Source organism: Episyrphus balteatus, chromosome 1 (genome assembly GCF_945859705.1).
Source record: "Episyrphus balteatus chromosome 1, idEpiBalt1.1, whole genome shotgun sequence".
Lineage (NCBI taxonomy): Eukaryota > Metazoa > Arthropoda > Insecta > Diptera > Syrphidae > Episyrphus > Episyrphus balteatus.
In genome coordinates this window covers 53,347,629-53,490,480 of record NC_079134.1, presented here as the reverse complement: position 1 = coordinate 53,490,480, position 142,852 = coordinate 53,347,629, and the positions used below count along the sequence as shown (strand labels likewise).

Here is a 142,852-nt window from a genome sequence, read left to right as displayed (position 1 = left end):
TACAAGAGGGTAAATTTGGAGTATTATTATACTCCTGAAAACGGTTTAAGTAAAAATAGGTTGGAACAGATTCGTAACACATTTATCGTCAACGTTATTAGCCCTGTTCTATTAGAGGTGGAAATAGCAGTAAATGAATTAGAAACTAGATCATCTACTAAAGAGTAGTTTAGCACCCCATAGGAACGGGGCTATTTGCTCACATATATGTATAAGTGCCGGGCTACACGGTGATTTTTCAATCACCTAACCAGTCAGCTTGTAGGCAAGAGGGGTGAGGATTTTTCTCATTTTGACGTTTGTTCCTAGAAAATGTAAGTTACAAAGTGATTGGGCACAACACTGTGTAGCAAGGCACTAAGTTAGAATTTTGTTTGTAATTTTAAATGTTCTTACAAAGTTTGTACGCCTTTTTTTTTTAATATAATACCTACTATTTTGTGTAATTTTATGTCTTTAATTCGTTAATCGCAAGTTGTAAGCATTTATTAGTTGATATGGCTGTTCTTCACCAACATTAGTGTGGTCCACATTATAAGGCAAAAAAACAAAACATATAAATCTTAACGTCCCCACCTGTTTTATTCTTAAACACATCAATACCACCATATATGCTGAAAGTTTTAGCCCTCTTAAGTCTTTAGTCGTGGGAAGAGGGCGGTCATCAGCTTTGAAATATCAGATATTGTAGCGCTTATTATCTGATGGTATCGTTATAGAATTTGCCTTCGAGTTGTAATTTTTATTAAAATTGATAAGGCTACAAGTTCCCGACAACCGAGTAATAAATCTCATCTTTTTTCACGTCGAAAAACTCATTCATTTTTTTTTTTGTTTTTGACAACAAAAAAAAAAAATTACACACGAATTCCAATAAACAAAACAAATCTGTATAATATCCACTAACCAACGGTTTTTTTTTATAAACGAGAAAGGTATAGCATGAAAAAGTATACTAAATCCCAATTAACTTCACCAGATAAATGGAAAAAAAGTTAATTTTGTAGATACCTACCTAGAACAGCACCAAAGCAAAAACTTTGAGCTTGTTGAGTTCCACCTCAGCTAAAAAGCTGATATTTTACGTGTTTAATACAAAATATATATGTAACAAGTTTTTAGGTGGGGACAGGAAAAAATAAAATCTAAAAAAATGGACCATTTTGATTTTTTGAGTAAACATAAGATCATCTAGGACCAAGTTTTGTTGAACGCCTAACCAACTCAAACGAGCAAAGATGTTTTAATATCGATTCGATTCGACTCCAAAACAAAGCAATGAGAAATACTTTGCTTTGTTTTGGAGTTTCTTTAGTCTATGTTATGTATCGTTTACTTATCAAAAAAAGGACAGATGAAAATTATTCAAAAATTCCATTCTCAAGCCAAAAGAATTGCAGTTCCCGGGAGTTTCAGCTAAAAGATTTTCAGTACCTTTCTCCTCTCGTATTCTTGCATTCATATCACGGTTTTAGTTTTTCTTGGTAGCAAGCATCTCGTGAAGTTTTTCAAAATTTTGTATCCCAGGATGTACAGTTTATATACAGTGGTGGTCATATTTTTAAGGACTGTGAAGGTTTTTAAATGTCTTAGCTTTCTAAAATTAAATTGTACTAAAATTAAATAAATTTATACTCTATTTTCAAAAAGGCATTGTAGAGGTCATCAGATATTAAAAATATATGTATTTCAACTCTTAGGTTATCTTAATGTAACGAGCAGCTTAAGTGGTCCAAACGCAAGAGCAAATGTTCACTTGAGTAAAATTTTTACTTGAGTGACGACGTGGACAAATTTATAGAGACACTGATTTAGTTCTTTGGAAAATGATGGAAATTGTTGCTAGTTTATGAATATTTCTGTTTTTAATACTTTATATGTGCTTAGTATAATATAATATCAATTTTTTTAGTAAGAACAAATAGTTCAGTCAATGGGGAAAAATCCGTAAAAAGTTGTGACGTCAGCTAAGTTTGGATGCAGTATTGAAAGGGGGTTTATCCTGAGCATAAATTTCAGTTTGCGTATTGGTTGGTCTTGTGAGGCGTCCGCCATTTTGAAAAACGCATTAGTTTCAATATCCTGAGAACGGCTGGTCGGACAAAAAATAAGCAATGACTTTTTAAATTGGAAATATAATTATCTTTCTTTCTTTACTTCATCATTTTTCTCATTTCGTTTTCATTTATTTCCCACTTAATTTTAAGGGTTGTTTAAAATATTTAAAATATCAAAAAATGCACCATTAGCGGTACTGTAACTCTGAAAGTATAAGTCCTAGAGAAAAATGATGTGCTAAAAAAAGAAAGATAATTATATTTCCAATCTAAAAAATCCCTGCAAATTTTCTGTCCGACAAGTCGTTTTCGAGATATTGAGACTAATGCGTTTTTCAAAATGGCGGACACCCCATAATACCAATCAATACGCTAACTGAAATTTATACTCAGGATAAACCCCTCTTCAATACTGCATCCAAACTTAGCTGACGTCAACGCTGTGTGAAATCTTTGCCATATGCTTAAATCATTATCCTTTCGTAATATCCATCTAAAATGCATATTATTCTTGGTATACTGCAACAAGACAGTTAGCTATAATATGCCACCGACCTAAGATTTTGCAGCCATTGAATGTTTTATAAAAAAAATGGACCTTTTCCAGCAAAGAAAAATGCGTTCCTCTTTTTAAGGGAAATATAACTAGATTTCCACAAAAAAATAAACGGATAACGGTAGTTTATTTTGAGATAAATTACATATTTCCCATATCTAATTTAACTCTTCTTAACTCAGAGCCAATTTAAAAAAAAAAACTGATTTCTATAAAAAATAGCACTTTCATAAAACTTAGATGGTACTGAAAAACTTATACTGTCCTTAAAATTATGACCACCGCTGTACGTGGACAGTAATCAAAAACTTTTTTATCGAATTTCATACTCTCAGACTAAATTAACGGCAGCTGAGATGAAAATATTCTTTATGCAGGAATGATCAAATTAGAATTACGAAGATTCGAGGAAGCCTGAACGTGAAAAATACAATCTTTCAAGAAATAAAACACAACCAAATCAGCTTAAAACCGAGTCAAAATAGAATTATCATACCGCGAACTAGATAGAAAGGTAGGCTTAAAAACTCCTGATACAAGAAAATGCAAAAACACCGGCATTCAATTGATTCAATTGGATCAAATCCGGGAGGCTAAGCACCGATTTCTGAATTCAAGTTAAAGCAAGAAGCTGATAAATAAATTTCCTATACCCCAAACTCATTCAACTTCTCTGCTGGAGCTATGCAACATAAAACTCATGGTTAATTTTGATTCGAAATCAGTGAAAATTATGCAAAAAAAATAATTTTTAAATACATAATCATTATGTTAAATGCATAAAATTGCAAACAAACTAGGTATTACAAACAAACAAAAAAATGAAACACATTATAAATTATACACAGCCCCTCTCAATTGTTAATGAATTTTTTCTTCCAACAAAAAATTTGCACTTCTCACGGCTGGTTGATTTCTACAAGAATGTCATTTCTCTAGAGCTACATTTTTGCAACAACATAATTATTTATGTGTGAAGATCTAAATTCAATAAGAAGCAAAAAATATTTTTCAAAGAGTAGCCACACCTATCCATGAAGTTTCAATAAAAAAAAAAAAATACAAAAATGGTTTGTTATCGAAAACTCGTTAAGCATTTATTAGTCACCAAATAAGGCGATACGTTTGTTACTTTGTGATTATTATTAACTCAAAACTTAATGTCTTATCAAAGGTTCCTCCTCTTCAACAAAAAATTTACTCTTATCTTCAAAATTTTTTTTATAAAAATGGGGTTCTCTGTTCATAGAGTTACTTTTTTCCTAAAATTTAAAATTTTTATTAAAAGTGCATGTGACCTCATCAATTTGACAATAAGTGAATAGTTTATTGAATGCGTCTCTTAAGCCCCCTCTTTATCATAACTTTGCAGAATGAATAATCCATTTGAATGAATGGGGTGCTTGCAAATTATTATGACAACGATATGACAATGATGAGAGAGGGGCTCCTCTTTTACTTAACAATAAAAATGATTCCCCAGACAGCCAGAAATTAATTTAAAGGAAACGCCACATTATCATAATAAAAAATAAATTATTAAAGTGAAACTTTTCGCACGCATTTGAACAAGAAAAAAATAATATACTTTTAATAGAAATTGACACAAATCAATTAGAATTTTAGGTCAAAAATTTCTATGAAGACGGCGTCCGTATGTAAGGTTAGGTATTGAATTTTTCATTCATCTCATTTTTTTTTTCAATTTTTTTTTTTCTACTCACCCAGCAAGTGCATTTCGGAATTTGACTAATAAAGTTTCTTCGACAATCCGATTATTGATTTCCAACAAGATCATGATGGTTCAGTTATTTTTGGTCTTATTATGAATAATAGTTTGATTTAAAACTTTGGAGTTTGGAAATAAAAAAATAAAATGACAAATCTTTCTTTTTTTTGCTTTTGATTTGCCGTGGCCGAGTGCTGGGCGATTATCTTTGCACTAGTGTTGATGTTGGAGGCGATTGGTTGCGTTCTAGTGCGACTGCGAAATGATGACTGGATTGGTGTTAAAAAAAAAAACTGACTGTGGGACAACGTATGTGAACGCAAAAATATTACTATGCAAAATTCCACCACTTGAATTTTTGTATTTTAAACAAAATTTTTCACAATATTTGTTTAATGTAAATGCATTTTATTTAGCAAATAATTTTAAATGACTAGGATTTTCCACTTTATTAATGGTGAAGTAAATATTTTGTATCAATAAAACGTAAATGGAGAGAAATTTATCCACCGCTGCTGGGAAGATTTTATATTTTTTTTTGTGTAAAAATTTTTTTGACAATGCGTTGGGAATTTTCAACGCATTTGTTTGAAGCGAAGTTTGTTGGGGTACGTTTTTTGTTTTCTCATGTTGGCGAAATTGGGATTGGTGATTGGTGTTTTTTTTAGGGATTTGATTACACTTGATATAAATTAAATTGAATTAAAGCCTGGTCGATAACTTGTATGGGAATTTTATCTCAGCTAAAATTTAGCGCGAGCAGCGTACCAGGCTTTAAGGGCCAATTCTTTTAACAGTGGGTTAGGGCTAGGCACGCAGATCGAGCTAAATTTTAACCGAGTTAAAACTCCCATAGTTATCGATAGTTTGTATGGGATAGTTTTGGATCGGCTTTAATTTTTTGATAATTTTTATGGGAGCTAAAATTTGTTTCGAGCTGCGTACTAGGCTTAAAGCCTGGTACGTAGATCGAGCTAAATTTTAGCTCCCATACAAATTATCGAAAATTTTTAGCCGAGTAAAATGAATCCCATACAAATATAGTAGGTATATACTAGGCTTAAATATTGAATTATTCTTCTAAAGCCTGGTACGCTGCTCGCGCTAAATTTTAGCTGAGATAATTTTCCCATACAAGTTATCGATAACTTGTATGGGATCCTTTTTATCTCGGCTAAAAATTTTCGATAATTTGTATGGGAGCTAAAATTTAGCTCGAGCAGCGTACCAGGCTTAAACCATAATGAAGGGATTCATGATAACTAAATCACAACAAAAACATTACTGTTAAAAAAGAGCCAAGTTCTCCTATGTTGAAATTATGCTGGCACAAAAAGTATTGAGATGTAAAAGTGTACCAAGTTCTAAAGTTTGGGTTCAAATTCGTATCAATAAAATCTTAATTGTTCTCTTGACAATTTTTCTTTTAATTACCGATTTTTAAAGTTATTTAAAAAATTGGAATTCTTGCACCCATAACATTCGTTTGGGTCATGTTTTTGGGGATTTGTCCACATCATTGGGACACCAAACGGCAAACAATTCGACTTACCAACAATCCAACATTGCAAATTCGAAATGCATGTCGTACAGATGAACGACGGTGCCCAATTAACATCATGAAAAACCTCAAGGCCAAAATAGCTTCGATACCACTCATCGTAGTTGTTACCTTTAATGGTCCGCTTAGTGACGCAAAATTTTCCGCAAACATAGCAAAAATTATTTATTTTGCAACAAGATGACGATGAACCGCTCATTTCAAAGATTTAAAAAAATACCAATTTGATGAAAACTGTAAAACAATTTATTTGTTCCAATTTGTATATAAAAAAATATTTCTAATAAAAAAAATTTTAACAAGTGTTACCTTAAGGTTGGTCTGTTCCCAAATGAAAGAGATTACAGAAATGAGCAATGTAAATCAATTCTTTAATGACCTTGGTAATTGAAACTGTGCTTTATTTACATAGATTAAATTTAGTGAAGAGAGTGAAAATACCGCTAAAGCCTGGTACGCTGCTCGCGCTAAACTTTAGCTCCCATACAAATTATCGAAAAATTTTATCTGAGCTAAAATGGATCCCATACAACTTATCGATAACTTGTATGGGAATTTTATCTCAGCTAAAATTTAGCGCGAGCAGCGTACCAGGCTTAAGTGGGTACATAGATTTGCAACCGAGAGTATGAAAACTTCAAAGAGCCTATGCATATTTTTTTCGGTTTTTACGTCAGATAATTTCTCTCTTTGAATATGTTATGAAACGAATTGTTGGTCTTCGATATAAAGAGTATGAAGACTGAAAGCGACAAACATTAGTAGCATACTTGATAAAAAAATATAGCTCTAGCCAAAAGGCTAGTAGCTAGCTTGTAGTGGCGGTAATACTTTCAAGTTGTTGTTGTTGTTCAAAGGGTACAAAAATAAAATTTGATTATTCCTATGAAAAAGCTTTTAAACAGTGTGCTTTTTATTGAAGATCTTGATATACAACTTGAATAACTTTTTAAAAATTTAAATTTGAACAAAAACTGACCAAAATATGATGTTTTTTACAGGAAAAAGATGGTTTTTTCTAAAAAAAACTATGTTATAAAGTATAGAAATAATAATTTTGTTAGTGGAATGCCTTAAAGAATTCTAATTCTCATAAAATAACATATAATTGATCTATAAACATCGATATTAAATCAGTAAATACCAAATAAATGAATGGGCTTTTCGATGATTTTTGGCTTAAAACAGAAAATTTCAAAGGCCAAAATCTTTCTTAACAGAGCCAACTTTGAAAAACTAAGGACGCCAACGTGTTCAGCATAGTCGAATTATCTTTAGTAGATAGGAGCGCCATCTGTCGGTTTTTTGAACTAGCACAGTGTAATCAATACTAATAATCAAATTTTTTGATATTATCCTATTTTTACTACAGCCTTTATATAACACATTTTCCCATATTCAAGCCCATTAAGCCTGGTACGCTGCTCGCGCTAAATTTTAGCTGAGATAAAATTCCCATACAAGTTATCGATAACTTGTATGGGATCCATTTTATCTCGGCTAAAAATTTTCGATAATTTGTATGGGAGCTAAAATTTAGCGCGAGCAGCGTACCAGGCTTTACCGAAGACGCGGTGATTCACTCCTCTTACAAGTTATCGATAATTTGTATCTTGTAAGGGATAAGTTTTAACTCGGCTAAATTATTTCGATAATTTGTATGGGAGCTAAAATTTAGCTCGCAACTTTTGTCAAAAAAAATTAAACGAACAACAGGTTTAATTCTTTTTGAACCAAATTCTCCATTTTTTAGCTCGATGTTCGTACCAGACTTTAATAGTTTTTTTTTAACTATTTTGTTTTGGAATGTGATTATTATAATAGTCATTTTTTTTGGCCTGGTACGCTGTACGCAGTTCGAGATAAATTTTAGCTCCCATACAAATTATCGAAAAATTTTAGCCGAGCTAAAATTGATCCCATACAAATTATGGATAACTTGTAGGTAATTTTATCTCTGCTAAAATTTAGCTCGATCTGCGTACCACGCTTTTGCAACTATTTTCGGTTTAAAAATAGTTGTTCGCAAAATTTCATTGGTTTCTGTAAAGTGACTATGCAAATATGTAGTTACAGAATAACTATTTTTTTCCCTGTGTGCAGTTACCGAATATTTTTTGTTTGTGGGTTGTGTTTTCAACCAAACTATACTGAGTTTTGGTTTGCAGGGTGTCGCTCAACACTACTTAGTTTTAACAGGTTAAGCTCACGCTAAATTTTAGCTCCCATAAAAATTATCGAAAATTTTTAGCCGAGCTAAAATGTATCCCATTAAGCCTGGTACGCTGCTAGCGCTAAATTTTAGCCGAGATAAAATTCCCATACAAGTTATCGATAACTTGTATGGGATCCATTTTATCTCGGCTAAAAATTTTCGATAATTTGTATGGGAGCTAAAATTTAGCGCGAGCAGCGTACCAGGCTTTAACCTAAAAAACATTAATGAGCATATGCTATGAAAAAAAGGAGAATTAGCAGAATTTTTTTGTTAAAAAAAAATGCTGGCAGAATTTTGAAAGACAGAATAGAAAAGAAGCAGAATTTTGAAAATCCGAATTTTGAAGTCAGAATTTTGACCCGCTCCCAGTTTTAACGTTCCACCCAACTAATAATTTTGCTTCTGAATTTGGTTCCATAGGGTGTCCCAAAGTTACCACCACAGACGAGTTTCTGAGTACTGAGTTAAACCTAGTACGCAGATCGAGCTAAACTTTAGTCGAGCTAAACATCCCATACAAACTATCTGTAATTTGTATGGGATAAATTTTAGCTCGTCTAAATTTTACTATAATTTGTATGGGAGCTAAAATTAATGTCAATCTGCGTACCAGACTAAAAGGCAGAACTATAATGACGGATTTTGACATAAGCTTCCAAATGCTTCCACCAATTATTATTCTCCCACACAAATTATCAAAAAAAAAATAGCCGAGCTAAGATTTATTGATAATTTGTATGGGAGCTAAGATACATTTTAGTTCTGCTAAAATTTATTTCGATCTGCGTACTAGGCTTTTATGTCGCCAAACTTATGAGATAATTTTATCGTTTTCGCTTCGTTGTCGAGTTTCTAGGCTTTTATGTTTTTTGTTGTTTTCTTTATAAAACTCTATTTTTGCAGAACTTCAACTGATTTTAAAAATTTTAGTTTATTCAAAATCTCACAAAATCTTCGCCTCTTTAAAAAAAGACAAAATTTAAATGAATCAAAATAACAAATAAGACCACCCTACGAAGAAAAACAAACTAGTTTCAAAAAAGGTCACGATAATTTGAATCAAATTTAAACAAAAAGAATACACGGCCTTTTTTCCTTGGTCCTTCAATATAATTTTTTGCAATTTTGAACTAATAAACATATTTTCTTTTTTTATAAAATGTCTGTTATTTTATTTAGTTATTGTCTTTACATTGTTCTCATTAATCACATTATATTCTGGTCCATGCCAGTTTTTGGTTGTATAGTATATCCTTAGGCTTTCAACTACTGTAATCTCTGAAAGAAGAATAAATGAAAAAAATCTATTAAATAATATTAAGATACAAAATTGCATGTGAGTTACATACATATACACTAGGGCGTTCATTATTTCAGGAGTTTTCGAGAAGTTCCTAAGTGGAAAAACTATTTCAAAATAATAAACCAAAAAATACCCTAATTTTGCAGATTTTTATTTTAACGCTAGGTGGCGCCCCAAGAGGGTTAAAGTTTTTTCTCTGTGAAAAAGGTATGTGTTGACTTATGCCTTATGAGTCCATTTTTTTGTATATGGCCTTAAAATAAAAAATGTTTGATGAGGTTCTTGTCTACATTAAACACAGTTTTCAAAAAGGTATATATTTCAGGACCAGGGGTTTATTCAGGTCATAAACTTTTTTTTCACACTTGTTTAAATAAAACATGCTGGCCTTAATAAACCTAAAAAAAATGCATGTTTAAGCCTGGTACGCAGCTCGCGCTAAATTTTAGCCGAGATAAGATTCCCATACAAGTTATCGATAATTTCTATGGGAGCTAAAATGAGTCCTATAGAAATTATCGATAACTTGTATGGGAATTTTATCTTGGCTAAAATTTGGTGCGAGCAGCGTACCAGGCCTTAGACTTAACCCCTTGCCCTAATAAGATGGTTTATACCTTTTTGAAAACGGTGTTTACTGTAAACAAGAACCTCATCCAACATTTTTACTTTAAAGCCTGGTACGCAGTTCGCGCTAAATTTTAGCTTCCATACAAATTATTGAAAAAAATTACCCGAGCTAAAACGTATTCCATACAAATTATCGATAACTTGTATGGGAATTTTATCTTGGCTAAAATTTAGCTAGATCTGCGTACCAAGCCTAAGGCTATATCGTGGGCACAAAGCCAAAACCACGAATTTGCAAAATTGTAGTTTTGAGAAAAACGGGTTCTACTCATGCAATCTTATGGTAACTCGTGCATCGGAAATAAAGTTTAGGCTTCTAGACAACATTATGCAAGATTGGGATCGACGCAGTGAATAGATGGAACGATTACAAGTAAAATGATGCATTAAAGTGAAAATCCAAAAATGCAAATTCGAGGCTTTGGCGTTATCTAAAAAAATGGCCTCAAATGAGAAAAAACATTAATCCTCTTGGGGTGTCATTTAGCGTCAAAATAAAAATCTGCAAACATTTTTTTTTATTGTTTCGAAATAGTTTTTCCACTAAGGACCTTGATTCTTATAATAACGAACGCCCTATAATATACACTGTATAAAGAAATTGAAATATGAATCAGCAGCATTTTTTTAATTAGAATTTTGTTTTAGCATAAGCTCATTCCCATTTGAATGATTGAAGAATATTTAAAAAATTAATCACAAAATTATAGTGAAAAATTAAAGGATAATATTAAAAAAGTATTGAATAAAGAACAAAAATCCCCTGAATGAAGAAGTTAGTAATTCTTACGAAACGTTGGGTAAAAGAATGGAATACAGTTTTTATTTTATTCGCATTCCAAAAACAAAAAGACTAAAAGAGCCTAATATAACATAAATAAATAAGAATTTAAAAAGAATTGGTCAAACACATACAACAAAAAATTTATTAATTGAAAATCAATTAAACTTTTTTCTGTGTATAGGAAGATGTTTGAAGAAAAACTTCACTTGTGAATTTAAACATCGTAAAAAGGATTTAAAATGGGGGGACATCCCAAAGGAGTTGCAAAGGCAGGCCTTGCAGTAGTCACTATAATAATGCGAAGACCTACATACAAATTTTGCCTAACGTAGGTATAATATTTGGATTTGTACAATGTGAAATTACCCGGCCAACTGACAGATTGAACGTTGATTATTATGATTTAAAATTATGTTATGTAATTACAAATTGATCTCGAGATTCCCACATTCGATATATTTTTATATTTTTTGGTTCCTAACGTCCATATTATTCACTAGCTTAAAAACACATCTGGATGTAAAGAAATTTAAATCCAAATCCATAATATTCACTACTAAAATCCAAATTTAAAGCCAATTTCTTAAATCCAATCTTGTTAAATCTGTCTGGAGGTCTGTTTAACTTTATAAATCCAGATGTGAAATTCATTTGCATAGTGTTCAGTTGTTTTGTGAAGTATTTTGAAAAAGAGAAATAAAAATAAATGGAAATTATAGAAAACTAAATAATTTATTTTGACTGAATAAATAATATGAACAATAACGGCCATATTACTCACAAGTTTAAAAATACATCTGGATGTAAAGAAAATGAAATTTCAAAAATAAATCGAAATCACAGAGAAAAAAATAGTCATTTTTAACTATTTTTTTTTTATAGTTATCCCGATTTTAACTATGAAAATACATAGTTAAAATCGGGATAACTATTTTGGATTTGGATTTATTTTTGACATTTGACAATTTTATAATTTTATTTTTTAAACTGCTGAATAATATGGCCGTAAGTTATATAAATCCTTGGATTTATGAAGTTTGGATTTAAGTGTTTGGATTTAAAATTCACTTTTCCAAACTAAGTTCAGAGTGAATAATATGACAGTAAGTATTTATTATATTTTTCAAGTGTTCGCTTGACTTCTATTTCAATGAACCAATACAAAAATATGTCAACAAAATTAGGTAATTTTAATTAAATACTTATTAATCATAATGTGAGTTACTTTACCTTTAAATATAAAGGTTATGATAAAGAGTCATCAATATAATAAGTTTTGTATCAGCTTATAAACGTTTAAGCTTAAGCACACTCATGTACACATATTATTACTAAATTCCGTTAGTTTTCACACATTTTGGTGTTATTTTGAGTTAGGGAAAAAAAGTTGTAGGAGAAAGTACAAGGCAAGAATTTCCACTTTTCAGCAATCCTCGGATAAGTGCAAGATCGTCTTGTGTCAAGGACCAACCACTCAACTGGCCAACACTTTGGAGTTCCGGACAACGTTCCATTAGTATCTGCAATAAAGGAATAGTTTAAAAAATAGTAAGAGTGTGTATGTTTTTTTTTTATTTATTGTTGAAATAATTAACGCTTAAAGCCTGGTACACTGTTCGCGCTAAATTTTAGCCGAGATCAAATTCCCATACAAGTTATCGATAATTTGCATTTGATCCATACAAAAAATCGAAAAATTTTATCCGTGCTAAAATGGATCCCATACAAATTATCTATAACTTGTATGGGAATTTTATCTCGGATAAAATTTAGCTCGAACTGCGTACTGTTTATTGGCGTCAAAAAAGATGAAGAATTTGTGCAAATGTTATTAACTTTCGATTTTTGTGTGTTTGCACCAAGGCCAAAGTTGAAATTCACATTATTTGCACTATTTCACGTGTTCAAAATTTTATTTATACATATGTTTCACAAAAATAAATTTTAAAACGTTCAATGTTCGAAATCTTCAAAAATATGCCTTGTAGTTTTTTATTAAACTTCAAGGGCAAGAGTAGGTGAAGAGGTGACGGCTGAAAGAGCTAGAAAATGCATGTTCATGCAATGTCATGGCCATACGACACATTATTTCAGGGAAAATATTTTTTAATTTTCTGAATCGAATAAGATGCTAAACCCGATAAAAAATAAATAAAGAAATTTGATGAAAATGTTGCAGTTGATATACCTGAAAAAATACTGGGGTCTAATCACGGCACACGATTACGATCAAACGTTGACGATTTTACTATTTCTGTCTCTATTTAATAAGTAGAAAAAGATAGGGGCACATAGCGATTATACGTTAACGAATGTATGCCGTAATTTTACCCCTGTTTTTGTTTCTATATTTTCCTATTTGACACTAGTTTTGTATAAATACTTGTACTTTTAATTTATAATTTTAAACAATAATTACACCGGCACACAAAAAAAAAAAGTGTCATGTACCAGGAACCAGACCTATCTTTCCATATGTTTTTGGACCCGCTGAATCCGAATTTCAAGTCCGTTTGGCCCTGTCACCCTCCAGTTTTGAGTAATATGCAAAAATCTCAAAAAAAGGTAGTTTTTGGGGTCTTTTTTACACTTTTCTCAAAACTGGAGGGTGACCGGGCAAAACGGACTTGAAATTCGGATTCAGCGGTCCCAAAAACATATAGAAAGATAGGTCTGGTTTCTGGTTCATACAACTTTTTTTTTTGTGTGCTAGCACTGTCGCGACATGTCGCTGTCATACCCGGCACACAAAAAAAAAAGTTTCATGTACCAGGAAGCAGACCTATCTTTCTATATGTTTTTGGGACCGCTGAATCCGATTTTCAAGTCCGTTTTGCCCGGTCACCCTTCAGTTTTGAGAAAAATGCAAAAAACTCCAAAAAAGTCATAAAAATTCAAACAAAATGCACTCACAGCTCAAAACTGGAGGGTGATGGGGCCAAACGGACTTCAAATTCGGATTCAGCCTGCCCAAAAACATATAGAAAGATAGGTCTGGTTCCTGGTACATGACACTTTTTTTTTTTTGTGTGCCGGTGTTATTTTTCAAAAAAAAAAAAAACATGACGTACTTTTTATAGAAATGGGTTGAAAATTAATGTCGTTTTCGATTGGAATCACTCAAGGATTCACTCATTCTGAAATCCAATAAAACAGTTTGAATCGCTTCCACTCAATTTTGTTTTTTTGTGTTTGTGTTTGTTTTTCTGTGAAATTTAAAATGTCAAACATGGCATACGACTTGAAAAATAACTAATATTTAAAAAAAATTGTACCTAATTCGTTTTGTGAAATATTTTAAAAGTATAATTTATTTGTTTGAAAATAAATTAGCAAATTAATTGCAGAAAACAAAAAAAAAATGAATGAAAAACAGAAAAAAACAATGATTGTTTCTTTGGCATGTAAGTATAAATGTATTAGTGCTTCTTGATTGGATTCGGATTTGAAATCGAGAAGAGAATTTCTCTTCTGAGAAGCGTTCTGGCTGTCGTTTTCATGCCAATAAAACGGTATCTAAAGGCTTCTAAATGCCTCCGGACTCTTTTGGACGTCCAATCGAAAACGATATAAATGAATTTTTTTAATGCATACTTTTTATTTTTTTTTTCTTAAACAGGTGAAAGCACTAAAATCGGTTAAAAATAGACTACACTAGAACTTTTACAATGGTAGGATAATAAATTGACAAATTAGTAAAAACTCTCCAAATAACCTAGATACAGGTAAAAATATCGTTTGTCAAGCTGCTCACTGTGAAACCAAAGGCGTTTGTGATTTCATTGTGATGTTTTTGTATGGGATTTTTCGTTTCACATCAGCAGTCTGCTAGGTTTTAAGCAGAAGCTATAAAAAATCAGTTAAAATGTTCTAAATTCGATTACAAATTTTATTCCCTCTGATCAATAGAAATAGAAGTTTAAAGAAATCAATTTGAAGAAAAATGAAGAGGAATTGCTGGAGAAGCGTTGGGAGATTGAATATGTCTAAGCTTATTTTCATTTCTTCAAAGCTTCGAGGAACAATAATATTGCATCCTTGTAACAACTTTTCCTATGTGAAGCCTGGTACGCAGATCGAGCTAAATTTTAACCGAGATAAAATTCCCATACAAGTTATCGATAATTTGTATAGGCTTCATTTTAGCTCGCCTAAAATTTTTCGATAATTTGTATGGGAGCTAAAATTTATTTCGATCTGTGTAGTAGCTACTAGGCTTAAACAAATTCCGGCTAGAACGGGATTTTTTTAAGCCTACTGCTAGAACATATACAACTTCTGGTGAAGTGAACAAAAGAACACATCTCCACTTGTGAACATTTGACATTCATCAATGGTAGGCAATTCAAGTGTTATTAGAATTAGCTTACATAAGTACATTACGTTTCGAAAGCAGTCAAGGTCATTTTTTTTAATTTTCAAATTCATGTTCGAAAAAATATATTGGAGGAGGAGATTAGAGGGAGATACTCCTACATTTTGCACATCAACATGTGAAATACTTCACGTCGTGAAGTTAAACTCTCAAATTTTTTTCACCACGAAGATTCCAGGAAATTCCACGAAAAATTGGTAAGTCTTGAAAGTCAACAGCAAACATGTTAACGAAGTCAAAATCATAAAAATTAAAATAAAAAAATTCAACAAAAAACATAAACAAATAATTCTTAAAGCAAAAACAAAAAAAAATTTACTTCGTGTAAGATTTCGTTGTGCTATTTTTGTATGGAAAATTTCGTTTCGCTTCATGCCCCATTCACAAAATTGCGAGACGACGAAACGAGAGCGAGACGTTTTTTCTGAACGTTTTCGATTTAAATAAAAATCGTTTTAAAATCGTATGGAAATTCACAATACTGCGATTTTTAATTCTATAAAGTAAACAAAAATAAAAAAAAATAAACAGTATTTACTGAGAATCGAACTCCGGACGGAGAAGTTGGGAGGCAATCACCTTCTCACCTGAGCTAACTCGAATGTTTTAAATTATAAATTATATGAATTAAATTGAAATTTATTCATATAAACTGTCAAGAATATTTTTATATTAAAATTTCATTTTCGAAAAATCGTCGTCTCGTGCGTCCTTTTTCCAAATTTTCGGAATTTCAACGCAACGAGAATCGCAAATGTTGTGTATTGTTTCATATATTATCATTATTTGGAATTTTTTTAAAATCATCATGCCCGATTCACAATATTGCGAGACGAGATTTTCCTTGACGATTTTAAAAATTTCCAAACAATGTAAATATATGAAACAATACACAATATTCCGATTCTCGTTGCGTTGAAATTCCGAAAATTTGGAAAAAGGACCCACGAGACGACGATTTTTCGAAAATGAAATTTTAATATTCAAATATTTTAGACAGCTTATATGGATAAAAGTTTTCATAATTTCTAAATTCGAGTTAGCCTAGGTGATAAGGTGAGTGCCTCGTAATCTCACCGTCCGGAGTTCGATTCTTAAAAATTTTGTTTATTTTTTTTTATTTTTGTTTACTTTATAGAATAAAAAATCGCAGTATTGTGAATTTGCATACGATTTTAAAACGATTTTTTTTTTAAATCGAAAACGTTGAGAAAAAACGTCTAGCTCTCGTCTCGTCGTCTCGCAATATTGTTGAATGGGGCATCAAGGAAAATCTCGTCTCGCTCTCGTCTCGTCGTCTCGCAATATTGTGAATCGGGCATCAGTTGTGTACTAGGTTTTACTTCCAAAATTCAGATTAAATTTGTTTATTATTAAAAACTACTTAAAAAATTTCACAAAATTCGCTAGCCCTTAAAAAAAATGTAGATTCATTCTAAATTCTTATAATTTGTACGAAATTTACCATACAAAGTAGATATGGTAAATCACGGAGTTTAGAGAAGGTTTAATGGTTTAGAGAAGGGTTAGCATAAACACACCCCATATCCAAATTTAAGTGATAGGAAAAACGTAGCATTATTGACTTTCATTAAATCTAAAATATTCAATTTTTTACTGTGAGAATTCATTGATACATTTTTATGATTTCGTTAGTTTACTCACCTCTATAGAAGTAATCGTTAAGTTTGGTGCCAACGTAAACCAAACATCTTCTAGTTCCATGAAATCATTTTCCACAAAAATGCTACAAACATTTAAAAAAAAGTTATTTTGAACTTTTTATGAATCCACTTTTTTGTTTAACACACCTTGTGATATCTTCATCGCTAAATGAAACAGAATCGACAGCAAGTCTTTTTAAACTAGTTGAATTGCAAATAAAGCTTTTTAATGAACTCTCATTCATTGGACTACTTAACATCTCTAAGCCTTCTAGCTTTTCAAATTTTCGAATACAACCATATGACATCGTGTCCATCATATAACAATCCAAGTCAATTAGCATCGGACAAATCCATGTTAGTTTTCCAATATCAAGATTACCATCTCCCTTGATCATTGTCAAATGACTCAAATTACGCCCGATTATCTCCAACGCACTCATAAGCTCCTTGCATTGAAATTTGTATATTTTAATTTTTCGCAAAAATGTATTCTTCAATATATGCAGAATTCCCTTATTCGGAGTATCTAGATAAAGTGACTCCAATTTTGGGCAAGTTTTCACAATCACTCGCAGAGTATCCGTATCTGTTCCAGTATCATGTAGGTACTTAAGTTTGCATTTAAAATCTTCATCTATGTTATCATATATAAATTTAAGCGCTGGCCCTACATACGAATATGTTGCTAGTGTTTGTACATTTGGACAATGTTCTAAAATCATTGCAATGTCCGAGTAACAAATATTTTCTTCGCCCGGCATGCCAACATCGACCACAGTCAGTAGCTGGCAGGAAACACCTTTGCTAAGATATTCAACACCAATTTCGGTAATATCCGTTTCACCAGAAATATCAATTAGCTGCAGTTTCGTACAAGTACGCCCGATCACTTCAAGCAATTCATCATTTGCAATGTATGGAATATAAAGTTTAGTCAAATATGAACATTTCTTCATTATGTCAAACATATAGTGCATGTGCTCCTCTTTTACCCAAATACCTTTCAAGTTCAAAGTGCGCAGTCCTGTGCCTTGTGCAGCTATAACTTGTAAAATTTTCTCATAGTACGAAAATGGAAATACTTCAGTTACTAAAAATTGAACACCGCAATTGAGGAGCATTTGCAGACAAGTAAATCTCATCGATGCTTCGAGATAATCAGATCCAAGGATTACTCTCAAGAGATCCTGATAAATATTGCTAGTAGCACCAGCAAGTTCTAGATATGAATTTATTTCAACCATTGTTATGCTAATGTCACGATCGAGGTCAACATGCATAGAGTATCCAATTGTTGACACTATAACGTTTGCCAATTCGGCCAACGAACTGTCGCTGAGCGAACGAATCGCGCATTTTTTAGCCATGCTTTGCTTTGCACCGAAAGCTTATATTTTTATTTTGGGTTTGTTTTTGTTTTGTTTTTGAAATAAAAATACAACAAACCAAACATAAACACTAAAAAAACATAGGAGCCTCTATGCGAACATATTACTATAGCATTTCACCACACTCTATCTTCCCAAGCGTTACATCACTCATTGCTGTTTTATTTTCATCAAAGATACAAAAATATTTTGCTATAGATACTTTGCGGAAAAAGTTAATTTTTTTTAAGATAATTTTATTTTAAACTGCAAAATATATTATTTAGCTAGGATTCACGAAGTTTTTTTATGGAATTACCGAATTTAGTGAAAAATATTCAATAAAGAATCTTAGCACAAAATCTATGTCTTCTTTAATCCGATCATGAACGATAACTGTGGTGGATATCCGAAAAATGATGTTGACACTATTTTTATAAAAAAAAAAACGAAAAAGTTCTTAAAGCTTTTTATTTTTAAATTAAATTTGTCTCTATTTTGTTTCTAAATAACGGTTACAGCCTAATAATGTAATACACATATTTTTTGGTTATAGCAGATGCGTTTCTTTGGGCACATTTATCTACTACTTACAGTTACTTTGAACTACCTTTACTCTATTAAAAAAGTAGTTCAAAACAGTTTTAACTACTAAGCAGTACCTATAAATTTTCCCAAAGGAACGCAGCTTATGAAATATTTGTTAAACCAAAATATTTCAGTATTGTCCTATAAGTATAAATATAAATACATTTTTGAATGATTGTGTTATTGAATATATCACCGGGGAAAAATATGGTATGAATGAGGTTAGACGCTACAGTTGGTTTATAGGATTGTGTATTTGATAGCCAAAAATTTCCTGAAAAAGACTTTTTGGTTAATAAGTAACCATATCTATAGTAAAAAATGCTATTATTTGTATTCGTTTTGTTTTGTGAAAGGTTTGTATTTATTTATTAGTTTTTTTTTTTTTAATTAAAGATAAGCAAAAATAACGATTTTGAAGAAATATTTTTAAATTTTTTATTCTTATTTGAAAAAAAAAAAATGTTTTTTTTTTTTGTTTATTTACTAATACAAGGAAAGGCAAGATGATGAACATTTTGTTCAATTATTGAGTGCAAGTGTTTATTTAATTCCGATTAGAGTGCGTAGCATCCAGGTCAAAGATGTAATTTCTAATTACACCGGTCAACAAAATTAAACTTTTTTTTTGTTACAGAAACCAAAATAATACTTTTCTATAGGTTTTTTGTGTGCTGAGCTCGAATCCAAACTCTGATTTCAACTTGAGATTTCTCGAAGAAGAAAATAGATATGATTTAAATGTATTTAGAAAGACAAAACTTAGTTCTTTTAGAAATCTTTACAAATTTAACTTGAACAAATAACCAAACGCTAAGACGGAACCTCAAAAACTGGCGACATTTTCGATTTTCTAACAAGAATATCTCAAAAACGTGAAGTGATAGAATTTTTCTGACTTCGGCTTTGAGCTCAGCACCCAAAAAACCTAAATGTATTTTGGCTGCTGTAATAAAAACCTTGTTGACCAGTATTTTGCACATTGTGCACATGCACTGTGGCGTATGCGTGCTTTTTTTGTATTGTATTGTTGTTTTTTTTTCTTCTTCTTTTAAACCGCATACGCAAGAGTAGACGATTTATTAAGCTAGCAAAATATTTTTTGATAATTTGTATGGGAGCCAAAATTTAGCTCGATCTGCGTACTAGGCTTTATGACGGTTTTTATGGTTTTTGCTCTCTTTTTTTTAACTGGCTCTATCTTTGCCAAATTTCGTCTGATTTGAAAGATTTTTTTACAACCAATCAAGAATTTATTACTGTTTTAGTTTTCCCAAAACTTTTTTTTCTGTGGACAATCGTTTCTTCGCAATTTTGCATCAAACCCAATTTTCTTTGTTTTTTAAGTTTTTTCTTTCATTAATTTTAACAACATTTATTAATTTTTTCGTTGAGTGAATTTAAAAATTTTTTTTAATTAATTCAAATGAATTAAAACCTTTTTCCGAGGTTTTGAAAAGAAATACATAAAGCTCAGAAATAGTTTTAATTCACTTCTTAAAGAAAAAATATGATTTACATATTTATTTAAGTTAACTTAAAAAAAAAAAAAACTTAGTTACTTGGACGTATTTGTACAAAATGTAAAATTAATTTTCAAAAATTATGTCAAAATTTCGCACCTTTGTAAGAACAATCATATTGAATTTAATTCATAATACTTGTTCTTTTAGGGCATACCAAAAAATTCATTATCAGAAAGTTACAATCAAAATTAGTCCTACCCAATTTGCAACAACTGCATTTATTTCTTGGCTAATAAAACGAAATTCGGATGAATTAGATTCTAAAACTAAAATTGTTGCAGAGAATCAAATTACACAATCAATTCAACAAGCAGAGGAATTTATTCACAATGGAAAGCTTAAAGAAGCAAAAATCTTATTGGACAATGCTATTAAGTTGGCAGATGAAAATGAAGCTTATGAAAATGTTTCCTCTTTGTGTGATTTACTAGCATCCATTATTCTAAGTGAGGGTGACTTTTATGAAGCTGAAAATGTTTTGGTTAAATTCATCGAAAGGCTTCTTCAATTGGGTTATCCAGAAACTCATAATAGTATTGTTACATTCAAATTAAAACTAGCACGGATTTATCAGTTGCTTGGTAGTTTAGAGATGTCAGAATATGGTTTTCGAGATTGCATACGTGTGCAGGAGAAAAAACTGGAAGGTCAGAAACAAATCGATGAGGAATCGAATGCAATTTACATAACTGCTTTATTTTGGTACGGAAAACTTTTGGCTGATCAACAGGATTTTAAGCGTGCCCGAAAACAATACACAAAATGTTGGGAAAGAATATTGAAAACAACAAACATTCTTCCGTCTCAAAAAATGGTTGTGCTGCATAACATTGCAAATGTATCGGCAAAATTGAATGTAAGGTTTTTTGTTTCCTTCTTTTTTATTATAAAAAATAAAATGAGACTTTTTTTAGGACTTTGATGCGGCTCTTCATTATCTATATTCTGCTATAGAAATTTGTCTAGTTGAAGACCCAGACAATACAGATCTACCAATATTTATTGTTCAAGTGGGTTTAATATTCCTTCAAAAAGAAATATATGAAAGTGCTTTATTTTGGTGTCAAACTGGACATGAACTAGCATCGCATGAAGGAAATGAAATAGCAAAAAAAGAGGGTCTAAAGTGTTTAGACGAGCTACGAAAACTGAAAATCTTGACATAGTTTAAATAATTTTCCATTTTTCCATATTAACAAGTGCAATAAAAACTTGCAAGACCTTTAGAAAATTCCCATTCTCTTGTAGGAAAGCGAAAGAAATATTATCTACCCTACTAACAATTTTGCTTCTATAATGCTTTACAGAAGCAACAATTGCATCTGTAAGGCTTTATAGAACCAAAATTGTTTGTCGGGTAAGCACAAGTAAGATAACTGTAATACTTGGGACACACTGCTTTAACACTGCTTTAGTGCCTGGCTACACGGTGATTTTTCAATCGCCTAAGCAGTGAGTTTGTAGGCAAGAGGGATGAGGAGTGAAGGGGGAAGATGCTCACGAAGGGAACTGAATTTTCTGAGGGCAGTACAGTTCCATTGCAAATTTTTTCCTCTTTTTGACATTTGTTCCTAGAAAATGTAAAAGTGGAACGTGATTGGGCACAACAGTGTGTAGCCACCGCATGTGATTTTTCAATCGATTGAAAAATCACTGTGTAGCCAGGCACTTAAGCCTACTATGCAGATCGAGCTAAATTTTAGCTTCCATACAAATTATGGATACATTTTAGCCGGCATAAAATGAATCCCATACAAATTATCGATAGCTTGTATGGGAATTTTATCTTGGCTAAAATGTAGGGCGATCTGCGTACCAGGCTTTAAAAAACATTTTTTGTAGTTATTTTCAAAAAGAAATTGCGCTTGAAAAAATTTGTTTTACAATAAAATTTTGTACTTTTGTAAATTTCCCACTTTTGCGGCAAAAAATAATTACAATAACGCACTTGAGAATTTTTAAGTGTGAAGCCTGGTACGCTGTTCGCGCTAAATTTTAGCTCCCATACAAATTATGGAAAATTTTTATCTGAGCTAAAAACGATCTCATACAAATTATCGATAACTTGTATTGGAATTTTATCTCGGCTAAAATTTAGCGCGAACAGCGAACCAGGCTTGAAGAAAAATCAAACACTTTCCAACTAACGTCATTATATTGGCCCCGTTCAATTGGAAAGTGGCAAAGTACTACTAGTAGTTTTCTACCGATTTTCAATGGAACACACTTTCAACGCATTGAATACAAATCGTATCTTGGGAAGAAGAGCATGAGTAGATGATAGTACTAGATTAGGCCTGGGTACGCAGCTCGCGCTAAATTTTAGCTCCCATACAAATTATCGAAAATTTTTAGCCTACTATAAGCACTTCCCAACATCATTATAGTGTGATACTAAACAGAGCTCCAGAGAAGCTTTATACAATGCTTACAGAGAATTCTCCATCGCACCTGTTATCCCCCTATAAGATACTCCTAAGAAATAGTAGTAGATTTAAAGTACGGTTTAAATGTTTGAAAATTTGCGCTAAAATGTTTTGATATTTTTCGTTTGTTTACTTTTTTTGACATTGAAAAAGAAGCAGAGAATTTTGACCAAAAAGTGCTTTGGGTACTTTTGAACAATTTTTCTTTTTCTGAGAGGATTTCATCCCAATCTTTAAGCCTAGTATGCAGATCGCGCTAAATTTTAGCCGAGCTAAAAAGAATCTCATACAAATTATCGATAACATGTATGGGAGTTTTAGCTCGGCTAAAATTTAGCTCGATCTGCGTACCAGGCCTTAAAATTTAACAGGTTCCATATTTTTATTAAAAAAGAACCAAAATCAGACCTAGGGAGCTTGTTTTAAGGCTTAACTACATACACCACTTTTTGAAAAAGTACAAAAGTGAAAATATTTTTTTTCTAGCTAGCGCAATTGTTTTGTGAAAAAGAGTATACAAATTGTTTTTTAGACCAAAAAATAAGCTTTCTGCATCATTGGTTTTAATTTTCCAGGCCGAAAAACTACACAAAAATGCATTTGAAAATTTTCACTTTTGTACTTTTTCACTTTTTGAGCCAATGTAGTTATACCTTTATTCTTCACAGTTTTTAAAACGTCGAAATTAAAACTGTAAAAAGAAAGAGAAAACAAGGACAAATGTTCGAACTTCCCAATTTTTCAATCTGGCATAATCATAAAACATGGCTCGAAATTTCGATTTGGATTGAATCCGATCTTTAAACCAAGTCATATAAACATAGTAAGGAACAAGCCTTTCGCAGTGCATACACCGAACAAACCTATTCTCGTAATCGATATATGTTATCGGTTTGGATTTTTAATATTTTCACAACAGCACATCTCTAATGTGGCTGTGCCTGTGGTAAAATTCAAAAGAAAAAAGCAAAACACTACATGTAGCAGGCGGCAACGGATTACGGTTGATTTAAAAACGAAAAAAGGTAATTTTGTTTCATTGTTTTTTAGTTGTAAATTACATTATTTGTTATTTTACTACATCTCATTTGGTTTTCCAAACAATTTTGAGCAAAGAATCTTTTTATTAAACTCTAAAAATACAGTAATATTAAATTAAAATGAAAGTTTGTTGATCGCGTAGGTGTAAATTCTGAGTATGTTCCGGCTTGATTAAATGGTAATGAATTCAAAACATCAAATTAACTTATTTTATTATTATTTTATTAACATCAACTTATTTTTATTGTAATTAAATTGATTTCAATAAATGACGTACTCTTCAGCCCAATGTTTACGTCTTTCCTAGCTCACGGCAGCTTTACAATGCTCCTCATTTATCAACAAACTGCTTTTGATATACAATTTGGCTAAAATCCCATAAAGCTTTGTAGCCTTTTTGTAAGAGCCATGAAGGTAAAGGTAAATTAGTTATTTATTAGATTATAAGCTCCGAGAATTATTTTAAAGTCAAAATTAATTTAATATGCCATCCCCCTTGCATCCATTTTGTTTTCGGTGCATTGCAATAACTCCTTCGGCAATTACCCCTGCAGGAAAAATCCCTTTCAGGCTTTCTTTCCTTTTTAAAATGGCAATTGCACCTGTGGGTGTTATAGCCTTTTCTAATTTTTGTTCAATACTAACTGATCTAATTTATAAGGCGCATACGCGCCATTAACGTTGAGGAATGTAAGGGGTGGCATGCTGACTCCCTGCAACCCTCTGTTTGGGCACACCATAGGATTTGGGCAAAATTTAAAAGTTTCTTGGAAATCAAAAGAAACTGTACATACCCAACCTTGCCCCCACCCCAAATCCTATAGTGAGCCCAAGCAGGGGTGCAGAATGCCTCCCCCCCATACCTATCTCAGCTTTTATATTCGTTACTGGTAGTGAAAGTGTCTATTGTTCACATTCAGAGTGACAAAAAAAAAACCGTGGGGCTTTTTGCCTTTTCGAAGTTTGTGTTATTGCCACTTTTAAAAAGAAAAAAAGCCTGCAGGGAATATTTCGTTTTGATTTGGGATATAACACCTGCAGGCGTTATTGCCGCAAGTGCTATTGCAGGTGCAGTGCAATAACACTTCCGGCAGGTGCAGTGCAATAACGCCTGCAGGTGTTTTATCCCAGGTATTCGGTATTAAACTTAGGCATATCTCTGGACTGCTGGCTTACATCTACATAGTGCCCCGAATTGCTCGCTTTCTAATTCTAAGTTCCAATAGACTCCAATTTAAACTTTATTTAATTTGTGAGAAAGAAAAAACCCAGAGACATGAAAATTCGGCTGTTTTAAATTTTTTTTAACATTTGTATGCGTTTCACGTTTACACTTTATATTCCATAAAAAATCATATCTTCTGTTATATTTATTTGCTGTTAAGTTTTATTCACCCTTCTTTTAAAAATGGCGTAACTTCAAGAATGCTCCAACTTTAAAAACTCAGTCTCAAAAATGTCCTACCTTAACATATGCCCTATTTATGAACATGTCCTACTTTCAAGGACTCTAGTTCTAGCTTTAAAAATACCCAACTTATAAAGATTTCGCACCTTCAAAATTACTCTAGCTTTCAAAATTCCTTGCCTCACTTTTTTGGGGCTTACTTTCATTTTATTTTAAAAACAATTTGGAGCCTTACCTTTTACCATAATTTTCATGAAAATGCTAAACTAAATAGTCTTTCAAAGGTATAAAGAAGGCGCCGCCAGTTATAGCGTCAGAAAAGAAAGAAGCTTTATTATATTGAATATTTTTTCCTAATGCTCGTTTATAGCGATCAGGAGAACTTACGTCAGTATTGACACACACAAAATCTACATACTCTCTCTTTTTTTCCTGACTGAAATACATACGAAAATATGGTTCGTATTCAGTGGAACAGGAAAAATTTGAAACACTTCACGGGAACGATTTGTTTCATTTTGTTTCAAATGTCAATCAGCTGGCACGAAAAACAAATGTATAGAATTTAAACAAAAAATAAAATTGCTCCATTTCCGGATTCATTTTCCTGGTCGCTATAACCAGCCTCCAAGTTAAGGCCTTATTTCATTGGGGCACCATTATTAATTTCAATTCGAAAAAATACTCCAATTTGGGGTTTTATTTCATTTTTTCTTTTGGGGCCTTTTTCTTGGGTCCTAATTTGGCGGAGCCGAGTGCAGCACACAAAAATTTAATTTTTATATTCAAATTCAACGAACTGACTGAGAAAAAAAAATTAAACGATTACCAATGCCCTACCTGATAAGATCGTTTCCCTACCTTAAAATCAACTCTGGCTACGGGCCTGGAGGTCATATAAAAAGCGCAAAAAATCGTATATAAAAGCCTTCACACGATATGCCTCTGTTTGGAAGTTAGTGAACACGTAATTTACATTATGTCACTTTTCTTCACTCTTCTGAGAGTACCTATCCCCTTTAACTTATTTTTGAACTTTTTGAGGTTTTGTGCATATTTCCGTCAATGAGGAAAAATCTGAAATTGTTGTGACGTCAGCCAAGTTTGGACGCCACAGATAGGGTTATTCTGAATATAAGTCTCACTTTGCGTATTAATTGGTCTTATGTCCGCCATAAAATTTGCAAGAACCTTTTGGATTGGAAATATAACTTGCTTATTTCTCTCATACACCATTTTCGTATAAAAGTTATACTCTCAGTGTTAGGGCGCCACAAAGTACCTATATAATTTTTGGTTATTTCCCACATATGTAACTAACGGTTATAAAATAAAACTATTTGTGGTGTATCTTTATGTATCTTTAAAAATATTAGTCATATAAGAAAATGACGTATTTCCAATAACGATATTTCCAATAAGAAAGTTCGTTGAACATTTTCTGTGCGACAATTCGCTATCGAGATATTGAGACGTACGCGTTTTTCAAAATGGCGGAAGCCCCACAAGACCAATTAATACGAAAAGTGAGATTTATATTCAGAGTTAACACCTCTTCAATGTTGCATCCAAACATAGCTGACGTCACAAATTTTTTCATATCCCCTGCTTTTGACTCCTGTAGTACCTTCACACCACAAAAGGTTACAACATATTTTACTCCGCAGTAATTAGATAGATAGTAGTTGTAATACTACGAAGTACTCCGGATTTACTCCAAGTCAAGTCTACTCCTATTTGCACACGGACTTGCACGCATTTTTGATGTTATTTTTTTAGTTCTTACAAGCTTTTTCTTTTTTTGATAAGAAAACTGACATAAAAATGCAGTTGCAAACCGAAAACTAAAAAAGTCGGCTGTTCAAAACGCACTACTCAATAATGCCATGGCATGAAAAGTAAAAACAAAAAAAAAATTGGAAAATTTTGGTTTTTGAACAGTTCCAACGATTTAGCTATTTTACCGTTAGAAGAAAAATATTTTAAAGCTTAATTCTAAAACTAGAATAGAGCTTTCACATGCTTTTTATTTTGTCATGATGCGATAATTTTTTACTGAGATACAGCCTATCGAAAATCACTAAAAAAATCACAATTTTTTTTGGTTCCCTTAATTTTTTGGGCTAGTGTACTACTAAGATCATCGTAATCAGATCTTTTGATTACAACATTCTCGTTCTTTTGTATGTGAAGCATTTCTAAAAGCATTCGTTTAGAACAATGTTTTTTTGTTGTAAGATTTTTACACTATTAAAATTTGGTCTATGATCTTCTTCTAAACGCAAAGTACCGTTTTTTTGTGAATTTCCGTTTCTCACATCAGATTTGTGTCCATCTTTCCTTTTTTAAGTTTTTGTTTTGATGTTCCAATAAAACATTCCGGATTTTATTATTATTATTTTTGTTTTTTTTTCATTTTTAAAAATTGTTTAAAACATTCCGGATTTTTTTTTTTATTTTTAACATATTGTAATACAAAACTGAAAAAAAAAATCATTTTATATATTTGTTTACTATCAATTTAAATATATAACGCAAAATAATAATCTTTAATTCATAAAAAAATATCAAAAATTTATGTAAATTTCGTCTGTTCAAGACTAACGGTTTTTTTTTAAATGTTAATGTTAATATTTTTGATGACTGCTTGGCATTGATAAGGCATGGACTAGACTCAAATTATCCATTTATGGAAACAATATCCACTCCAAAATGTCTATACTGAAAACGATTCTCAATTATTCCAAAGAATGGCATTTCCAAATCCAGACTTTTTGGAGTCAATTAGCGATTTAAAGTGAATTCCTCAAAATGTGTCTGTTTTTTTAGTGCATTTTTTCACTTTTTGTTCATTCGTGCATAGTATAAAAAAAGCGATTCTCGTTCTGTAAATAAATAAAATCAAATCATCTTGAACCAACTCAAACCATATTACCGACTCAATTACAGAGTGTCGATAAATTTTGTCGAGCTGGCAGTTCGTTGTTAATCTCAAATTAATTTCGAAAACGATTCAAGCATTTGAATATTAGTAAGATTTGTTTGGTAGGAAAAAAAAGTTCGTGGGAGATCCGCCATAGGAAAATTCTCTTCCGGGGTACTTTTTTCCTCCGGAAAAAGCGATAGGTTGGATTTAAAATAGCCAAAAACTAACATTTTGTACTAGAAAAAAATAAAGAAAAAGACAATATTGGAAGCTTATCAAGATAAAACATAATTTATTTTGACAACATACCCAAAGAAAAAAAAATTGTAAAAAGCATAACATAAAACCCAAATTTGAACCGTAGTTTTTCTCAATAGAATGCTATTTCACTTTACATAGCAGTTTATGCACTACTCGACATATTTTCAATCATTTATGACTTCAGCATTAATTAAAAATGTATTAAACTGCTTCTACAAAGTTTTGGATCCTTATAAAGTTTTTTAATTTTTTTTTTACAGAACTTACCATAAACCTATTTAATCGAAAAAAATTAGTTACTAACAATGAATACAACAAAAAGCGATTTAATGAAAGCTATCCGTAATGGAGAATTAGAAATCATAAAAGAGTATTTGCATCAAAATAAAATGTCTGATGATCAACCATGGGCAGGAGGATATGCTCTTCTGCGCAAATCAATTGAGCATAATCATACTGAACTGTCTATATTACTTTTAAATAGCGGATCAAAGGTAAATAGTAAATCTCCCAAAAGAAACCACACAAATACAGCACTTCATTTTGCTGTGCAAAACGGTGATATAGAAATTATACAAATGTTAATAAACCGAGGAGCTTATCTAAATGTACAAAATAAAATTGGCTGGACTCCAATCATTTATGCAGTTGTTAGAGAGCAAAAGGAAATAGCTGAAATGCTTTTGAGAAATGGTGCCAGTGTTTATGGTTTAAACAATGGCATGGTTTATCTTAATGATCATGCTAAATCTATTTTACATAAAATCATTAAAAAAGTCAAAGGCGATGGTATTTCCATTAAAAATTCCGCTCACAATATGAAAAATTCCAAAATAACTCCACAAAATTGTGAATTATTTGGAGAAAAAGCAATAAAAAAGACAAAACAAGGTTCATTGAATAAAAAACTACATAGTGCAGTAAGACAAGGTAGTGTCGAATATGTAACAGAAATGTTGAATAGAGGAAGCAATGTAAATGCATTTGATAAACAAAAATTAACACCTCTTTTCTGTGCAGTTAAGAACAAGAACGCATTAATCGTTGAATTACTTCTGAATAAAGGAGCCAATTTTTGTGGCAATAAGCTTGGCATAAGCCCGCTCCATATTGCCGTCGACAGTGGTGCAATTGACATTACTAAAATACTTTTAAAAGCCGGAGCTTTGGCCAATTCAGTTTGTGATTATTTTCGAAGAGAATATTATTCTGAACCCGGCAATATATTAGATAGCAAAAAAATAACACCACTTCATATTGCGGCTCAAAAAGGGTTTTCCAATATAATTGAAGTGCTTTGCGAATATGGAGCCGATGTAAATTCACCTTCTAGTAGAGGATACACAGCACTACACCTTGCAGTAGTAAATAATAAACAAGATTGTATTATAATGCTTTTAAAATATGGGAGTTATGTCGATGCAAAAAACAGTTTGGATGAAACTCCTCTTCATATTGCAGGATTTTTACCGGCTGCTGAACTTCTTTTAAACCATGGAGCATTGATTAATTCAAAAAATTATAAAGGATTTACACCATTTCACAAATCTGTTATTTATATGCAAACTGAAATGATAAAATTGTTTTTACGTTACAATGCAGATGTGAATTGTTGTGCAAACAACAAAATGACACCACTTCTAAATACAGTTAATTCAGAAACGGCTAAATTACTTTTAAACCATGGCGCAGATGTTAATGTCCAAGATATGAATGGCAATACAATCCTCAACACAGCGGTCTCCCTTGGATGTACTTCAATGGTGGATGTTATCCTAAAAAATTCTTTTCCAGACAAGAACAACCAAAGCAACAAAAGTTCGCTTAAAGTAGCATTAATGAATTTTTGTAACGAAAATATAATTAAAAGTCTTCTTGACTATGGGTTCACCTATAGCTTGAATGATATAAATGATGATTCATTGTATAACGTTGTAAGAAAAGGATATGACGATATTTTGAACATTTTTCTTGAACTCAATCCCCGTTTGTTGCATGACTTTAAAAATGTCAAACCATTACATGTTGCTGTTAGAAATTATAATTTTTCGACAATTACACTACTACTTGCTAATGGAGCTGATATTAATGAAATGGACGAATTTGGAAAGGTTCCAATATTTTACAGCATTAAAACCTCTAACTTTGTTATGACCGAGTTTTTGTTGAAATATGAGGCAGATGTTAAAAAATGGCCCGAGCTTCTTATCCTAGCCAGTAAAAATGTTTGTAAAAATATTGTTGAAATTTTACTTCAAAATCAAGCAAATACTGAAGGCACTGATGAGTTCGGAAGGACAGCGTTACATATAACCGCTGTAAATGAATGTAAGTGTGTTAAAATTGATGATAGAGCAGATATAGCTAGATTGCTTCTTCAATATGGAGCGAATGTTGATGCTAAGACAAGAAGCTGCGGTTTAACAACTCTCCATTTAGCCTGTCTCAATAATCACATAAAACTTATCAAAATACTCTTAAAATATAAAGCTAATATTGAGTGTTTTACGGAAAATATGGATAGCAAGAATATTTCTGAAATTCAAGGATCAAGGAATCCATCGAACATAAGAAATATTTATAATAAAATTCAAAATGGACAAACGCCGCTTCATCTGGCAGCAAAAGGAGGTAATAATGATGTCATATATATTTTACTTCACGTAGGCGCCAATATTTGTGCCAGAGACATTAACGGTTCGACACCACTTCATGTGGCTGCAGCTGAAAGCAGTGTATATGTTGTACGCCGACTTGTATATCAAGGAGCTGATATTGATGAAATAAATAAAGAAGGTCAAACAGCTCTTCACATAGCTTGTACATATGGAAAGTACGAAAACGTGAAATTCCTTCTAAATTTTGGGTCAGACGTCAATATAGAAACATACAACAATGAATCACCTATTGATTTAGTCCTTGGATTCATTCGTTCTACTGGAAATTATGTTGACTATGGTAATAACGAAACTTCTTGGGGCGCAGGAGTATGTTCATTATATGTTATCAAACTTCATTTAACTATGTTAAAGTACGTAGATATCTTCATAAATAACAAAAATCAACTTGCAATACAAGGGTTTGATTCCAAATGGTACGAGAATATTTGTGCCGTAGAAATAACAAAGTTAAAGACAACGAAATTTGGAAATAAATTGTCTTTGTATGATATCTTGACGAAGAATACTAGTTCATTGGTAAGATATTTTCGAAATAAAGAAGTATTGTACAATTTTAATGTGCACAGATACCCAATTTATGGTCAATTAATTGAGCGTAACAAAAAAAAAGCTACAGATAGAGTTATTTTGCTTAAATTGAGCCATGAATTTTGTGAAAATTATATTAAATTGCCATATGTTTGCTGTGAAAAAATACTTAATTATTTGGATAATAAAGATCTAAAAACTATCACAGATTTATAGAAAACAATTTGTTGATTGATATTTTACTATTTATGTACATTTATGTATTTTTTTTTGTAGAATTCAAAATATTTTTATTTATTTTTCCTAACGTTATTTTTACTATTGAAGTTTGTTTGTGTTTTTGTTTAGTTTTTATTAAATTAAAACAGTTAAATGATGTTTTCTTTCTTGCAGTATTTTAAAAAGGAAATTAGACTAAGATTGCGTTAATGTTTCAAAATATTTTAAGTTGTTTTTTTTTTTTTTTTTGATTGATATTTTACTATTTATGTATGTATTTTTGTAGAATTCAAAATATTTTTATTTATTTTTCGTTACGTTATTTTTACGATTGAAGTTTTGCGTTTTTGTTTATTTTTTATTAAATTAAAACAGTTAAATGATGTTTTCTTTCTTGCAGTATTTTAAAAAAGAAATTGGACTGAGATTGCGTTAATGTTTCAAAATATTTTAAGTTGTTTTTTCTAATGTTATTTTTGCTATTGAAGTTTGTTTGTTTTTTTGTTTATTTTTAATTAAAATTAATTAAGTAACAGATGAAAATTGTGTTTTCTTTCTTGTAGTAATTTCGTAAGGTTATCAATCACACTGAGATTTCGTAAATGTTCTTAAAAACTCTGATTCTGTTGAAAATTGGAAGCACAATCTTAAAATTATTCGAAAAAATGTCTCTAAATTTCGATGCTTACAGCTTTTTAGTTTAACCTATTTAAAAAAAACAATGTGAAAATGTCGGCGTTTTAAATATTTAGAGGTCGCTGATCGCCTTTTGTCCAATTGTTTATCATATGTTTTACAAAAGGGTTGTCACTGTTAAATTTTACTGCAGTAAAAAAAAGACTTTTGATATTTTTTATCGCTCTTTCCAAAAGCTGCCCCCTCTTTCCCAAATAGACCAGTGCCAATCCGGTTTTCAGAGGGCAAAAGTTGAACAAATTATTAGCAGCATATGGGTGGTGGGAAAATTTAGGATAAATGGTATATGAAAGGGGAAAAATAAATTGCCCACAAAAAAATTGGGGGAAAGGGGGTGGGTGGGCGAAAAAGTGGGGTGGGTGTCAAAAATCATGGTTTTTTACGATTTCTGTCAAAACTAGACGTCCTATCGAAAAAAGTCAAATGCAAAAGTTGTAGGTAGTATAAATGTCTACAACTTTTACTCAAACAATTTTTTTCTATAACCTCAAAAATATTGGAAAAAATGCAAAAATACGATTTTTTGATTTTTTATTTTTATCTTTTACAAAAATGGTTGGATTTTACCAAAACTTGGTTAAAAACTGCTTTGTTATGTTTTCTATCTATTAAAAATGTTTTTTGAGCAAAAAGTGAATTTTTGGATTTTTGACTAATTTAATTTGAAAAAATAGCCTATTTTTCAATCAAAAAAGTTACCGAAAAAATTTTTGATTTTTGAAAAGTTTGAAATGAAATTATTTAGAATAAAACCTATTATTTAAGATTGTGTGGAAAAACTATACTTTTGTTTTAGAAAATATTGAGAAAAATTGAAAAAAACAAAAAAACGATTTTTAAGATCGATTTTTCCGTAAATGACAGTAATATTGGCGAGAAATAATTTTCCATAGAAACTTAATTATACTTTTCTAATGGCATTTGACCTTCTTAATTTGAATCTAGCATTAGAATAGCTCTAACGTAAAAAGTTTTTGAGATATTGAATTTTGAACGTCCAAAACACTATTTTTGTGATGTTTTGCATGGTAATATCTCAAAAACGTGATGTGATAGAATTTTTCTGACTTCGGATTCGAGCTCAACGCACAAAAACCATTAGAAAAATATACTTTGGTTTCTATAAAAAAAAAAACTTTTTGACTAGTGAATTCGAACAAGGCATTCGATTTTTTCTTCCCTGTTCGAATTCACTAGCCAAAAAGTTTTTTTTATAGAAATCAAAGTATATTTTTCTAATGGTTTTTTGTGCGTTGAGCTCGAATCCGAAGTCAGAAAAATTCTATCACATCACGTTTTTGAGATATTACCATGCAAAACATCACAAAAATAGTGTTTTGGACGTTCAAAATTCAATATCTCAAAAACTTTTTACGTTAGAGCTATTCTAATGCTAGATTCAAATTAAGAAGGTCAAATGCCATTAGAAAAGTATAATTAAGTTTCTATGGAACATTATTTCTCGCCAATATTACTGTCATTTACGGAAAAATCGATCTTAAAAATCGTTTTTTTTGTTTTTTTCAATTTTTCTCAATATTTTCTAAAACAAAAGTATAGTTTTTCCACACAATCTTAAATAATAGGTTTTATTCTAAATAATTTCATTTCAAACTTTTCAAAAATCAAAAATTTTTTCGGTAACTTTTTTGATTGAAAAATAGGCTATTTTTTCAAATTAAATTCGTCAAAAATCCAAAAATTCACTTTTTGCTCAAAAAACATTTTTAATAGATAGAAAACATAACAAAGCAGTTTTTAACCAAGTTTTGGTAAAATCCAACCATTTTTGTAAAAGATAAAAATAAAAAATCAAAAAATCGTATTTTTGCATTTTTTCCAATATTTTTGAGGTTATAGAAAAAAATTGTTTGAGTAAAAGTTGTAGACATTTATACTACCTACAACTTTTGGATTTGACTTTTTTCGATAGGACATCTAGTTTTGACAGAAATCGTAAAAAATCATGATTTTTGACACCCACCCCACTTTTTCGCCCACCCACCCCCTTTCCCCCAATTTTTTTGTGGGCAATTTATTTTTCCCCTTTCATATACCATTTATCCTAAATTTTCCCACCACCCATATGCTGCTAATAATTTTTTTATTTTCAAAAATTATTGGCACTGGTCTAAAATACCTAGGAAGGAAAATAGCTACAAAATAAATAGAAACAAAGAAAAAGCTTTTTAATAAAAATTTAAGCAAAACCTGTAGAGCAGACAATTAAACAAGTTATTATTTACACATTTTTTTGTTTGTAATTCTAAAAGGAAAACGTATGTAGAGTTAAGCCTACGATTTTTAAGTTGGATTTTTTTTCCTGAGCAATGATTCGGTTTCTGTATATTTAAGCCTGGTACGCTGCTCGCGCTAAATTTTAGCTGAGATAAAATTCCCATACAAGTTATCGATAACTTGTATGGGATCCATTTTATCTCGGCTAAAAATGTTCGATAATTTGTATGGGAGCTAAAATTTAGCGCGAGCAGCGTACCAGGCTTGAAATGGATCTCATACAAATTATCGATAACTTGTATGGGAATTTTATCTTGGCTAAAATTTAGCGCGAGCAGCGTACCAGGCTTTATAAATGACTGTTATTGTGTGATTGCTTGCTCGACAAATTTTGCTTATTTTTTTTATAGAGAACTATTATCAAGTTATTAATGTTGTTTTCGTTTGGTAAAAAAATCAATTTATTTTTTGATCTAAATCTGTAAAAAAAAAAACAATTTGTGATCTGTTCAACTACAATTAAGTAGTCGCAACAACAGTTTTTTGATTTAGATCAAAAAATAAATTGATTTTTTTACCAAACGAAAACACCATAATTAAAAAGCATTTTCTGTAGCTTTTTTATATACAAGCACTATACAAAAAGCAAAATTGTGTTAAATCCAGAGGATCTGTTAAGGGCTTAGAATAATTTTTCTTTCCGACATGTTAACAGTGAATTAACTAAAGCAAATTACTTCGGAATATCTCCGACATTGATGATTTTTTTTTAAAGTCGTTAAAAAAAAAATGTCCTACCTCTTTTTTTTAAACGTTCACGGTAGTGCCGTTATGTTTTTGAAAAATGAAATTAAGATTTTTGTGAACAAAAACAAATTTTTCAAAAATGTTTAAATTTTATATGTTTAAGCCTGGTACGCAGCTCGAGATAAATTTTGGCTCCCATGGTATCTGTACTAGCAGTGTGTCACAGGTATAAGTTTATATTAGTCGACAGCCAAAATGCTAGCAAAATGAAATGCAAGAATGGGTTGAACGTTATCCTTCTTATGTTAAAAATAATAATTTAAAAAAAAAATTATTTAAATTTTTTTTAGGAAATTAAAAAAAAATTAGTATTATAAAATTTGGTTTAAAGTGACAGAAAAACCCTTACGGCCATATTATTCACTAGTTTAAAAAATACATACATCTGAACGTAAAAAAATTGAAATGTCCAAAATAAATGCAAATCCATAATATTCACTATCACACAAAGAAAAAATAGTCATTTTTAACTATTTTCATAGTTAAAATCGGGATAACTATTTTGGATTTGGATTTATTTTTGACAATTGAATCATTTATTTTCAAAACATGATAAGTCCATGATTTTTCAGTAGAAGAAAAAAACGTTCTATTTTCTTTTGTTAAGTGTAGCAAAATGTATAAAAAATATATTTTGTAGAACTTTGGCATTTACTTTTTGGACCGATTGTTTAAAAGATAAAAAATAAAAACGATTTTGGACTTATCATACTTTGAAAATAAACGAATGTGAAATTAGTTTTAAAATGAATATACAATTTTTTTAAAGCCTCAAACAATTGCATTTGGGAATAGAATATAATGTTTCGAGTAGTTATTTTACTTGAAAGACGCTTTCAACTTAAGATTTTGTCAGCTTCTCTATGTGTAGGCAATTACTCATAAAAAAGTTGCTGTTTATTTTCAAAAGATGATAAGTCCGGGACTTTTATGATGTTTTGACAATACAATTTTTTTTTCGCTTAGCTGTAAAATCGAATATAGACTGAGTAGATGCTTCATGTTTTGAAGGGAGGTGTGGTTATCCCCCAAGAACATATTCATTTAAAAAAACGAATTTTGATAAAAAGTGGACTTATCATGTTTTGAAAATAAACGATTCAATTTTACATCTGTATTTTTTAAACTAGTGAATAATATGGCCTTTAACCTTTCGATGACAACAGTGGGTGTTCCATTCCACCACCCCAGAACAATTAATTTTAACTAAAATTTTAATTTAGTTTGCTTTTTCTTTTTTGTTTGTTTTTGTTAAAGCCTCTGAAGTGTTATGATTGAATAAAAAATTGTTATTTTACTTTAAAGTATTTTTTTTAGGTAATCCTAGCTGGGTTGTTAAACAAACCCTGTGTTTGTGTAGGTACATATTGGTACATATTAAATGTGTTGCTAACGTAAGATGAAAATTAATTTGAAGTATTCCAAGCAATTTCTGGTAACAAAGAATTTAAAAAGAAATTAAAAATCGGTAGAGTCGTTTTTTAAAAATATTTTTTTAAATGAAATAAAAACAAATGGTATATAATTAATTAAAAAAAATTGAATCGCCACATTAAATCAAAGTTTCAATAAAATCATTTGGTTCCTGTTCGAAAAATAGATTTTTCAAAAAAAAGCTGTTTTTTTAGATTCAAAAATGATTTTTTTTTAGTTTTAGTGTAAAAGTTATTTGCCATCACTAGTGTCGTTTAGGAGAAAGTCACTTGCCACATGCAACTTGCCACATGCAACTTGCCACATGCAAATTGCTACATGCAACATGACACATGCACTTCGTTATATTGCATACTGAATGCAACAAGCATTCGTACTACTTGCTACATGCAACATGCACTTGTCAATGTTTCATGCCACATGTACCCGCCACATGCAACTTGCAACATGAAACATGCAACTGCATTTGTAAATACTAAGGTAAGCCTAGTACGCAGATCGAGCTAAATTTTAGCAGAGATAAAATTCCCATACAAGTTATCGATAATTTGTATGGGACTCATTTCAGCTCAGCTAAAATTTTTCGATAATTTGTATGGAAGCTAAAATTTAGCTCGATCTGCGTACAAGGCTTAATAAAAATTAGATTGATTGTGACTCTAGATTGGTATCCGTCCGAGTGGAAATTTGTCAGTTTTCAAAAAATAGTTTTTACCTGTCGGAAGGACACCTAAAAGCATGATTCGTATGAAATCAAAGAATTTTCTGTTCCGACGCAGACGCTTACACTTCCGGGGCCGATGATCTCATTTCAAAAGACAAATAAAATAATTTATCTAGTCGAAACATACTATGGCCCTTATTGCGAGTGTCGTTCAACTTTCCATCCGATAAAAGCCGATCGAATCGATAAATATCTGTTTTGCTATTGTGTATGTCGTTCAACAAATATAAATGCCAATGTCAACTATAAACTCGATTTGAGTCGAATGCAAAATTGTAAACGAGAAAGATCGAACGATAAAATAAATTTTCGATAATCGATATTTGATTAAAGTCGTCTATCGATAGAGATTCACAATACCAAAAGTCATTTTCAATGATCGACTATCGACAAAAGTCGTCTTAGATAGACAAACGAGACCCGCAATAAGGGCCTTTAGAAGGCTATCCCAATCCAATTACGACCGACGACAAAAAAAAGTGTGAGTGTACTGATGTACACGCAATTGAAGTTATACTTCTCACTCAAATGCTTCATACATTTTCCACATTCGACATGTAAACTTGCCACATGCAACTTGCCACATATTCAACTTGGCACATGCAACTTGACACATGCACTTCGTTATATTGCATACTGAATGCCACGAGCATTCGTACTATTTGCTACATGCAACAAGCACCTGCCACATGCAACATGAAACATGCAACTGCATTTGTAAATACTAAGGTAAGCCTAGTACGCAGATCGAGCAACATACAAGTTATCGATAATTTGTATGGGATTTTGCGATAATTTGTATGGGAGCTAAAATTTATCTCAAACTGCGTACCACGCATCACCGCTGCAAAAGAAAAACCACAACGACACGTAAACACGTTCGGAGAGCCTTAAAACTATTATCTGAATAATTCCGCTCCCTATCGATGTGAACTATGATTTAAAAAAAAAAGTATACTACTGAACACATCCCTGCAAAAAGACAACCACTACTGACAACCTAACAAAACTAAAATTGCTATTTTCTCGTGTTTCTTCTAGAATGGTCTGCATTTTCGTTGATAATTCCTCAAGTTAATATTCAACTTATTGTACACGCCGTCTTTGAACTGAATATTTCTTCAATTATTTCATCATAAATTATTGCATCCAACAAATAATATTCCTAATATAAATAAATAAACAACTTTCAAGAGGTATTTCATAAAGAAAAGTTCAAAAACACGATCTGAGTCATGAGCAAAGTAAGTAATTAACCAATTCCAAGAAGAAAAAAATGTAAAAGATTGGTTATGTGTATTGTGTGAAAAGAAAAGAAAAAAAAAACCAATATATGCAATTTTTCTGCATTATCCTAGGTGAATGAACTAAAGGAAAAAGGCAACAAAGCTCTTAACGAAGACCACTTTGATGAAGCTATCGCCGCATATACAGAAGCCATCGCTCTAGATGGAAATAACCATGTTCTCTACAGCAATAGATCTGCTGCATACGCCAAGGCCGGCAAATTTGAATTGGCTCTGGCTGATGCCGAGAAAACGATTGAGCTCAATCCCACATGGCCGAAAGGATATTCAAGAAAGGGATCCGCCCATGCTGGCTTAAACAATTTTCCAGAAGCCTTTGAAGCCTACTCTGAAGGTAAGTGGTGTTCTAGAAATTTCTTTTCAGTAAAAAGTACATTAGGATGGGTGTTTTCTAAAAGATTAGCATATTTTTGAAGGGAGGAATAAATAATTTAACCCCTAACTTTGTTCACCTGTTAACGATGATTATAAATATAACTTGTATTCATTCATTCCTGATATTCGCATACTTTGTATGTATGTATGTTTGTATGTGTTGTGTTCGAGTAATTTCTTGGGAATATTATATGTATATATGGGAACATAATGTTATGAATAGGGACTGACTTTTAAATTTCTATAAACCTTTGCGCTAGGTTTCTACCTTTCTTGGATGTGAGGAAAATAGTGTTTGTTTATGACAATAACTACATATTTTTTTAATGGTCCATAATATTACGTAGGCTTGTCTTAAAGTTAGTACTCAAGTCGGTTTTAACATATTTCTTCTAATAAGGACAAAGTCGTGTCTTGTCTTCTCAATGACCTTTAATACGGCTTTCACAGCAATAGTTCTATTAATGATCGAGATGGTTTATTTTACCGAATAGTGGAATAAATTTTTAAAACGTTTTTTAGAAAATTGTTGCACTTGGTATTTAAATTCATTTGATAGAGTTTCACATCAACCCCTCTTATGGAAAATGCGTTAAGATGAATCTGTTTTTCGTTAGCTTTGGGCAGAGTTGGTTGAACCCATCTAATTTAACTTTTATTCAGCGGTTTTGTCGAATTAACGAACGTAAGATTCAGTTGCCCAATTCCGAAAGAGTGTGTACACGAACAAACGTGTAGGTTGCCTTAGAAAACAAAGCAGAGAAAAACTCACACAGAAAAACTCACTCTCGCGGAATAGGGCCCCAAGTTGACACCCGTGAAATACAGTACTTCCCGCTTAATTGCGCTCATCACTTTAACCGACTTCCAAAAAGGAGAAGGTATTCAATTCGCCTGTTTTTTTTTTTGCCTCATAACCTTGGACCGAGTGAACCCATTTCAATTTCGTTCAGTTCTGGCTATAGAAAAACCATAAAACACAGTTTTAATCCATTGAAATCGGTTTTGTTTTTTATAAAAATGATTATTCGGTCAATTATCCGGTGCACAGTGGGTAACCTCCCATACAAAGTGCGGTCAAAAATATAATGACCATTTTTTTTTTAATGAAACACCTGTGTTATCATTTTATATGATTTATTATTGCAAAAAAATGCATCAAGTCAGTTTTTAAAATTTTGGTTATTTTCAAGAAAAATAAAAAAAGGTAAAAAAATTTTTTTTTTTGAAAATATAAAAAAAAATGGTTAATGCCGGAAATGAACCTGCCTGTCAGTCGAGCACTTTACCCTTACCCTCTAGTTCAGTCTTATATAAAAATAATAGTGCCAAAAAGAAATTTTTTTAGTTTTACGTTGTAATTTTTTTTCTCCGTGTATCGTCATTTAAACTCGTATTACTGGAAAAGGGGAAAAAACGGCGCTTTTATTTCGAAAGGTAGGACGGTATTCTTCATTTGAGAACTTAAATTGTAGAGGGCACTCGAAGGCAAACCAACTAAATCTTTAATTTAATGAAAATTGAGCTAAATAAAAATGGTTAAAATTGCTTCGCTAACGAGCTAGCTGCTTTTTCTTAAGATCAATTAAGTGAGTAATTCAATTAACCGTATAAAATGCTGTTCTTTTGTATAGGATATTTTCGATCAATTAAGCGGGAAAATCAATTAAGAAAGGTGCAATTAAACGGGGTAATACGTAGTTTTAAATAACTCTGCCTCTAAAACTTGGTGACAGATCCTTCAAGTTGTAGTTACACTTTTCTAAAAGATACCCGGTGGACATTCTATTACCAAAACCGGTTGTTTAAAATTTTTTGTTCTGCAAAGTATTTCATAATCTGACCATTTGGCAAAGTTTACATAACTTTGGAAAGTAGAAAGTTAGTGCAAATAATCGTTAGTTTATGGGTAATGCGATTCACCTACTTTTGGGATAGACTGAACAAAATATGAAATCCGTAAAATTTTCAAGTGTGTGGATGAAATTACTCAGAGAAATAAAAGTTTTACAAAATAACCCAAAAGCCATTAAGGCCCCTATTTGGACTTGCGAGTTGCGAATCGCTAGAAAAAATGGTGAATATAATAAATTGGGTATATTTTTAAAGCTATTCGCTGTTTTGAAAATAACATTGGCATATTATTTTATTATTATTAACTGCTTTGGTCCGTGTCTGAATTAGGTCAAATATTTAGACGAGAATAAATTTTTGACATTTGTATATCTGTTGAATAAAAAATATATCTTCGTCTAAATTTAGCTGTATTAATTGGGATACATTTTTTGAAGTGGCTAAATATTTTCTTAGTTGCAATACAAAAGAAATAATGGTGTTTAAAACATTTATAAATATTTACAAACCACCAACGTTGTGCTGTGAATTTTATTTTTGCGTTTACATTCACTAACAATTTTTATTAATTATCATACAGGGTGTCCCAAAAGTCAACGTCGAAACGAAAACGGTAGATAGGGTAGGTGGTGACAGTTATCAGAAAAATAATTGAAAAAATCGCAGCCATATATTTAGTGAGTTATGAGCATTCTAAATAAAATCGAAAAAATGGTCACCCAGTGACGGTTTTTCATGTGCCGTGACTACAAATATTAGTTTTTCTCATTTTTTTCTTATGTTACAGAACCTTGAATAACCCTGCTACCGAATGCATTCAAAAATTTTAACTCAGCTGCATCAGTTTTAAAGCAAATATTACTTTTTTGCCCAACTAAGTCCTAAAAAATTTTACATCACTCTAATTAAATGAACCGTAGTGCACTACGATGTTTCGGCAAGTTACCTTAAAAGTTGGTGTGTTCAATTCTCTTTTCAAAATGGTATAACATTAATGAGAATATTCCATAAATAACCGAGATAAATTTTTTTTTCTCGAGAAATCCGACTTGTAGTAATTTCTCCATTTTCATTCATATTTTCATATTCTTTCAGAATACAAAAACTTAAATAATATGGACCATTTTTTCGAATGCCCATAACTCACAAAACATATGGCTGCGATTTTTGTTATTATTTTTCTGATAATTGTCACCACCTACTCTATCTACGGTTTTCGTTTCGACGTTGACTTTTGGGACACCCTGTATATTGAAATATATTGATTTTCCCTTATACACACTCATAATGTTGTATTACTTGCTCAATTTTTGTTCTTTATTTTTTTTTTTTATTTTGTATTAAAAAAATTAATCGTTCTGCAAAAAATGTATCCTCTGAAGATAAAAATTTAACCAGGGCAGGCTAAATTTTTGAGAGCTGAAATTTTTTTTTATTCACCTCAAGAGTGTCAAAAGTAAATATTAAATATTTAACCCAATTCACACACGGACTTACTCGCAAAAACATGACATGAACGTTCAACTCGCGAATCATAATATGGCCATAGGACAACATTTCGGCTATTTTTTAAACATAAAAAAATTTAAACAAAAAAGACAATTGAGAAAAAGTTCGAAGATATTTATTTATTTGTTGAGTATTATATTATTTTTCGTGTAATGTCGTTTTCGATTGGTTTCACTCATTCTGAAATCCAGTAATTGGTGAACCAACATATTTTTTCCTTCGTCAAACGTTGAAGCGCTGTTTTTAACATGCTATAATTAAAAAAAAAAATTGTATAAAAAAAATTGTGTTGATGGTAGTTATAATTAAATTAAAAATCCCTTTTAAGGTCTAAAGCACGATCCTCAAAATGCTATGTTGCTCCAAGGGCGTCAAGAAATCCAAACGGCTCTTATCAACTACATGACAAGAAACATGTCAACTCCAATGGACATCGACCCACCCAAGCCGAAGGAAGAACAAAAGCCCAAAGAGCCACCAAAGCCAGCGGAGCCAAAACTTGAGGACATGAGCGAAGAAGAACGCAAAAAATACCTAGCAAAGAAAGAAAAAGATACTGGAAATGGATACTACAAAAAGAAGGACTTTGAAAATGCCCTCAAGTATTACCATAAAGCTCTCGAAATCGACCCAACCGATATCACTTTCTACAACAACATAGCTGCCGTTTATTTTGAGCAGAAAAACTATGATGAATGCATAAAGCAATGTGAAAAAGGTATCGAAGTTGGTAGAGAAAACCGGGCTGACTTTAAACTCATTGCAAAGGCTTTGTCACGTATTGGAAATTCTTATCGTAAACTAGAGGATTACAAACAAGCTAAAATTTACTATGAAAAAGCAATGTCTGAGCACCGGACACCCGAGATTAAGACACTTCTCAGTGAAGTCGAAGCTAAGATTAAGGAAGTTGAGCGTCGAGCCTACATAGATCCGGCGAAAGCTGAAGAAGAAAAGGAATTAGGCAATGAATTATTTAAAAAAGGCGATTATAGTAATGCTATTAAGCACTACACGGAAGCTATTTCCAGAAATCCAGATGATCCCAAGCTTTACAGCAATAGAGCTGCGTGCTACACAAAGCTGGCTGCTTTCGATTTAGGCTTAAAAGACTGCGAAATGTGTATTAAACTGGACAGTAAGTTTATCAAGGGATACATTCGCAAGGGTAAAATCTTACAGGTAATATCAAAGAAAATTTTTTATTGATTGAAGAGGCAACAGAAAAATAATTCTTTTTGTATTTTCAGGGAATGCAACAAGCAACTAAAGCTTCAGCTGCTTACCAAAAAGCTCTTGAGATTGATCCAAGCAATGCTGAGGCTGTTGAGGGATATCGTTCGTGTTCAATGGCTTTCCACAATAATCCCCAAGAAGTATGGAAGAATGCTATGGCAGATCCTGAAGTACAACAAATTCTGAAGGATCCGGCCATGAGGTTGATCCTCGACCAAATGCAGAACGAGCCAAATGCTGTTAAAGAGTAAGATTTAATGACAAACATTAAATGATTTTTTGTTTAATTTTATATTTTTCATTTAGGCATTTGAAGAATCCTGCGATAGCTGATAAGATAATGAAGCTCCTTGAATCTGGAATCATTCAAATTCATTAAAAACAAACAAAATATTTAATTATAAAATAAAAAGCAAACATAACTACATAATTGATTAAAAAATGCTTGCACACCAAGATCGGCGCTTTCGATTACGACTTTCTTTTGTTTGGGTTTCCTCTATTTAAGAGGCGTAAATATACTCTCCGGGAACGTCTATCTCTTAATATTAAACTATAATAATTCTTTTTATAGAAAACAAAAACAAACCTATAAATAATAATAACAACAATATAAAAATAATATTAAATATATGTACGTCAAAATTTAGCATATGTTCAAATTCGTAGAAGCTCTTATTTTATTTCTTCTCACATAAAACTAAATGCCTTCGTTTCAAATGAAATAAAAAAAGTCAATCTTAAAATAAATTTTAAAAATACAAATCGACCTAAAAAGTGAATGTTAACCGAATTAACGTTAAAAGTGAAACTTTTCATACAGAAATGCAAACAAAAATCAATAGAAATATAGCATATTCCGTAATGTATAAAAATAAAATAGGTAAAGAAATAATAAAGCTACACCATTATGGGCCACAAATGAATAAAATTGTTGTTAATTTTTTTTGTTGACGCTTTTTTAGGTGACCATTAAAATGTCGCATATTGGAGTTTTTGCAGTAAAAATCTGAGGCTGATTTTTGGTAGTTGACAGTAAAATTTAACTTTTTTGTATACTCTACAACTCAAAGCAAAAACAAAATAGTGCAATGTGACTGTCAACTATCACAAATCAAATAAGCCAATTCCACCACTAGTCAAAAGCCCATATCTTGGGCCCATAATCGCTCTTTGTCGTGGCTATCGTTTCTTACAGGATCGTTTACTTGCCTCTCGTTCCGTTTTACGTAATAGACCCCCTGAAGAGTATGACAATGACAACTTAAAGCTTGGTAGGTTGGTATTGTTCTTATGTTTAAAAATTCTTGGAATATTAAAAATTCATAATAAATTTAAAATAAATAACATAAATACAAAAATTTGGTTTGAAGTTACAAAAACGTACCTTTTAAAAAGGTTTTGACCTTCAAGCTTTTTTTTTGGTATTGTGAATTTCTAATGTGAACGATATTTTTATCGTTCGATATTTTGGTTAACAGTTTTGCTCCAATCAAGTTTCTTATTTGCAATAGCAAATTCAAAAATATTTTTTTGAATATAGATCGGTAGATAATGCTAGTTAGGAAAAAGACACCAAGAAAACAATTCTATAGCAAGTACCGTTACTAACGGTCCAAATATATTTTTATTTTAAAAATAAGACCTTATTAGCCACATTATATGATTTAAAAAAAATCTTAATCTTTATTGGAGAAAACGACCTTTTCCATTTTGGTCATATGGCAATTATTGTTAATTTTGGTTCGCAAAAACCGTTATCTACCAAGTTTTAAAAAAATCGCCCCAGTGGTTTGGGCTGTAGCTCGAGATAGTGACAGACAGACAGAATTGCGATAGCCACATTCTCTATCATCGTAATGACATGTCTGATTGTTATCACAAGTTTGATTTTTTTACGATTACCTACACATAACGCAAGAAACAAAAAGTATGTAGGTACACTTTATTATTATTATTATTTATTTTTTTAATTTTCAATTGTGACCAATGAACTCTGTTAGAAATTCAAATATGCACTATCAACTGCTTGGTGTGGAATTGAATGGCATTTTTTTTTTGTCGTAGGGAACAGTCCGGAGCACTTCCGAGTAATTTTGAAATTGTTCGTTGGGTACTAAATGACAGTTCTGATTCTGTTAGTTTCTATAGAGAACTACAGTCTAAATGGATGAACTGATTTTATTACCAATTTTGCTCCAACGATTTTGTAATAAAAATTCAAATAATAGTTTTTAGACAAGGTCATCTTTTGACGAAATGTTTTTCTTTTGGATCTAAAAATGTGTCTTAATAAAAGAAATTAAATTGCATGCCTACTTTTTTGGAGCTCAATTCGATTTAAGTTGTTTTTTACCTTGAAATACTAGTTTTATGTTTTTTAAATATTTTTTCATTATACATTTACCAAATCTCTAAATAAAAATTTTTAAATAATTTGAGCAACTTGAACAAGTTTGTGCGACCCAGAAACGCAAACCCCATAGCCAAACTTTCCAGAAGATTTCATTTCGACTATAGCAAATGAGATGATTTCGATAAAAATAGCTTCAAAATGAAATAATTTTTTATACGATTTGATATTCGAAATTACCTCATTTGGCCTTTAGTTGAAACAGGCTATGAGGGATTTTTGGGAAGTTATACAATAATACAGTCAAATAAGATGAAAAAATTGTAAAAGGAATAAATGCTAATAGATTTTTTTTAATTTATGGTAGGGGAAACAAATTTTGCATGACGGTTTTCATATCCATTATCGTTAAGAATCTAAACAATGCAATGAATAAAATATATACATCTATGAAAAAGTGGTATTTAATGAGGAAAGGGGAAATTTTAGGATGTGCACTCAAAAAATATCCTTGTTCAATCTTGGAATTGGTGCTAAAAGGCTAATTTTTTTGTTTCTCTCTTTGTTTGGATATTCTATAACTTATGTCCAAAAATCTAAAAAAATCTCATGTCCGCAAGTCCTAATTTTCCTGGTTTGAAGATAAGGTGCAGATTTAAAAAAAATTGAAAAACAACACTTCAAATTTTTGTGTCAGATCAACATGAATAAGGTGCATTACTTTTCAGAGATGGTCAAATTGACTTGTTTGTGAGTTTTGTTGGAATAAGTGTTAAAAAATACCTTTAAATCATTTCGCTTATGCTGGTAAAAAATTCGAACACGTACCATTTTTTTAAAAATGATTTTTGAAAAATATGAGTAGTTTGTAGAAAATAACCCTTTTAGATTCGGTTAACCTTGTACATCAGGCATGTCAAACTAACTAACTCCTACAGTTTTTAACCGATTGGGCTGAAATTTTGAGCGGAGCTTAAAAATACTATTCTCTAGTGAAGTACGTAGGATTTTTTTGAAATATCAATTTTTAAAGAAATGGCATTAGTTTGAAAAAATTATTTCATTCCAAAAACAAAATTCGTTGAAAAAAAGACCATAAAATCGTTAAATTTTAATATTTCAAAAAAATCCTACGTACTTCGCTAGAGAATAGTATTTTTAAGCTCCGCACAAAATTTCAGCCCAATCGGTTAAAAACTGTAGGAGTTTGTTGGTCGCCCGATGGGAGCACAGGATTTTACTATCATCCGGAACTACACCCCCATTTAAAAAATTTCACATCATTAAAACATTTAACATAAGCCTGTTCTGTTACCTATTAATATACTTAATTAAACTAAACAAACACCAAAAGAAAATAATATTTCTTCTTTGTTTTATACGGTGATGAAAATGACGCTCGATTTCGTGGTTTACAAGGTGTTATTACCCCTTAAGGAAAATGTAAAATCTCAACGCCCGTTATATTTAAAAAGTCAAATATTTAAAGAAAACTATAATAAGGTACATTACAAAAAATTAATACGTGTTTCGTAATTTTTTACAATTATACTATTTGTCTATTTAGAAATATCATATTTTTGATAAACCATTCGATAAAGTGCCTTGTTTGTTTCTCCTAGGAACAAAATCATACTATTCTTATGGTTTTTGATGTGTTGAGTTTGAATCCGAAGTAAAAAAAAAAATTCTATCACGTCAGGATTTTGAGAAATACGCATTAAAATATCACAAAATCAAGTTTTGTTTTTAGAAAATCTAAAAAAAACTACTAAACCTCAAAATAATCGAAAATTTTTGGATTCGGATTCAAAATCAGCGCACTTAAATCCATTAGAAAAGTATACTTTTGTAAATATGAATTTTTAAAGATGTTTTTTTTTTATGGTAAGATATGCCAAACCTACTAAGCATACTTAAATTTACATAGATATCTCGCAAAAGAAAAGATATATTGAGAAGATTGAAGGTTCTTTAATAAACCGTAACTGTAACCGACGCATTTTATAGAATGCCAAAACGAAGGTACCCAGCAAATAGCATTCATTCCGAGGTTAAATCCTTATTTGACTAGGCTACAAAAAAAAACACAGGTACCTATGAATTATTCTGAGGTTTGTATGAATTAATAAAAATAATTCACGGTGAAATTAAAAAAAAAATGACTTCCCATACCGGGAATCGAACCCGGGCCTCCCGGGTGAGAGCCGGGTATCCTAACCACTAGACAATATGGGACTTGAAAATAAGTGAACAAAATGTTCTTAATGAATCAATAATTTATTTACATAATTGTATACAAAAAATAAGCTACACATTTTCTTCCGAATTTTTGAGGTCACTTTTCAATTGTTTAGTCAAATCTATTTGTTTTTGCAACACATAAGTATTTTCTAATTTCCTACGTTGTTGGCGCTCAACATCACGTAGAACACCCTCATGTAATTTCTCTCTAAAAAAACAACAACAAATGCATTAATCCGTCTTCGACGATTATCTTTTTTTCTACCAACCTGTCAGAAGTTTGTTTAAAATGCACGTATCCAATTATTCCAGTAGAAATCCCACAGGCCGCCAAAAGTGTTAGTTTTGAGGTTGTTGACATAGTTAAATAAATGTTTAATATTTTCTTTAATTTCTGTTTATTTTTGATGAAAAAATTAAAGAACTTTATGTCAGTCAGCTGTGACAGCAAAGAATTTTCTTCACATCGGGATGAAAATGTACTAGAGTGTAGAGTTCTAAAGGCCAGCGCTGTCACAATCGAATCCGGTACTAGGCATCGGAAAAAGGAGTGTAGTAAGATTTGTGGGGAGAACAATATTATTCAAAACATATCGATGCATCCCTCTATTCTTGTTGAAAATTATAAAGTTTATTGCCTTTTTCTCTCTTCTCTCTTTGTTATTTAAAAACATTAAATTTAATGCTTTAATTTAAATCAATATCTCATTGTCAATCATCACCATTTTTAAAAGCCGTGTTCTGTTAGTACTCAGTATTTTACTGAGTAAAGCCTAGTACGCAGCTGAAGCGAAACGAAATTTTTCATACAAAATTTCGTTAACGAAATCTTGAACGAAAAATTTCGTTTTGCTTTTCGTTTTTCAGTACGCAGCTCTACCGAAAAATAGGAGAGTTTTCGATCATTTGTCACTTAATTTGTACTCCAAGAGCAGAGTTGTCGGTTTTTTTCACTTTTAATTCATTTATTTCATGCTTTAAAAATTATTTTCTGTTGATTTTTCTTGATTTTAAATTAATTTTGAATTCTTTTTATTTTGACTTTGACATACCTAATACTCGATGATATTTCTTCGTTAGCATTTTTGTTGTCGACTTTGGTGACTTGAAAAAATTTTCGTTTCACATCAGCAGCGTACTAGGCTTAAACATTTTATACTAGGTGTGTTTTTTTGTTTATCTATATAGATTTTGTGTAAAAAAAACGACATGGAGATATTTGAAATCAAAACAATTTACGTGTTAAAAATAACAAAAACTTTATCTGTACCTATAGATTTTTGAAAAATCCAGATGATTATCCAGATTTTACTTTCTCTCGATAAAAACAATAGTGCCAAGGAAGTTTGTGTTCATAGTGCCTGGCTACACGGTGATTTTTCAATCGCCTAAGCAGTGAGTTTGTAGGCAAGAGGGATGAAGAGTGAAGGGGGAAGGTGCTCATGAAGGGAACTGAATTTTCTGAGGGCAGTACAGTTCCATTTCTTAATTTTTTTGACATTTGTTCCTAGAAAATGTAAAAGTGGAACGTGATTGGGCACAACAGTGTGTAGCCACCGCATGTGATTTTTCAATCGATTGAAAAATAACTGTGTAGCCAGGCACATACAGAAATATCTGAAAAATTTAACAAATCAAAGCGGAAAAAATGAGGTTTGAAAAAAGCTCTCATAGAAAAAAATAATCAAAAATTTGTTTGACATGGTTGCATTGAAATGTTAATATTTCGGTATATACGCAATGCACTTTTCAGATAAAAGTCTTAAATGGATCCTGATAAGATTGTTAAACGAAAATATACATTAAATTACCAAAGTTTTTTCGAAAAGTTGAAAATAAAAATAAAATAGTTTCCACGTTTGATTTATAAAAATTCGATAAAAAATCAATATGGATAGCTTCAAACGCTTATAAAACAAGAACGACGCAACTAATGTTAATGATCATGGTCTTAAAATGTAGCTAAGAATATACAAATAATTTTTGGTTTTTTGTAAAAAAAAATTTTTCTTAATCCAACATGGATGCAATGGCCATATGAATAGTTTTGGTTTTTTGTGAAAAAATTTTTTGAATCGAAACATGAGAACGGAACATCTTTGATATACAGCTGCCAAAGTGTATGTACATTTGTGCCAAGCATTTGGACGGATTTCAAAAATCCCGATGTCGTTTTTTTGCACAAAATCTATATAGATAAACAAAAAAACGCACCTACTATAAAAATCAACAAACGATAACTTTTATTTATTATTAATATTTTTTTATTACTGATGGGTCAACAATAAGATTAGAACAAAAATTTCTCTGTATGCCAACAAATAAAAAACTTTTGTTAACCCTTAGCAATCATTTGTTGTTGTTTTACTGAGCTACGTACTGAGTTACCAAAAAAACACGCCTAAGAATACCTACATATATATTTTCTTGCTGTGGATGAATTCTAATAAAATAAATAAATAAAGTTCCAATTCAAATAAAACAAGAAAAATGATTAAAACGTTTGAAAGAAGAATTTAGAATAATTTATTGTTTTACTGTGAATAAAATTTCAGATACAAAACTAAAGAAAAATAAAACGCAGCCGGGACAATTTAAATGTTGAATACAACAACACCTTAGCCCCTCAGGCTTAGTTGAATGGTTTTTGTTGCATTTAACATGTAAATTGCTTAGCTTCGACTACGTTTTTTATCCAGTTTAGCCCGGACGGGCGAAATAAAAAACACAACTAAACAATAAACATGACTATTTTTAACGTTTTTAACAAAAGTAATGTTTACTTTTGGTGTGGTGAGTTTCGATGTGAGTTTTCTTGTGACGATTATGGGGATAATACGAAAATGATAACAAGTCACAATGATCCTAATCCTAATGCCGACTTTTCACGAGTCAATTTTTACCGTGCGAGGAAGCTCTTTGGCTTAAGTCGACTCGTGTGAACGTAAGCCGCAGGTGATTAAAGTCATAGAAGAATCCTAGTCGACTCTAGCCGTGCGACATATCGTGCGGCTAAAATCGACTCGTGAAATGTCGGCTTAGCAATAGCTGCCTTTTGAGAATATTAACCTACTGCTTAGTACTTAAAGCTGCATTTAACTACTTTTTCAATAGAGCAAAAGTAGTTCAAGGTAGTTTTAAGTACTGAGTAAATAAATGTTCCCAAAGGAATGAAGCCAATGAATGGTCACAAAAATTGTGCCTTGTGAGTAGTCTCACAATGGAGAGAACCGGCCATAAATATACAGAAGGTATAAAAATTGTCCCAACTCTTTCGACGCCTAATACTCTTATGAACAGAACAACACAATGCCAAGAAGAGTAGGTATTTTTTGTTTTTGTTAATTTTTTAAAATAAGCTGAATTTACGAGGCAGAAGTTATGCATAACTTAAACTTCTGATTCTTATATTTGGAAGAATTTTGTTTTTCTGTTTATTTATTAACACGGACGATAAGATGAATATTTTGTTCAATTATTGAATGCAAGTGCTTACTTAATTTTCATTAGGTTGTGTTAGCAAATAAGCCAAGGTTATAATCCACATTATTTACACGTGCACTGCGACGTATACGTGCTTTTTTGTTGACTTTTTAAACAGCACATGAAAGGGCAGAAAAGGAGAAGACGGTTAATCAAGCTAGAAAATTTAGGTTCATGCAATCTGGTCATATAAAACGTGTTTTATTGGTAGCTCATTAAAAAACAAATGATTACTTAGGAAAAACAAAAGTTTTTTATTTGTTGGTGAACAACGAAATTTGTTTTCTAAACTTATATATTGTTGACCCTTGAAGAATCAGGATCATTTTTACAAATAAATAAAAGTAATCAATTGTTGTTAACAGCATAAAATATTTACTCAGTTAACTACTGAGTAGCAATAAAACACGGCTATTATTTAAAAGCCTATTATAATGCCGAATTTTTTATATTTTTTTAGTAGAGGTGAGTGGGATTAAGAGTAACAGGGGTAAAAAATAACAGCTTAAACGATCTATGATAATATATTCTTATACAATATTTTTTATTTTTGATAGGAATTTTGGAAGTTTGGCGGCCATTTATGAAATTAAAGAACTAAAACTTTGACGTTTCGCTGTTTTGCATTAAACCAAAAAAAGTTTCAAATCGAAATGATTTTTAGATGCCCTGACTGGACCCCTAGTCTAAAAAAAATATTTTTTAATTCCATGTTTTTCTTTTTGATATTTCAAGATATTTCGTTAAGCCTCGAATTGTTTTTTTTACCCATCTCGCAGAAAAAGCTAGTGTCAACATTTTCCCAGCCTACTCTTTGTATCAATCATTTGTACGGCTCCTTCTTTTTAAATATGTAGTATACCTATTTATTTTTCGTATTGGAACTAATTCAAGAAAGCAGTCCAAAATGTACTAAAAACAAACAAAAAAAATTTCGAAAATAAAAAAAAAACACCCTTTAGAGAAATAAAAACTTTCCCTTCAAGATTTTTTTTTCTATATCATGTTCTACTAACCTAACATATAATCGATAAACTAAATATCATAGCACATATCATTCTGTCATACCGTAATAATTGTTTCATTACAGATTGATTTCTTACCTCCCCATATCGAAAACTTACTTTACATACATCAAACAAGAAATCGAAAAAGAGCAATTAAAACAAAATCCATAAAGAAAAAGTTAAAAGAATAAAAATTAATGCAACCGAGCTAAGTCATTCCATGCATAGATATTTTGTTGTTCAAAACAGATAGAATCTGACTTTCATTAAAAAATAATCACTTGTTTGATACTGCTGCAAAGTATTTTGACTTGCGCACAAACCTCTTAAATCTCTCTGACTGTGCAATGGATATATATACAAGTACCTATCTACCTCTAGTACCAACAACAACAATAAATACTCTTACAAGGAATGATTAAAATCCATGATTCCCGCAAAAAGAACAGAAAAAAAAACTGTTCCCATAGTCCCTCTAAAGATTCAATATACAGCAGTTATATCTCGCAGTTCAAACACAGTGTACACAGTACGCTACGGTAACGCTGCTTCGGAATTTTTAAAACATACATTTTAAATATATTTTTGTTTTTTCAACTGCATTTTTTTCTGGAACTTTGCTTAAAAAAACAGTCGCAGATTTTTGTAACATTCGAATGATTTTTAACGTTTGAATCATTGAATGTCTATACTTTTTTAACCTTGCACTCTTTTAATTATAAAATTTATCATTCATAGCTTAGATTAAAAATAAATTAATTCTGGATTGAATACATCGATATACATTTTTTTTTTGCGTTTTTATTAATTTTAATAAAAAAAATTACAAAACATGTATGTAGTTGAATTAATTTAGTAGCTGACCTTTTTCCAAGTTTATAATGATTCATAATGCTGATGAATAATATTTTTAAAAGAGTGAAAAGTGACAAAAACGAACCTTAATAAATAAAATCTGTTTATTTTTTTAGCCGAGGATTTAGTTCAAGTGCATAGCAAAATCGAAAGTGAAAATAATACAAAGAAAATATTCAAGATCGTATAACAATAAATTTTCAACCCAGCGGAAAGTTCCTAATTGAAAAATTTACATACTTAGACTGTTTAAGTGTTCCAGTTAAGGAAGGTCGTTCGCCGAGACATTCAGACTTAACAAGAGAAGAAGAAAAAAAAAATAACAGCAATTTTTTTGATTGAGTGACATCACATCGTCATCATGACCAAAGTCGAATTGTACAAATCGCGAGTCTTCGTCACGATTATCCATTTACTAGCCTTGGGTCAGTTTGCTTATGGCTTGTATTTTGATAAATTTCCAACAAAGGCACAAAATTTGCCAGGAGTTCCAAAAGGATTTTCTAATAAAATGAAATTTCTAACATATTGGGGACTGGTAAGTTACATTTGCTTAAATTTTAATTCTACCATCTGGAGAGTTATATTGATAAACTTCATATTATATGATTGTAAGGTATGAAACCTCCACCCTTAACTTTAAGGGGATGAATGTATGTTACTATGAGCTTTTTATGCGGAGTTGTGCTTGCGTAGAACATAAATGTGTCTAAAAAGTATGCAACAGTTGAACACCAGAGAAATCATACAAATATTTTCACCTATTTTTGACTCCTGACACAGTCAAGTCAGTATTTCGACCTTGATACTCTTAATATTAAATAAAAAAGAGGTCGATATTTGTTTGCTTTTTTTCTTTTAATTTCGATTAAGGAATTTTGTATGTCTAACGTTGCCTCTTCCTGGAGTACAATAAATATAATTAAGTATAGAAAGGTATTTCTGTTTTAATGAGAGATCCATAGATTTAAAAAACTATAGATACATTGAAATAGATTTATTAAGAAAAAAATAAAAAAAAAAGAGGCGTTAGATCTTTGGTTTGTGAGGCATCTACATTTGTTTTGATATTTTTTTTTCGTATCTTTTCTGGAGAAATAAGAAATTAAGTTGAAACGTCTATCTTTCTATGTGTTTTGATAATTGTATTTTGTTTATTTGTTTAGAATTGATAGTTGAGAAAATAAATGAATAAATATCAATTAGCTGTGAAAAGATACAAAACATTGCTAGGTACTTACAAGATAGGTACCTTTTTGTGGGAAATTGACGTTGTTAAGCTTTTAAGAACTTAGCCAAATGTTTGTCATTGTTTATTACCAACATTTTTGTTGGTGTGAGTTTAAAAAAGAAAATACAAGATATGCGCATGTTTGTTTATGAAAAGGAAGGCTATCTCTATAGAATTTTTATTTGTATGTGTACAATCATTGTTTAAGTTATAAAAATGCATACATTTTGGAGGTACTTAAATTAAACGATACAAAATATAAGCGCAAGGTTGAATAGAAGTTTGATTAGAGTAAAAAAAACCCCTAAAGGTCAAACATTGTCACTGATGGTGTTACAAGTTTATCTACTAGGTAGGACTAGGATTTTCATGCATTTAAAAACGAAAAGAATGCACTTAAAAATAAAATATGTGCACTGAGTACCTAAAATATTGAAATCCAAAATTTTATTTCATGAAAATGTATTTGAAGATTAAAAGAAAACGCTGAACTTATTATATTTTTATATGAACAATTAAACTAAACTTTTCTCCAACAACCAGCAACTGTTGCTTAATTATATTGACAGAAAATATGAAAGCTGTACGTATAGATCCTTCTCGATATCAATGACATTAAGCCTAGTACATACTTGTGAAGCAAGTCGTGGATCCATACTAATTTGTACATATTTTTTCACCGGTGAGCGTTCCTGTGCAGAAAAAAAGTTCACGAGTGAAAAAAAAATAATTGTATGGATTCATGAATTGCTTCACAAGTATAACCTAGGCTTAATACTTGATCACACCGTAATTTGGATTTTTTTTCATACAATTACCCGGTGCCACTATTGAAGTTAAGAACTTATTATATGTTACTTGTTATTTACAACTACTTGTTTTTTGTTTTATATATTGAGTTAGTAAATAATTTTATATCAGAAAATTATTTTTTAATATTTATTATTCTAATCAAAAACTTTGTTGTGAGCTGAACTAATATTTCCTTTAAATAAAATTCCAATTGTTATTTGTTTATTTATAAAACTGGCTTTCCATTTAATAAATGCAATAGCCACTACCGCATACCTTCTCTGTGTTTTCCAGCCTTAAAGGGATTCTAGACTTTTTCGCAAATGACGTTCGTTTACTCTTAATAATTTTGTTTTTGTTTTTTTTTGAATTTATTTATGTTTTTGTTTTAACACATGGATAAATAAACTTATTTAATTTTAATATCAGATTGTCGAATAAGAAAATAAGTTCCATGAGCAAAAACTATCTATACAACTTAATTCAATTATTGTTTTGCTTTGCTTTCAATTATATGAAGTGCAAAACAACCATATGTTGTGTTTCATTACATACTTACTTTTTGCTCTCAGAATATTACGTATACACCATAGTGTCCCACCAAAAGAAAAAGCTTGGAAAAAATATTTAATGTTATCATATATACAAATGCATAAATATGTACCTACATCATCAGAAACAAACAGCTTAGGAAATTTTTAACTGCTGATGTTTGCCGAAAAGCTAATAATAATATGATCACGAAAGTATTCTTTTGTCCAATTCCATTGTATACTTTTATGTTCAGTTAATTTAATACAGAAGCCAAAAAAATTCAAACAACAAAAATCTTCGTGATTTTTTAAAAAAATTTTCGATAGGCGGTATCTGAGTGAAAAAAGATTCAAAATTTAACTTTTCTGAAAACTTTTAGTTCATAAACGAAATAAAATGCTCAAAAAAAAGTCAAGAGAATTTGACATTGCTCATGAAATAGTGATTAAAAAAAAAATGGTTTTATTCCTCAGAACAGAAAAAGTAATGATAATCCAGTCAAATAAGGGTTTAACCTCGGAATGAATGTTAGTAGAATTTTTTTTTGCTCAATATCTTCCTTTTGCCATTCTATAACATATCTCAAAAGTCTAGAAAAATCTCATGTCCGCTTGTCGCGATTTCAAGGTCAAATCGCGAAATGGAGATTTTCAAAATTAGCAAAAATAGGCTATGGTATTATATACACATATGATACATGATTTCAAGGTATTTTTTAATGCTGATTCCAAAAAATCTAAAATCAAGGCAATCTGACGTCTCTGAAAAAAGTTATACCTGTTTTTCATCTTTCAACCCATATTATTATAACAGTTGCTAACTTACTACCGAAAAACCCTTAAAAGTAATGGTAGCGGAATCATATTTTGCATGAGGGTTTTCATATCCATTATCATTAACAATCAAAATAATGCAATGCAAAAAAACATTTATATCTATGACAAAATGGTATTTTTTGAGAAAAGGGGAAATTTTGGGATGTGCACTAAAAAACATCCTGGTACCATCTTGGAATTAGTGCTAATAGGCTAATTTTTTTATTTCTATCTTTGTTTGGATATTCTATAACTTATGTCAAAAATCTAAAAAAATCTCATGTCCGCAAGTTCTAATTTTCCAGGTTAAACTAAGTTAGGTGCAGATTAAAAAAAAACAATAAGAAAACTTTAGATTCTTATATGTATACCAACATAACCCATATCATTTCAAGGTATTTTTTAACGCTGATTCCAACAAAACCCACAAACAAATCAATATGACCATCCCTAAAAAGTAATGTACCTTATTTATGTTGATCTGACACAAATATCTGAAGAGTAGTTTTTCAATTTTTTCAAATCTGCACCTTATCTTCAAACCAAGAAAATTAGGACTTGCGGACATGAGATTTTTTTAGATTTTTGAGGGTAGTTAAAGAATATCCAAACAAAGATTAAAATGAAAAAATTAGTCTATTAGCACTTATTCCTAAGATGAACAAGAATCTTCTTTAGTGCATATCCTAAAATTTGCCCCTCCATCAAAAAATGCCATTATTTCGTAGGTATATATGTTTTTTGTAATGGATTGTTTTGATTTTTAATAATGATGGATTCTAAAATTTTCATGCAAAATTTGGTTTATCTACCATAACTTTTAAGGGTTTTTCGGCAGTAAGTTTGCAACTGTTATAATAATATGAGTTGACAGATGAAAAACAGGTATAACTTTTTCCAGAGACGTCAGATTGACTTGATTTTAGATTTTTTGGAATCAGCATTAAAAAATACCTTGAAATCATGTATCATATGTGTATATAATACCATAGCCTATTTTTGCTAATTTTGAAAATCTCCATTTCGCGATTTGACCTTGAAATCGCGACAAGCGGACATGAGATTTTTCTAGACTTTTGAGATATGTTATAGAATGGCAAAAGGAAGATATCGAGCAAAAAAAATTTCTACTAACATTCATTCCGAGATTTACCCCTTTTTTCTCCTTATTTTACTGTATTATGAATGAAGTTGTAAATTTTCAGATATATTTCAAATATATTAAACATACAAAATTAAACCGCATTTTATCGTCTAAAGTTGTATAGAATATTCTGAAAATATTACATAGTAAATATTCTGAAAAACAATTAAAAGGCCTATTTTGTTAGTTTTTTCTAAATTAATCTCAGATATAAGAAAACAAATTTGTTGCAAAGTAGCCTCTATACTTTGAAGTAAATCGAAATCTATATAAAGTGACTATTTAGAACTCAATCTTCTTCAAGGCATGGCGGAGAGGTGGTTATGATTAAGGCCGACATTTCTTTTCTCATCATTGGTCAAATCAAAAAAATTTCAATAATTGATCATCCTTGAGAATAAAATCGTTTATAATTAGTTGCAAGCAATGTACTTCTTTAAATCCTTTGCCATATTTTTTTTTTTTTTTCAAAAAATAATTAGAGTATTCAACTGTAATAAATTTGAAAAATTTAATTTCTCACATGGCAATTTGTGCACATACTGGAAGTCATCAAAAATCATGATGATTTAAATTCGATTAAGAAGGCTAATTGTGGCACAGCCAAAAATAATACAAATTCGATGTTAATGATGAGGGAAGAAAAAACACACATCGTGTTTATTCGACTCAGAACAACGGAATCTGTTTTTAAATTTACTCTGTAGCAATAAACAATGCGAAACAATTAAATCTTTCGGGTTAAATTAACGCAATAAAAATAAATGCGAAAAAGTAAATATCCCGGTGTTCGCATTTAACTTTCATGAGTAATTTATTTTTTTTAAATAATTGAAAATTTGGGATTGAATGGACGCTTTTATGGTATTTTCGGGCTGTTTTATGATTTTACTTTCCCTTGTGTAGGAATCGACAACCCCTCTTAACAACATAACATATACTTAAGGAATAAGAAGTCTAAAAAGAAAACATTGCGTGCTAAATGGATTTTTTTTTCGTAAAATCGTGGTATACATACATAATTACCACTCGCTCAAGTAAAATAAAACAACACACCACACGCACAATGACATTAAAATCAAATAAAAGCACTTTAATAATTGAAATTCATTTGTCTCGGGGGTATAATTTGAAAAAATTTTAAACAAACACTTTTCCGTTAGTGTCAATTAAGTGATGGTATCTACTCAGTGAATAAAAATAGAACTCACTATTGACAGTTTGATTTTGTTTGAATTTCTAATAAAACAGTTCAGTTTATTTGGCAAGGTGAATTAGGTATGTCGATTTCAAACCTGTTCGATGCAGATATTAGGTAGTGCATACAGTATATTACTATATATTTCATATTTATGCATCTTTGGGGCTAGATAATTCCTAAGAATTTTCGGGTTAAACTTTTAAAAACCTATTATTTTTTCTTTTTATTGTGTGTGTGTTGGTAGGTACTCTGAAAAATCGAACTGTTTTCTGGGAGCATGATACCTAAATTTTTATCTTCAAAGGATACTTTTTTTTACAAAAGGTTTATTGATTTCTGTTAGTAAATGCGGTAAAAAAAAAAATATAGTACGATAATTACAATTAGCTCAGGCGGTAGAAAATAGTAAAGGATTCTTAGAAGTAGAATTTAAATGCAGCGGCTTTAAGACTAGAGCCCACTGGCAGCATTACTGGTGACGTGAAATAGTGCCCTACGCTGGCTGCTGAACAAGAAACATACCTTAGAGACCCAGCGAAACGGGTTATCTACAATACTAACGATGAAAAAAAAGTGAAAATTATTTTTATATTTAAAGTAGAGCGATTGAATAATATAATTCAATTTTAAAGTTCAATTGCCCTCAACTCCAAAAGGCGTCTTAGAGGATACGACAGATATAACTGATGAGCCCACTGTCATACCTGGGCGAAAGTCTTTTGGAGTTGAGGTCACTTGAACTTAAAGAATGTTATCTACATTACAAGATGCTCAGTATTTTACGGAGTAAACATTTTATGCTGTAAACAACAACAGCAAATAAATTTAATTTTTTTTATTAATAATCCTTATTGTTGAAGGGTCAAAAATAATATATATTTTCTTAATTTAAAAGTTATTTCGAAAGCCAAACTACAAGTTTTCACAACCATATGGTTTGGTCGTTTTTTCGGCCAATGGCCAGTTTTAGGGGTTTAGCTTAACATTTACATATGCATGTATATACATATGAGTCGTAATATGCATTTTAATGTGGTATAAGTCCATGTAAAAAAAAACCGCTAAATTGACTTTCAAACTAACCGCACTAGAACCGTATATCTTTTCTAAATAAAATATTGCATACATTAGATGTGTGAGTTACTCCACTTTATATTTTTACAAAAAAAAAAAAAATCCGTAGAAAAATTGAGATTTTTTGAAAAGCATGGAAAATGTGACTTACTTATATCACTTTCAAATATAAACGCACTCATATATTGATTTAAGACCATATGAGAACTTATTTCTTGTAATCTTCTTTTAATCTTTGCTTCTTTTTTGAAGGCACGCAATGTTCCCAAAAAGATCTCTTTTGAAGGTTGCACTGTAAGTGCCAAAGTTATCGATAAACAAGCTAACAAGTAAAAATAAAAGTAGTTTTTCTATTTTTCAATTTTCTCAAAAACAAGAAGATACAAAATAATACCTATAGTTTTCACTTTTTCAGTGTTTGTTAATAAATCAATAGTCACAGTTAATTTTACCAATACATTTTTATTGGAAATCTTGAAACAAATAGGACTCGAAATTTTGACCATAGCTTATAATGTTTTAAACTAACCATCAGTTCTAATTCCCATTATGTCTATTCAAAACACATAACACATCAATAGTTGATCTTCAAACAAAACAATAAATGTAATCCTTGAAGTTGAAGTATTTACGGATTTCATTCTCAAGTTAATCTATAAAGTCGGTGCGCTGTGCCCTTAATTATTTTTTATGTTTCTTAAGATTAAGCTTCAAGTTTTGTTTTAATTATTTTTCACCATCAAATTCCATATCACCCAGTAAAAAAAATGTAAACAATTTTTTGTTTCTCTTTTTTTTATTTCACGTATATCAACGTCAAAGCATACAAAAAAATATAAGAAGCTCTTGTTCACGGTACTTGAATAAAATATATTGTTGAACACTTTGAGATCTTTCTGAGATTGCACGGTCTCAAGGCAATATTTTAAAATAGCTATTGATCTTTCCAACTCATGGGTTGCAACATTCCATGGCTTTAGATAGAAATAACTCAAGGAATTTTTTTTTCCTGTGTTTCGCAATTGTGCGATTATGTGGATGCCGATCGATAAATAATGCATTAAATGAAGCAGTTCATTGACTGTTATTTGAAGGGCAAGTGGATTAATGAAATTAAATTTATTTATGTTTGTATTTGTAATTACTAAGTAGTATTTTTTATTTCCATGGATGTGAATGAAAATGTTTAGATTTAAAACTAATTTAAAAACAACTGCTCTGATAAATAAAAAAATTTTTTTCGCGTTCATTTGAAGTATAAGAAAACAAAAAATATAAAATAAAGTTGCTACGGAAATCTTTTGAATAAAATAAGTAACTAAATTTTCAAACGTTCACTTTAAAAAAAAAAAAGATTGCAAGAAAAGTGGGTATAAAAATAAAAAAAATAGGGTCGCAAATACTTTTGTTCATATTTAAAAAAATGCTTGGAATATAAAAGATTTGTATATTTCTTTTTTTTTTAATTAAAAAATAAAAACTTTAAAAATAGTATAAAATCTGGATTAAAGTTACAAGAACTTCTCCTTAAATGGATTTGACCTCCAAGCAGAGTATGTCGTTTCATTTAATTTCTTGTACACCAAGAACCGATTTAAAAATAGTTTTTTTCTATTTAAAAATGTTCAAAAAAAAAAAGATCCAATTTTTGATTCGCAAGATAAAAACCAGTTAAGGCTTATTCCTACGAATAAACGTTTTTTTTATACTGACACTATTTTTCTAATAGTCTAACTGACGATTGAAATATCAGGCCTAAAGCCTAGTAAGCAGCTGGAGCGAAACGAAAAAATTTGAAGTCTTCATGTTAACAAAAAAATACCATCGGGTACTAGCAAAGTAAAAATAATAAAAGCACAAATCATAAAATTCAAGAAAAACATCAGGAAATAAGTTTTAAAGTAAAAACAAAACAAATTTAATTTCGTTCAAGATTTCGTTAACGAAATTTTGTACGCTTCAGCTGCGTACTAGGCTTAAGAAGAAAATATTAATCAACACATAAAAGCAAATTTTCAATTAAATTCAATCATCCGTCTTGAAAAAATCAAATTTTAGCATTAGAATTACTGAAGGGTTTTTGTTTCAAAAATGTCATTGAAATCGGTGGTGTCGCTAAGAAAAAATGTAGACTTCAAGAAAACTATTCTATATGAAGATTACCGTTAATATCTGTCCAAAATATATTATTTCAAATTCAAAATTACTATTTTCGAGAAAAACAAACTTTTCCATTTTGATCATATGGCAAGTACCGTTAATTTGTTCTAAAAATAAAATTTCAATTTCCCCTCTAAGGAATCATCAAAAATTCTTAACTACGAAGTTTGAAGTAAATCGTTTCAATAGCTTAGGCTGCAACGGAATTGCGAAACCCACTCGATTATAAACCCAAACAAAGATTAAGCACAGTTGATTATAAAACCCTTGATTTTGTTCGTTATAATTGACGCAATAATTGACATGAAAGTTGGGGAGGAGATTTCTAAATTTTTAATTAGTCATAGTTCATGAGCATCTGCATCACTTTTTAAGGGTTTTTAGGACAGAAACTAATTGTAAGTCAAAATCCCTTTGAAGAATTTTATTTATACATCAGAATGCATTTTTATACTTGAGTGATTCAAGTCGTGAGTTAACGCTTGAATTGCCATATCACTTCTACTATAATATAACCAAAGAGATTGCATCAGAGTTTCATTAAGTTATTTCCAGTCCAATAAATTTATTCGGATATATGTATATCTATATTTAGAGCTGCGTATCTTGGAAAAAAAGTTTATAATATTGCGCATTGTAAAGAATAGGGGATAAACTAAATGACAAAGTTGATACCTAAGGTTCCACGTTGCAACGTTGTTTGGGTAATTATTTTAAATTTCGTAGTTTCTAAAGTTTCCTTTCAAGTTTGTTTTGTTTTTACCTATGGCCTAAACAAGAAGACTTAGATAAATATACCCATTTCAAAAAGTTATCATACCTACATATTTATTTGTCATTTGGGTATGATGAGAATAAAAAAAGATAGACTAACCCACAAGCCCACTTATTATCATTCACATTTTGACGAGATTAAACACCAGCAGCCAGCACAAGCTTTTGTTCTTATCTTTTTTTAGTCTTGGGTAAAGGGAGGGTAAACAATGAAATTTTTTAACCTTGATATAAATAAATGACATTTGTTATAACAAAAATACCAAAACAAAACAGCTGATAGATAATTCAAAAATATACTTTTTTATATCAATAAACAATTTTTTTCAAACAGGGTGACTGCTTTAAACTTTCTGTAATCTGATTGAGCTTTAAAAGTTGAATTCTTTGAGTGATTGGATGAATACTTCTTCTTGTTTTATTAACGGCTTTTTGAATGTACTACTTAAAAAATATGTTCGATTTCAAACGGCTGTTTGAATATTTCAGTTATTGATTAAAATAAAGTTCCTTAAAATAGAGTTCCTGATGATGTCTTCATAAGACGAAACGCGTCGTCTAATTTGTACTAAAATAAAATTTTTCAACATCATTGTGAAACTTTAAAATAACAAGTGTTTTTATTATTTTTTTTATAAATAAAATAGAGTAGGTAGTAAATGCAAGCCTATAATTGTTTTCAAATTTCGCTCCTTCTTCGAGTAACTTAAATTATAGATAGGATTATTCTATAAATAATAATTGAAATGTTTTCAAGCCATTCCGCAACGAATTCGTTATATTACAGGTGCCATAAGGTCACTAGATATTTGTTGCAAGTTTAGCTGTTTTGGTGTCGGAAAAGAGCTGCGGTAGACTTGCTCTTGCTCGAAGGGTTGGAGTCGTCCTTGCTCTCCCTACTAACAATTTTGCTTTACAGATGCAATTGTTGCCTTTTCAAAGCATTATAGAACCAAAATTGTTTGTCGGGCTGATGCAAACACCACCAACTGTTACAAAAAGGATAGGACTAAGCCCTAAGACTAAGATAAACCTAACTAGCCCTAAATTAAATTCTTTTTTTTATTCATCACCAAAACCCAACATTGACCCCAGTGCCTTATCAACACAGCGCCAGCGGTTCGTTGAAACTCAAAAGTACTCTACCCAATGTTGTTCGCAAAAACTTGGCCTATCCCACCCTTGTATCCTAGATACATTGGCCCCAGTGACCAATATCTACCTAAACTCGCAAGTTACCAATGAATTATAAAATTTCATGTTATTTGTTCACAAAGAAAAACTTAGTACTTACATTCTAAAAAAAAACAGAGATTGGTGTTTCCAATCCAATCAGTCAAACATTAAGAACCAATATACTCTTTTTCTGTAAAATTTATCACTATCCTATAAATACATTTAAAATCATAATTTCTCAATTCATAATTCTGGATTATATGGAATAAATTGCATTTTTAACATTTCAAAAATCTTTACCGCCAGTGACAAATCGCTGGCCGAGAATTATAAGGTTGTATGTTTTATGGAAACCCCTGCAAACACACAACCCTATAATTCTCAGCCAGCGAAATGTTACAAAACAGAGTGTGGTCCTTATCAAACCACATCAGCACCAGAGCACTTACCGCGAGTGCAAAAGTTTTCATTGCATTATTTTTGTTTTTTTTTTATTATTTTCATCAATATTGATAAAAAACTCTACAGACTACAAATTTTATAAATCATCTACTAACATTATGTAGCCTCTAAAGATATTCAGCATAAGGATTATGAAAGAAAAGGCAAGTAATTTAGCTTTTGAATGATTAAAAAAATTAAGAAGTCAACAATCTACTGCTAAGTACTTCCGGTTCAACTCCATTTCTTCTATAGAAAAAATTTCTTTGAATGGATCCAAAGTACTAAAAAGTAATTTGCTGAGCCCAAAGAAACACAGCCAATTATAAGTCATAAATGTTGGTTTATTTTTTTTTTTTTTGTGTTTGCTTAATGAATATAAAAGATTTAGTGAAAATGGGGAGTTTCCAAACGACTGTATCTTACAAAGTACATAATAGAATTTTTCTGTTTCAGGGTTCAAGTTCTGTAGACCTTTAATCTATAAAAAATAATTTTTTTTTTTCTTTCTGATTTGTACTTGCTTCTTTTTGCAGAATATACCAAGCCGACGAAATGTTTTTAAATGTTTGATTTATTATTTAAAAGGATTTTATTTTTATGATCATTTAAAAATACTGACAATAAAGGGAAAATTTATCATTCATTTATTGAGTGCAAGTGATTTAATTTCAATTTCGATGTGTTGAAATTCATATTATTTGTAAGGCACTGTGGCGTATACGTGTTATTTGTTTTATGTATTTGTTTCATATATTGACGTTAAGGCATGGGACTGGATATAAAAATAAAAAGTAAAAAATTAGGATTTAGAGCTGTGGTTCCGCTCAAACTATACAAAGTTTTATCTTCTTTAACATATTCTTTTCCAAACTATGCACTCTTTACATTTTATAAGCTAAAACTGAAAAAATTCATAAAGCTCTAGTCTCAATGATAGTATACTATAGATTCGGTATACAATGAGGTACCTCCTTTCATTTAAAATCGAATCTTATCAGAAAACAATGTAAAATTAAAATTTAATCATACAAACAAATATCTCAAAAATGATGAGGAAACGCCCCTTTTTTCAATCGCATCCAATAACTCCACAAGAATCCTCAGTTTATCGTATACTAACAAGATGATCAAACATAATTATTTGTTTCTAGTTCTTTTGTGGCTTTCAACTATTAAATTAATATCCGTAAATTCAATAAAAAAGTGGATCGAAAATCCAGGATTTGAATATCCTAGCAGTTGGGAATCTGGTTATCTTCCATGTTCACAGGATGAAATCGTATTTCCTGAGTTCTATTCTTCAGCTATCCTTTTACCAACAACAATTGACATAACAGGAATTACTCTTCCCAACAATGGAGCACTACTTTTACAACCAGATGGTGAAATTGTTTTCTCAAGTGGTCTTGATAATGGTTTTAAATGTGAAAACTCCAATCAAAAAGCTGAACTTAAAACTACCCCTACAAGGCACTGGTTCGATCCACATAATTGGATGAATTTAAATAACGGCAGCGGAAAAATTGAAAATAACGCCGCGGTGCCACATATTGAGCGAATTCCGTGTAGCAATGAATTAGTTCAAATACCTGCAACGGGAGCTCTTTCAATCGATTTAAGTGACGTTAAAACCTTGAGGGTTGGACAGATTAATTTGGACGGTTTAGATGTTTCTAAAGAGTTTATGGAACAACTTTTTAAAAGCGAACTTGGTGAAGTTATGTTTAAATATGCTTCTCTAACACAAGTTGAATATTATAAGGATCAACAGTGTGGGTGTCACAATTCGGATATTTTTTGGGACTACGAGTGGAATGTGTGTAAGCATGTTCAAGATATATGTGAGCGGCCAAAGTGTCACACGCCAATTATACCATCTGGTCACTGTTGCGCTATTTGTGGTGTTATGATGAAAGTTATCGTGAATAAATGTGATCCTTCATATACTGAAAAGCTAAGCAAGATGATTGCACATTCGCTCAAAGAGCAAGAGATGGAAGAGCAGCTCAGTTATCATGTTAGTTATGTGGATGCAGGTGTTAAAACTTATTTGCAAGTAATCGTTGTGGAAAAAGATGACTACGAGGAAAGTAGCGTGAAGTTTATGCACCACTTTAATGAAACAGTTTCTTGGGATGAGTTCAAAAGTAGCACGAAAGAATTTTTTACATCTGGTCGTCCATATAATCCCAATGGATTGAGAGCAGCACTCCTTCTGATGATCGGAACACTTTTTGGAGTCCTAGTGTTTTTCTTTGTTATTTTTGTTAATTTTGCTCCAGACAATGGAATCGTGCGCCTACCAAGATGGATGTACGTTCGTTGGTATGAGTTCTTTCAATCACCCTTCGTTTTCGCCCGTTTTGATAATACAGCTACAGCAGAGGGTGATACTGCAGAAAATGTTGTTATTGATGTCCAACAGTATAATGTGTCAGCAGAATATGAGGAAAATATACGAGGAACTAGCACTTCCTTCGATAACCCGATGTTTGTAGACAATCCAACTACCAAGGCTAATCCACAGAATGACGATGATAGTATGCCAATATGTGAGGAAGAAGAATTAACTGAAATCGATTTGGATGAACAAGTGGAGGGAATATTATAATAATTCAATATTAATGTATATCTACCATAGATTTGAAACTATATATGTCTATTAAATACATACGTATTTCAAAATTTGGTATATTTTTTGTTCTTTTGTATTTGCTTGACCTTTAGTTTGTTACTACATACTTGGTGACCGTTGCCAACCAAAATTTTAACGTCACTCGAATCAATAATCGAAAATGTGTAGTACCTTCAATGGAATTGTTGATTGGAGGGGAAAACTACGTTTTTACATGTCTTTCATTGAATCATCGAAGGACTTAATTGTTTTTTTGAGTACCTACAGTTTATTGTTTCTACTTCTCTATTCTTAAGAAACAGACATGGATGGATTCAGAGGGGTTGGGGTTTAACCATATTTATATTAAACGAATTTGAAAATTGGTTTTGTGTACATCAATGAATGTATTTCTTTAATTCTTAGATAACCGATTTTTCTGCAAATAAATTGCACAACTGGGTCGCAAAATTTGCTCTCAAATTTCAAGTTACTCAATTTTTTAAGTTTTAAGAAATAGAATAAACTAAAAATTCGTTTTTCTGAAGAAAAAAACAAAATCCTATATAAATATGCAATTTGATGCATTTTATAAAATAGTTTAAATCATAAAAAAAATATTTCTATTTTAAATTAATTTTTGAACCATTGTATTAAAAAATTGGCTTTACGGTCAAGTAGTGACAGAATCGCCATTTTTTACATACAAAAAAGGATTTTTAAATTCTGAGAACTGAGAAGACCACTAACTTTAATTAAATTCAGTCTCTGGCAACTAGCGACGCCAAACGTACTACGAAGAAAACGATTGTTTTAGCTGAATTATAGTAACGGTAACCATCCGTCTCGGTTTACCCGGGACTGTCCCGTATTTCTATAGCTTGTCCCGGGTTTTTATTTAAGAAACCCGGGACTTATAAGTGTCCTGTATTTTACTTTGTACACTTTGTGAGGAAAACAAGAAAACAGTGATTGAAAAATAAAAGTTTTTCTTATTTTCTGGATAAAAACATTCGTTTTAAGATTTTTCGTCAATTATTTGGTTCTAGCTTGAAAAGCTTCACCATGAACAACATATGAAAGAGTTAAAACTTTTCCTACGTACGCTTTTTTTGACAAACGTAAGGAAACGTAAGAAAGCGAGCAAAAGTTCAACCAGACTGAACTTTTGCTCGCTTTCTGACATTTATCAGACATAGTTACAGTCACCCACATAATTATTGCGCCAAATGTGAATAAAAAAAAATAAATTATTGCAAAACTAGGTGTGTTTTTTAATTTCTCTTTATAGATGTTGCACATAAAAACGACATCGAGATATTTTAAATCAAAACAATTTACTTATAAAAAACAAAAATAATTTAATGATGTTGTAGACTGAGTTTTACTGGTAAAAACAATTTATTTTGATTGGTTTTGTTTTTATAACTATACGATTAAAGAATTAAAACATTTCTATGCATATTTTAAACACATTAATATCCTTTTTCATTTTTCCACAATTAAATCAAGATAAAGACTTGCCCCAATAATTTTGTGAGTGACTGTGCTTTTTTTTATTTGATAGCAGATTTTATGTTTCAATCAGCTGTTCGAAGTCAAAGTGACAGAAGCGCGCTTTGAGGTTTTCTCAACGTTACGCGATGACGCGTCTGGCAAAGCGTGATTTTGTTTCTGCTTTTAAGGCATGTTAAAAGTTAAATTAAAAACCATTTTTTTTAGAAGTTTTCAACAGTACCTATTATAAAACCGTTTTCTTCATTTTTGACTTCCTCTTGTAAACGACTTAAATGATTTTAACGAAAATGTTCCATTAAAATCGTTTAAGAAATCTAGATCTCAAAATTATGAAGTCATTTTAAAACATTTAATTTTTTTTTTTTGAAAAACGATCAAACGAATTTTGTATCTGTCCCTAGTTTCGCTGCTAGAAATATGGTCACCGTTATTATAGTATAAAATTTTCTCTTAAGAGCTATCTCAGACCTACTTATATCAATTTATTCAGAATCCGAGCAAATCGAACGAATTTTGCAGACGAAAAAGATAAACAAAAAAAATATAATATGGAATGACAGTTCGGCAGTGAAATATGTTTCCAATTTAATTCTTAGAGCTCTGACTATAATCTATGTAGAGCTTTGCTCTAATCGCTCAGTATTTTCCCCATAAGCCTGGTACGCTGCTCGCGCTAAATTTTAGCTGAGATAAAATTCCCATACAAGTTATCGATAACTTGTATGGGATCCATTTTATCTCAGCTAAAAATTTTCGATAATTTGTATGGGAGCTAAAATTTAGCGCGAGCAGCGTTCCAGGCTATAGCCAAAAATGAAAAAATACACCATATGATATCAGTACTTTTGTCACTACTTTTACTCTTTCACTACTAAAATAATTATATTACATTGGCAGCTCTGTTTATTTATTCTGTTCTGTTTATTTATTCTAGTACATTTTCTATTATGTTTCTTTCCGCGCATCCCTATAATCATCTGTCAACCATTTCAAATAAAATAAACTACTTTTCCTTTTGCTATCGATTTCTGTTCGTGTTTTCTATTTTCTTGTTTTCTGTGTGTTTTCTAAAATCTGTGGACTTTGATTTAAGTTAAACTATTTAACTTATCTCAAGTGTGAACCATTTACCAGTTGTTCACTTAATTTTAGTCTTTTACACAGAAACAATCAAGTATTAATTAAAAAAAAAAAAAAACAAAAATGGCAAAGGGTAGATCTAATAACACTCCAATAACGTACGCTTGGAATCAGGGAATCTTCAAAAGTCTGCGAATTTTGGTGCATCTTGTAGCCGCTGTTCAATTCTCATATGCCATTTACTATGATCATGTTTACGTGCATCATCCGCACCCTGAAAATGGCAAGAACAATTCATTCGGCGGGAAGTTTCGTTTCTTAACCTTTTTAGATGCGGTAATTTGAAAATTGATTAATTATATTTCATCTACCTTTATTGGTTATTGGTCTGTTATCTAAGTTACATAATATTAAACAATCTAATCATTCTGTCTACCCTTTAAGAACCATCAACTTATCATGTATTTATTTTTAATTTAATTGCAGATAATCCAAGCTGTCTATTTCGTCATTTGTCTAGGAAATGACTTTATCGGAACCAATGAGGTTGCGCCAAAAAAGATGCCAACAATTCGAAAAATCAAAGATTACATATTGGCTGCCTTGGCATTTCCAATTGCTTTGAATGTTGGCATTTCATTTTGGACATTGTATGCTATTGACCGAGAACTTGTGTTTCCCAAAGTCTTGGATGCTATCTTTCCAGGGTGAGTTTAGATTATCTTAATAAAATAAACATGCGTATGTGATTTTTTTGTAAATGTATCGTGTAATTTGTGAATAATGGTTTAAGAATGATTAGGCAAAAAATAAACAAATTTAATGGTTGACTGACTGGACCTTGAACTTTATAACCAGATTAAGCGTACTTAAGCATAGTTTGTTAATATAGGTATAGTTTAAAGATTAACGAGTTTGGATTAATTTTGCGTTATTATTTTGTTTAATTGTTAGGAGTAATTACAAATGTAGATATCTATGTAGGTACTTTAGTTTTAATAGACTAGGTTTATTATTATTAAGAAGTATTAAAAAAAAAATTCAAAATCGTTAAGCTGTTTAAAAAATTGTTTATTCATAAATCATTTCTTGAAAAAAAAAATTTCAAATAAAATTTGGATGCCATTTTGAAGAAACTACTAATCAACATCTAAAACAGAAATTAAAAAAAAAAATCGATGTCCGGTTTTCGAAAATTTGATTACCTATTCAAAAAAAAAAAAAAAATTTATTTTCTTTAAAAATCCAAAAATTAATTTTTTCAAAATTTTATTTTTGAAATTGTTTAATTGAAATCAAATTAGTAGTTTCCGAGAAAATCTGATTAAAAAAAAACGGTTCTATGGCATGTACCGTTAATAATGGTTTTCAAAAAAAAAAAAATAGATAGATCTTGTCTAATATTACCGTTTTTTTTAACGAAATCGTTAGAGTCTTTTTTTTTTAATTTCAATTTTACTAAAATCGGTATATGAGAAGTACCGTTATTTTTTGTCCAAAAAAATTAATTCCAAAAACCCCTCTGAAGAGTCGCCAAATAACGCTACATATCAAGTTAAACATTAATTGGTCCATCCGTTTAGGCTGTAGCTCCCCTGCATTCACTTTGATGTTATGACCTCAAGCTCAACTGTTTCATGATAACTAACTACTCCACACATCATTACACCCCCTTCAGGAATATGATGGTGCTTCCTAGTGGTTTCACCATGAAACCACCTATTAATTATTTTTTATTGCAATAACCAAAATTTGAAAATTATTGCATGGCATTAGGAGTAGTACGACCAACAAAAAAATTTAATGAAAGTTTATATTTAGTTAAAAAAATGCACGATTTGTGAGGGTTTTCTCAATTTTTTAAGTTGCCTTAAACTTAGAGCTATACAATTAAATAACGGTAACACGGAAAGAGAATGATTATAATGGTCCTTCAATCTATGGAATATGTAAGCATGTTTTTCATCAGAATATTTGCTTTTTCAATCTAAATACTAGTTTCATAAGACTTTTTGGTAAAACATATTGGTTTGTACGCGCATTTTTATCTTTTAGTTGTTTTTTTTACTAAAAAATGAACTTAAAATTTTGTACTCTCAGCTCAAAACATTCCTTATACAATGTAATTACTAGTTTAGTCATTATTTTTCTTTTTGGTGTGTAATTAGAAAATATCAAAACTTTTTCTCAAGATTTTTGTAATTTTTCGTGAAAAAATTTTTTTTAAAAAAGTTACTCAGGGAACAAAGGTTTAATAAAAGTTCAATCTATGAGAACCATCCAAATTAAACTTTTTTTGTCTGAAAAAAAAACACGTGAAACCATTCTTTTTTCGAACTCATATGAAGTCTTGAAAACTCTAATCGCATTACTTTCTTTTTTAACTTGCGATATAATACAAAAAAAGTTAAGATAACAATTTTTCATTACGATGATAGAGAATGCCAAAAAAGTGGGCCCCTGAAGTGCGTCTGTCTGTTTAAGGAGCTACAGCCTAAACGGATGGGCCGATTGACTTCAAACTTGGTATGTAACATTTTTTGGAGACTCCCCAGAGAGGTTTTTGGAATTAGTTTTTCTGGACCAAAAATAACGGTACCTGTCATTTTCTCTGAAACGGCTCTAACGATTTTAAAAATTTTTAAAATAAAACCGCATACTTGTTTTGGAGGGCAATTTGATTTTTGATGTTGTTTTATTGTTTTGAAAAACGATTTTTTTTTTTGTTTTTATATACCTTCATTTCCCTATATATAAATATATAAAAAGTCTTAAAAATTTAAGAAACTTGAACTCTAACGGCCGATTTCTTCACAGAGTCCTAGCACAAATACCGGTCCTAGTCCTAAAGTTAGTACTCAAATCGGTATCAACTCATTTCTTAACTCAGGTACTAAGTCCTAGAACTGCCAATTTAGGACCGAGTGCTAGTTAGGACTCGGTACTAGTTAGGACTCGGTACTAGTTAGCTCCTCAAAGATAGGTTATTATACCAATCGTTATTTCTTCAAATAAGTACTAAGCGATAGGACTGTCAATTTGGTACCGAGTATTAGTTAGGACTTGGTAATACTTAGGACCTCAAAATCGGTAGTCTAGCGGCATTAATACTGAAATCAAGCAATGAATTTCATTTTTTAAGAGGTATTGCAGCTTTTTTTCAATTTTTTGAGTGTTGCATTTGGGGAGATTTTAATGATTTGAAAAACGCTCTTTACGTAGACATTCTACATTTACATTTCTCAAGACCCATCTTCCAATTTCCAGCACAAAATATGCTTGCTTGCGAAAAGTCATAAACAATTAAATTTACACTAAAGTCTAAAAACGTGTGGTCAAAAAACCTACGGATGTCTTAAGCTCACTAACAAGTCATGATAAAATAATGCTAGTCGCATTATAATAATCTGAGGACTGCTTTTTTTTAACTTGTCTTTTTATTTAAATACATTTATGTTGCAAACGTCTATCCAAAACTCTCTTTAACTTAAGATGGATCTGCTGCATTAAAGTCGACGATCCGCCGTTTCTCAGCCTCGTCTACTCGTATTCTTGACTGAAAATTCTTGATAAACCTCATCGATTTTTTTTTTATGTTGGTTTCTTCTTAATTTTATAACATTATTTTTTTCTTTTTTGTTTTTTTATACTTTTTTCTATTTTTAATTTTGTAAATTTCCTCAAATTCAAATTCAAATTTAGATTTATTGAGACTTATTTTGGATTACAATAAAGTACTTATGTTAGAAATACATTAGTAAATAAAAAAAAAAACTGACTTAGAATTGGTCTAGCTTTAACATTTCAATATTTAAATTAATAGGCTTGGTAATTCTATAATATGTAAATTTCCTCAAAAATATCAAAATACAATTTTTCATTTATCAAAATATAGTCAGAATGACAGTTATACCAGTTTTATACGTACTTGTTCTTAGTACTTCCTTGTCAACTTAGTTGGGGTCCTATATATGAGAAGAAATGCTGGGTCCTAACTTTTCATTAGGACCAAGTACTAGTGCTAGTACCTGATCTTGCTAGGCGGGGTACTAAGCTGACTTAGGACTTTTGTAAAGAAATTGGCCGTAAGAGCAAGTTCATGCGATCCAGCCGTGCATTTAATATAGCTCGAATTATTCATTACTCTTAAAACTGCGAAAATTGGGTTTCCGTCGAATTTTTGTTTTTTTTTCAGTCAAAAAGGAAACAAAAAATAATCGGTTTGAACAAAAAAAATGATAACGGTAAGAGTCAAAATACGTAGGGAAAGATTAAAGACCAAAGCCACAAAACTTAATTTCAACAAAAATCTATTTCTTTAATCATAATATCGTATCCAATGATATAAATGTGTGGATATTTGGGCTTATCTCTGAGTGGGGCTGCGTTATCATTTTGTTCGAAGTTTTTTTTTTATTATTAGAACATAAGTGATATTATTAGACTCTGATTCATGTCAGGCGATGAATGGGTTACCGCAAAAAAATAGCAAACTGAATGATGTGATGATGTTCTTGCACTAACGAGATGAGTGATGGCTTCAAATAATATAGTGTAGATAGATAGATAGCAAAAATATTAACTTGCATACAAAAGTCTCTTCAAACTTTTAAATATGAGGATTATCTTTTATGGAGGCTCTAGGCTTCTAGGCTAAAAAAATCAAGTTTTTAAACTTTCTAACTTTATTTTTTGGTTTTTTTTTTTCAGATGGCTAAATCACATTCTACACACAAACATTGTTGTTTTCATCGTCCTTGAGATGTTCACATCATTCCGAACCTATCCAAAACGTATCAACGGTTTGGCCGGCCTTATTGCCTTCATGTTGAGCTACCTTATATGGGTGCATGTCATCAAACACTTTTCTGGTGTTTGGGTTTATCCCGTGCTTGAAGTGCTTGAATTCCCACAACGAATTGTTTTCTTTGGAGCTATCTTAGTGTTTACCGTGTTTCTCTATATTTTCGGAGAAACTATCAATAAAATTGTTTGGGCTAAAGAGCTTAAACTTGCTCAAAAGAAAGTAAAGTAAACAATTTATAAATTAGAAAACCAAAACAAAAACATTATTTAGAACCAAACGACTTTTTTGAGAGAGAAACAAAAATATCTTATTGATATTTGTTTTATTATATTATTATTATAAAATTGGAAAAAAATATTGAAATTTGTATCCTAATTCAAACTAACTTATATTGTAAAACAAAAATTAAGTGCATTAGTCAATTTTATTCGCTGTGAGAACAGACAGTTTAAAAAAAATAAATCAAGTGACTAACGAACTATTTTCGCACCTTTATCTTATTAAACTATTCAAAAAATTAAATTAAAAAAAAATTAAAAAAAAAAAAACATTTTATCATGTAGCTCTATATTTTATAGTAAAAATTACTATATAATAAAATTAATTAAAGAGAATTTTTTCTTTGCTAATGAATAAAGAAAAACAATAGAAAAACAAAATGCAATACCTCATATTTGAAAAAAAAAACAGATAATTTAAAAATCCGTGAAAAAAAAAACATTTTTTTACAAATCTTACACACACGTAATGTTTGTAAAACCTTGTAGCTTTAATATAATTATAATAACCTTTAACTAAGAGCCTAAATTCTCTTAAGTAGACATTATTTTAATGCGAGATAGTGAAGAAAATTTGTATTTCTTTTGTGGTTGCTTATTAGACTAGTTTATTTTTTTTTTATTTGATAACATTTATGAGATTACTATTGTTCTTTTCTTGATCCATTTTTTTATGAATATGAAAAAAAAACACAAATGATTATAATTAAGATTGAGCTTTTATTTTAAACGAAACTCTTTATTGTATGTTTTAACTTTTTTTGTTATTCAAACACATAGCCTTCTTCTTTTGAAATAATAATAAAAAATCGATAAATGAACAAAATGAGGATGGATTTTAATTTCAAGAGTGTAATACTTAAAAAAAATAAAGGGTCCAGGGGAAAAGCAGCATAAGTATATTCTAACTCATTCCGAGAAAAACCCAATTTAAAATTTTGTTCTCCATACAACTATCATTTATTTATTTTTTTAGAAAGTCTTAAATTTGATTTCTAAAAGTAAGGATGCCATCAGATAGTTATCCGTAAGTACTACAATATTTTATTTTTGAGTTTAAAAAAAAAACAACTCCACGAATTTATATTTTTTAATGCCAATGGCCTATTAATCGCAGCAACTTACAATTTACAAGCAATTTTTTCACAACATTGTAAAATAATTAACAAATTCGGTTGCACCAATTTTTTAACATATACAAAAAGTTACGAATCTGTTTTAATAAAACAACAACCAATTTGTGATTGTGAATTGTATTTGGTGTAATAGGCCACATTTTTATTAAAACCAAGATAATCTGGCTTCCCTGAAAAAGAGCGAGTTCATAAAAATGCAGGACTACAGTAGTTCTGCAAAATAGAACTTCCATTTCTTCAGCCAAGAACTGTCTGTTGAAAAATTTATCCAACTTATTAGAACTATTTGTCTTTGTTTTTGAGAACGAGAACTAAATTAGTCAAAATTCACTCGTAATTATAACAATATTATTAATTCTTTTTTGCAGCACTGCTGCAGTCCTGCATTTATGAAGTCTTGAATTAAAAAAACACTATAGTTTGAAATTAAAAATTGTCATAGCAGGTTCTGGGGATGTTTTTGTTTTTTTTGAAATATAACTATCATATAAATATCTACATTAGGGTGGTCCTTATTTTAGTCTTTTGGTAGATTGGTTCCAAATCAGGAAAAAAAACCCTATTTTTTTCATAAATAGTATCTCTAAACCTTCCTGGCCTGAATACTGCAAATTCAGTATTCAGTATTTTATTAAGTAAACACTTTATGCTGTAAGAAACAATTAATAATTAATATCGTCGCCTCAATAAAATAATGTCGTATGTTACATTTGGCTACTTTTGGGAAAACGCAATTAAAGTTCAGATTTTTTTTCTTGAAAACTGTACGAAGAATTTTTTTTAAAATATCATGACATATACAGAAAATATCTGTCTATTGAATTATGTTAAAATTATTTCAATATTCCAATCCAGAAACGAATAATAGTCAATTTTCTCCAATATGCCGATGTCGTATGTAACGATTTCACAGAAAATATTTGTTAGCCAAACACATACGACAAATTGATGACACTTGCGACAAAAATAAGCAAAGTTTAATTCGACACTTGTTTACGACAAAAACACATAGAGGAAGGTTTTTTCTTTTAAAACAATTATCGTTAATTTATTAGCAAAAAATTATTTACGAGCAAAACTCGATTTTAACAAAAACATTAATGGTAACAAAACATATACTATAAAATGATAGAACTTTTTTAATTTGGAAGTATGTTTTATTTTTGGCTAAAATCCAGGTTTCGCTAAATTCGGGTATACATATTACTATGGGTTATTGGCTTCACAGCAAAATTCTTTCTTAAAGAGAAATTCACATAAATAGAAAAAAAAAAAAAAATAATAGCTTCATTATTTTTAAAGCAATTTTACAATTTATGAGATCACAGTTTACTAAAATTATTTTACTATTCAAGTTGAATTAAAATTATTACAGTTTTAAGATAGCACGATAAAAACTTCATACAAATTTTGTAGTGCCGAATTGTCATTAGCCCTGTTCAATTGGAGGTGGTAGTCTACTGATATTAGATGTTTTGGTTAATCTAGTACTATCATCTACTCATGCTCTTCTTCCCGAGTAGATACGAATTGTATTGAATTCGTTGAAAATGCGTTCCATTGAAAATCGCTAGTAAACTACTAGTAGTACTTTGCCACCTCCCAAAGGAACAGGGCTATTGTCATTGGATTCGGAAGATTGGGGGACAACCTAAAGGATCGGCATCAAGGTATTCATCTTCCAATATTCAAACAACTATTTTATGCATTTTGTATGCATAAAATAGACCTGCTCGACATCTTGATTGCAAGTGAAATTACACTCGTCAATGTATTTCCTTATGGGACATACGACAAACGTTAACTGAAATTTCAGTAAAATATTGTTGTATGTGAAGCAAAAACAGCACATACGACAATTATTTACCGAACGAAGAAAAGCACAGACTTTGTATGAAAAAATTGTAGTATGTGATAATTTTTGTCGTATGTAGACGTTTTCTGTGCACTAACGACAAAAAGCTACTGAAAGTGTTAGTTAACCTACACATACGACAAAATGCACAGCGATTATCTCGGAAACGGATACAGATATCGAAAAACGGATTTCACAGAATGAAAGAGAAAAAATCAATTAGCAAAACTGCATTCAAACCTCAAAACCTCAATTTTGCATATACATACGACAATATTTTATTGAGGCGACGATATGTAATCCTTTATTGTTGAAGGGTCAAAAATGTACATATAAGTTTAGAAAAAAAAAATTATCTGTGAACCAAGAAATAAACAAAATTTTGTTAATCCTTAGCAACCATTTGTTGTTTACCGTGCAAAATATTACTGTGTGCAAAATATTACTAGGTACTGAGTTACCAAAAACCCACGGCTAAGTATTCAAACACAACCATAAATTTTCTATACAATGATAAGTTTCTGTGGTACTTATTGATAATCAACACGTTTGTAACGTCAGTTATTGTAATTCTCATGTCAGTCAAAAAAATCGTAAAAAATAAAAAATGAGAACGCTTAAGAGCCCCCGCACACTACAAACTTTCTATCGGCCGACGGTTTAGTCGGTCTCTTAATCAGAATGAAAATGTATGAGAGTGCGCACACTACAACGATTTAGTATCAGCCGATCAAAAAGTTTGTTTGATCGAAAAAAAAGTTTGTTTTGCTACACAATTGACTTCAAACTAAAATATTTCCTAGCGACCCGATTGTTTAGTCGGCTGCCTGTGCGCACACTAGGAGTCCAACCCGACTAAACTATCGGCCAATACAAAGTCTGTAGTGTGCGGGGGCTCTAATAAATAGCCATATTTATACATTTTTTATTAAAAGAGTTGGTACCTCTGATATTTGTAATGGTTTGGCAATTGCAGCATCCGAAATGAAATCGTAAATCTAGAAGAGTTAAGTTTTCATATCGTTGGCTTACAAGCAAAACTGACCAACTGCATTTGTATTATTAATGGAAACTATCATAAAAAGATATTAAACATTCGCCGGGGTCAACCCAGTCCACCTAAACTTAAGTTCTCTCATCTAACAATTAAAATTCTTAAAAGCTTTCTAGATGCAACTACCGCTTCTGTAAGGCTTTAAAGAAGCAAAATTGTTAGTTGGGTCAGATGTCATAAAAAGTTAGGTGACATTTTAGGTTACATTTGATTTTGTAAAAATGCATCTGGATGGGCTCCGAACTATAAGATTTAGCAGATGAATAAATGGTTGGATGCGGTTGTTTTGGATAAATAAGTACACATTTACAAAAGCCGATTTTTGATAAAAAAAAACTTTTCATAAGATCGTTTAAATATGTAGTTCTTTGGGTACGGTACAAAAGTTCCAATCTTGATATTTCAAAGAATTAAGTTCACAATCTGTGATAAATATGTAGTTACCATTAATTTTGTTTTAGCTAAACTAAAAGCCCGGATTTATTCCATTATAATAACACTTTTCAATAAAAAATGTATTTAAAGTTTTAATGTCATTATTAAATTATATTTTTGTTTTAGCTAAACTAAAAGCCCGGATTTATTAAAAAAAAAAAAAAATATTGAAATATTGTTTAACAACCATTTTGTATTTTTTCTTTAATTTAAATTTAAAATTCATGAATTGTAGCATATCATTCTGGCATGTCTTTATTTTCATTTATTTTTATCTAATTATAAATATTAATTATTTTGTACTTCTTTTTTTTAAATTTGCTTTATAAAAATAATAATTCTCTCTCAAATTGAAATAACTTTGAAATAACCGGCAGACGGCTTATAAGCCATGCTTGTATATCTTTTATTTAATTATAAGTTTGTATCTTTTCTTTGAAAAAATAAAGATTAATAATAATAATAATAATAATAATAATAATAATAATAATAATAATAATAATAATAAAAGTTCCAATTTTTGTTTGTTATTTACATAAATTTGATATGCCATATTCAAGTAAATATACATCAACACCTAAAACCGAAATTTCAAAAAAAAATTACTCGTCTCGAAAAAAAATCAACATTTTTTCAAAAATCAAAAAATTTATTTCTTTAAATTTTTATGAATTATACTAATTTACAAAATTTTATTAATTCAGAGTTAAAAAAAACGGTTCTATGAAAGGTACCGCTAATAATGACGTTCTAAAAAAAAAATTGTGTCCAAAATCTCACACTTTCTGAGAATATTAAATCACCGCTCGGCCGCTCCAATACATTTTTAGATGTTTTAATTTAGTTTTGCCGCTCAGCTCAGGCGCTCAGGACGTGGCCGTACCCTAAGGGTGCGTTAACGATAGAGAGACTAATAAAAATTTCATAAACATTATTTAAATATTTAAAGTTTTACAGCCTTATTGCGATTTGCAACTATCAATCGATAGTTGATAAAAACTAAATTTCGATTTCTTATTACTTAGAAAAGTTTTGAAAGCAGAGAATGGTCCTAACCGTTATTAAATGAAATGTTATTACAAAGTTCCATTCATTAAAAAGTTGACCAGTTTTCCTATAAATTAGGTTTACAATTCCCAAATTTCAGTATTTATCAACTATCGATTGATAGTTGTAATTCACAATAAGGCTATTAATTAGATGTTAAGAAAATTTTTCGAGGGAAAATTTCTATTTAAAATTAACTTTGCCATACTGATTGTTTTAAATACTAAAAAATATTTATACAGGATAAGTCTTAAGAATAAATAGCTTAAAAGAGAACTAAACATAATTCATTTTAACTATATCATCTATTTGTGAAAGAAAACACGTTTGTTAGTTTTACGCTTTGGTTTGCCAACTCCTCCTTTCTTGATGTTCCTATCCTTTTTCTTTTTTCTCTTCCCCACTAACGAAATATAACTTTCGTCAATTAATGACTGAAGTCTTGAAAATGCCTTTTTGAGGTCTTGAAATCCTTTAGATATGGGCACAACACATCGAACTTCATTCGTAGAACCAGAAATATTTTGATTAATGAGTTCCTTCATTTCATTATACCCATCATCAAGCTTTTGAATTCCCACAAATAGTCCCCGTGATGAATTTAAGAATCTCATGTCATTGCGAAAGGTGTGTATGGATGTGCTAAGGTTGACAACATTACTTCGGATTTTGTCCAAATTTAAAAGATTCTCTAATCCAAAGTAAGTATCGGATGCAACAAACCTGTTAATGAAAATCGTAGTTAGCTAGGACCACAAAAAAAAAACTTGTTTGTATTAGTCCAGTCAAAGCGTCATTTGACCTTGCGCATAGAGGCACTGTCAGTTTTTATTTCATGGGTCGATAGGGGTATATTTAAAAGGCATACATTTAATTTCTCACCACCTGATCATTCTTTTTAGCGGAGTTATTCACAAAAATGCATTTTTTGGGATATTTTACTTCTAAGCTAATATCTGTGCTCCAGTTTGTCATAGACCAAAAAATGAACATACATTCTATTCCTTATAATATTTTCTATCGTTTAATTGTAATTAAAGTGAGAACTACAAAATGGCAACCAGTTTAAGTCAAATTCTAGTTATAAAAAAAAACATATTTTCGTTTTATTTTATTTCTTTGGTAATAAAGAGTTTATTTTTTCTTTGAAATGCATGTAATTAAGAGGGCTACAAAAATGTTAACCATAATGTATGTTTTTTCGAAATAAAAACGAAAATGTGTTTTTTAATAACTAGAATTTGACTTAAACTGGCTGCCATTTTGTAGTTACAATAAAGTTACAATAAAGTTACAATTAAACGATAGAAAATATTATAAGGAATAGAATGTACATATGTTAATTTTTTGGTCTATGACAAACTGGAGCACAGATATTAGCTTAGAAGTAAAAAATGCATTTTTGTGAATTACTCCGCTAAAAAGAATGATCAAGGCCCTGTTTCACCAACTTACAAATTTGTAATTACAATTAATTTTCACAATATTTGTGAACAAATCGATAAATTTTGTTTCACTAGTTTCTTGTCCTTGTAATCTAAAATTTTTAATTTGTGAAAATCCATTTTCTGTTTCACCGAAGCTTGTATTTTACAAGTAAAAAATTTGTGAGCTTTCAAGTTTCTTGTGGGTTTCTGTTTCCCCAAACAATAAAATTACAAGTTTCTATTTATTTGTGAAAATTTTCTACAAGAGTCAAGGCGTATGTCATTTTTGATACAAATTTGTAATAACCGTATTTAGAGTGATTAAAGTGTTTAAAATGGCCTTACGCCGAAGGCCATTGTTATTATTTTAAGAAAAGCTTATTATTGTTATAAAATTAAAAAAAAAAAAACAATCATTATTGCAAGTAAAAATATTTTCATTAAATTTTTTTTAAACAAATTTTTCTTTAAAAAAAATTTTATTGCAACTGAAAATAAAATTTTTATTGTAAATAAAAATATTTTGCATTAAAAAACATTGTATTGCAAAAAAAAAAAAATCAGTCAAAACATATAGATTCTTCGGAAATAGCCAAAATTGTAAGAAATTCGACGAATATCGAGAAAAAATATTTAATGCACTCATTTTGAATTGATTTTTTTTTCTATTGAGAAAATGTTTTATTTGCGATAATTTTTTTTAATGCAAAATTTTTTAATTTGCAATAAAAATTTTATTTTCAATGCAAGTGTTTTGCAGTTGCAATTACATTTGTTTTAATGCAAATTTTTACTTGCGATATAGGTACTATAGGGCAAGTTTAGGATTCGTAAAAAAAATCGAACTCGAGATAACAATTTTACATGACATTACGATAATGGAGAATGCCAAAAAAGTGGGTCCGGCAATTCTGTCTGTCTGTGTGTCTGTCTCTATCTGGAGCTACAGCCTAAACGAGTGAAGTGATTTTCTTCAAACTTGGTAGTTAGCAGTTTTTGGTGATTCCCTAGAGGGGAAATTGAAATTTGTTTTTTATGACCAAAACTAACGGTACCTGCCATATAACGGAAATAGAAAAGTTAATTTTTTCAAAAACGGCTCTAACGATTTTGATTAAAATTTTTGTGTGTAGTACTACACATAAGAGCCAACTTTTTAAATAAAAAAAATATTTTTTGTACCGTTATTAACGGTACCTGTCATAGAACGGTATTTTCGTTTCTGAATATCTCGTACAACATTAATCCGATTTGAAAATTTTTATACAAAAGTGTGTATAATATTAAAATTTTAAAAAATTTCAAAAAACGCATTTTTGGTTTTTTAAAAAATATTTCAAAATTTTTTTTTGAAAAATCAATTTTTTGAAAACGGATTAGTGAAAAATTTTGAAATTTAGTTTTAATGTGTAAATTAATTATTTCTTCAAAATGGCATACCAACTTTTTTTTTTGAAAAATGTTAAAAAATTTTTATATATAAAAAACTATTTTTTTAAAAAACGGCTCCTACAATTTTCGAAAAATTTTTTCTAAAAATACCTTTTTATACAAGAAATAAAATGGCATATTTGTTTTTTTTTTTAAGATAATTTAAAACGGAGTTTAATTAATTATAAAAACAGATTAAATTTTTTTATACTACTTATGAAAATTCTTCAAAATATCAAATTTTTAATTTCTTGAATAAAAAGCTTTAACATTATAGTTACTTTAAGCATAAGAGCAAGTACGTGCGACCCCAGTCGTGCAATTTATTTTATTTGCAATAAATATTTTGCAGTGGCAATCATTTTTTTTTAATCCAAATATTTTCCTTAATGCATTTTAAACCAATTTTAACCTCTGTCGTTATGAGTTAAGTAACTCAGCGGTCACCACAAAGACTATAACGAGCTTTAAAACTTTGTGAAATAAACTTGTTGTTTACAAGAAAAAATATAATTGGTGAAACGGTAATTTTTACTTGTGGTTTTCAAAAATTAGTTTTAATTCATGTAATGTGTAATTCTCTTTTTATACCATGTTTGTAATTTTTTTTTTTCAATAATCACAAATTTCTGAATTACTTATTTGTACTTTGTGAAATAGAATTCCATTGTACAAATTTGTACTTGTGATCTACAAGTAACAAATTTGTGCTTGTAGTTGGTGAAATAGGGCCCAGGTGGTGAGAAATTGGGTTTAAGCCTTTTTATTATACATACCCCTATCGATCCATGAAATAAAAACTGACAGTGCCTCTGTGCGCAAGGTAAAATGACGCTTTGACTGGAGTATATCTTTACTTGAATGCGTTTTCTTTGAGGAGTTCCCAGAAAATGCATTTTGCATCATCTCCATAAGTTGAATTGTCCAAACTGAATACAAATTCTTTCAATTTCTTCCAAGCCGATATATCGATGTCAATCTTATGGAAACGATCTGTTGGTTGTTTGAAATAAATCGCATAGAGCAAGAATAGCGCTCCTAATTTGTGTAATGTACTTTTTGATGATAGTATTCTTTTGGCATAGTGAATGCAGGCATTTGTGGATTGAATGATTTCCACTGTATGAGATTGGCCACTAGAAAACATAATTAAAATTTTACAATTCAATAGTAGAGATTCAATTGGTTGGTTCTTACGAATAAATGCTCTGGAATAATGTGGATTTCCATTGATAAACAAATGATTCGAATCGAGGATTTTCATTTGCAATGAAACTTTCAATTATTGACTCGCAATCTTTTTGAATAGCCAATTCCATGGTTATTTTTAGTTTATTCGCCTCAATTGAATTAAAATAAATACAAATTATATGAGAAATGCAAAAATTTGTATCAACAAATTCACAAAAGTAAACACTTCTTTTACATTCGATCTGTTTCTGCTGTCAGTTGTTTGTTTTTTTGATGTTGTTTTATAAAGATCCGTTTGAGTTCAATTTTGAAAATTTACCGGAACAAAAGGATGCCTCTATTGGCGTTTTTAATCTGGAAGGAAAAAAAAGCAATCTGAATGCGTTCAATTGGCAATACTGACAGTTCTGATTCTGAAAAAAAGAGAATTTTTCTTCTGGTTTTAAAAACACTCACACTCACACATTCAATAATTTGAATGTCAGATGTGACACTTCACCAAAAAACAAAAACAAATGAAATTATTGGCACGAATACCTACACATATTTGTGACACATTTCAAACTCAACCAATACATTTACACCAAACTTCAGATTTTTCGGAATAAAAAAAAAAACTGTTCAATTGGGATTCCGAATCGAAGAACAATTCCGGATTTCCAATTAAAAACGCCATATATAAAAAGTTTATATCAAATTTTCATTTTTTTTTTTTAGCGAATAAGAGATTTAAATAGAAAACTGTTTTTTTTTTTTGTATCCAGATGGTTTTATTATCTAATCATTATATGGATAGTAAAACGCAGCCATCAGTGTCAAACAAAATAAAAGAAAACGAGTAAAACCGTAGAATTTTGACATTAGATGCTTGTACAATTGTGGTTCAGCTTTAATTAAGGATTTTTCACTTGCCAATTTCGGTGTCTTAACTGTGGTTCATCTTTGGTTCAAACATGGATTTGGCTATTTCAACATAATATGGACCTTGAAACCAGTGCTAAAACTCAGCTTTACTACTTTATCGATTTTAGAAGATAAAAGTTGCTGGATCGCTAATTAAATATATGAACAACTGGCCTTAAGGATCTTGAACCAGTACTTTCAAAATGAATAGTATTTAGTTCTGGTGCTAGTTTTATTATGTTTAAATACCCATGAACCAAAGTTAAACCGCTGCAAAGTCACCAAAATTGGCGAGTTAAAAAAGTAATCAATTTTGTACCTGAAATTAAAGGACGCTTCCATTTTTTTGTATGGAGAAACACAAATTTAAAGTCATATTATATATCTGTTTTTATTTCTACTCTAATGTTATAGATCCAGATACAGACAGGGTAAAAAAAAAGTGGGTGATTGCTGAAACCTTTTGTGTTTTTCTAATCCAAAAAAAAATAATTGTCTACTAGCGAAAATTTCCAACTTTTTTAAAAGCACAACAAATTTATAAGTAAACAAACAAAGCTAAAACGTATCTTCGAACACATGTTTTCCCGACAAAAATTCTCCCTATTTTTATTAGCGCCATCTCGTTTTCATTTCTAAAAACACAAAAATGTATATGAGAGAGAACTTAGCTGTCAAAATAAAAATAAAAAAAAGAGAAATTCCACACAAAAAAGAGTCGTCGGCATGGGTGGTCCTTCCATCTCCATTCTTTTTTTTTAATTTTATTTGTTTATTGTTTGATATCACACAAAACGAAAACAGATTCATTTATTGTTTTCTGTTTTTTTCTTACTTTATTTTTGTGTTTGTTTTTAGTTAAATTTTCTTAAAAAAACATTTGTTCAAACAATAATTTATAATTTTCATTTATAAAATGCGATACAATTCAAAGCAGACCAAATTTACCCTAGAATTTGCAAAACTACGAATTTAACTCACGTATTAATTGTTTTTCCACATAAATGGTCAGTAAAAATGTTTTAAGAAGAAATGACCACGCTTCTTATACATTTTTGTTAATTCAAATTCGTCTTCTTTATTAAATGTGATAAAGTTCTTTGTTAAACGTGTTCAGATTTCGTTTTCGAATTCCCGCATTAAGACTTCTTTGAATTGCTCGCTGCAAAATGAGGTAACTTACAATTTCAGACTTGTCTTTAATACAATGCTTTTCAATTCATTTTTTAATGTATTCTTGATAGGAGTATCATCATCGTTATCTTTTGGGCTATAATAGTCTGTTCTATTAACACAATTGCTGCTATTGTATCCAATAATATAGAACCTTCTGATTTGGAGGCCATTAATGGAACTAGAAATTATCGAATTTATGGGAAGAATAGCAAAGATGATAAACCTTGGTTTGATGGACGTGTTGTCGATATGCGTCTGATTCAATGTGTGCGTCCAGGAAAATGCGAAAAGTTGCAATTCAAAACATGCTTCGGAGCTAATATTCCTTATACACAAACAAGTCTAGATTTGACAGATTATGATAACCAGCAACAGATAATGGATCGATTGAAAAACTATGAGGCACTGAAACATGTTCCCAGATGTTGGGCTGTAATACAGGTAAAACTTTGTCAGAATATCTTTTAGTTAGTTTTCTTACATTCATAAAATTGAATATGTAAATTCATGAAATTCATTAATATTAATATGTTAAGAGCCAGTTTTAAGAAACCTTAAACTCCACTTAGCCTTCAGTAATTTAGATTTAGAGCCGAAGTCATAGTCGTTGCTCAAGTTGATATTTTTCTCAACTTAAGCATTACCTCAAGTAATGTAATTTCGTCAAGTGTGGAGCGATCCACTTGAGTAAAGTAAAATCTCGACTTAAGGAAAAAAAGTTTACAATCCAACTGCCATCTAAAAATATATTTTTTTAAATAATACGAAGAGGTCGAAAAACTCCTAAGGTTTCATATCAAGCCTATATTCAGCATCCCCAATAATGCCCTAAACTACTTGCTTATTGTCGAAACTGGTCTATCACCTCTGTTTACTAAAATATCAAAACTGTAGACTATCACTATCAGCCCTATTCAGCTATCCATCGGGGGGAATAATCTCTAAATATTCACCAACTGCCATTCTGCTATTCATCGGGAGGAATTTGAACTCACGTCGATAATATCGGTAATGTTGTTCGGTATTCCACTATTCACGTCTCACGTGAATGGACTTGCTCCATACATTTGCAATCCGCATAAAAAATGTTGCGGATCTGTCACTTTTGGCTGTAAAAAATAAATTCATCATCCAATTTTAAATTTCAAGTGACCTCAACTCCAAAGCGTTTCGCCCAGGTACGACAGTGGGCTCATCAGTTAGATCTGTCGTACCCTTACTAAGACGCTTTATTTTAGTCGATGTTTGCCGACTATGTACTTATAAAACTCACACCATGAATATACTGTGAATTTTAATATTCTAACAGCCAATTTCTTCACAAAGTACTAAGCCAGCCTATTACCCGGTCTAACTAGACCAGGTCTAGCTCAAATACTCGGTCCTAACGAAAATTTAGTACCTGAGCATTTTTTCACATTTATAGGACCTGATCTAAGATCACAACGAGGTCCTAAGAATTAATACGTATAAAACTGGTCTAACTGTCATGTTGAGAATTTATTGAAGTTAAAGACAGAAAGGTACACTTCTTATACTCATACAATATTTTATTTTCAAATATATAAGGCGTGTTTTTTCTACAACTCAGTAGCTACTCATTTTTTTATTTTATTCGAAAAACAATAAAAACAAATACTTACTTGTGTAATTTTTATTATTGTTTTGCGAATAAAATCAAAAATGAGTAGCAACTGAGTAATAGAAAAAACACGCCTATAATAAAGTTAAAGTGAATAAATGATCTAGAATTTTGTCAAAATTGTGATGAGGTATACATTGGTCAGACAAGAAGATCAGTAAAGACAAGATGGTCAGAACACTACAAGTCAATTTTGTATACAAAATTAAATGAGTCCACTTCTGCCGACCATATGATAAATAATAGCCATGTTTTGGCTGGGTTTCGTTTATTAAAACAAATAAATAAACCTAAATTATTAGATGCATTTGAAGAAATTTACATAAATAAAACAAAAAAATATGAACATAAATAAAACATTTGAACGATCTTTTTTGCACAAATTTTTAGAACCACTTTCGGCCAAAGAAATATTTGAGACAAAATTCTAGATGCTTTATTCACTTTAACTTTATTATATATATTTCGTTTATAACCTTTAAAAAATTATTATTAAGAAATTTTTTAAAAAATTTATATTTAGCTTTTATTGACATAATTATTTAAATAATTTTTTAATTTTTGCTATACAATCTGAAGATGAGAATTATTACTCTCGAAAACGTTAATTGTTGAAGATAAAATATTGTATGAGTATAAGAAGTGTACCTTTCTGTCTTTAATATTGAAACTCATACAGTTCCTGAACGTATTTTGTACGTGTAATTAATTTATTGAAGTTTGAAATACTTTTTTGTTTACATTTGATCAAATTTAATAAATAAAAAAATTAATAAAAATAGAAAACAAGAAGCAAATAATTAAAATGAATATTAAGAAAATGTTATGAAGATTAAAATTGCGACAAGCAATAAAATTTCAATACATTTTATGAAGAAAAGTCAAGAATGAAGAATCGAAAAGAATAAGAATGCAGAATCAATCAGTCATAAATGGCGAGGGATCATTCAATTATATGAATGCAGACACGAAAGCCTGCCAAAAAGTTAGAAGGGCCACCATAAACCATAATAATTTAACGAATAAAAAATATTTTTTATACATAGATGTACATATATATTCATTGTGTTAATAAAAGAAAATCTGTTAAAAACGCAGTATTGCATAGTTGGCCCCCATTGTGAATCTCCAAGGGAATTTTGATTCCATAGAAACTTCAGAGTTAGAATCTCCTAACTAGTGCCGTGCAGTATGCATTGAAAAACCTTAGGTCTTGCAGGCATATAGTTAAAATTATTATTATTAAATTCCCACAGATATTTTAATATATGATATGATCCTGCAAATTAGCCGAGCCTTAAACGGCTTATAGACACCACACTTGTGTGCACACCGGAGCGACAAAATCAAAACTTTTTGATTTTTTTGTGTCCGTGTCATGATCGGTGTGCCGTCTGTGGTGCGGTGTACACACAAATGTGTGCACAATTGTCTTGTCTATGGGCCGCTTTAGGTGAGGTCTTTTCGTTGGTTGTACAGCCTCGTTGACAGAAACGAGTGTCTTGCAAATCGCCTGTATTGCAAGGCTTGTACATATCATAAGCACAATTTAAAGACGTTAGTAAAATACACCCAAAATCTGCTGTGGGGTTGGTAAAAAAGTCCACTTCTCGTGTTTTTTGATAAATTAAAAAAAAAACTTTCAAAATATTAAAATCACTAAAAACGCAGTTATCAATTCATACAACACCCAATACATGGACTACGGGTCATTTAAATTTTCAAATTAACAATGTTCACTAAATTTAAACAAAAAATAATGAAAATTATTGTTTTTTTAAGTTTTTTGTTCTTTATTAAACTGCAATATCGCTTGAAAAAATATGAAATCCATTGATTTGATTCAAGTACTAACCGCTAGACTACCGATTTTGAGGTCCTTACAAAAATCGAGTCCTAACTAATACTCGGTACCAGTACTAGGGCTTAGTACTTGTGTGAAGAAATTAATTGGTACCAATTTGAGTACTAACGATTGGTATAATAACCAGGTCCTAGCTGATTTTAAGGAGGTAGCTAGTACCGAGTCCTAACTAGTACTCGGTAAATTGACAGTTCTAGGGCTTAGTACTTGATTGAAGAAATGAGTTGATACCGATTTGAGTACTAACTTTAGGACTAGGACCGATATTAGCACTAGGACTCTGTGAAGAAATCGGTAGTAAGGGAATTTGTTTAAATTCAGACAATAAGAAAATGTATGCCCGTACAAATTATTAAAATTATTTTTATTTTAAGTGGAGCGATTGAATATAATTCAACTTTAAAGTTCAAATGACCTCTTAAAATAAAAATAATTTTTATTATTTTTTTTCTACTTCCTAAACGGCTGAATGGATATTGTTAAAATTTGGTACAGGTAATTTGTATGGAATTCAGAAAGTTGTTTTATTTTTTTGTTTTTTTTTTTTTTATATCTCGCTTAAATCGTTTAAACTTTGCATATGTAATATTCAATTGCAATTGCAATAAATCTATATTTTTGGTTTTCCACGAAACAGTCATTTTCATTAATATTTTAAAATTGTATTTTATGAAAATTGACAAAAAAAAACTTTAAAAGATTAAAGCCAAGTTATAAATACAGAAATTTCAAGAAAAATTGCCCAAAATATCTCCAGTTGAAGTTTTATGGTTAACAGCTGGTACTTATATTTCAAGGAAAATGCTCTTAATTTATTCTTAATTTCACAACCTAACTAAAAACCCATTTTTTAAATTATTCTTTTCTTTTCACAGCATTTTTTATGTGCAGTTTTCGCCCCAAAGTGTGAGACAATCAATAATCAAGACATGGTTTATCTGCCTTCACTTGAAATGTGCAAAATAACCTTGGAGCCGTGTCGGATACTCTATAACACATCGTACTTTCCAGAGTTTATGAAATGCAATGAAACTCTGTTCCCTTCAAAGTGTAACAATGGAGTACGTGAAATGAAATTCAATTCAACTGGAACGTGTTTGGAGCCCTTAGTGCCAGCTGAATCTGTAGCTAGTTACTATCCCGGTATTGAAGGATGTGGTGTGCAGTGTAAGGATCCGCTGTATACTGATAACGAACATAGTCAGATAAACAAAATGATTGGATGGGGTGTTACTCTTTGTTTTCTGTCAAACCTTTTCGTAGTGGCAACATTTTTCATCGATTGGGAGAATGCCAACAAGTATCCAGCGTTGATTGTATTTTATATTAACCTGTGCTTTTTCATTGTTTGTTTGGGGTAAGTTTTTTTTTTTAACGATTGTGAGAAACTATTTTTGATATCATATTGCGTCATCCTCAATTATGTTTAAAAAAAGAACTGTATAATATTTACTATTCAATTTGTTGACAAAGCAGCTATGTTGTTTTATTTAACAAATAAATGGCACGTTTATTTAAAATTCTTTTCGTAATTAATTCATATAGCCCATTAGAAACAAATGAATATCAAATAGATAGATAATTTAAAAGGAACAGTTTTTAGTGTGTGACAGTAACATACTTTGCATTCAAATTATTTTAATGAAGCGAATATAATTATTACACGTTTAAAAAGCCATATCATCAAATTTTTTTTTAATCCGAGACGTGACAGATAAATCATTTTTTAATCATTTCCAAGTAGGTACCTAACAAGCATTTTCATACATTGGAGCATATTCATAGTTGTTATTTATCTTAACCTGTAATACCTAGTCTTTTCTTTCATCTCATTATGAATTGATGTATAGTCTGGTCGTTGGAACTACTGTTACGATGTTTTCAAAAAGTGTTAAAACGACTAGATTTGGTATGCAGCATTATTAAGGCGTATGGTATTTCTTTGGTTTTTTTTTCGTGTTCTATTATGAAGTACATTCCATAATACATTACACCTATGGTAATGTATTCAGTCTGAGGGTCAGCATTGTAACTCCTTGTCATAGTTTTGCGTAGTTTTCTCGTTTATGTTTTATTTTGTAATTGGGAGACATTTAAGATGATGTTTGTAATATTCTTGGACTTAGACAAAATTTTCTTTGCGGTTTAGTTCCCAATATTTACAGTTACTCAACTCTCAATCAGTTCGATGTGCTTTTTCTGGAAATCCTATCAGATGTCAAAGAAAAAAATCGGTAAAAGAACTGTGTGGCAATACGAAAAAGACAACTGGGATGGTCTCAACAAGTTTTTCAGTACCTTCAACGGTTGTATAAAACCAATCGTTAAGAGAACAACAGATGAGAATTCCAAGAAGCACGACGTGTCTGTAACGCTCTCATTGAAAGAACTAAAATCTTATACGAACAAAAAAAATCAGCAGAAGGGAACTAAACATTTTTGGTCATTCGTTAAGAATCTCAAAAATTCATCAAAGTCATCGGTTCCCACACTCATCTTCAACTATAACCCTGTTGTAAGGTCTATTGACAAATTTGCTGCAAAATGCACCTAACCAAGTAGTTACATAAGTCCAACTGTACTTGAGAACGTAAAATTTTCCATGAAACAAATAAATTTTCGCACTCCTACAGTCGCTAGAGTTAAAGATCAAAGACCAAAGATGTCGACAGTAAAGTTGTTGCGGTCCATATTTCGAGAGTTTGGGATCAAGCCCTTTTATTAAAATTGGCATCGATGAATTACTTCTTAAGTGAATTAGGGAATTATCTTTCTGACCATTAAATTGAGTTATTTTGGACGGTTTTTAGTCTGAAGTTCAAAAAATAAATGTTGGTATTCTCCAAGGTTCCGTTCTGTCTCCGATTTTGTTTCTCATGGTCATTAATTATCCCTTGTCTGAAACTTCTAATCCACTCTTAGCTTTTTGTATTTGTTTGTTAAATTATTCCCATCTTCTTTGAGTGTTGAATTTCAAAATTGCAACGAGAGAGTATGATAAAGACGCTAAATTCCGATTTAAATACTCAATGCATCTAGCTGTTTTCTGTCGTTAAAGAGAAATATTTCTTCCCTATCACTATCCATAAATGGTAGATTAACAGTTGAAACTGAGCAACTTTCGATTCTTTGTATGTCCATAGCCAACCATCCCGTCTGAAACGATCATTTATTAGATTCTGCTTAGTATAAATCGAAATGGTTTCGTCAGAAGATGTAAAAACTTCTTTTCCCGTTCTGACCTGCTAAAGTACAGCTCTCATATCTGGTCTAGTAAAGTCCAAAACAGAGCACTAAAGCTGATAAGTCAATACCGGAAACATTCGTTTCCTTAGAACATCGTCTTTTGCCTTTCATTATTTTACTGCTGTTTTTTTGGACAGTGCTCTAGTCAAATAGCCAAATGCATGCCTTCTCTGAAACAGTTTTCCCATGATACACGCAACGCCAGCTATGCCCATCGTTATATCTGTGAGCAAAACTTCGAACGTATCATGAAATTCTGGAATTTTTTACGAAAACATTTATGTTTTAATATTGATTTAACTTTAATTTTAATTCTAAAGCATTTTTTTTTAAATTTACAACATTATCTTTTATTTCAATAGATGGCTAGCACAATTTACACCCGGCGGCCGGGATGACATCGTCTGCCGCAAAGATGGAACCCTACGACACTCTGAGCCCACCGCTGGAGAAAATCTCTCCTGCATCGTTGTATTTATTTTTGTTTATTATTTTCTTATGGCTGCAATGGTGTGGTTTGTCTTTCTCACATATGCTTGGCATCTGCGTGCAGTTGGCAACGTTCAAGATCGTATTGATAAAAAGGGTTCATATTTCCATTCTGTGGCTTGGTCCTTGCCATTGGTGCTCACAATAACAGCTATGGCTTTGAGTGAAGTTGATGGAAATAGCACGGTTGGAATTTGTTTTGTTGGTTACCTCAATCATTCAATAAGAGCTGGTCTATTACTTGGTCCGCTGTGCGGTGTAATTCTTGTCGGTGGATATTTCATCATTCGTGGGATGGTGATGCTCTTCGGGCTGAAAAACTTTGCCAACGATATTAAATCGACATCGGCAAGCAATAAAATTCATCTCATCATTGTGCGGATGGGATTGTGTGCATTTTTCACGCTGATATTTATTCTCGTTGCTATTGTATGTCATATTACGGAGTTTAGAAACTCGGCGGCTTGGGGTGAAAGTCTAAGGCAGTATATTATGTAAGTATAAAATTATATTAAAATTTCAAAAAAAAAAAGTATAACGGTATTCTCATTTATAGCTGTCGTATAACGCAAACATATAACGATGATCATGTTGTTTGTAAATTGGAACACCGTCCAAGTGTAGCAGTTTTACAACTTCATCTTATTTGTCTATTTGGCTCGGGGATTGTTATGTCTACCTGGTGTTGGACTCCATCATCTGTCGAAACATGGAAACGTTATATTCGAAAGTGAGTCTATAAAATTTTAATTTCTTAAATACAAATTTTCTCAGTAAGACCTTTTGTTTTAGAAAGTGCGGTAGAGAGTTAGTGGAAGACATCAAAATGCCCAAACACAAAGTTATTGCCCAGACTTGGGCAAAGCGAAAAGAATTTGAAGATAAAGGGAGGCTCTCTATAACTCTCTATAATACGCATACTGATCCAGTTGGATTGAATTTCGATATGAATGATTTCAATTCTTCAGCTACAAATGATATTAGCTCGACATGGGCTAATTATTTGCCGCAGTTTGTAAAGAGACGCTTCGCCATAACTGGAGCTGCAACAAATTCGTCCAGTCATGGTTGTCAACGTAAGAGTTCGCTGGACTCTGAGATAAGTTTTAGTGTTCGGCATGTTTCAGTTGAATCAAGAAGAAATTCAGTAGACTCGCAGGTAAGACGCAAATTTGTTCACCATATGAGTTAAAGGTTTAACAGCCGTTTGCTGATACAGAATATTAAAATATTGGTAACGTGAGAGTTTATAAAGTAAAGAAACTCCAAGTAGCAGCAAATAAGCATTATTCAAAGTCCTTAACATATTTGAAACTATTAAGCTCATTTAAATTGTTTTTCAATATGCACGTTTAAAGCATAACACATAATTTTTTCTTACAGGTTTCGGTAAAAATTGCCGAAATGAAAACTAAAGTTGCCAGTCGCAGTCGTAACTCCAGCAGCCACCATAAGCATTCGAAAAATCGAAGTCGCCGAAAGGATTTCATGGCTGCAAGCGGACGTAAATACAATAATCGCCGAGAAAGTAGCACATCAGTTGAGAGTCAAATTATTGCACTCAAAAAAACCACATATCCCAACGCGTGCCACAAAGTTGGTCTTTTTGCACAATCAAAAAGCGCCAAAAACATGAAGAGGCGAAGTGCAAGTGCTGGACTCGATCCAAATGACATAAACCAATTTTTGTCTAAAAATGGACATTTCATCATTCCATTCTTGCAGAAGGGAATTAATTCATCCTCAGATGAAGAGACTTCACGTGCCTCTTTTAAGGTTCAAGACTCTAGGTTAGATGTAGTTTTAAAGCAAGATCTAAGCGATGACGATGAATATACTAATGGGGCAAAAATTGAAGAACTTATCGATAATAATGAATTTGGCCGATCATCAAATCGAAAGTCAACAAATATTAATTTGGAAAATTTCATAAAAACTATGAACAAATCATCGGCATTGGAAAACAATCGCATTGATGCAGCTAGTCGGAATAGTAGAAATAGTACAAAAAGTCGTGGCAGTCGAAAGTCAACTGCGCAAGGATCAAAACGTTGTCGAAGTAAAACAAACAAATCAACGAAAAAAGTAGCTACCGCTGATTTGGATATCTCAGACTTGAATTTGAATCTCTATTTGAATCATGATGAAGATGATGATGATGATTCTATAAGCTCTTTCTCACTGGATATGGATTTGCCAACAGGAATGCAAAGTTCATATTCGGGCATATCAGTAGGTAAGACTCATTCAAGGAATAGCAAAACAAGCTGCGATGTCGGCATTCAAGCTAATGCATATGAAATTGCTGCCACTCAAACGTACGCGGACGATGAACTTATGATAGCTATGCGGCATTTGAATGCAAAAAATCGTCGAAGAAGTGAAATGACTAACGATGACGATCAAGAAACTCATGAACTATTACCGATGGTAAAGAATCGTGAGACAATTATGATGAGTGAGGCGGAGAAATTGAAAATGCTCCTACTGCCATCTAAGTAAAATATTTGACTGATGGGAAATAATATTCTTCCATGACACACATATCATCTCTATTATATTATATCACACCGACATATAATGGTCAAAAATGTTAAATACTCAATTTAAATGACTTAAAGTATACTACACTTAATTTTAGTTTAAATCTTATATTAAGATTAAAGAATATTAAGTTAAGAGCAATTGTATGCGCTATGCGCTTTTGCATAGATAAAAAATAAACAACGAATAAATATTTTTTTACGAGCGAAACTTGAATGATGTGAATTCAAGTTCTACAAAATTTTAAATGTTTTAATTTTTAATCAATGATTTTGTATTTTTAATGTTTTTTATTATTTTGATAGTTTGTTATTAAACAAGACTAAATAAACGTTAGGCATGATAAAGCACGGTGGGCAGGAAGCATCGATAGGTTGCACAAAAATGTCGAGTAAAACTGCAAGTTGGGTTGTATTTGTTGATGATTGTACGTGCAAAATCCGTTGGAATTGAAATCCTAGCTGCTCCTTTTCAAAAGTTATTCATATTTTTGTATTTCTAATCCGGACAATTTGGAATAAAAATCAAAAGTTCTTAGGCGACAAGAATTGATAACGTAGAGGAGTTTAATACAATAATTTTTTACTATAAGAGGGGGGGTCCATCTCCCCCCGTTTAGTCGAGAGGGGCAATTTTCTAAAATATCACGTTAAATACAAAAAAAATATTAAAAAAACAACGGTCATTATTTTGTAATTGAATCGTTTTTACTCGTGTTTTGCATAAAAAAAGTGTTTTGTAAAAGTTAATGGGTTTTAAAATTGTTCCAGAATTTATTGCAGTCTTTCGTAGTTTTGTTCTCTTCTAAACGAATTTTCTCACAACTCTCAGAACTTTGACATATCATCGGTTCAAATTCAAAGAAAAAACTCACTATTGAAATCGTATGTTATTAGTGAATTTTTCTTTTGGATTGGACTGGGCATTTGACAGCCTTGTAAAATGTTAAAGGACGTTTCTTTGTATGGGACAAACGTCATTTTAGGATGTAAGAGCCTGATAAATATTTAAAAGGGCTTTATGAAATTGGCCATAAGGCACTCATTTACCTACTTTGTGTCGGAGATGTATGAAGGCTTTTCATGGCAATTCTTTCATAACCTGAGCAGTAAAGTTTTGAATTATTTAATTTTCTTATAATTAAATCAAAATTGGCGGTACAATAACTTGGGTCATTGTGGTGCCTGAAAATAAAAAAAAAATTAAAGGTATGTTTATTCAATTTCTATTGTTTGCCCTTCTTTTTCAACTAAGGCATAGTTCTGTCTGTTAAAAAAATCGTATTTCTCCTTATACAAATTTGTATCGAAATCTCATAGAGAAAACTTAGTTTTCCTCTAATAGTTCCACAATTTTCATAAGTTTCATAAGTATATAAAATATAAAATAGAAAATTCCTATATTAAGATATTCTTTCACTCAAATCATTTTGTTTATTCAAAATATTCAAATGTTGTACATATAACTTTAATTTTAGTTCCGTATATTTGTTTATACATATTTTAAATCCTCTAAAAATTTATAAATTGAAATCTCTACTAAACTTATTAATATTTTTTCTTAACTGTTATAAGTTTTATTCTTTTCTCTCCAAAAAGTAAAATTCCAATTTGCGAAATATAGTTTCAGTAGCATAAATCTTAAAGCATTTCATCCAGTTAGATACTTCAGGATGACCATTTTCGGAATTTGTCATTAATGCTAATTGTTCATCTTTAGTAGTTTTTGGTGTTTCATTGCCAAATCGATTAGAAAGCTCAGGCGTCGGACTCACGGCAGTATTATGAAAAACATACATGTCATCGGCCAAAATTTCATTTTGTTCAACGTTTTTAACAAAATTTATTTCAGTGCCCGATCCCATTTTTCGATCTGATCCAGAATTATTGCCTTCGATTTGTAAATTTATTGGTTTTTGAAAAGTCTCAATAATATCGTTGATCATCAAAATTGGATATTCATAAATTGGTCGGTGTGCATATGACTCGTGAAGGTAATTTCCAACGCATTTAGTTAATAGAACTTCCGGAACGTAATAGTTGTAAGTTTCAAATAATTTTCCAACTAACAAACGGAGGTTACGAAAAAATTCACCAACAGATTTGACCATTTCCTGAGCATAGTCTGTTGCTCGTGAGCTTTAATAAATGAAATAAATAAATTATTTAAATGATTTTCTTTTTAAACGAATTAAAACTTACAGTTGTTGGTATTCTTGTACTTCTTTGTTGGATAAAACTGCAACAATAGATTTTGAGATTTCTCGAACTCCTAGAAGGAAGTGTCTAAAACCACTTTGTAGATTAAGACTCAGTTGGGTTTGATCGCTAGAAAGATAATTATTTTTTAATACAATCTCTATTTATATAGAAATAACTTACCCATCTCTTTTTTCCGGTGGCAACATTTTTTCCACCAATTCGCAAAATATTCCAAGTCTTCCGAAAAACCAACGTATGTCTTCAAAAACATCTATTATGGCGGTTCTGTAAGAAAAATTCTTGAAATATTTTAATATAGTGCATTTCAGGTGGTAAGTTTGCCACTGTTATGATAATACGGGTTGACGGATGTGAAAGAGGTATTACTTTTTTATGAGACGGTAGACTGCCTTGATTTAATGTTTTTGGAAACAACATTAAAAATACCTATAAATCATGTATACTATTATGTGTGTATGTAATAATAGTCTATTTTTGTTGATTTCATAAAAAAAATCAAGACTTGCAGACATGAGATATTTCTAGTAGACCGAGAGCCCACAGCAAATTTTGGGAGTGGAGGTATAACCAAAATGTGAGTATGCAGTTTTATAGCCTTATGCCTTCTTATGACGTATTCGAAAGTCTGGCAGCTTTAAATCACGGCTTTATATGGTTTTCGGAGGGTTAAACAATCTATTTTTCCAATTAATGTGAGTAGGCTAAGTAAGCAAACATTCACATTCTGAATATAAGGAATGATGCTATGTCATTTCCCCTAAGCCTCAATACCTCTATCGCGGTGATACGACAAAAATAGAAATCAAGATATAAGCTTTTTAAACTAACCATATCAACTCTCTTCTTGGAGAGTTTTGAGTTCAAAATAACAAACAAAAAATTAAACAGAAAAGCCTCCAAAACAATGCCGCTTAAAAAGCTTATATCTTGAGTTCTATTAATCGCATCGTCAAGATTGATGTCTTCAGGCTTAGGAAAAATGACAGAGCATCAGTTGCTGTATAAAGAATATGAAATAGTCTTAATTTATCCTACTTATGTGAATTGGAAAACTCCCAATTTTCAACCCCTTGAAAACAATACAAATCCGCGATTAAAAGCTGCCAGACTTTTGAATTTGTTATAAGAACGCATAAGGCTATAAAACTGCATACTCACATTTTGGTTATACCTCCACTCCCAAAATTTGCTGTGGACTCTTAGACTATAGACTTTTGAGGCATGTAGACTTGGCGAAACAAAAAACTCTAAGGAATTTTGGAAAATTACGAGAGAGATAAATGGATCTCAGTTCGCGATAGGAATAGGACTGACTGCTGAAGACCTATCAGTTCACTTTCAAAATCTCCTTTGTGGCAAATCTATCCTAAACTATCATTATGCGGAACCTATGACAACTAATGAAATCTTAGATCAAGAAATATCGATTGCAGAAATTTGTGCTGTTATCCAAAAAGCAAAGGATGGAAAAGCCCCAGGTGAAGATGGAGTCGCATATGAATTTTTTAAAAATGCTACCCCCAGTTTTTTCGCCCAGCTTAAAATATTATTCAACCAAATTTTTCAAAATGAGGACATCCCAAGTTCATTTAAGAGATCAGTTATCTTTCCAATTCACAAAAAAGGAGCTTTGGACCAAGTCGAAAACTATCGAGGAATTTCATTTATGAATGCTCTAGCGAAATTATTTTGTGGAATTCTTGCCAATAGATTGGAATCGTGGGTTGACGCCAACAATATCCTCACTGAATTTCAAGCTGGCTTTAGGAAGAATTATTCAACTATTGATCACATTTTTTCACTCACTTCAATTGTCAAAGCTTGTCAAGCTAGGAACAAGAAGGTCTATTCTTCGTAGACTTCAAATCAGCCTTTGACTTGGTGAATAGGAACGCTCTCTTTTATAAGCTCTTTCATTTGGGCATATCTAGTAAATACATTCACGTCTTAAAAGAAATGTATCTCAATTCGCAAGCAGCTGTCTGGGATGGTTCTCATTACTCAAAATGGTTCGCAACAGATAATGGTGTTAAGCAAGGGTGTCTGCTCAGTGCACTCTTGTTCTCACTATTCATCAATGACATAGTAGCTTACCTTCCTGGAGGAATTAGGATTGCTGGTATGTCCATAAATGTGCTTCTATATGCCGATGATTTGGTGTTACTAGCGGAATCGCCCGATGTTCTCCAACTAATGATTAACCGTCTTTCGGATTATTGCTGTAAATGGGAACTTGTTATTAACACCAACAAATCCAAAGTAATGTTATTCTCAAGATCTGCCAGGAGTCAAAACCGATATAATTGGTTCTTTAATGGTACAAATCTAGAAGTGGTTACGGAATACAATTACTTAGGAGTGAAACTTTACCCTAAACTTGACTTTAATGAACACTTAGTGGCAAAAACAAATTCTTGTCAAAGTATGTTGAACCTTTCGTGCAGTAATGTGTTCTCTAACAAACGGATACCAATTTCTGCAAAATACAAGATCTTTGACACTGTTGTCAAGACTACACTTTACTATGCTGCTCAAGTATGGGGTATAGACGAGTATGAACCGATTGAAAAATTCCACAGGAATTTCTTAAAAAAACTTTTTAATCTCCCTTTACAAACCCCAAGCTATGCACTTTACCTCGAAACGGGACTTCCCAAACTTTTCACTGGTACCATGAAGTCTCAGGCGGATTTTATTTTGAAAAGTTTTCGTCACCCAGATCAACGGCTGTCTAAAAAATTGCAACTCTACGAAGTAAGAAATGAGGATTGGTGGATGGCGAAATGGAAAAATATGGCAAGCAGTTTCGATGAGGCGGTTTCGATGGATTCGAGTAATTTAACAAATTTAAGGGAGCAGTTGTATCGTATTATTGGGAAACATGAAAACTCTGTGCGTGATGCCTTTAAAACCAGCGCCCGTAATTCTTTAAGTAGAATATTGTACTCCCAACTCAATATATGTTTAAAAGAATCAAATTACTTCCAAGACTCCTTAAGTTATAAGGAAATTTCTTTAATATTTAAAGTAAGATGCGAAATCTTAGGACTTAACGGAACACCTTACAATGGAAGTTTTAACCAATTTTGCACCCTATGTAACCTTAAGTCCAAAGAAGACTCTTTTCATTTCATGAGCATATGTCCCATTTTTGCAACGCAGCGATGTTCATACTTTGGAAAAAGAACCCTATCAATGGGGGAAACAATAAAGCTGTTGAAAGGACCTGATTGGAAACCTCTCGCCTTATTCTTGAAAGATATTTACAAGTATAGAATGTTAATTATCACAGAATTTGAATAGTTACATTTATTTATTATTTTATAAAGAAAAGATATATTTATATATAAATTTGCTAACCGAGCTGACGGCAATGCCATAGCTTTAAATTCTTTAAATTGTTAACATGTATCTAAGGAACAAATCAATAAAATGAATTACTTACTTACTTACTTACTTACTTACAATGAAAACAATGTCTTACTTGGCAATTTTTCAAACATTTAAGAAGAAAAACTGCCAAGTAAAACATTTAAAACCAAATATTTCATAAAATTTGAAACCAAATCTTAGAACCTGGTGCCCTTTTGTTACAGACTAGATTCCAACATATTAGAACTAAGCTCCTCCCTAATTTGGCTGAGATAACCTTTTTCAGGATATATCGAGAACTATCGAGAAAAATTATTACAGAAAGTTTTAAAAAATAACACTTTGAACTTTAAACTAATATCAATTGAAAAATTTGTAAAAGATAATAATTAAAAGTAATGGAAAATAGCTACGAGACCGTGTACTACTACTTTTTTAACAAAACATAAATAGTTATGTACTTAGTAAATTATTTAAAAACGAAAAAGTATACCACTTACGATGTCTTAGCTATAGCTGTAGCTTCTAAGGTATTGTTTTCATTTGCAGGCAAAATTGCTGAATAACTTAAATCCAAATTTGTCACTAATACTAAACCGAAGATAAAAGTTATTAAAATCTTTGAAAAGTGCATTTTAGTTAATTGAAACAAAAAAAAGAAATGAAAACAAAATTAAACGTTTATTCTTCCGCCACTGTCTGTAATGAACTGAAATTAATAATTCTTCCCTTAAATTCTTCATTTGGATTTCAGTTTAACGACAACCACAGGTAGAAAGTCCTAAGGGCTGAAACAGGTACATAGAAATATTGTTTTTATTATTTTATATTTTACTGCTGCAAATTTTACAGGTAACGAGGAGAATAAATGTTAAGGATTTATTGATGGTATTAAGGTTATAAATCAAGGAAGAAGGTTGATTACTTTTGGATCTTTAAAGGGTGTTTCAGGATGTCAAACGAAATACAAAAAGTAAAGTATATATTTTTTTATTTTTGCATTATTCGCTCGTTTAAGCCTAGTACGCAGCTGGAACGAAACGAAAAATTTTGAGGTCTCTAAATTCAACAGCGAGCATGTTAACGAAAAATTGCCATCGCGTATTATAGCAAAGTAAAACTAATAAAAATAGAAATAAAACATTTTAAGAAAAAACCTCAGAAAATAAGATTTGAAGCAAAAACAAAACGAAATTTTGAAGATTTCGTTACCGAAGTTTTGTATGGCAAATTTAGTTTCTCTTCAGCTGCGTACTAGGCTTTAATGTTTATTCAAAAGTACGAGAGGATATTTGAACTGACATTTGAATAAAAAAAAAAAAAAAAATAATCAAAGTTAATATTATTTAATCTTTTTTTTTTAATCCTTTTCCCAACCCATTTCGTTGAATCGAAACCAATTTTTTTTTGTAAAATCAAGTTGGCATATTATTTATCATGAGCGATTGAGTTCATTTTTCTCATGAGAAGACGAACCTTTGCTGCATCGTCAAGAGACGCCTCATCGATAATGAAAACGTCTTCGAAACGGTTGTCCCAAGATTCAAAAGTCAATCCATTTGCAGGATAATAGACAAATTCTTGAATGATGTTTGCCAATGTATCCATTGTGAATTCTTGACTTCAGCGTTCATCCTTTTCCTTGAAGATTGATTGCAAAAGTTTGCTTTGTATTCGAAAAGTTCAAGAATCTTCGGATCAGTCGTCATTTTTTTAAAGATGAATGTTGGTTTAATACATCTGTGTCTAGATTTTTTTGTACTTTTTTGTGATTACTTTAAACTGCTTATGTTACTTAAGCTGTTGTTACTTAAGCTGTTTTGCAAAATTGGGTTTGGTTCAAAACGCAATTTTTTAAAATGGCTTAAGTCGACATAAGAACACAAATGGTTCACTCGGCAACAAGTTTAAAATAGCTCATGTTGACTAAGCGATGAATATTTTTGAATTCAAATTGTCATAATAGCTTATGTCATGACTTAAGCTGATTTAAAAAAATATATTCTTTTTAAGATTTAGACGATTTTATTTTAACATATACATAGGCTATTATGCAAATGCAGTTTTTGTCCAATAAAAACTTAAGCAACTATGAATTTTTTTAAATTTAACGGTTTATTTTTTGCGTAGAGAAATGAGACCCAGACTAAAACAAAGCTGAACAAAAGGTGAATATGTTAAGAAAATAAAATCAATTTTCACTTACGTCGACATAAGCTCTTTTAACTTATTTCCACAGACATAATTACGAATTGAGTTCTTAAATAATCCTCGTTGCCAAATTGTTATATATGTACATTCAAGAAAACAAGTCTTTAATTAACAAGCTAACAATTTAATTTAATTTTCATATTCATATTGTTCTACCACATTATAGCAAAAGCTACTTGATTGATTTCAATATAGCTACATACAGATACAGTTTATATTAACAAGTGTTTCCATTTCCATATTGCTTCGTATTTTAATTTATAAGATCATTTAATTAAATAGGGCTTTTGTTAACAAATATTCTATTATCAATGTTACATTTACATGAAATCTGACAGTTTTTTAGTAATTAAAGTGTAAATTTTAATAAATAGCTCAAAATTGCACATAATGATTTAAAAAAATTTCGAATTCAAACTTTTTTCAGATTTTCTGAGAACATTTATTATAGTATAGTAATGTTGGTATATTTTTTTTAACACCATCAGAAAATAGAGATTTTAATGAACAAAATGCTTACCGACACCGAGTGCCTACTACCTCCTACTTCTCGAATTCGGATCGCCCGTAATTTATTTTTCCTTTAATTGTTAGTGTTATTTTTTTTTTTGGTTTCAAAAATTATCGACCCTGTTCTAGAAAGGAAATTCATTGATTTAATAACTTTGTAAATTTTTCCCTAAAAAAAAAAAATTCTTACTAGATTATCATAGGGTAAATTGTGATTTCATGCCAACATAATCGTAGTGTTTCTATACGATCTATAACATCTAACTAATACAAACGTAAGTACGCCAAAAATAAAGCTATATATTTGAACAGTGTGTATCTGTGAAAGGCAGTAAAAAGTATTCATTAAATTAAAGAATTTTTTTTATAAACCAGTCGAAGTCGAACATCGATTTAGTTTACCAACACGCATATTAATGTGTTTGCTGCAATCATAAGTGTTTTTTTTCAGTCAGTGTGTAGAGTGTTTACGAAACTGAAAACACTTTTAATTCATTTAACAAATAATAAGAATATTGATAAATGTATCTGTTGACGAAATACGTACATGTCAATATTGTGATTGTTGATTGTGAATCATAAACATTAAATTGTATCTTTCTTGCAATTCGTTTTATTCAATAATTTATTTCATCGAGTCAAAAGTAAGTAATTTTATAACAGTTAATTGGCAATATTTGATTTAATTTCAAAAAAGAAATATCACAGCAAGTTGATAAAAACATATTGTTTGAAGTTCGTAGAAAAATGTTTGTTTTCTTCGTATTTCTGAAATGCAAATTAAATAGGATTTATTATTTTCCTATAAATAAGGGTATATCTACCTACAAAAACAAAATGCATTCATTTGAAACTCGATTTTGGGTAATTTACAAATTACAAATAAAAAAAATATTGCTATAATTGTTTATCTCTTGTGTCATGCATCATGAATTGAATTGAATTGAATTGAATAATGAATTGAATGTTATTGAGTCTTTCAGGGTATATTTTCTTTCTTATTTAAAATAACAATCAAGTGTGTGTATGAGTATAAATATGAAATTGGCGGCTATTTAGATAATATTGCCTGCTCTTTCGGTTGCTTTGCAATTAGAATAGGTGAAGGTGTGTATAAAATGTTCGATTTTTTGTTTGTATTTTACTGCTCTTGCTCAAAAAGAGAGTTGATTTGATTTGTGGATTTCTCTTTCTACTCTACATATACAGAAACAGATAACATAGAAAAAGATTATTTACATATACATAAACAACTTGCTTAAAATAAACATTGGGTCTGTTTTGGTTTCTTTTTGGACAAAAATATGAAATTCTCAAATTTAAAAAAGTGAAGATGAAATCCTCTCAGAGAAAGAAAAATTGTGTTTTAGAGACAAAAATTGGCTACTTTTACAATATAAACAATACAAAATAAGGACAAAATCAATAAACTTGAGAAAACATTTCAAATAAGAATAAAGTTTATGTAAATGCTATTAATTTAGAAAACAAGTTGTCTGCTGAAAAATAAGAATGACTTATTTGTTAGAATAATAACATTGGTAGGTAATGGTGTGGCCTATATGGCCGTCTACCAAACTGACATTTTGGAGTATGATTACATTCATTAAAATACAGAAAATGTTAAATTTTTTGTTTACTATTTTATATAACTAAAAATTTTCTTCAAGAATAGCTTTTCTATAACGTAGAGCTGTGACTATATAGTTGTAGAGTCCATCCCATCGCTTTCATGTTATAAGACTACACAGCAAAGGCAAATCTGGTCGGTGTGGTACAAAATTAAGGTTAATAGTCCAGTGCATTTAGGATGTTCATATATGGACGACCCAGCAGTTTGTACCACCCCCAAATTTTTTTTGCTCATTCGATAGAGCATTGGCTGAATATCATTACCCTGATTTTTCGCACTCGTGAAATTCACCTTCCGGCCGCCATCTTGGATTTTAGTTTTTGTTGAATATCTCGATTTCTATTTATCCTACATAAAAGTTGTGTATACAAAAAACGTAGGCAATTAAATTTCGCGTCTTTTATATTAAGAACAATTTTTCGATTTTCTGAATATTAAAAAAAGTTACAAGCCAAAAAAGTAAAAAAAAATGAACAAAATGACAATTTTAAAGTTTTGAGCACTTTTTATCAAAATTATGAAAAAACGTTTCGAGAAAGGATTATTCACCTTAAAATTCTCTATATTTCTGCTTTACAACTTTTTTTTCTATCTCTATAAATACAAAAGTTATTAATACTTTTTTTGTTAAAAATGCTCTTTTTTGTTTGTGTTTTTTATCTTTACTTTTTTCTTAAATTTTTTTTTTACCAAATCTTGAATTTTAAATGATAAGTGAGTATTTTATAGCTTTATCTTACAAGAGAAAATTCGGGATCTGCAATTTTTTTATATTTAAGTCTCTTTATTTCGTAAAAAAGAGGTATTTTTTAACAAAAAAGTATTAATAACTTTTGTATTTATAGAGATAGAAAAAAAAGTTGTAAAGCAGAGATATAGAGAATTTTAAGGTGAATAATCTTTTCTCGGAACGTTTTTTCATAATTTTGATAAAAAGTGCTCAAAACTTTAAAATTGTCATTTTTTTCGGTTTTTTTTTTACTTTTTTGGCTTGTAACTTTTTTAATATTCAGAATATCGAAAAATTGTTCTTAATATAAAAGACGCGAAATTTAATTGCCTACGTTTCTTGTATACACAACTTTTATGTAGGATAAATAGAAATCGAGATATTCAACAAAAACTAAAATCCAAGATGGCGGCCGGAAGGTGAATTTCACGAGTGCGAAAAATCAGGGTAATGATATTCAGCCAATGCTCTATCGAATGAGCAAAAAAAATTTGGGGGTGGTACAAACTGCTGGGTCGTCCATATATGAACATCCTATAGTAATAGCCGTGTTTTATTGGTACTCAGTATTTTACTGAGTAAACATTTTATGCTCTAAATAACAAAAAACAATTACTTTAATTTTTTTTTATAATCCTTTATTGTTGAAGGGTAAAAAATGTATATAATACAGTAAAATAAGGAGAAAAAAGGGGTAAATCTCGGAATGAATGTTAGTAGAAATTTTTTTTGCTCAATATCTTCCTTTTGCCATTCTATAACATACCTCAAAAGTCTAGAAAAATCTCATGTCCGCTTGGCGCGATTTCAAGGTCAAATCGCGAAATGGAGATTTTCAAAATTAGCAAAAATAGGCTATGGTATTATATACACATATGATACATGATTTCAATGTATTTTTTAATGCTGATTCCAAAAAATCTAAAATCAAGAAAATCTGACGTCTCTGGAAAAAGTTATACCTGTTTTTCATCTGTCAACTCATATTATTATAATAGTTGCAAACTTACTGCCGAAAAACCCTTAAAAGTTATGGTAGATGAACCAAATTTTGCATGAAGATTTAAGAATCCATCATTATTAAAAATCAAAACAATCCATTACAAAAAGTATATATACCTACGAAATAATGGTATTTTTTGATGGAGGGGCAAATTTTTGGATATGCACTAAAGAAGATTCTTGTTCATCTTAGGAATAAGTGCTAATAGGCTATATTTTTTGTTTCAATGTTTGTTTGGATATTCTATAACTTATGTCAAAAATCTAAAAAAATCTCATGTCCGCAAGTCCTAATTTTCCTGGCTTGAAGATAAGATGCAGATTTTAAAAAAATTGAAAAACTACACTTCAGATATTTGTGTTAGATCAACATGAATGAGGTGCATTGCTTTTCAGGGATTGTCAGATTGATTTGTTTATGGATTTTGTTTGAATCGGCGTTAAAAAATACCTTGAAATCATATGGGTTATGTTGGTATACATATAGGAATCTAAAGTTTTCTTATTATTTTTTAAAATCTTCACCTAACTTTAGTTTAACCTGGAAAATTAGGACTTGCGGAAATGAGATTTTTTTAGATTTTTGAGGGTAGTTAAAGAATATCCAAACAAAGATTGAAATGAAAAAATTAGCCTATTGGCACTTATTCCTAAGATGAACAAGAATCTTCTTTAGTGCATATCCTAAAATTTGCCCCTCCATCAAATAATACCATTATTTCGTAGGTATATATACTTTTTGTAATGGATTGTTTTGATTTTTAATAATGATGGATTCTAAAATCTTCATGCAAAATTTGGTTCATCTACCATAACTTTTAAGGGTTTTTCGGCAGTAAGTTTGCAACTATTATAATAATATGAGTTGACAGATGAAAAACAGGTATAACTTTTTCCAGAGACGTCAGATTTTCTTGATTTTAGATTTTTTGGAATCAGCATTAAAAAATACATTGAAATCATGTATCATATGTGTATATAATACCATAGCCTATTTTTGCTAATTTTGAAAATCTCCATTTCGCGATTTGACCTTGAAATCGCGACAAGCGGACATGAGATATTTCTAGACTTTTGAGATATATTATAGAATGGCAAAAGGAAGATATTGAGCAAAAAAAATTTCTACTAACATTCATTCCGAGGTTAAACCCTTATTTGACTGGATTAATATGTTAAGAAAAAAATTTTCTCTGTAAACCAACAAATAAATAACTTTTGTTTATATTTAGCAATAATTTGTTGTTGTTTACCGTGTAAATTTTTACTGAGCTAAGTACTGAGTTACCAATAAAACACGGCTAATATTTAAACAGAGAAGAGCTGACTTCCGTTGCATATCTCTCGAACAGTATGTTTCCGAACTGCTCTAGGATCTCATTAAACTTTCTCCTTAGCCTTGACGGTTGCTCTCTTGACGTTATGTTCATGCTTGTGCCACATGTTGTGGCAAGTAAGTCCATTCTTCGAACATTGTTCCTTTTCCTTGGATAGCTGCTTTTAAAATTTTTTTTGGTATCCGTTTATCTTCCATTTCAATTACCTTTACAATAAAAATGAAGTGTATGGCAAGGGTGTCCAATACCAAAGATTGTGTACCCGTTTATAGTTAAATCATATAATTTGGCTTATTTTTTTTAATCGAATTATTTTTTTAACAAAATATCCACAGATTTAAAGGAGGAATGTCCCCGAACTTGCTCCCCGTAAAGCAGGATTGACAGCGCTGTAGAGCGGAACAACTTTTGTTTAACACTGTGCTCAACGTACCTGTTCCTGATGCATCTTTCCCATAACGATGAGATCGCGCGCTTGGCCTCCGCCAATTTTCCCTCCAGATGTTTTTTTCATATTAAGGTTTGAGATTACCAAAACTCCTAGGTATTTGTACTCGCGCACAATATCGCACAGCTCTTTTCAAGACTTCCTCTTAACAATTATTATAGTTGTATTTTGAGCATTACGATTTTGCACACTATATGCGGATTCGACACTTTTGCTAGTGTCACCTTTCAAGGAGCCCTGGGCCCTGCACAGATGGATTGTGCAGTATCACAGACATCGGAGTTCCGTCGCCAGGTAGGTGCGCCACCAAGTTCGATTCTGTGTTTTTTGCAATATTTTTTGGATTTACTCCTCATACAAAGATCTTGTTTTGATTTTCTAGCTGGACCACTCGTTGAGTTAATTCTTCATGACGGCATTGCAAGTTAGCAAACTCAATATGAAGGTGTTGCAGATTAGATTTTGTTGCTAGGTGCTTGAAGAGTTCATCGTTATTTTCTCTAAGTACCTATTTGTCTCATAATTGTTTCGACTTTTTGGGCAGATGGTGATCCCATATCGATAGTTTTTGCAGCATAGTAACGTTTTTCACTTGGAGAATGTTCAGGAGAAGTTTCAATTAGAGCTCTTTTGCTCATTGGTTGAGGTTAGTTTTTTGATTTGCTATTTTACAGCTCGGGGTTTCTTATTACTAAGGCTTACTCAGCAGATTTTGATTTTTTCTTTTACTTTTTTTCAACTATCTTTTTAATAAACCTAAGCAATAACTGCACTTTATTTTCTATTTTAATAAATTTTCTTAAAAGGACCACACTTGACAGATGACTAATAATGACAGTTTTGGCTAATAAAAACAATTTTTTTTCAGCATTCGTTGGTAGAAAACGATTTTGTCTATCTTCATAAATAATTCCATCTTCTTAAAATATGCTCCCACACGCAAAATTAATCAAAAATACTTCTAATATTTTGGCCCACATGCAATAAAATAGAATAAGACAGGTTATAACATGAAAAAAAAAGCACGTAGGTGTAAGATAAATACACATATTGTTGGCCGAATATTGGGCTGCTGTTTTTGAGCCAAAGACTTACTTGATCTTAAGATATCTCGGGTAATAAAAGAGATATCGGAAAAATTTAAAGAGTTTTTGGAAGAAGGAAACCGGTTATTACTGACACCGTTAGTAACCTCACATAAAAACATAACCTTGTTTTGCCATTTTATAACGTTAATATCTCAAGTTTTTGGATCTTGACGCATTAATCTTCCTGATTACAAAAAAAAACCACGACAGACGTTTTAACCGCGCCCAAACAACCGACAGACGAGCCCTAAAACGCATTTTTTACGCGTGGTTGGTGTAACCACCTGGAAATAATTGGATCCTGACGCCATCTTCGCCCAAATGGTTACAAAAATATTCATGACAGAAGTTTCAACCGCGCCCAAACACCCGACAGCGACAGACGAGCTTAAAACAATTGGATCTTTTTGGTCTTGACTCCCTGATTAGAAAAATATCCATGACAGACGTTATTCGCCCCCAAACACCCGACAGACGAGTCCTAGATCGGTTACCTGTCACTCAAAAAATCTGCTCCCAGCTGCCAGCTCTCGGTCTAAGTAGTAAAACCCGGATAAGTACCTCAACTTAAATGCCCCATTTTGATAGGCACTAAAGCGGGGAAGGTACTTACAAAGACCCGCTTAAGTGCTCATAGGCAGTTATCTCTATATTTATTTAATAATAAAAAAAACATGTTTGATAACTAAAAACATAATCTTCACAAAACAAAATTACTTTGAATGTTTAAAATAGCTAACTAACTAATTTCTACCTATGGTAGAATTTTAAAGCAGTTTAGGAAATGAAGTTATTCTTACAGTTCAAATTTGTTTCAAATGTGTACTTAAAAGAATTTTTTGCAAGTAAATTCAATTATAAAATTTGAAAAGCCAGGCAATTAAGCGGGCAAGGTAGTTAAACGAAAGGTACTTAAAAGATCAATTTTATGTGAAAAAAGCTTAAAATTTTGGTGCTAAGCAAACAAAGGTACTTATGCGGGTTAGGCACTTAAGCGAGAGGCACTTATCCGGGTTTTACTGTACCTATTAATAATTTTTTTATATAAGAAAGTTGAAAAAAATTATAATTTTCAAATAACTCCTTTCTATTATACAAAATAATGATAACTCAGTGATAATGATTCAATTCAATTCATATGAGTATGCCGTTATCACGTAAAATGATCGTCTGTAAACCGACTTTACAAACAACCATTTTTTATTTACTTTTACATAAAATTTCAAAAAGTATTACATGAAAAACTGGTAAATCATGTAATTGTAATATCTGCTATAGTATTCCAAGAAACGTATAGTTTTTCGAAAATATCGTTTATTGTTACAAATAATGTTTGCTTACAAAGTTTGTACATCATTTTCAAAACAATAGTTTTGTAAAGCAAATAATCAACCAAATTATTTATCTATTTTTTTTAACAATTAGATTAATAATTTTTAAGAAAATCTTTAAAAATACAAGGCAAATAACATTTTTACTTTTAGAAAATAAATTTTTATACATAATTGTTCGCATAATTTTTGTTTGAAATGCTTCTTAACGCTTTTTTTCCTAACACAACTCATTTCCAGCTGCTGTACTACCGTAAAGAATTTCTCACCGGCAACAGTACTCTCAAATCAATAACACTCCATTTTAATTTCAACGGAAATGGATGATAATTACTCTGACCTGTCAATTAAATCGGAGGAAGATGAAGACCCTCAGTTGATTGATAATGACTATAACAGCATGTTTAATGGTTCTTTCAACAAGGACAATGACAATGAAACGAAAACTCAAGAATTATACGAGTTACTTCAAAATTGGAATCAGTTGGAACTTTTCGAACATTTTAAAAGTAACACTAGAATATTTAGTTCAAAAACTATTATCATCAAGTTTTTAAATTTGTTTTTATTCTTTCTTTCAGATGAAAAAATTGATTTGGAAGTTTTAGCTGTTATAAAACCTCATTATTTCGAAAGACTCCTTGCACCATTTACCTTGGGAACTCATATAATGTTTGAACATAACTTAGAACAATGGCGTAATTCAATAGGTTTCCCATTGCCTAGACATAGAGACACCACATCTATGTTTGAACCATATCGATACGATAAAATTTCGTCCTTAAGACCGTTACAGCACACAATAGTTTCCTCCCCGCCAACTGCATCACCAGCGGTATCGAGTTCTTTCAAAGAAATATCACCTATCACTCAAAATCCTGAAACTGCATCTCAAACTAGAATAACTCTGGAAACAATTTTGAAAACTAGCCCTAAAGGACAGATGCTAGTAGAGATCTATAAAAAAAATCAAAAATTCAAAGAAGCCCATAGGACGTTATTGATTCACCTAATAGCCGAATATTTCAACGACAAAGGTATTCATTTAGAGCTAGCAGCAACTTATAGTATTGAGAGAGAAATAATCTCAAAATTTCCATCGGAACAACTAGTACGACACATACAATAAAATCTCAAATTTTGTGTTTTAGTTATTTTAATCTATTTTTAAATATTACAGGAGTTTTATAGAACTTCAAAACGAGGAAGGATATATAACAAATACTGTAACTACAAATATTCCCTAATAAAAGTGAACCGTAATTCCAATGTAAAAGTCAGTACTGCGGGTGTTCCAAATGTAGCTGAGCCAATATCGGAACTAGGTAAGCAAATTAAATAGTCATTTGTTACATAATTCGATTCGTAAAATCATCGAACTGGACATAAAATCCTATGATGATTAATTCAAATCAAAATTGTTGTTCAATTCATTAAAAAAAAATCCAAGAGCACTCGAAAATCAAGACGAGATCTTTGCCAAAACAACCTAAATATTTTTATTGAAGGTTTAAGCTTTAAGGGGTCCTGAATTCGGAAGCGAAGTCAAAAAAATTTGAAATAATACCGTTAAGAAAATGCAAGAAAAACCTTATTTTTACTGTTTTTGAGGTTATGCTTTAATTTTTGGTAATTTTTTTATTGTAACGGTGGTGTTGATAAGAACTGTTTTTCTTCTTCCAAAAACTTTTTAAATCTTTCCGATATATTTTTTATTGAACAAGATATCTTATGTTAATTTTAATAAGCCAACGACTAACTTAACTTAATTAATAAGATTTTTGTCACAAGAACCAAAATATACTTTTCTGAAGATTTTAAGTGTGGTGAACTCTAATTTGAAGTCAGAAATATTCTATTAGCCTCCGTTTTTGAAATGTTACCGTAATAAAATGCAAAGAAATGTTTTTTTTTTAGCAACGGCAGGATAATTAAAACGGAGAATACATCTGAATTCAGGTTCGCGTTCAAAACCTGCGGGAAAATAAAGTTTATATTTTGGCACATTCCGTCAAGAAATTAAAAACTCAAATCTTTTTTAAATGCTTCTTCTGGGCGCCATTTATAATTTTAAAAATTGAGAGTCTTTTTGTATTTTCTATAATAATATTCTTAAGTGTAACAAATTTACCCACTTTTCGTCAAGAATATGATTTTTGACGCCATTGGCATTTTGAGAATTTTTTATTCGAAAAATTGTTATTCTCACTGTATATATCTTTTGCCTGATTTACAATATTGCGAGACGACGAGACGAGAGCGAGACGAGATTTTTTCTTGGTCATTTAATTCGTAAGCCATTTCGAATTGTTACGATTTTTTTATGGTAATTGTTTATTTTTGACAGGAAATAGAACCAAAAAAAAGGAGATTATTTGGCCAAACATCGAAAACTAGACATCAATTTTACTCTCGCAACGCTCTCGTCTCGTCGGCGTCGTCTCGCAATATTGTGAATCAAAAAACTTTGTACTTTTAGTTCCAGAACAAGGCGCAGAAGTTTATGTAACTTCATTAAAATACGACAACTTATCCGCGGAACAGTTTGAAACGAGTTGGAAACTGTGTACGAGATATCGTATTAATGAAATCAGAGCTCTGAACTCTTCTATACCTCTTATTTTCACAAAATGGCCTCAATACAAGTCGCCTCTCGGAAATAAATACGTGAGTTTAAAATATTAACTTATTCTTGACAATTAATTGATTTTATATGAATAGATTGCAATGGATTTTCAATACCTACATTCAAATTGGAATTCACTTGTGACTAATTGGGATACGGCAGCTGAAAAATTATTGCAGTTTCTAAGCACGGGTCATTGTATTAAAAGTCATGAAATCCGAACAGTTTTGAGAAATATCAAAAATACTGAATCTAAAAGTAAGTATATTTTACAACTACTGTTAGTTTAATGATAAAAAAAAGGTTATGTGTACTACTTTATGTTTAAAGTACCTATAGTAGGAGATCCGGCCATAGGACGACCTACCCTCATCGTTATACCAGTTGAGAGTTATATTTTCTGAAAGCTAGTGTCTAAGGAAATAAATTGCACATGGGTTGCCAAGCGATATCCTGTCAAGGCATAGGGTTGCCAGGCCTTAAAGTTCATTTTTGCAAATTTTTGAAAATGCGACCCTGCTTATATGGCAAGCCTTAGAGTTGTAAAAAAAATATAATGTAATAGAAAATTTAATTTTAAAATTTTAATTTTCAGGATTTTTTAAAATTTGAAGTTTGAGTAGGGTAAACAAAGGCGAATTTAGAAAAAGGGCAAAAATCTATTATCTAAACAAAACGTGATAGAAATAAAATTGAAATTGGAATCGATAGATATTATAAATATATGAAAGCCACACATACAAATAAAAAATGTAAAAAATCTACAACTCGAGATATAGTCTTTTTAGAGTCATGATACTCCAATTCGATATTTGAGAAATAATTCACCAAAAATCAGAATGAAAGATTTTTTAAATAATTTTTATGTGATAAGTTAGGAAAAATAAAATAACTTGACACGTGTCTGTCAAATTTTTAATTTAACTTACCGTTTTTGCGAGGGGATTTTTTGAAAAGGTGCTTATTTTCGTATTTCAACATATTAAAGGAAAAAATCAAGTCATGGGACGACCTATCCACCTCATTATACCAGTTGAAAGCTATATTTTCCTAAGGGTAGTGTCTAAAGAAACAGTTTGCACATGGGTTGCCTGGCAACATCCTGTCAAGGCATAGGGTTGCCACGCTTTAAAGTTCATTTTTTGAGTTTTTTCGACCACACCACCCTGCTTATATGGTAAGTGTTAGAGGTGTAAAAAAAAATTATGTCAGAGAAAATTACATTTTAAAATTTTTAATTTTCAGGATTTTTAGAAATTTGACATATAAGAAGGGGAAACTGAGGTAAATTTGAAAAAAGGTCAAAAAGCTATTTCCTAAACAAAGAGTGGTAAAAAAAAGATTGATACTGGAATCGGTAGATATTGTGAAGTTATAAAAGTCACACATACAAACCAAAAATGTAAAAAATCTGCTACTCGAGATTTAGACGTTTAAAAGTCAAAACCGTGAAATTCGATGTTTGAGAAATAATTCACCAAAAATCAGCACGAAAAGTATTTGAAATAATGTTTATGTTATTAGAGAGCAAAAACAAAATAACTTGACACGTATCTGCCAAATTTTTGATTTGACTTTGTTTTTGGCATATTTTAGAAGAATTATAGATTTTTACAATTCAATTAATCGAAACAGAGAATTGAATTGTAAAAATCTGTAATTCTTCTAAAATACACAGGAGCCAAAAACAAAGTCAAATCAAAAATTTGGCAGATACGTGTCAAGTTATTTTGTTTTTGCTCTCTAATAACATAAACATTATTTCAAATACTTTTCGTGCTGATTTTTGGTGAATTATTTCTCAAACATCGAATTTCACGGTTTTGACTTTTAAACGTCTAAATCTCGAGTAGCAGATTTTTTACATTTTTGGTTTGTATGTGTGACTTTTATAACTTCACAATATCTACCGATTCCAGTATCAATCTTTTTTTTACCACTCTTTGTTTAGGAAATAGCTTTTTGACCTTTTTTCAAATTTACCTCAGTTTCCCCTTCTTATATGTCAAATTTCTAAAAATCCTGAAAATTAAAAATTTTAAAATGTAATTTTCTCTGACATAATTTTTTTTTACACCTCTAACACTTACCATATAAGCAGGGTGGTGTGGTCGAAAAAACTCAAAAAATGAACTTTAAAGCGTGGCAACCCTATGCCTTGACAGGATGTTGCCAGGCAACCCATGTGCAAACTGTTTCTTTAGACACTACCCTTAGGAAAATATAGCTTTCAACTGGTATAATGAGGTGGATAGGTCGTCCCATGACTTGATTTTTTCCTTTAATATGTTGAAATACGAAAATAAGCACCTTTTCAAAAAATCCCCTCGCAAAAACGGTAAGTTAAATTAAAAATTTGACAGACACGTGTCAAGTTATTTTATTTTTCCTAACTTATCACATAAAAATTATTTAAAAAATCTTTCATTCTGATTTTTGGTGAATTATTTCTCAAATATCGAATTGGAGTATCATGACTCTAAAAAGACTATATCTCGAGTTGTAGATTTTTTACATTTTTTATTTGTATGTGTGGCTTTCATATATTTATAATATCTATCGATTCCAATTTCAATTTTATTTCTATCACGTTTTGTTTAGATAATAGATTTTTGCCCTTTTTCTAAATTCGCCTTTGTTTACCCTACTCAAACTTCAAATTTTAAAAAATCCTGAAAATTAAAATTTTAAAATTAAATTTTCTATTACATTATATTTTTTTTACAACTCTAAGGCTTGCCATATAAGCAGGGTCGCATTTTCAAAAATTTGCAAAAATGAACTTTAAGGCCTGGCAACCCTATGCCTTGACAGGATATCGCTTGGCAACCCATGTGCAATTTATTTCCTTAGACACTAGCTTTCAGAAAATATAACTCTCAACTGGTATAACGATGGGGGTAGGTCGTCCTATGGCCGGATCTTAGACTACTACTATGTACTTAAACACAAAAAAATAATATAAAATTGTGTTTTTTATTACGACTGGGTTAAACTGGACAAAAAAAAACCCAGTCGGGGCTAAGAAATTTAGACGTTCGAAATTAACTCATTTGGGCTGTAGTGAAAACAAGCTATTATATTGGTCTCTTTGAATTTGTTTTCGATATACATACCTACATTCGATATATATACATACATACTCCCAAAATCAATTAAGTAAATGTTTCTCAAGACATAATTAATTTAAATTGTACTTTATTATTTTTTTTCTCTTCAGATTGTCGTGATGCTGCTTTGTTGTGGTGCTTGCATGGCTATTTAAAACCAACAAATACAATATGTGGAACTGACGAAAAAGGAAACAGAAGCATGTCAAAAGTGTCAATAAAGGAGTCCCAGGATTCATTTGTCTATGTTGCAAAATCAGTGGAAGATATTGAAATCCATAGACAAATTTTGAACCAACAATACACCAGCTTTTATCCATTTATAGCTGTTTTGGGCACTGATATATTGAACTTTTCACAAATATTTGTTTGTGTGGAAGACGCAAAATATTCGTTGGAAAATTTTGTAAACGCAGTGGATTTATGCTATAATCTTATAATTTTGTTCAAATTGGAATATCCAACTGCATGCAAGGCTATTTGGAGTTTCATACAAAATTATTTTTTCGAAATTAAACCCGAAACGCGGTTCCCAAGGGTTCATGTATTGATAAATGAATTGAAAGACAAATAAAAATTAACATTTTTAAAGTTATTACCAGTACAAATTCTTCTTTCTATTAAAATGTATTTGTATTGAAACTAAAATATCCATTGAGCATATCACTTCGATGATTTTGAATGCAAAGTTTGAATAAAGCCTTCTTTTTTTTTCTTAGTTTAAATAATTTAAAAAAGAAAACAGAGCAGTACGACATGTTTAGAATAAAAAATAACATGAAGAGTGAGCGCGTAATCAGTGATGCAGTGATTCACTCCCCGGGAATCTAGTCGATCCGCAACCGAATCAAATTTCAATCCTTGAACTTCCCGGGATGAATTGTATTACCGATCCACGAAAACACACTTAACTGCTTACCGACATATGTCGTAGTTGACATATTTTAAGTCAAATTTCCGACAATAAACAAACAAATAAGAAATTTTTGGAAATAAACATAAACAAAATAAAAAATAAAAAAAAAAATGGATTCCATTGTTTTTTTTTTAATTCAAGGGAAAATGTGTATGCACAAATAAGAAGCAAACGCAAGGATTTACGGTTCAAGGCAACAAAAATCCTTGAACTTCCCGATGAATTGTAAGTATTTTATTCCTCAAACAAAGCAATGTGCAAAATGCTATGGGTAAAGCATTAAAGTAATATCCTGAGCCAGGACGGTCACTTGGTAAGCGAACGAATCGTCCAAACAATGCCGGCGACAAAATAAACACTCCGCTATTGAATGCAATATAGCTGCCGACTGCTTGGCCGCTGAAAACCTTCTTCACATACTTCAAATCAAGCAATGCAGATAAATTTGGTTGTTTGAATTGAATTGTTTTGAATTGTAACCTTTTCATACAGGTTTTTTTGAAGATCAATTTAGTCCTCCAACAATTTAGTTTGGGTTGGTGGTTTTGTAGATGATTTTGGCTTCGGGTTTGAGATGTTGGGTACATTGGTGCCGTTCTCTTTTTCAACAATTCCAAAGTTTTCATCTAAAACTTCGATTGTAAGCCCTGCTTCTTCGAAAAAGCTGTTTTGCAGGGAACAAACAGGTGGTGTTACCGAACTGGCCACGAATATTGCCCCAAGCTTTCGTTTTTTTGGCATTCCAAAAGCTTGGGTCTGGGGAACACCATCAACACAGAATTACGTCCTCTTCTAATGGGTTGAAGTTAACCTGATTAAATGGGCCACCACCCGTTGCATTCAGCAATCTTTTGTTTTGGGATAGTTTTTTTTCTCAAGGAGGACTTTAAACTGTTAATAAATCGAACTGCTCTTTTTCCACTCCGCAACTTCTTTTATTGGTGGACCGTGAGAATTTAAAGTGTCCGCCAAGTTTTGCCAAAATTCTTGAACTTGCTCCGGAGACTTTTTGGTGAAGTTTTTTGCAACATCAGGTTGGGTTTTCATCTTTTCGACCATCTCATGGAACTGGTCACGTTTTGTAATTCTTTTTCTGCAAACAAAATAATGGTTATTAAATAATTTTACCAATTTTTTGTTTTTTACTTACTTTTTGTTATTTTCCATTTTGTGCTAACTGTTAATGTGTGAATTGTGACATGAAATGTAAAACGTCAAAAAATGAACTATGTTATCGACAGTTATCACTTCCGCACCGGGCAGGTTCAGTACTAGGGAATCTTGCGAAAGTAAATCTCACACGTTAGGGCTCTTATAACCCCGCTTTTTAAGTACACTGTTTCCAAACGACAATTTTTCGTCTGTAGAATGCTCTACCTACCTGTTGAATTGAGAAGGATAAGCAACTTGCAAAACAATACAAAAACTTTGAATAAACATATAAAATGCTGATAAATAATTTTTAAATTTAATGTTATAATTTATTATAAAAAAAAAAACAAAAAAAAAAGAAAAAACAAAACAAAAAACACTAGTTTCAGAATTTTCATTTTGAAAACTTGTATAAATATTTCTTATAACCGAGTTGCAGGTACTTAGCATTTCTTTAAAAACTACAAAAATGTTTTACTATATTAATGTTTTCTGAATGAAAAAATATAAATACAAATACAATAAAACTTTGAGATATAAATCGCTGTTTTTAAAAACTCTTATGTCTGGGACAGAGCTTGGCCAACCAGAGTAGCAGTCTATGAAATCACAAATACATTGTAAAGTTATAGAACAGAATTCTTTTCTATTTCTGTATACTCGTGTTTGTGCCTTTGGTGCTATTGTTGGAACATAATATGTGTGTTCATTCCACAATTCCGATCAGATTTTTGAAGGGTGATATTGCAGCAAATTCTCTTTTTGTGGCAACGAGCTCTGCACCAGTTGAGCATTTGATGTGTTTCGGCATCATATTAATTAGCTTGACCACTCTAACAAAACATCTTCACAAGTTGCAAATTAGCAAAAATAAGAGCAGCTTGATTGGAAAATAATTACCTGTATGAATCAGGTGTTGCCAAAAGCCAGATAACAGCAAGGAGTTGGGTTTTTATGGCAATCTGTTTCTCACTTGTTTCTAGGAGAATCAACTCGAAGGCAACTCTCGTTAATCGAAAGTTTTCCTGGAACTGTCTTTCGTCGTAGGCGCCGCTATTATTACTATTACTCTTCGGACGACAACACGTTATTGTAGGTATGACCTTCGATTTTAAATAATTTTTTTTCCAAATTAAGTCATTTTTTTTTAATTGCCCCTCCCTGCTGAACGAGAGGAAATAGACCCCCCTCCTATACGATTTTTTTCTGTCTCGACCCAACCTACACGCCCTAGCTTTTTTTTCGACAGATCAACAAAATGTAACATTAGTCGTTCCTAAATAGAAATTTAAATTCTATAACAAAATCTAACAAAGACAACAAAAACGATGTTTTGACACATCAACCAAAGTTAACTTTATTTAAGAAAAGAACGGCCACTTGCACACTAAGGCCTAAGACAACAAACTAATTTGGTATCTTTTCGCTAAGACAAATTATAGAAAACAAACAAGGCTTCCTGCACAGAGAAAAAAATACTTAAAATAAATATGGAACACAGAAAAAACAATGAATTAATAAAATAAACATAATTCATTTAAAAAACTATTCAGTCTAAGGACAAATGAAAAGCTTATTACTAAATTCATATAACACACATAAATAATAAAATAAATAATAATAACGATTTAATCTAAAAGCACAAAAAACTTATTACAAAAAAAAAAAAAAAAAAACAATTAATTCATACAACAAACATTCATTAAAATAAATCATTTATGGCCAGTTTGTTGACACTAGATTACCTTTTAATCAAGAATTATTCTAAAGAAAATTTTTGATTAAAATATAATCGAGTGTAAACAAACTGGCCCTAAGTTTAAGAGCACAAAAAACTTATTACTAAATAAACGAAACAATAAAAAATGTTTTTATTCCAAGGAAAATCCTTGATTAAAATATAATCGAGTCTGAACAAAATAGTCTAGTTTTATCACAATATTCATATCACAATAAGTTATTATAGTGAGTCCTAATTTGTTCAAAATCGATTATCTTTTAATAGAGGATTTTCCTTGGAATAGTCCTTGATTTAAAAATATTCGAGTTTAAACAAACTGGCCCTTAGAGCACCATAATTTTAATTGTCTTGCACTCCCTACTCTTTGTTATATTTTTTTTAACTCAAATTCAAATTTGCGTTGCCACAGTATTCTTATCTCCTTAAATTCCTCCAACACTTCTCTGGCAATTGCAACCTTTTCCTCCTCCAGAGCAAACAGTTTTTCTCGCCTGCTTGTTGGCTTTTTCGTTGTTTTCTCGGTTACTTGCATGGGAGAACCGGCAGATGTAGGGTCGAGAGAGCTCACCGTAGGCGCATTCCTGACACTTACTTCCTCTTGATAAATCATGCACATTTGGTCAAAGAAAGGCCAGGAAATGCGCCCACGACCTGTGGAGGTTTTTTTTTATTGTCTAAGATACGATTGTAACTTATTTTCATGTTTGAAAGTTTTTTTTCGAGGGTGCCCTCCTTAAGCTTGTAGCCTTTCGATTCCATCACCTCTTTAATTTTAAGGAATATATTCCTCCGCCTTATTTTAGGATTCCGCAAATCCTTCTTATGCCTCCTGCATTCATCTAAGAATAGCTGCACGGAGCGGTGTTCCCAAGAAGCTTCTGAAGATAAAACAAATCATAAACTATTTTTTATAATACGATTAAAGATCGTTTAATTTTACCTTCTTCCGAACTATTAGTGTTTTTGGTACCCAAAACACCCCCCATATAGAATGCGGCATGTACTGATGGATCTGTAAATAAATAAAACAAATCATAAATTATTTTTATTATAAAATTAAAGAACATTTAATTTTACCTTCTAGCGAATAATTTGTGCTTTGAGCACCTACATTCCGTTCTATGTAGGCTGCGGCATACACTGGATCTGTAAATCTATCATTTTGTTTAGAGCAATAAAAAAAAAACTATTCAGTTTTAAAGTTAAAAAAAAAAAAACATTACCTGCACGATTTTTTGGCAACATCTTCTTGGTACTCTAATTCATAGTTTTTATCTAACCAACTAACTATTATTTTCATTTTAAGTGCTTTTCATTAAATTTCACTAAAAAATAAAAATCAAAATACAAATTTCTTTGCATCAAACAGCTGCCTGAGAACTGTCAACTAACTTTGAAGCTGAAATTTTTACACTATGTCGGAGGCGAAATTTTAACTAATTTTGTAGTTGTTTTCAGCCAATCAGATCTAGTTGACTACGTAGTCACTACATTCGTGAATGGGCCTGTTACTGTTATCTGATCTGGATCACGCGAATAATTAAACACAGCTATTGATAACAAAGTTTAATTTATAGAAGAAAGAAAGTTGGAAATATCAATGTGATTAATTACCAAATGTGAGAATTCTGTTCGAGCTAGTATAGTACCCTAGAAACATGGATATTCTTTTTCTATCCCTTTTGACTTATTAAAAAATGAAAATGTATATATTAGACTGATTCAAAAAAAAAAATTTTTTTTGTTCAAAGTAACACCGAAAGTATTGTAGGAAATCACGAAAAAAAATTCTGTAAAAGTTTCAGCCCTTAATATTAACATTAAGTACTGCCGCATCGAAAATTTCTATTTGCCATATGATTTACATGGGAAATATTGTGTTTTTGAGTTTGGAATTTTATAACTCTTTAATGGTTCATCAAAAAGGCTAAATTTAATCATTTTCGTATATAAAATTGGACTAACTCAAAACTGAATTTTATGGCTTACGCCACTATTGTTCTCTTAGCCTCATATGCAGTATTTAGCCTCATATGTAGTATGTATGGTGTATGCCACTGCTTGCGAGCCAAAGTGAAGATCCTTTACTCTTCTTCGGAAAATAGTATAAAAAATGCTTAAAAACAAAATCTAAGATTGCTAACTCATTTCTGCATGATTTCTAAAGTATTTTAGCTCGTAAAATGAGTTTATTTTTAAATTTTCGAAGGGTTTCGTCAATGTAAATGATTACATCGGGAGATCCAGTTTTTTTTTTTTATAGAAAATATGTTTTTGTTGTGCAGTCTGTTTAAAGGTGATTTTTTGGGGTACAATATTCGTTCGAAAATATCAAGTGTTTCGTTTTAGTTTTAAACACTATACCAACCAGCAGCGCGCTTACGCTTAACACTTTATTAAAATTATAAAAATACACAAAAAAAAAAATAAAACAATTCAATATTTACAAAGAGAATTATAATTTTCGCTTTGATTCTATTATTTTTAGTTTAAGATAAGATCGCACGTCAAACTGACTTGAGATTTCTACCAAAGAATGAGTAATGTTTATTTTAACTTGCATTATGACCAGACCATTCAGCAAATATTTAATTTCAAGTTAAAGACTTAAGTTCTACGTTTTGGTATTGGCTACAAAACAAATTCAAAACTTCGCTTGGTATGTATGACAGATCAGAAGAGGGACAGGCAGGGCTACTTTTGCGCCTCTAAAGTGGCGTTTTTCCTCTTTTTTTACCCAATCCACTTTCCCTCCACTTTTTAAAAATTGTCAAAAAAAATCCCTCTTTTTGATACTTTGGTTCCACTTTTTCAAAATTATGTACGTTTGATTAAAAAAATTGACATATTTTTGAAAATCAAGTAAAATGTGACTTATACATACCACTTTCAATTATAACGACTTAATTGTAAAAAAATATACGTTACTGTTGTTTAGCGCTGATTTGGTCTTTTATAAGCTTATTTTTGACAAATTTTGTGTTCTTTTTTGAAGAAAATAGGCACAGGCTATGTTTTTATAATATTCTGTTTTTAAAATTGTATGAACATAATACAATTTTAATTTTAAGAAATTGTGTTAAAAGGTTGGGTTCGGAAAAGGCGCAAATGAGGTATTTCGTGTGACTGTCGTACTTAGCTTATTCTATTTTCACATTTACTGGGGCCTCTTTTTTATGAAAATCCTCTTTTTTGGCCTCTTTTTGAAAATCTACGAAAGTAGCCCTGGGGACAGGAACAACATAAGTCACATTAGCAATACATTCTGAACAATTTTAATATGTTTTGGATTTTGGAAGTTTTCAAAAAAGCCACCAAAGAGGAGCAAAAAAAAAAATGGCTTGACCCTGGGAGAATATTAAGTGAAGGAACGCTAGCAACCTGTTCACGGTAACTTTCGCAAGATAACCTGCGATAATTGGATTACCTAAATCTCTTAAAACTTTTTACAAACACCACATAATCTAACTTTAGTTGAATCTGTACTGTCCAATGAATGAGAAGACCTGTTCGATCCTCAATTTGTTGCTTCGATGGACTTCTTACGCTTCTTTCATACAAACCCAAGCCGTCCAGATCAATTAATAACTTAACCACATTAATAGGATAAATGTAAAAACTGAGGCCGGTAGAAAAGCTTTGCGCAAAAACGAAGTGCATGGACGAGCAAAGGTAAAGAAGACGCTTTTGACAGAACGACATAACGAGAATTTTTGAGGTTTCAATTCGCAAAGAAAATACAACAAATATATTGTTAGTGATTGGGCAAGGGTTTTTTGGTCGGATGAAATAAAAATAAACTGATTTGCGTCTGATGGCCAATAATGAATTTCTTTGATTTGGAGGAAACCTGTTAAACAAATAAGCTCTACTATAGAAAAGCCAAACCAACACTTTTTGTCAGAAACAAATTTCAACCAAACTCAACAACATGAAAGCCAGGGTGAAGGAAAAGTATTCTAGGAGTTTGCATGGCGACAAAAATTTAGAATTCGAGATTCTTCTTTTAAATTTTGTGCTCAAGTTTGCTCAAGTACAAAAGTACAATTGGATGAACAAAAGTACAATTGGATTTAATTCGATACAATTTTAAAATTTGCATCCTTAAATTTGCTTACAATCAAAAAATATAATTTCGAGTCGTTTATATCTTTGACTCCGGGTACAAAGGGGTTAAGTCAAAAAAATCGATTTTCGGATTTTTATTGGACTTCAGTCAGCTTTCTTTTCTCTTTCGTTTGGTCCTATCGCCATAGCCCTAGCGTATCCTCTTCCGTTAGAAATGATTCGGTACAAAGGGTTTAAGTCAAAAAATTTTTAAATTGTATGGTACTAAGGGCGTAAGTTTACTAAACTCCTTTGTTTTTGCATTCATTTTTAATTTTTAAATAAAAAAATTGATCCTAAAGCGTTAAGTCAAGAGGAAGGAAAAAAACGATAAGCGATTTTTCTACAGTATTATATTATTTCAAAAAGAATTTTCTTTTTTGGTTATAAATCACATTAATATTTCCAATTTTTTTTATAAATTAAACCTTGTTATCAATGTAAATAAAGATTTTTCTTGACTTAACACCTTTGGACCAAGTTTATTTTTGAAGACTAAATGGCTCTAAAGTGTTAAGTCAACACAAATTTGTTTTTAAAATGGTCATTTTCTGGTAAACAGCATATGGATATTAAAAAAGATCTCTTAAATGATGTTTCTGCATCATTACTTTTTAAAAATAATAATATTCAGATTAACAAACAAAAATTGAAACTTCAAATTAATTTTCTTCAAAACTACATTTTCTGACTTAACACCTTTGTACCCAGTGCCAAAGATATAACGACACATCTAAATTTGTATTAATATTAAGTATTATAAATACCTTTGACTGGGATCTGCCGGTTCACAATCGGCCGCTTTGTTCTGAACGCATTCATCGCTTAATTCTAATCTACATTCCAGTTGTTTGGAATAAGTTTCATTTAATTCTATATTAAAATTTGTTTTTGATTTTTTTTCCTACCAAAAAAAAAAGAATATTCAAAAAATCAACAATGAGTATAGAGCACTGGCAGACTGCAAAAAAGTTCAAGAATTTAAAAAATACTCAATTTCAGATTTTTGGACTGAAATAAGTCTTATTAAAAATGAACGTAATAAATTTATGTTCGGATATATTTATAAAATTGTGCAAGGCGTTCTTTCTATCCCACACCCACATTCATTCAGACACTAATAAAGTCAAAATGTCAAAACCCACAGTACACATAAGAAGATAAAATCTTCCAAACTGACATTGGTCGCATTGTCAAAACATGACAATTTGGCGACCAATGTCAGTTTGAAGAAAAGTGACAGCTACCGTAATTCTCAATTGTTTGAATGTGGTTTGAATTATTGTGTATTTTTCTGTGCTCTGTTGTGTTATATAAAAATTTTATTCGCGATTTTTCACAATAATTTAAATTGGTGTTTTAAATTTCGAAATTATATCTTGTTCTTTTATGAGCTTTAATAAAAAAAATGTGCAATAAATCGGTGTAATAATAACAACAGGGGAGAGAAATCCAAGAATAAAATTTCTTTTTTCCGTTTTCCGTATGAGGAAAACGAATTACAAACGTGGATATTGGCCTGCTGCAGGAGTGATACCATCAACATACCGAATGCAAGGGTTTGTAGCGTCCATTTCAAGGAAGAAGACTTTTATCCTATGCTTAAAGGAAGCCAGCGATTGAAGGAAGGATCGATACCATCACAGTTTTTGATGGGTGAAGTACCAAAAAAGCAGGAAAATCAATCAAGGTTATTGAAATTTTACTATGAAATGTATTGATCTTGATACATATCGCTTCATAATTTATAAGAGAAAACATCAATTAACATCCTTTTTTTCTTCAAGGCTCCAACTTGGCCACCCAACAACAAAACACTCCTTCTTGCACCGCACAAAAATTTCCACCACAGTGTGCATACTTTTTATCATTTTAAATGTATAATCCATCTACTTACCATCCAACCTTATTGTTGTTATTTTCAGATCTCAACTTCTTCAAGCAACCAATCAAAATACCAACACAATGATTGTTGATAGCTGTGTTCTCTTTGAAGTTTTTTAAATGAAAATAGTTTGAAGATTAGGAAATGTTTTTTTTTTTTTAACAGCAGCCGGCTCGAATCAAAAACCACTAAACTACAAAAAGTAAATATTCTTTGCTGAGAATTTTTTTTATGAGTACAAATCGAATAAATTTGATGTTCTCACACACAAGGTTGTTGGATTAAAAGTAATAACTCAAAAAATTAAAATTATTTTAAAAACAATTCACTTTTTTAATGAACAATAAAAAAGAAAGGAGACACTAGCTGCGTTCCTTCGGAAATATTTATCTACATTTTAGTACTTAAAACTACTTTGATTTACTTTGATTTACTTTGCTATACTGAAAAAGTAGTTCAAAGCAGCTTTAAGTACAAAAAGTAGATAAATATTTCCAAAGGAACGCAGCTACTAATGTTAGAGCACAATTGTTGCCACTTTGACTTGGTCACCCAAATGTATTTTTTTTTTTAATTTGACAATCATGCGGAATATATTACCTGTATATGTGTACTGTGGTCGAAACCGACTTTAAGTTGACACTTGTTCTACCTTAATCGAAAGGAAAATTTTATTTAGAACTCATTCTGTTTTGAATTTTATTTAAGTAAAGATATTTTGAATACAAATGTGGAAAACAAGAGTATTAGGTCTGAAGAGATCATGAATTTTGTTATGATTTGTTTTTGTTTATTTATATGAATTTACTTATTTTATTTATTTAAGTTTTTGAAAATAAAACAATAATTTGATTATATTGTTTATATTTTATCAGGCAAAAAATGGAATACAAATGTGCAAAACGAGAGTGTTAGAATTGAAAGGCTCATGTTTATTAAAATATATGAACTAAACATGTTAATGTATAAACTGAAGCTAGGTGACGTGAAATAACGCCCTATGAAATAAGGCCGCATAGGCCCTGATTTCCATTTGAAATGGAAATTAGGCCCTGACAATGCTTGCGGCCCCATTTCCATTTCAACAACGAAATTAGACCCGTCGGGCCTTATTTCGTCTGAACTTCCAAACTTCATTCTTAAAAATAATTTAAATGTTATTTGAAATTCATTCAGATGAATATGAGGGGATGCTGCCCCCTTCATCCCCCTGTCCTTTTCCTAGGGCACATTATAGGATTAGTAGTAATTCTACTTTTCAGTTATGGATTATTATGGATAGTTATGGGATTTTTTTTATCTGGGATACGGATTTTTTTTGATGAATAGCACTGTATGAAACATTCCGTTATTCGGTAAAAAATTTTAAAAATTGAAGAAGCAAGGAAAACAATTGCACTAATAAACCTTAACTAAATAAATAAAAATATATTCAATTTTTCTATTCCTGACGATGAAGCTTTACTTCAAAATAAAATAGGCAATAAGTTAAAATAAATAAAAAAGATTATAAGACCAAATGAAGAATATTAATAATAGATAAGCATTATGCAAGTAGAGATTACACCTGAAATTCATGAATATATTTGCTTGAAATATATCTTTCCAAATCTGGAACTACACCAACAACATTCATCCGAACTAGATCCATCTCAACGGAAACTCCACCAAATAGAACTCCCTCAATCGCAACATATCTTCCTAGACCGGACATCACAAGAACATCGATCCGAATAATATCAATTTCTTCCAGAACCAGACCTATCACAACATCATCCAGGAGAACCACACCAATTTCAACCACAACGGCCCCAATTGCAACTCCCTCAACCGGATTTTTTCCAGTTATTCTTTTTAAGTGGGATGAGAACACAATAATGTTTATGCTCCACAATTATTACGAATTCATGAATTCCGTAGGGCCGTTGAAAAAATTCGTATAAAAAAACTTATGTGCAGCCATATAGCCTTGCTTTTGATAAGAAAGTTTAAAATTCAAGACTCAGCTACCCAGGTGGAATCAAGATTCAAGTTTGTCATGACATGAGACGCACAAAAAGGACGATAGACAATAACAGTTCAAGTGGTGCCATTTTTGAAGAAACCGTGTATGCCCAGCGATATCAGAAACATTGCCGAAAACGACGACTCTATTTGCATTGATACGAGGTTGTCGGCGGGAAAAGAATTTTGGAAAATGGATGCATTCCAGCCCAGACCGACAATATCCTCGACCCCGGATCTGGAATCTGGATCCTATAGTAGCAGAGCCGTCCCAAACTTTTGCAGTGTCACTGGAAGAAAAGACACCAAAGACAGTTCCACGCGAAAGAAAATCTGCGCAAACTGTTCCTTGCGAAAAAATATCTTTTTGGAACAAAAACAGGAAAACTATTTTCAAAACCAAAAGGAAAAAAAGAGCGCAATGAAAATAAAGCAGAAGGAAAAAAAATATACACGAAGAAAGAATTTCTGTACATACTAAAGTCCATAGTGGAAGCTATAGCTAAAAACTAGATGAAGGAATGATATTTTTAATAATTATGTTTAGGTATGTGTTATTACTTACTATTTTTGCATGTGTATTTTCAGTTTGTTTTCAATTTTTAAAAACCTCAAACATAATTCTAAATGCATGGATATTCATATAAAATATTTTTAACAGTAGCAAGCTAACTAATGTTTAATACTTTCAAAGAAAAACATAAATAAGAAAAATATGAAAAAACAAATTGGTCGTTACGAATAAAAATTTGTTCGTATACGAACACATGGTTTTCTCCTATTTTACTTATAAGAAATAAAAATGTATTTTTTTTTGGAAACATAAGACATTAGTTAGCTTGGTACTGTTTAATACAGTTTTTGTTAAAAAAAAATTACTTAAGAAATACATTAAAATTCATTTATTCGTTCATTTCTCTTATTCGTTGTTCGCTCTCATGTGCAAAGTGCTTAAAGTAATAAATAAAATAAAATTATTTAAAGAGTTATGTTTTAAAAATAATATATTATTTAAATGTTTTGATTTCAGTTTATTTCTCTTTTGGGTCATTACCTGACCGGCCGGCCGTCGAAAAGATTCTTTCGCTAGGAACAGACGTTGCAGGAATTCCCAAATATTTAAAACCTATTTCTCTCATCGTACTATCAGATTTTTCCCAAAACTTCATTGAACAATTGGATCTGTTCAGCAAGCAAAGTTTTCTCCAACTGATCCGTTGATGTGGCCGGTTTTGTCTCTTCAGAACCACGGATTAAAGAGATACGACGCTTGCGGCTTCCGGAAGTGTGCTCGACTTGAGAAAGCGTCTTTCCCAATGATGAAGTTGAAAACGTTCTTCGTCAGCACCTTTGGACGATGCTTGCTCCCTCTCTATGGCAACGCGCTTTGAGAATTGTGGCAGATCTTCGGCTCTGACAGCAGCTACAATAGGCACAGCTCATTTTTCGTCGGCCTCCTTTGTACGTCTGTGGATCTCCGCCATCTGCTCCTCTATTGGCCTCGGCTTCTGTACTGGCAATATATTTCGGGATGATGTTGAAGATCCTTCTTGCTTAATTTCGAAGAAAACTGGATTGGCCTCTCGGGTCGGCGGCTTCATTTTAGTCGGGAGAGATGGTCGTCGCTTGCAGGGAGTTTCTCCATCAACCTTTTTCATGGTGACTTTGCGAACCTTTTTCTCCTGTGTTCGTGGTTGTCTGCCTGCCTGGTTCTTCTTGCGGGGGCTGCGGCGGCGCGGCGGCTACCTGCTTGCTCAGAAGAAGACTTGGGTTGACGGTCGGCCATCCGTCGCTGTCGTAAAATAGAATCGAGGTAGTTTTTATTTCTTCGGTTTAATGCAAAAAAAGAGAGTAGCAAAAAATATGTTTCTGGTGTAATAAAAAAAAAAATAATTTGAAGTTTTTTTTTGTGCAAATGTGTTTGTGTCACAATTTGTTTGGGAATTTTAACAGCAAAATGTGAAACACTGCTTTCAAATTTGTGCGTTAAATTGTACCTTGGTTAACACGAATAAAGTAAGTTTTCCGTTGTAAAATCTAAAATTGATGTTAATTTTTCAGACAAAATCATTTTTTAAGGGATGTTATTTCTTTTTTGCTCAATTAAAGGGATTAAGTAGAACATAAAACCCTTATGTTCTACTATATCTTCCACCTAAGTTATGTTAAACTTAGAGGAATTTATGACACAATTTTAAGTTCGTGCAAACCGGTATGTAGAACTTAAGGGTTTATGTATCACATACATATTTAAGTTTCGATTCAGCAAATGGGCCTAAATAACTTAATATATATAAAAATAACTAAGTTAAAAAACTTGAATGAAAACTTATATTAATCACAAACTGTCCGTGATGACTTTTCGTGTTATATGTCTTGCATTGGCCAAAATGGGTTCCAATTACGTCTTCATAGTCTTCGGAATGTTGGGATCACCATAATCTCTATACGGAGTGAGAAGATACTCTCGTGAAGGATAGGCAGCGTCATCAAAGATGTGGTATTTTTTTCCACAAATTTTTGGAATAATATTAGCTGCGTAGATAAATATTTCCAAGGGAACGCAGCTATTGTATATGCCTACTAAACGCAAAATGAGGCACTTTTGAAAAAAAAAAAATGAAGAAATACAAAAGAACATCGCAAGCGATAAGACAAGGTACTTAAAATTGTGTACACAAATCGTCGTAAACAGAATGAAATGTTTTTTTTTTTTTATTTTTCCCAAAAAGTGTCTACATATCCCGTCCAATCGTTATTCATTTTACCTTTGCATGCTCTCTACTTTTCATATCCTTTTCCTTCCGCATTAGTTTTTGGCATTTGTATGTAGGTACTTGGTAGAGATTTCAAATAAAAATTCTAATAATAATAATATAATAAATATCAAGAGAAAATTAAAGCTGCATCAAAACTTTTGCTTATATCATTTAATTGCAAAGCATGCAAGTGGAAAAAAGAAAAAGGTTTTGGGTGCAACTCTACCTTCTAAAAAGGAATGTAAATGGTACATTTGTCTCCATCTTTGGAGAAATTGAAGCTCTAAGTGACCCTCAATTATTTTTGAAATATTTGAGAGTCACTTCATCACAACTAGAAGAGTTTTTAATCCTTGTTGGCCCTCACATAACAAAATATTTTTTAACCCGGGAACCAATATGCTCTAAATTGCATTTGGTAAATACACTTCGGTAAGCCTAAAAGTGATTCATGTTCGTTTTGATATTAAAACCTTTTCCTCCTGAGGCTTACTATCGCCAGTGATACTTTTTCATAAATTTAAAAACCCTTGGTCTCAGTAGGATGACCAGGTTGTTTTAGTTAGGGTCAGTTGTATAAATATTTAATGCGTGGTTCAACAACTTTTATCTTCTGAATTCGGTGGTAATATTGAATTTTAACACTTGTTCTAGGTCCATATAGGTTGAAATAGCTAAATCCATCCTTGTATCAAAGTTGATCCACTACTAATCCGCCGAAATCGGAGAGTTAAATTCATGACCCGAGGCTAAACCACTTTTGTACAACTGGCCGTTAATATATATTCTATGAACTTTATGGATTTGTAACCTATCAAACGATGACTCTTCAAAATAAATAATCTATGCAACATATTGTGTGTCATGATCCAGTCGCCGAAAAATTCTGAGTCCGAGTTCTTCAACTACAAGAAACATTATTCAGTCGTGCTAATGGCCTTATGCGATGCGAACTACAGTTTTGTGATGTGTGACGTTGGGGCGGCAGGTAGGCAGAGCGATGGTGAAATTTTTAAGAATTGCAAGTTCGGTAAAAAGTTTTACTCGAATTCAATTCCGTAAGTATTTAAGAAGATTATAATGAACAAGTGGATTATAACTTTTTTTTTTTTTTCAGATTCCCGGCTCCTAGAGACATTTCCACCAGTTTTGAATCAGTTCCTTACGTCGGCGTCGCACATAGGGGTATTCAACTCCAAAACCCGCTCATATAACTTTTTTGCAAAATGTGGAGTTGAGAAGTGATTTTTTGTTTGGCTATTCTTAAATACCCACGGATTGATTGTAATCCTTTAATGTGGTTCAGTTGTTTTGTGTGAAAAATTACATCGGCAATAATAAATTTTTTTTTTTGTTTCTATTGTTTTACATAAAATTTTTGTTTTGGAAGTTTCAGTTGCAGGTGTGTACTTTATTTAAAAAATATATTTGTTGTACTTGAAGCTTTAATTTATTGTTAAATTAATTTATTTTAAATGTAAGTAAAAAGACAGTTATTTTTTTAATTTCTGCTTTTTCAATGGACCTTTTGTTATATCATTCGGTGTTATTCGGTAACATTTTTGGTATCATATTAAAGAGGAAGATGTCAAAAAGCAAAAACAAAAAAAAAAAACGTTTGCCCGTTTTTGCCCGTCTAGCTTTTATCGACTTTTATGTGAACCTTGTTTTGTGAAAACTATTGACTGTTTTAATTAAAAAAAAATTTTTTTGACGAATTGATATTTTATTATCAATTAAACAAATATAACCGTGACATTTTAACCAACAAATATTTATTGATATTGAAAAATATCAGAATTCACTATTTTTTTTTCAGTGTATCCAAAATTTTTTTGTATACCTAAAATCATTAGAAAAAAACTCTTTTACTGTTAATTAGTGGTTTTAGTCAAGTACAACTTCATTAAGCAAAAAAAATTCTCATGAGCGGTTTTTGAAGGTAAATACCCCTATGTGCGTCGTTGTGGCCGATGATGTCTTCAGTCTTTGCCAAAATATGCTGAAACCATACCGCAGAAGAAATCTAACTTTTGAAGAAAGAGTTTGTCTGCTTTTACATGAAGACGCAAGAGTCAAGATTCAATGAAGAGTAAGGGAGAAAGAAAGTTCGAAAAAGAGGGATGGAAGATTTTTTACCCTGTGAGTCTCCGGTCGAAAATTTTGAGACTCATTTTGACGTCTCTCTTTGATCTTGTTCTTTTTTTTGCTGTTTTGCTTTAATTGATTTCGTCGGTGGCAGAGTTCGCTTCGTCGGATGTATATTATTTGGGTGTATACTAACTTTTATTAATTTATTTAAATGTTTTTGTTGCACATAGAGCCCCCTGATGTTGTTTTTTGTATATTTTGGTGCTTTTTTTTAAATAAAAATAGATACGAAAACGAGAACAAGATAAAATTTAAAAAAACAGCTGTCAAATTTGCGTCTTATAAAAATTACTACGTGTAGAAGCGCGCGACTTACCGAAGGGAAAATCAAAAGGAAATTCGAAGATAATTTCTGCGCCTTGCGTCTTCATGTAAAAGCAGACTTTTCAATTTTCGTCTTAGCAGGGCAAGAAGAGTAATTGAAAACTCTTTCGGAATACTCGTAGCTAAGTGGAGGATATTTCGCACACCCATTAACCATTGTATTTATATTTCTATAGTACTATCAATCCATGAAATGACTTTAGCGACATCTTTTGGTAGATCTGCACTTCAATTTTCTGCATAAGGTTCAAACATAAAATAAACTAGCGATCCCAGCGGTGGCGACGCAAAACAGAAAATTCTAATTCATGAGAGTACTATAAGAATATACATATATACAATGCATTAACGCAGGGTTATCTCTTATTGAACAAATTGTTCAAACTTGCGTCCATAGAGGGAGGAATACCTAGAGAGCCGACTCGTACCCCCCTTGCCTAAAACACCCGCAAATTTAATTTCCGCTTCGCTGAGTGCACTTTTAAAAAAATTAGGAACTGTGTGAAAATAAATTAAAACCGAAAAAAAACTGGTTTATTGTAATGAACATTAACCAATTTATTGTAATTTAGCAGTTATTGGACATTGTTAATGGAATAATGGCACTTGATTCTGAAGGCCGGATTACACTTCAAAACAATTTTTACAATGTAAATTCAAAAAATGATTTGATTCAAAGTGTATTTCCAAGTATAAAAACAAATTACAAAAATCATGCTTGGCTGAGTGAACGTGCAATAATGGCTGGTACAAATAAAAATGTTTCTGAAATCAATGCAACAATTTTAAACGATATAAATGCACAATTTTTTGCCTACAAATCGGTTGACCCTGTCACAAATGAAAGCAATGTAATGTATCAAATTACCAAACGGAGTTTTTGAATTCATTGGATATACCAGGACTGCCGCAACATCATTTAGCGCGGAAAGTAGTAGCGCTCATTATAACGCTTCGGAAAATACAGCAACTTTGCAATGTATAAGACTTCAGACTTGTCTTGAAGAAGTTAATGGCAAATCTAATTGAAGCTACCATTTTTTGTGGAAAATTCAACGGCGAAGATGTGTTGATTCATCAAGGTCCAATGATTCTGTCAGATTTCCCATTTGAATTTAAGCGTCTTCAATTTTCTGTAACTTTGCATTTGCTCCTATACCTAACCATAAATAAGGCACAAGGTCTGTCTTTAAAAATATGTGGTATTCATTTAGAGAATTCTGTTTTTTCTCATGGTCAACTATATGTTGGCTGTTCGCGGGTAAGAAAACCATCTTCTTTATTTACATACATAAGAGATGGAAAAAAAGTGGTGTATATCAAAACAGCCTTGCCATATTATTAAACCCAAGCGAAAAAATACAATTTTTTTTTCATGCTGCTGAATTTTTAAAGTTTTTGTGGAAATGTCTTAAATTTTTTGTGTCCCATTTACCTGCGCTTATCATGTAGATCCGGATTGCCTTAAAAAAAGTCAAAGAATTCATACTTTTTGATTTGCTTGAAGCAGACACTCATTGGGACTCAATGCTTTCTGGTGCATCTGTTTCGTCTTTGCCACATCAAATACGGATTGACTTAAAAAAAATCAAAGAATTCATACTTTTTGATACAAAAGGGGATAAGTTCCAAAAGACGTTTCCTATGGAATTCATGCCGGGAGAATTACCAGACCGTTCCAATACTTAAATTTGTATATCTAGGAATAACGTGACATTCTAACCTTTATGCCAAGGACCCAGTCTTGCATAGATATAGAAGCTTCGAGTCTCGAGACTATTCTGAAATCGTAGAATCAAAACGTTCCCAAGCTCCTTTTTGTGTTGGTCTGGAGCTATGGCGTTTTCCACAATATAAAAAGAACCTCATCCTATCCCTGAAATAGCAGAACAGCCAATAATGATCAGATGATGTTTTTTTATTTGAATAACGTACGCTTGTCTGGTCTGATACGAAAAAAAAAATGCTCCAAATCTTAGAACAGACGATCAGAGCTTCTATGTTTATGCAAGTGGCGATCCTTGCCATAAAGTTAAGCATAAGCATGTCACGTTATTCCTCGGTACAGAAAAATTAAGTATTGGACCGGTCTGGTAATTATCCGGGCGTGAATTCTATAGGAAACGTCTTTTGGAGCTTATCCCCTTTGTTCGTTATTTTGTATCAAAAAGTATGAATTCTTTGACTTTTTTTAAGTCAATCCGTATTTGATGTGGCGAAGACGAAACAGATGCACCAGAAAGCATTGAGTCCCAATGAGTGTCTGCTTCAAGCAAATTTAAACGTTGACAGGCATCAAGGTGTTTTGCACATAATGTTTTACTCAAAATCAGACAATAATTATTTTGAAGTCTTAATATATTTTTTTACAAATTAAGCTTAGTTAAACTTTTTCAAAAGCTAGAGTGTTTCTTCACTCGTACAAATTGACAGCTATGTAAAGATGCGAGAAAAGGTATTATTTTTTTTGATACAAACCATCTACATACTAATACCTTCCAAACAAAAAAAAAATTACCAAAATCGGACCAGCCAAACGCGAGTTTATCGGCCACACACACTAAGTGAACTCATTTTTATATATAAGATTTTTTTATGAATTAATTCCTCTACTGAGCACTTAAATTGTTTTTAATTGTTTTGAGTACAACTCCACAGTTGAATGTGTTGGTGCCATTTAAAATGCACGGGAAAACTACCACATATAAGCACTGTGGAGTTTTTCCTCTCATTGCAGCTTGTAGGGTGGAAGAGAAAAACCAACCGAAGTCGCGTCTCTAGGTATTCCTTCCTCTATGCTTGCGTCTGTCCCCATAACTGGCTGAGAAACCATGGGGATAACAGATATGTATATCGATCCAGGCTTAAAAGATGTAGACATTGAAGGCTGGGAAACAAGAAGAAGTTGGAGAACTTACCTGTTTTTTCCTCAGGGAAGGATTTATCTCCTTGAGATTTGTCTTCAATAGATTTATTAGAATCCTGATCCGATATTTCGTCCGATACATTGTGGTCTTCTTCAATGAAGAAATAGTCAGTGCAATCTGAAAGAAAATATATAAAATATATAAAATATATAAAGTCAAAATATAAAACTTAAAGCCACTTCAATATAAAAAAAATCTCACAATCATAATTCATGTCAAAATCTTCCATTTTCTTTTTATATCTGTAATAATTATTATTTTAATTTCAACTGTGTACCAACAAGACAAAACAGCAACATTACAATTTTCGCATCGGTAAAAACAATATTCACGGCTTGTATATTACATTGAGAGTGGAAATTTAGGCATGTGATTGAAATTAAAAAGTGTATACATTACAAGGGAATATTACTTTTTTCTTTTTATGAATAGGTCCACAAATGAAACAGGTCCAGGAGCCAGTTGATCCTAATAATGCACCCAATAATGTGGAAGTCATTGCGGACACCTGATTCGGATGAAGCCATTAGATTCAGGAATTCATTGTTGGATGCCCTTCAGAGGTACCAAGGGGAAGAGCAATAGAGACTTTGAGGTTGTGCTTACCTGGATAATTTTTTTGACAACTCATTTATAACTAACTTCTTTAATTTCAGTTCTTCTTGAATGCTTCTTGGATTTTGTTACCTTTCGCCTTTTTTTTATCTTTTCATTTGTATAGTCTAAAAGTTTGAAATAAAAGCCTTTTTGTAAAAATTAAATCAACAAAATAGATTTTTATTTGCTTATGTAGGTATGTACATATTTTTTTAATTATATTATTATATTTATTTATCTACTGCTTAGTACTTCGCGTTCGTCCTCTGATGATGCAACCAGGCTACCAAAAACGCTCATTATCGTCGACATTTTTTTCTCAACTCTTTTATCTCTTGCGATAATATGCTTCTCAAAATCCGAAAGTGGCTTTGATGAGGGTCTTGATCGCCCAGTTGATGCTCTCGAACCGGACGGCGATGGAGAGGGAGAATGTGAGAGTCTATTAAAGTTGAACGTCTGTTGAGTTGGAAACGGCAAGGATGCTGTTGTTGATGATGACGAAGGAGTATCACTTGACTTTGATTCTTGTTGGACGACTAGCTGTGGCAAAGCTGCACCGTCATGGCTTTTCTACAATTAATTAATTTCTACAATTAAAAAATTATTAATTTTTTTACTTCCAGCAAACGTTCATTATTGAATTCTTGTTGGTGAACATTTCATTGTTTTCTGTTCTTAATTTATGAGCCGAGTCTTCTCATCGTGCGTCCCTTAAAAAATAAATTATACATAAAATTTATAAATAAATATTAATTTACTTACATGGCTTATTGTTGATTCTCTGCCTCTTTTCTGTCATGATACAAAACCATGTGCCAAAAAATTTAACTTTAATTAACCGGGTCCCAGAGCCCATTAAATTTTTGACAGCTGAAAATGTTTTATTCAGTGTCAAAAAATTGTTTTTGTTCACCTCAATAGTCAAAAATTTTACACGGGATATCTATTTAATGAAATTCACACACGGCCTAAAGTCAGCTTTCAATTTAATTATTTTGATAAGGTCTATAGTCCCATAGTGTTTTTCTTATTTTCCTATTTAAGTGTGCCGAACTAAAACCTAGAAGAAGTTAAATACTGAAAAAAGAAGAAAATTTAGCTTTTAAAGCTAATGATACAAATAATATAAAGTGTGATTATTTTAAATCTATTTTATTAAACAAAAAACAGCAAAACAAATAATATATGAATTCATAAATATATTATTATATCTATTATACTTTATACACATTAGTTAGCTTGCTACTGTTTAATACAGTTTTTGTTAAAAAAAAATTACTTAAGAAATACATTAAAATTCATTTATTCGTTCATTCGCTTATTTGTTGTTCGCTCTCATGTGCAAGGTGCTTAAAGTTAAAGTAATACATAAAATAAAATTATTTAAAGAGATCATAGTTTTATGTTTTAAAAATAAAATATTATTTAAATGTTTTGATTTCAGTTTATTTCTCTTTTGGGTCACTACCTGACCGGTCTTCGAAAAGATTCTTTCGCTAGGAACAGACGTTGCAGGAATTCCCAAATATTTAAATCCTATTTCTCTCTCGTATTATCAGATTTTTCCCAAAACTTCATTGAACAATCGGATCTGTTCAGCAAAGGTTTCTCCAAATACTGCCTTACTTCAATAATTGAATCGCTTTTACTTGTAGGTGTTGCGAGCCTGTTTTGTTGTTGTCTGATGATATTTGGTAAAAACAAAAGTTCGTCTATTTTCGAATGACTAGAGCCAGGCGTGGATGGTTGTGGTGATGTCGTATCATCATCTTCAATAGTTATACTTTGTGTGACATTTCCATTTGCCGAAATAAATGCTGTTCCTATATTCTTTCTGCGTCCTGAGGTGTTCGAAACCCGGTTTAATTTAAAATTTGGGGTCTAAAATTGGAGCAAATATGAACGCCGTCCTCGGGTAATAAGGCTTTAAATGTTTGTTGACTGACTCACTCAATGTCTTCAGCACCTCCTTGGCTTCAGGTGTTTGAGTTTTCGTCTCTAAATCTATTAATTTTGCGAATATGCCTGGCGTAAGAGGTATAATGAGTGAGCTTGTCACAAATTTTTCTCAGGTGGTGCTCTTTGGCTTAAGTTAATGGCTATTGCTAGCTCAGACCGGATTCCGCATAGTCTTTTAAGGATATAATACGAGGTGTTCCACCTCGTTTCCACTTTTTGGATAAGTTTAAGTTCGTTTTTATTATTATCTTTTTAAATTATCACTTGCGACCGTGCTGCTTCTAAAGAAAGCGACAATTGTCTTTGCCTTAGTTAAAATATTGGCAAATGAAGTTACTTTAAAACAATCTTGAACTACTAAGTTTAGACTATGTGCGAAACACGGCAAATGACGAATTATAAGAAGCTCTGCAGTTTTGACCATGCCTTGAGCATTGTCGGTCACTATTGTCACTATTTTTTCACGAATATTGAATTCCGAAAGTGTATCGTTTATAGCCTAAAGGAGATTATTTGGGAACCTGGCCGAAACAGTTTTTTATGGTGACAATTTTCTATCGTTTAAGCGATAGAAGCAATTTTCTTACAAACTCATTCTGTTATGAATTTGATTTAAATAAAGATATTTTGAATACAAATGTGGAAAACGAGAGTATTAGGTCTGAAGAGATCATAAAATAAAATATGACCTAAAAATGTATGAATTAAGGATTCATTGTTAAATGAATTTACTTATTTTATTTATTTTTATTTATTTAAATTTTTGAAAATAAAAAAATATTTTTATCATGCAAAAAAATTTAATACAAATGTGCTAAACAAGATTGTATGATTTGAAAGGCTCATATTTATTAATATGAACTAAACATGTTAATGTATGAACTGAAGCTATTATAAGTGTTCGTAAATAATGGTGATGTTTCATGGATCACTTGGTAAAAGGCTTTCAATCTGGGCGGTTAAAATTAAACTTAGAGCACAGAAATAAAGAAAAAAAAGGGAAACAAATGCGGAATAAATAAAAAGTTCTGTATCGATATACGTAGTGCCTGCGTGGTCTGTGAATTATTCATCAAATATATAAATAATATTTTTTATTGTATTACCTATAAAAAATATACATAGATACTTAAATAAAACATATAGGTGCAGTGCTATAGGTATGCAATACTATTTCCTCTCGAGTTTCGCCTCCTTCCCACCTTCTTGAACCTTACTCAAATTAAAAGATTAACGATTTAAGTGGCTAATATTTTATAAAATAAATTTTTAGAAGTATATAAAAAAGGGGGAGTAAAATAAAATAGTGAACCTAAAGTTAATAAAAAATAAACATCCAAATCTTTTATTCTGCTATGAATTTTCTGTTATGAATGATAAAAGACCTCAACCATAAAAGATCTTTTCTAATTGGTATTCAGGAGTTCGAAATTTTATAAAATTCTGTTATGAAACTATGAAAACGAGAATCTGTTATGAACAAAGCAAACAGAACTAAAATCTTTTATCATCTGTCATACTCATAACAAATTAAACCTTTGGATGAATAATGCAAAAATATGAATGAAATGAATTCCCAAAAAAGTAAATGGATTACATACAGCCACTGCTGCTATGCATATCATGGAATACGATTTGCCTTTCCACTTTCA

General features: G+C 31.1%; 13 protein-coding genes, 1 long non-coding RNA gene and 1 other non-coding gene across 25 annotated transcripts in view; 8 read left to right on the top strand and 7 right to left on the bottom strand.

Moving 5' to 3' along the window:
• The window catches only part of LOC129920882 (actin-related protein 2/3 complex subunit 2), an 8,358-nt gene extending 3,477 nt beyond the window's left edge, over window positions 1-4,881 (bottom strand). Inside the window, exons 1-2 of the mRNA XM_056002376.1 lie at window positions 4,675-4,881; window positions 4,338-4,461 (exon numbers count right to left, since the gene is read on the bottom strand). Of these exons, the coding sequence (XP_055858351.1) occupies window positions 4,338-4,411 (74 nt within the window). The 5' untranslated portion in view covers window positions 4,412-4,461; window positions 4,675-4,881. The remainder of the gene's footprint in view (window positions 1-4,337; window positions 4,462-4,674) is intronic.
• A 4,394-nt stretch (window positions 4,882-9,275) lies between these two features.
• Window positions 9,276-18,646, bottom strand: LOC129920881 (uncharacterized). Of its 2 annotated transcripts, none has more exons than XR_008773405.1 (4): window positions 17,025-18,646; window positions 16,879-16,960; window positions 12,069-12,358; window positions 9,276-9,399 (listed from the first exon to the last, which is right to left on the bottom strand). XR_008773405.1 is itself a non-coding variant. In XM_056002375.1 (4 exons), the coding sequence occupies exons 1-4, from the start codon at window positions 18,245-18,247 to the stop codon at window positions 9,388-9,390; spliced, it is 1,434 nt and encodes a 477-aa protein (XP_055858350.1). In that variant the 5' UTR covers window positions 18,248-18,646; the 3' UTR covers window positions 9,280-9,387. The 2 variants fall into 2 exon arrangements, 1 of the variants encoding a protein (XP_055858350.1); XM_056002375.1 differs by having other exon boundaries at window positions 9,280-9,399; window positions 12,242-12,358.
• Window positions 18,647-20,330: 1,684 nt separating this feature from the next.
• Window positions 20,331-21,616, top strand: LOC129920880 (tetratricopeptide repeat protein 19 homolog, mitochondrial-like). Of its 2 annotated transcripts, XM_056002374.1 has the most exons (3): window positions 20,331-20,418; window positions 20,509-21,217; window positions 21,276-21,616. In XM_056002374.1, coding segments are annotated over exons 1-3 (963 nt in total). In that variant the 5' UTR covers window positions 20,331-20,416; the 3' UTR covers window positions 21,528-21,616. The 2 variants fall into 2 exon arrangements, with proteins under 2 accessions (XP_055858349.1, XP_055858348.1); XM_056002373.1 differs by lacking the exon at window positions 20,331-20,418 and having other exon boundaries at window positions 20,425-21,217.
• Window positions 21,617-23,430: 1,814 nt separating this feature from the next.
• LOC129920875 (ankyrin-1-like) lies at window positions 23,431-32,088 on the top strand. Of its 4 annotated transcripts, none has more exons than XM_056002366.1 (3): window positions 23,431-23,812; window positions 28,684-31,410; window positions 31,463-31,583. In XM_056002366.1, exons 2-3 carry the CDS (start codon window positions 28,729-28,731, stop codon window positions 31,472-31,474), a joined length of 2,694 nt encoding a protein of 897 aa, XP_055858341.1. In that variant the 5' UTR covers window positions 23,431-23,812; window positions 28,684-28,728; the 3' UTR covers window positions 31,475-31,583. The 4 variants fall into 4 exon arrangements, with proteins under 4 accessions (XP_055858341.1, XP_055858338.1, XP_055858340.1 ...); XM_056002365.1 differs by lacking the exon at window positions 23,431-23,812 and adding exons at window positions 23,839-24,006; window positions 24,136-24,242 and having other exon boundaries at window positions 28,684-32,088; XM_056002363.1 differs by having other exon boundaries at window positions 28,684-32,088.
• Window positions 32,089-38,760: 6,672 nt separating this feature from the next.
• LOC129920877 (stress-induced-phosphoprotein 1) lies at window positions 38,761-44,953 on the top strand. Its single transcript, XM_056002368.1, has 5 exons — window positions 38,761-38,994; window positions 39,109-39,391; window positions 43,124-43,977; window positions 44,046-44,278; window positions 44,338-44,953. Exons 1-5 carry the CDS (start codon window positions 38,986-38,988, stop codon window positions 44,408-44,410), a joined length of 1,452 nt encoding a protein of 483 aa, XP_055858343.1. The 5' UTR covers window positions 38,761-38,985; the 3' UTR covers window positions 44,411-44,953.
• Window positions 44,954-48,550: 3,597 nt separating this feature from the next.
• Window positions 48,551-48,622, bottom strand: Trnae-cuc (transfer RNA glutamic acid (anticodon CUC)). Its single transcript has one exon. It is a non-coding gene; the product is annotated as a tRNA-Glu (tRNA).
• Window positions 48,623-48,645: 23 nt separating this feature from the next.
• Window positions 48,646-49,108, bottom strand: LOC129920879 (protein PET117 homolog, mitochondrial). Its single transcript, XM_056002372.1, has 2 exons — window positions 48,898-49,108; window positions 48,646-48,836 (listed from the first exon to the last, which is right to left on the bottom strand). The coding sequence occupies exons 1-2, from the start codon at window positions 48,987-48,989 to the stop codon at window positions 48,695-48,697; spliced, it is 234 nt and encodes a 77-aa protein (XP_055858347.1). The 5' UTR covers window positions 48,990-49,108; the 3' UTR covers window positions 48,646-48,694.
• A 4,424-nt stretch (window positions 49,109-53,532) lies between these two features.
• Window positions 53,533-75,815, top strand: LOC129920878 (androgen-induced gene 1 protein-like). 3 transcript variants are annotated; one of them, XM_056002370.1, is made up of 4 exons: window positions 53,533-53,657; window positions 54,090-54,511; window positions 71,017-71,237; window positions 75,241-75,815. In XM_056002370.1, exons 2-4 carry the CDS (start codon window positions 54,335-54,337, stop codon window positions 75,563-75,565), a joined length of 723 nt encoding a protein of 240 aa, XP_055858345.1. In that variant the 5' UTR covers window positions 53,533-53,657; window positions 54,090-54,334; the 3' UTR covers window positions 75,566-75,815. The 3 variants fall into 3 exon arrangements, with proteins under 3 accessions (XP_055858345.1, XP_055858346.1, XP_055858344.1); XM_056002371.1 differs by having other exon boundaries at window positions 53,550-53,647; XM_056002369.1 differs by lacking the exons at window positions 53,533-53,657; window positions 54,090-54,511 and adding an exon at window positions 70,450-70,866.
• Window positions 66,299-68,004, top strand: LOC129920876 (protein amnionless). Its single transcript, XM_056002367.1, has one exon. It carries the CDS (start codon window positions 66,442-66,444, stop codon window positions 67,927-67,929), a length of 1,488 nt encoding a protein of 495 aa, XP_055858342.1. The 5' UTR covers window positions 66,299-66,441; the 3' UTR covers window positions 67,930-68,004.
• Window positions 75,816-80,682: 4,867 nt separating the features above from the next.
• Window positions 80,683-85,452, bottom strand: LOC129920874 (uncharacterized). The gene is made up of 3 exons (XM_056002362.1): window positions 85,198-85,452; window positions 84,858-85,136; window positions 80,683-81,865 (listed from the first exon to the last, which is right to left on the bottom strand). Exons 1-3 carry the CDS (start codon window positions 85,317-85,319, stop codon window positions 81,448-81,450), a joined length of 819 nt encoding a protein of 272 aa, XP_055858337.1. The 5' UTR covers window positions 85,320-85,452; the 3' UTR covers window positions 80,683-81,447.
• A 1,359-nt stretch (window positions 85,453-86,811) lies between these two features.
• LOC129920872 (protein smoothened) lies at window positions 86,812-97,284 on the top strand. Of its 3 annotated transcripts, XM_056002359.1 has the most exons (8): window positions 86,812-87,101; window positions 87,191-87,268; window positions 87,339-87,711; window positions 91,652-92,133; window positions 94,385-95,005; window positions 95,068-95,241; window positions 95,286-95,670; window positions 95,895-97,284. In XM_056002359.1, exons 2-8 carry the CDS (start codon window positions 87,264-87,266, stop codon window positions 97,011-97,013), a joined length of 3,159 nt encoding a protein of 1,052 aa, XP_055858334.1. In that variant the 5' UTR covers window positions 86,812-87,101; window positions 87,191-87,263; the 3' UTR covers window positions 97,014-97,284. The 3 variants fall into 3 exon arrangements, with proteins under 3 accessions (XP_055858334.1, XP_055858335.1, XP_055858333.1); XM_056002360.1 differs by having other exon boundaries at window positions 86,812-87,268; window positions 95,304-95,670; XM_056002358.1 differs by having other exon boundaries at window positions 86,812-87,268.
• On the top strand, window positions 89,518-90,009 carry LOC129920873 (uncharacterized). The gene is made up of 2 exons (XR_008773404.1): window positions 89,518-89,607; window positions 89,695-90,009. It is a non-coding gene; the product is annotated as an uncharacterized LOC129920873 (long non-coding RNA).
• A 1,256-nt stretch (window positions 97,285-98,540) lies between the features above and the next one.
• LOC129920870 (uncharacterized) lies at window positions 98,541-103,338 on the bottom strand. Of its 2 annotated transcripts, none has more exons than XM_056002356.1 (4): window positions 103,150-103,338; window positions 99,437-99,541; window positions 99,257-99,382; window positions 98,541-99,193 (listed from the first exon to the last, which is right to left on the bottom strand). In XM_056002356.1, exons 1-4 carry the CDS (start codon window positions 103,281-103,283, stop codon window positions 98,632-98,634), a joined length of 927 nt encoding a protein of 308 aa, XP_055858331.1. In that variant the 5' UTR covers window positions 103,284-103,338; the 3' UTR covers window positions 98,541-98,631. The 2 variants fall into 2 exon arrangements, with proteins under 2 accessions (XP_055858331.1, XP_055858332.1); XM_056002357.1 differs by lacking the exon at window positions 103,150-103,338 and adding an exon at window positions 101,372-102,709.
• A 2,340-nt stretch (window positions 103,339-105,678) lies between these two features.
• Window positions 105,679-119,271, top strand: LOC129920869 (uncharacterized). The gene is made up of 7 exons (XM_056002355.1): window positions 105,679-106,014; window positions 113,180-113,448; window positions 113,521-114,050; window positions 114,120-114,264; window positions 115,419-115,606; window positions 115,661-115,823; window positions 118,786-119,271. The coding sequence occupies exons 2-7, from the start codon at window positions 113,259-113,261 to the stop codon at window positions 119,247-119,249; spliced, it is 1,680 nt and encodes a 559-aa protein (XP_055858330.1). The 5' UTR covers window positions 105,679-106,014; window positions 113,180-113,258; the 3' UTR covers window positions 119,250-119,271.
• A 3,290-nt stretch (window positions 119,272-122,561) lies between these two features.
• On the bottom strand, window positions 122,562-126,876 carry LOC129920862 (uncharacterized). The gene is made up of 4 exons (XM_056002354.1): window positions 123,708-126,876; window positions 123,562-123,638; window positions 123,425-123,496; window positions 122,562-123,362 (listed from the first exon to the last, which is right to left on the bottom strand). The coding sequence occupies exons 1-4, from the start codon at window positions 123,782-123,784 to the stop codon at window positions 123,091-123,093; spliced, it is 498 nt and encodes a 165-aa protein (XP_055858329.1). The 5' UTR covers window positions 123,785-126,876; the 3' UTR covers window positions 122,562-123,090.
• Between the last annotated feature and the right edge of the window lie 15,976 nt (window positions 126,877-142,852).

What these genes read in the sequence shown, in the direction of transcription:
- LOC129920881 (XM_056002375.1), bottom strand. Translation starts at nt 18,247, where the DNA reads ATGGCTAAAAAATGCGCGATTCGTTCGCTCAGCGACAGTTCGTTGGCC. An exon ending in AGCGATGAAGATATCACAAG is followed by an intron (nt 16,961 to 17,024) that starts GTGTGTTAAACA and finishes AAATGTTTGTAG; the next exon opens with CATTTTTGTGGAAAATGATT. An exon ending in TAACGATTACTTCTATAGAG is followed by an intron (nt 12,359 to 16,878) that starts GTGAGTAAACTA and finishes CCTTTATTGCAG; the next exon opens with ATACTAATGGAACGTTGTCC.
- LOC129920880 (XM_056002373.1), top strand. Translation starts at nt 20,441, where the DNA reads ATGTCAAAATTTCGCACCTTTGTAAGAACAATCATATTGAATTTAATT. An exon ending in ATGTATCGGCAAAATTGAAT is followed by an intron (nt 21,218 to 21,275) that starts GTAAGGTTTTTT and finishes GACTTTTTTTAG; the next exon opens with GACTTTGATGCGGCTCTTCA.
- LOC129920875 (XM_056002363.1), top strand. Translation starts at nt 28,729, where the DNA reads ATGAATACAACAAAAAGCGATTTAATGAAAGCTATCCGTAATGGAGAA.
- LOC129920877 (XM_056002368.1), top strand. An exon ending in GCAAGGGTAAAATCTTACAG is followed by an intron (nt 43,978 to 44,045) that starts GTAATATCAAAG and finishes TTGTATTTTCAG; the next exon opens with GGAATGCAACAAGCAACTAA. An exon ending in GAGCCAAATGCTGTTAAAGA is followed by an intron (nt 44,279 to 44,337) that starts GTAAGATTTAAT and finishes TTTTTCATTTAG; the next exon opens with GCATTTGAAGAATCCTGCGA.
- LOC129920879 (XM_056002372.1), bottom strand. Translation starts at nt 48,989, where the DNA reads ATGTCAACAACCTCAAAACTAACACTTTTGGCGGCCTGTGGGATTTCT. An exon ending in TTTAAACAAACTTCTGACAG is followed by an intron (nt 48,837 to 48,897) that starts GTTGGTAGAAAA and finishes TTGTTTTTTTAG; the next exon opens with AGAGAAATTACATGAGGGTG.
- LOC129920876 (XM_056002367.1), top strand. Translation starts at nt 66,442, where the DNA reads ATGATCAAACATAATTATTTGTTTCTAGTTCTTTTGTGGCTTTCAACT.
- LOC129920878 (XM_056002369.1), top strand. Translation starts at nt 70,654, where the DNA reads ATGGCAAAGGGTAGATCTAATAACACTCCAATAACGTACGCTTGGAAT. An exon ending in TCTTAACCTTTTTAGATGCG is followed by an intron (nt 70,867 to 71,016) that starts GTAATTTGAAAA and finishes ATTTAATTGCAG; the next exon opens with ATAATCCAAGCTGTCTATTT. An exon ending in TTGGATGCTATCTTTCCAGG is followed by an intron (nt 71,238 to 75,240) that starts GTGAGTTTAGAT and finishes TTTTTTTTTCAG; the next exon opens with ATGGCTAAATCACATTCTAC.
- LOC129920874 (XM_056002362.1), bottom strand. Translation starts at nt 85,319, where the DNA reads ATGGAATTGGCTATTCAAAAAGATTGCGAGTCAATAATTGAAAGTTTC. An exon ending in TTATTCCAGAGCATTTATTC is followed by an intron (nt 85,137 to 85,197) that starts GTAAGAACCAAC and finishes TATGTTTTCTAG; the next exon opens with TGGCCAATCTCATACAGTGG. An exon ending in CTCAAAGAAAACGCATTCAA is followed by an intron (nt 81,866 to 84,857) that starts GTAAAGATATAC and finishes TTTCATTAACAG; the next exon opens with GTTTGTTGCATCCGATACTT.
- LOC129920872 (XM_056002359.1), top strand. An exon ending in TTTTTCATTGTTTGTTTGGG is followed by an intron (nt 92,134 to 94,384) that starts GTAAGTTTTTTT and finishes TTATTTCAATAG; the next exon opens with ATGGCTAGCACAATTTACAC. An exon ending in AGTCTAAGGCAGTATATTAT is followed by an intron (nt 95,006 to 95,067) that starts GTAAGTATAAAA and finishes TCTCATTTATAG; the next exon opens with CTGTCGTATAACGCAAACAT.
- LOC129920870 (XM_056002356.1), bottom strand. Translation starts at nt 103,283, where the DNA reads ATGCACTTTTCAAAGATTTTAATAACTTTTATCTTCGGTTTAGTATTA. An exon ending in CCACCGGAAAAAAGAGATGG is followed by an intron (nt 99,383 to 99,436) that starts GTAAGTTATTTC and finishes TTATCTTTCTAG; the next exon opens with CGATCAAACCCAACTGAGTC. An exon ending in GTACAAGAATACCAACAACT is followed by an intron (nt 99,194 to 99,256) that starts GTAAGTTTTAAT and finishes CATTTATTAAAG; the next exon opens with CTCACGAGCAACAGACTATG.
- LOC129920869 (XM_056002355.1), top strand. Translation starts at nt 113,259, where the DNA reads ATGGATGATAATTACTCTGACCTGTCAATTAAATCGGAGGAAGATGAA. An exon ending in TGAGCCAATATCGGAACTAG is followed by an intron (nt 114,265 to 115,418) that starts GTAAGCAAATTA and finishes TTGTACTTTTAG; the next exon opens with TTCCAGAACAAGGCGCAGAA. An exon ending in CAAAAATACTGAATCTAAAA is followed by an intron (nt 115,824 to 118,785) that starts GTAAGTATATTT and finishes TTTTCTCTTCAG; the next exon opens with ATTGTCGTGATGCTGCTTTG.
- LOC129920862 (XM_056002354.1), bottom strand. Translation starts at nt 123,784, where the DNA reads ATGAAAATAATAGTTAGTTGGTTAGATAAAAACTATGAATTAGAGTAC. An exon ending in GTTGCCAAAAAATCGTGCAG is followed by an intron (nt 123,639 to 123,707) that starts GTAATGTTTTTT and finishes ACAAAATGATAG; the next exon opens with ATTTACAGATCCAGTGTATG. An exon ending in CACAAATTATTCGCTAGAAG is followed by an intron (nt 123,497 to 123,561) that starts GTAAAATTAAAT and finishes ATTTATTTACAG; the next exon opens with ATCCATCAGTACATGCCGCA.